This window comes from Neolamprologus brichardi, chromosome 7, assembly GCF_056152115.1.
Source record: "Neolamprologus brichardi isolate AB-2024 chromosome 7, ASM5615211v1, whole genome shotgun sequence".
NCBI classification, from domain to species: Eukaryota; Metazoa; Chordata; class Actinopteri; order Cichliformes; family Cichlidae; genus Neolamprologus; species Neolamprologus brichardi.
The window spans coordinates 54,511,587-54,655,765 of record NC_142110.1 but is presented as its reverse complement, the minus strand read 5'-3'; the positions used below and the strand labels follow the sequence as shown (position 1 = coordinate 54,655,765).

Sequence of the window (144,179 nt, the reverse complement as noted above, 5' to 3'; positions counted from 1 at the left end):
TTGCCCCACTGTACTTCAGGAAGTTCCTAGTTCACTCAGGTTTAACAGGGTAGTTTTTATAGAGAAAAATGTCCACTTTAAAAAGTTTTTAGTCAGAAAAGCCATCAGTCCACCAACTGCTGCACAACAGTCTCAAATCAGCCAGCAACCTCGTTTTGTAGAAAATATTTTAATTGGGGTCAACTTGGATAAATGAAAATCTTAAGTTTATGTCAGCAATACCTCTGTTCTCTGCAAAAAATAAATAACAAAAATCCAGGCATATAGCAGAGGGGATTATTTTATGCTTCAACAGCACACTTTCTTTTTAAATAGTCACCTCTTCTTGCACTGGGACCCATAAATCAAGACTATGCAGTTTTATCAAAATCCTGCTCCTCACATACAAGGTCTTAAATAATCAGGCCCCATCTTATCTTAATGACCTTGTAGTACCATATCACCCTATTAGAGCACTTCGCTCTCACACTGCAGGCCTACTTGTTGTTCCTAGAGTATTTAAAAGTAGAATGGGAGGGAGAGCCTTCAGTTTTCAGGCCCCTCTTCTGTGGAACCAGCTTCCAGTTTGGATTCGGGAGACAGACACTATCTCTACTTTTAAGATTAGGCTTAAAACTTTCGTCTTTGCTAAAGCATATAGTTAGGGCTGGACCAGGTGACCCTGAATCTTCCCTTAGTTATGCTGCAATAGACGTAGGCTGCCGGGGATTCCCATGATGCATTGAGTTTTCCCTTTTCCCTTTCCAGTCACCTTTCTCACTCACTATGTGTTAACAGACCTCTCTGCATTGAATCATACCTGTTATTAACCTCTGTCTCTCTTCCACAGCATGTCTTTATCCTGTCTTCCTTCTCTCACCCCAACCGGTCGCAGCAGATGGCCCCGCCCCTCCCTGAGCCTGGCTCTGCCGGAGGTTTCTTCCTGTTAAAGGGGAGTTTTTCCTTCCCACTGTCACCAAAGTGCTTGCTCATAGGGGGTCATATGATTGTTGGGTTTTTCTCTGTATCTATTATTGTACAATCTACTGTACAATATAAAGCGCCTTGAGGCAACTGTTGTTGTGATTTGGCGCTATATAAATAAAATTGAATTGAATTGAATTTTATCAACACACTGCAGTGTGCAGCACTTCAGCTTTAAGCATTTTCTATCATTCTGTGCTCCCTACTCAGTTTTGCTTTTACTTTTGTGAGCAAGCTGAGAATTTTCACATGGATAATCCCACAATGCTCACTAACATAAGATGAGCTTGTGAAATGCATCACCCTTCTAGAAAAAAAGGGAGGGGGGATACTTCCTCTTTATGATTTGGATCTGATTTTTATGATTTTTTTCTCAGGATATAAGAGAAAACATGAATGTAACATTCCCATCTAAACCCAGTGGCATGAAATATGCATGATGATTAAAACATTTTTCATCAACATGTAATTAATATATTGATTAGACACTTTATCTAGATTTTAATCATGAATGGTTGCATGCTTAATCCAGATGGGATTTCATATCAGTTGCTTATCAAACAGATCATCAAAGTTGTCATTTTCTCATTGTTTTTATTACAGTTTAAAATGATTCCAGATCCTACACATTCCCCTCTGCTACTCGGAAGTTTTCCCCAGCACTCCTGACATAGTGTAATTCACACTATAAGGATTTGGTCACTCACAAGTTGATGGTTTTCTGCTGCTAATTCCATATCCAGCAGTTCTAGGAATCCTCTGCAGATTCTTCAACAAAAGCACAGTCCTGCCTTTTTAGTTGTCAGGAACAGCATTCCTTTGGCATGAAAGAACACTTCTCTCTACTCAACCATCAACTCATAAGATATGGCAGGCAGTGACCTTCTCACGACTACACTGTAAATCATTCATTTTCAATATTAGCCACACTTGAAGTGCTTTATGGCCTGAGAAGTTCTTATGTGCCTTGCAGAAGCATGCACTAGCTCTCTTCGTGGATCAGAGATAGGCAACTGAGGTTAGCATAAATGAGGAAAGCAATTTATTTATTTATTGTTACCGCTTTAAAAAACAAGAATCTACTGTATATCCAAAAAGTAGAACTTAAACTAATACGAGTGTTGGTTGAAGTAGAAGTACCAAATAGCATTCTGACGTCAGTACTCAAAGGATACTAAGTACATAACTTTATAGGAGAAATAGGCTAAGTGTGTATACAGCCCAATTTTGGTACTTGTAGTAATATCCTCTTCAAATTGTGCATGGATGAATTATTATATAACCAACTAATTTAAACTATATTAAAACTTGCATAGTTAGAAGCATGGTGACTTTGAGTTACACTACCATTTCATGTTGTCCAGCATTTGGCTGCCTGCAAAGACACTGTACATATAACAGATTGCTGTGTAGGAACTCCAGTTTATGCATTTAGTTTTAACCCCATTTTTCACGTACACTTTAATATCACACTGAATTTATTACAAAGGCACCTCGTGAGCAAGCTAGTGCTAGCATTAGCTGTGAACACCACACCTTTATTCTCCCGGCCAAATATGGTCATGTTCCTTCTAAAAATAAATAAATAAAAAGTAGTCTTGTATAAAGCCTGGATTATATTCAGTTGCAGACACGGACATGGAGAGCTGGAGACCTGACAACCGAGTAGTGATTCCTGTTATACTTCTTTGCAGTCTGGTTGAAGTCAACTGCCTTCATGCATATTTGCTTCACTGTAATGAAGTCTTTGCTGATAAGTCAACTCGGTCACAAAAAAAAGCCAGGCACGGACCCTCATACCTACTGTCAGATGATGAAATCTACGTCACTGGGACCAAAGTGGACCCTACTCACAGACACAGGAAGTATAAAATCCATTTGAGACTGGAAGCCTTTTTGCACTTTGATGGCCTCTAAAAGATTGCAGGTTTAGGACGCTTCTGTTTTAACTTCACTTTTTAGACCCCAAAGCTACATCCATCTTTTATACTGTCCATATCTACAGACTGTACTACAAAACAGCTGTAGCTCTAGTATTGTTCATTATACTATTTAAGTATCTTGAATTAGCAATACAATAGCTAGCGCTATTAGCTAATGCTAATCTGTTACTGAATTAACCCAGACTTACTTTTGTAACGAGGAGTCCATTTTATTCTATTTTTTGTAGATCTTAAGTTAAATGCACTAATCGTGTGGTACTGTCTTACAACAAAAAACTTCATTATTGCTTTTGTTTACATGCAGACATTAAGATACATGCGCTACAAGTATACTGCACTAGTATACTGAATGCTAAACAGTGTAGAGTTTGTGCATTTAAGGTGATGGTGTGTTTGCACGCAGCACATGTTTGTGTCAGCTACATTTCTGTGCTGTTAAAGGTTAAACTAATTGTGCACTCAGGACGGAGCATATGAGCTCATGTAACGCACGATGTGACAGTGACAAAGTTAAATACTGACTAAGAAGCTCCTAAATGCATTTAAAAGATTCTAAAGGTCAAAATACTCCAGCTGTGTATGTGTGTGTGTGCTTGTGTGTGTGTTTTAAATTGTGCAAATTTTAAAGGAGTAGTTCCTATAATTTGGAAACTGCTTTTTTTTTTTTTTATTTTTTTTAAAAAGAAGTTGCATGATTTCAAATGGAGGTTTTTATGCTGCCAGCAGATCAAATGTCAGCGGACTCTGTTCCAAAAATGCTCGAACTTCTTCCTTGCATTAACAAGACGTCTAGGAACAAAGTATGGCAAGGTGATTAATGAATGATGTTGGCAAGCTTTTGTGGAGACTTCTGGGAAATCGGTGACACAGATAGAAACCTGGACCATCATATACTCTGAGTGTTTATGATTTTTCTTTGTCGTTCTCTCTTAAGTTCTTATGTTCAACCATGGCAACTTTTTATGTGGATCTCTTAGTCCTCCTTAAGCTTGATTTAGACTTGTGTGGAAATCTATGTCTTAACTAACAATGTAACTTGAAGCCACTCTTAACCCTACACTGCAGCCTTCCACACCATTCAAGTCGTTGTGGGCTGTGTTGAACTGATGTGTACTTACATTTCCCAGGAGGTGCACATCAGGTTACGTTGAAGGTTAAGGCGATGGGTTAAAAGGAGTTTTTGGTTATGGTTCAGAACACATTAGCTAGGCTGCTAATAACAATTAGCACACCAGCACTATTCTTGATTCCTTTCACTAGTTTCCAGTGAAATTCAGAATCCACATTAAAATAGCAATCAAATTTTCCGAACGGCTGATCAGAGATCCTAACATTTCCACGCTCTTATTTTGTTTGTCTTATTGTAGCTTTTCATAGTCTTTCTTCTATTAATTTTGGGCATAGTCTACATCTACAGTTTGCATGTACATCTGAATGTTGGAATAAATGTAAGACTGCATGTTGAAGCACTTCATAACTGTGTGAAAGTGCTATAAAAATATACAATTATTATTATTGTTACTAATTTAATGTGCAGATATTTTGGTAGTTAAGAAGATTAGCGGACTTGGCCATTATGAAGAAAAAGTTAATGATCTTTTTCCACAGTAGGCAATTTCCATGTGTTATGTAAGCAAGTCTTCCTGTTTCAGTTCCTCTAAGTTTCTCTTTATTCTCGCCATTTTGTCATACACACACACACACACACACACACACATAAATAAATATGTATAACATAGAGATCCTTTCTTCCTCATTTACTGTAGCTGTCAAACTCTGCCTGTCTGGAGAACTTGTTAGTGTCCCCTCCCTTCTCTGTGCATGCCGTGAGAGCGTGAGGTGACATGTCACATAAGCCAAAGAGGAAAAATAGGCCACATCGTGTGGAGGTACAGCACAGAAAGTCGCAGAGCCTGCCATTGCTGCACTAGAGGACTCCGTTTGATGTGCATACACAGAGAACAGTGACCTAGTTGGGCAGTGACATGTTTATGGCTGATGAGCACAGGCCAGTGATTTTGCCAACAGAGATTGCACCCTTGCTTCAGGGCCCTTTCATTTAGAGCAGTTGGGCTTGAAAGTATTCCAAAAGACGAGACACGATTCTTGTCGAGTGAAACCTGAGCTCTCCACCTTCAAGCCAGCCCCCTTGACTTTTTCTTCTAGCTCTGTTCTTAAGTCACTCACATTTTTTGCCATGCTTGCAGCATGACTCTAGAGATGGTATATGATGGTCAGTTTGGTAGTCAAACTACTGTAGGCTCAAATATCTGTGATGCAGAGGGAAAGTCCTTTGAAGTCATGAAGTTTAGTGTGAATGTTCATGTACCCCAAACTTTGCCTTTGATTGTACCGCCTTCAGATCAAAAGTGAAAAGTTCTCTGTTTCTAGCTGAAAACAACAAAAAAGAACTCAGCCATGAGCTGTAAGTAAGTCTTGTATGTTACACTGTAACAAACTGCTCTAGAAATACAGAAAATATAGTGCAGTAATCTCTGTGAATTCATCGGAATATTGTAAATGCTCGTGGTGTTAAGGGTAAAATATTAACAGCAAGCTACTGTATAATCTTACAGCTAAGATACTTTTCCTAGGATGTGGTTCCTCAGATTATGGACAGTTTGTAGACAGCGGGCGAGTGGAGAGACTCATGGGAATGTAAATGTTTAAAATGGATGTGGTTTCTAGTGTTTGTGTGGCCGAGAATATTGTTAGGTTTTAGCTAGCAATGGGTCCCCCACGCCTGAGACTCCTGAAGGGATTAATCACATCCAACCGACATTCATCTTCAGGGTGATTGGGTTCAGGGTAAAAAATACAAATGGATACAAGAGGCTGAATACAACAGCGTTCCTGCATCCATGCAGTGCACGGGGCAGGACATTTTGGGACAAAAGCTGATATGTGATGAAAGACATGAGACTGAGCACCCTCAGAGAGTAGCGAATGGTGGTTTTATACATACAGAACCTTAATATGTTTTACAGCAATGGTATGGACATTATAATAGGAACACTGAAATAATAACATAATAGCAACCCTTAAACACATAATTCCTTTCGCACAGTTCTGGCGTATTTTGCTACATTAAGAAACTGTAAAATAACAGTTTCAAGCTTGGAAGCTAGCTGCAGGGACTTTTTTCCATAACGCATTGCACTGAATTGATGCCATTTTTACACAGTAAGACACAACAATTCAATGGAAACGATTGGGCAAGTACTGTACTGTGCTATTATTTATAACTGCATACTTGCAAACGGCTTTGCGTTTGCTGTTAGTTAATAAATCCCGCCATATCAGAGAATGACTTTTATCACGTTTCAGTTTCTCAATTTTCTTTTTTTTCTCCTGGTAAAAGTTCTTCTTCATCCTTCCTCCTCACTACAGCTCCTGCATGGTAGTTTTCTTAAGTGCCTGTGCAGAGAACTCCTCTACTAGCGTGAATTATTCATTTTTTTCCCCTGAACATGAGACAAACACATCAGGCTGCCTTTCTAAGTTTACATGCAGTTGAACAATAAACTTACTGACCCTTTTAGTTGCTCAGTTCTCTTATTTGTCAAAATGAATCTCTTCTTTTCATATGAAACTGTAGAAATAAGTGATATCCATTGGCCTGTTTCGCTCTTTTTTCTTTTTCTTTTTTCTTTTTTTAGAAAAAAGATACTTAAAGCTCATTTCAAAAGATCACAAGTTCAAGAGCAACAATAAGTCTTAATTTCTCTGGTTGCTCCCAAATGGTGTCCAAGGCCATGTGTGAGTTGCCACAGGGCCTTTATGACAGCCTGCACATATTCATTTTTCTGATTAGAGCCTCAGATCAAGAGGCCTGCTCTATAATTACAGCCAACTCCACAGCGACTCTTTGTGAGACTCAAGTTGCCAAGGAAACAGCCAAATTAAGTATGTCTCCGGGGTGGGGGTGGGGGGGTAAATATACCCTAGCTCTATATATGTAATCTTGTTTGATGTGTTTGCCACAGCTCTCTGCCTGTGAAGGAGGAAATAATTCACAGACATTGGATGGGTAGAGGGCTGAGGTGGGTGAGACCATTGTGTTACCCTGTCATATAATCAGCCAGAGAACAGGAAAGACATTTTGCCCTCAGAATCAGTTTTCTTTTGACATTAATAATACAGTTACAAAACCACAGAGAAAGGCCACTCCGTGCGATTGAATCAGCCTCAAGATCAATTTCCACTTGGTATTCAGTGGCAAGATTGTTAACCCTCTGAATGAACATCATGCGGGGAATTCTGAGGAATATGAATTAATCAGCAAAAGTACTCCTTGGAAATATTCGTGAGACATCTGCTGCATGTGAAGCATTTTGGTAATAACTTCATCCCTAATAATTGCTATGTATCCATCCAGGATGCCCTTCAGTACTCAGGGAAGAACACACGCTGCTCTGTTCTACTCTCTGCATTGACACAGAGGATCTGTCCAGCTATTTCTCACCTGCGCTTCAAATTCGTCATCAACACATAGCAAGGGTTTCAAACTGTCTATTTGAATTATATGAGGGAGCTATAAGATCTGGCTGCAAATTGAATTTCCTGGTAGATGCCCATCCATCCCCCTGTCACTAACACTGCAGGTCTACTGTTACAGTTTCAATCAGATTACAAGATGCATACATTCCTGGAGAGACGCTGCAATCCAGCTTTATTAATGTTAACTTCTCCTTTCCTGAGTGAGGACACACAGCATTCTAGAACTTCAAGTAAAAATGCATTGCTATAGTTGATTTTCTATTGCTTACTTAGTATAGACATGTCTAATTATCCTGAACAATAGCAGAGGTCGCAATCAAACTGCTTAGATGTACAGAGAGTTCTAATTGAAGACTTCTAGCATAATTCTTGCTGAATATTTGATCGCTCTTCTTGGCAGAATTGGATTCATTTCCTAGCACAGACATGGCTTGTAATCATTCCACAAGTTTTCGTCAGGGTTAAAGTCAGGACTTTGGGAAGGCCAGAAGCTTAATGTTAGTCTGCTTTATTCTGTCCAAAACCCAGTTCTTCTATAAGCTTGCCATCTTTGTCCCATTGGAACACCCATTTGTGTCCAAGTTTCAACCATCTAGCTGTTGATTTGAGATGAAGCTGAAGAATCTGGAAGTAGTTCTCTGTCTTTATTACTCTATCCACTTTGTGCACGGTACCCTAAACCCCCGAGCATGATGCAACCACCACTATGCTTGACAGCTGGTACAGACTTCTTAGATTTGAACTCCTCACCTTTACTCATCCAAATGGCTCAGTCTTGCAAATTTGCAAAACGTGCAATTATCAGTGGATATTAAAGGTCTCAGTTTTGTTCAGGGGCTTCCTTGTTGGTTATCACCCTCTCAGTCAATGGTGAAAACTGGCCTAACTGTGGAAAGTGGCACTGGTGTTCCAGTTCCACTGCCAGTTCATAGCAGACTTGAGCCTTGGTCATGAATGTGTGTTCATAAACATCCTAACCAATTTTCTCTCATCTGAGGTTGACAGTTTGGCTCTTCTTTCAAAGTGGTGACACTTCAGGCTTATATTTATGTACAGTTACTTGAAGTGATGATCTTGGACTTACACTTGTTTAGAAATAGCTTCAAGAGACCTTCCCAACTTGTCTAAATCTACAATTCTCCTTCTTAGATCTTTGCTGAGTTCCTTGGACTCTCCCACTGTTTTAAAAATTGATAAATCCAATAAGTGCTGTCAAACAAATCCCTTTAATGCCAGCAAAGCAAAACTACCAGCTGTAGTCAATGAGAAGTTAATAGGCCTTGACCATGTCAAGTTGAAGGATGTTGTAGAACCTTCAGCATCACCTATTAGAAGATTGTGAAGTGAACACATGTACACATGTATATGTGTGTGTGCAAATTCTCGTTTTTTTAAATCATGAAAGATGTATGCTGTGCAATCTTTTCATCCATCCATTCTCTTCTGTGGGGAAAGGGGGTACACCCTATACAGGTCGCCAATCTGTCACTTTCCTAACACAGTGCTGTGACTAACACAGAGACCAACAACCATTTGCACCTATTGACAATTTAGAATTACAGATTAACTCCACTAACTACAGGTCTTTGGACTGTGGGAGGAAGCCAGAGTACCTGGAGAGAACCCACTCAAATATGGAGACCGTGCAAACTTCAGAAAACACAGAAAGGTCCCAGCCAGAAGCCGGATTCAAACCCAGGACCTTCTTGTAACAGTTCTAACCATCATGCCACCTCGCTGCACTGCAATCATCACACCCTGAAAAAAACAACAGCCCAAAAAATAATTAAAAGCCTAAAATTACCATGACATTCATGCCCATTTATGAGTATACGTGAACTTCTGACCTCAGCTGAATGTGTGGAAAAGATTTCATGATCTGAGATGACTGCAGTAGCTCATAACTGTAATATCCACAGTTTTCTTTGCTTTTAATTTAATGGAAGGAACATAGACTTCATAATACCAAAGAACAAAACCCACTCTCACTGAACACTGACATCCGGACAAAAACAAAATCAAAATATCTCAAGAATATCACAGAAATGGTAAATGGCCTGTATTTGTATAGCGCTTTACTAGTCCCCTAAGGACCCCAAAGCGATTTACACATCTAGCCATCCACACACACACATTGGTGATGGCAAGCCACATTGTAACCACAGCCGCCCTGGGGCGCACTGACAGAGGCGAGGCTGCCGGACACTGGCGCCACCGGGCCCTCTGACCACCACCAGTAGGCAACGGGTGAAGTATCTTGCCCAAGGACACAACGACAGAGACTGTCCAAGCCGGGGCTCAAACTGGCAACCTTCTGATTACAAGGCAAACTCCCAACTCTTGAGCCACAATCGCCCTCAGAAGGAAGTGAAAAAAGAAACAAAGCTTAGTACGCATCACTGAACCAAAGATCTGATTGACAAGCTGGCACTCTACCACACACGCAGTTACCAGCATAAGGTATCAGTGTACAGGAAATGATGGAATGGGCACTGCATTGTGCTTAAGGTCAACTATCTGGCATCATTCAAATAAAACTGGGAGCAATGAGACCCAACAGAGTGTCAATCACAGAAGGCAAGCACAAGCTAGACTGAACAGCATCTGTCAAGATTGACTTGTGGGTCTGCTTTAGCAACAATCTCTCATATATTATTCCATTAACTAAGACGGTAGTCAATTAATGTTTCTTAGGACAATGTGTTAAAACAGATAGCTAGCTGGCTCTGACCAGAGACAAGAAAATCATCCAAAAAACAAAAAGAGGAAGAGGTTGTGGTTTTGTTAGGCCTGCGCCAGTTTCATGACTTAAAGCAACAGCTTCCTCAAAGGATACTGTCAATGGGAGGTTACCAGGCAACCAGCTGTCCACTTCACTTACATACCTACCAATTAAGGATGTTAAGAAACGCTGAAGAAGATGGCTATTAATGATTTAGCAGAACTGAAGAAACCTATAACTAGCAGTTACAATAATCAGTCCATCATTTCTCACTCGAGTTTCTCAAATGTGAAAACAAGTTGTCTTTTTCTTCATATTTTTTGATTGAAAATGGCTTTGTCAGGCAAAATGACCAGACATTGTGCAAATGTAAATGCAACATTTGCACGATGTAGATGCAACTCAGTGACAAGTAGTGACCAAGTAGGTGATTTGAAACAGTAATCCATGATTTTATTTCATCTCGTTTGGATTACTGTAATGCTCTGTATTTTGGAGTTAGTCAGTGTCTTCTCTCTCATCTGCAGCTGGTCCAAAATGCTGCTGCACGACTTTTAACCAGAACTCATAAAAGAGAGCACACAACTCCCATCCTCGCTTCACTCCATTGGCTGTCTGTATATTTTACAGGGTGGGCCATTTATATGGATACACCGTAATAAAATGGGAATGGTTGGTGATATTAAAGTCATGTTTGTAGGACATTAATATATGTGAGGGGGCAAACTCCTCAAGATGGGTGGTGACCATGGCGGCTATTTAGAAGTCGGCCATCTTGGATACAACTTTTGTTTTTTCAATAGGAAGAGGGCCATGTGACACCTCAAACTTATTGGTAATGTCACAAGAAAAACAATGGTGTGCTTGGTTTCAACGTAACTTTATTCTTTCATGAGTTATTTACAAGTTTCTCTTTGTTCACAGCCATTGACATGTCGAAAAGGTTAACATGTGAGGAGCGGATCGATTTTGTGTTGATATCTGGTTAACGCAGTAACCGGGTCATTGCAGCAGATTTCAATGCAAGACACCCTACGAGACCACCCATCTCCCATGCTACAGTTAGCAAACTGCTTGCTAAGTTTCGTGAAACTGGTTCAGTGTTGGATTTGCCAAAATGTGGACGCAAGAAAACTGACACTAATGAAGAAACATCAGAGGCTGTCCTAGCTTCATTCAGCCACAGCCCACAGCGTAGCACTCGCCGCATGTCACTGGAGAGTGGCATTAGTCAAACATCCCTTCGGCGAATATTAGCTACTCACAAATGGCACCCTTACAAACTCCAGCTACTGCAGCCTCTCAACGAGGATGACCCAGATCGGCGCACAGAATTTGCAGAATGGGCAAAACAAAAATTGGAACAGGACCCTCAGTTCACGCAGAAGTCTTTGTTCAGTGATGAGGCAAACTTTTATGTGAATGGTGAAGTTAACAAACAAAACCACCGCTATTGGTCTGACACTAACCCACATTGGATGGATCCCTCCAAGACTGTTGGAACAACAAAAGTGATGGTTTGGTGTGGTATATGGGGTACAACAATAGTGGGTCCATTCTTCATCAATGGAAACCTCAATGCCACTGGATATTTAATTGCTACATGATGATGTGTTTCCCTCTTTATGCACTGAAGCTGGCACGTTCCCTGAGTTTTTCCAGCAAGATGGTGCACCACCACAATATGGGTGCCAGGTCCGAGCATTCCTAGATGAACAGTTTCCTGGAAAGTGGATTGGTCGTCGAGGGCCAGTTGAATGGCCCCCAAGGTCTCCCGATCTGACCCCCTTAGACTTTTATCTTTGGGGTCATCTGAAGGCAATTGTCTATGGTGTGAAGATACGAGATGTGCAGCACCTGAAACTATGGATACTGGATGCCTGTGCTGGCATTTCTCCTGTGGTGTTACTATCAGTGTGTGAAGAGTGGGAGAAGAGGGTTGCATTGACAATCCAACACAATGGGCAGCACATTGAACACATTTTATAAGTGGTCAGATACTTGTAAATAACTCATGAAAGAATAAAGTTATGTTGAAACCAAGCACACCATTGTTTTTCTTGTGAAATTACCAATAAGTTTGATGTGTCACATGGCCCTCTTCCTATTGAAAAAACAAAAGTTGTATCCAGGATGGCCGACTTCTAAATGGCCATCATGGTCACCACCCATCTTGAGGAGTTTGCCCCCTCACATATACTAATGTGCCACAAACAGGACTTTAATATCACCAACCATTCCCATGTCATTACAGGGTATCCATATAAATGGCCCACCCTTACCTCTCTGGGCTTCTTCATCTTTACTCCTCCCCCAGGTTTCTCAGGTCAGCTGACAAGCCGCTCCTGGAGTACCCAGGTCCAAGAAAAAGCTCAGGGGGGACAGGGCCCTCTCTACTGCTGCTCCTCTCTATAATCTGCCCCAGCACATTAGAGAGGCCCCTTCACTGTCCACTTTTAAAATGCGTCTTAAAACCCATTTTTACTCCTTGGCATATGACACTGTATGACCCTGAGTTTATTGTTTTTAATCTATTGTGCTCATTTTATTGTTTTTAATTCTAATGATCATTTTATACTTTTTATTTTGCACTATTTGTGCTCATTTTATTATTTGCTGTCACTCTTATTTATTTATTTTGGGTAAATCTTTTTATTCATGTATAATTTTTGGCAAGTGTACAGCACTTTGTGTTCAGCTGTGTTGTTCTGAAAGTGCTATATAAATAAATTGCTTGCTTGCTTGCTATAGTGACACATGCTGGGCAGTTTTGTGGTTAAGCCTTTCTCAACCCCGAGGCAAGTTATTGAATTGGCAACGGGAGGAAACAACCTGGCAAAATAACACATGACAGCGAGATACATTTATATTGGCATGTGTATTCAGAGTGTTACCGCTATTCTAGGATTTCTATTGTCATAATAATATTTGTGACTTTAGACCTTTATTTAAACTGTAGACTTGCTTGAACTTAAGAAAGTAGAAGGTTGGTTTGTTATGCTTCAAGGTTGGGTTTTATTAATGAAAACATTAAAGGGAAAAATGTTAACAAGCAAACAAACCTTACTAAAAATGTTCATGTTATTCATTGCATTATACAACATATTGAAGAAAGCTGCAAGCTTGACTAAAATTCAAGTATTAGGGAGATCCATTAGCATCTAGTCTGGCTTCACTCTACAAGCCAGGACAGGTTTGCGTGACTGGAGGCTCAGACTGTGTATGCGACCGGAATAGACCCATAAAACTGGATGGAGCATTGTTTGACATATAATATTAATTCAGCAGTGGAGTTCTCTGCCAGGGCATGACTGACATTTATGAACATCGCTGTGAGGCATTTTATCACTCTTGGAGCCATATAGAAAATATTGCAGCTCCTCTTCCTGTCGGATAATGGCACTAATTTCACCAGCGTGGTTTAAACCTCTGTGACTGCTGAAGGGCAAGAATTACTGGTTCTTTGTGCGTCTTAATCCTTACCAAATAATGAGAAAAAGTCTGTCATTTTTCACAGCTTATAATTCAAAAGGTGGGCTTTTTCAAACCCCACATTAAAACAAATGTTTCTTTTTTTGGCATGTATTCATTTATTTATTTATTTTTGATGACTCATTCCAAAGTAGTTATACAATATAGAAAAAAATCTGCAATGAGGTAACCAAGCAGGTCACCAAGGGACAGTCGCCATGGCATTTTGTCCTGATTGTGTCAAGAGCGTGACTGTAAGCATAAAGGGAGAAAAATGATTTTTCTTATTGCAGTTCTCAGAGTTACGAGATAATCTGAGAGAGCTACAGGAAGTCAATAAACCACTTTTTTTTTTTGATATATAATTACCTGAAAGAGTTGCTGAGACATGAACTCGCTTCCTGTTTAGTGGTTTCGCACACTGTTTCAGCTTAAGCCTGATAAGTTTTATGAGGCTTTAAAACTCAAAATGAAAATCTGTGTGACATGTGAACATTTTTTCAGTTTTTCCAAAACTCCAAAATGTGGGAAAGCTGAATATGAGAGAAGCTAATGTCCTACAGTTATGTGGAAAAGAAAGCTGTCACAGGACTGTGAAAAACTAAATACACTTCATTATTCAGTAGCCTGTAGAGCTACTTCTGCAGCAATAACTTGAACTAATCACCTTCTGCATTGCTTCATCACTGTCACATTGTTGTGGAGGGATTTTGGCTCATTCGTCTTTACAGCATTGTCTTGGTTCATTAACATTTGTGGACATTTGTGCATAGCTCTCAAGGTCACGCCACAGCATTTCAATTAGTTTGAGGTCTGGACTTTGATTGAGCCATTGTTGTACATTTTTGGGGCTTATTTTGCTGTTGCACGACCCAGTTTCACTCAAGCTGTGGGACAGATTGGCCTTACATTTTATTCTAGAGTACTTTGGTGTACAGGTTAATGGTTGAGCTAATAACGGCAAGGTACCCATGTCATGTGGTTGGAAAATAAACCCAAATCATTGCCCCTCCTCCAACTGCATGTTGGTATGAGGTTTTTGTTGTGATATACTGTGCTTTTTTCCAAATGTGGTGCTGTGCATTATAGCCAAACATCTCTTTGGTAATCTTTGGTCTCGTCTCTGCAAAGCATATTGTTCCAGAGGTCTTGTGGTTTGTTTAGATGCAGCTGTGAAAGCCTGAGCCATGCTGCAGACTTTGTTTTAGAGAGAAGAACTTTAACATGCTAATTGAGGCCTGTAGAGTCTGGGATGTAGCTTTTAGGGGTTTTTTGCAGTTTTTTGAGCGTTGCACAATGTGACCTTGAGGTGAATTAGCTTGGACTGCCACTCTTGGCAAGACGGTTGAATGGTCTTAACAGATCCCTGAATGCTCCAGACCAACAAACTGCTAAAATGTCAACTTTTAAAGAGGCGATCACACTTGCTGACAACTGCACAGGGTCCTGTCAAAACTCTTTTCTCATTTTTGCTTAATCTGAGGAATTCCCTGCTGCTTTATTTGGCATGAAACGTTGTGTGGTTAAACGTTTTCAACTCCGAACAACTGGTGGTGCTGAAGTGCTTAAGACACTGCTATGATTGCTATGAGTGCCCCTTATCAGTGCACCAGATTTTACTGTGGGCTTACCACTGAACTCCAAAAGCAGAAAAAAATAATAACACATTAAGGCTGTGTACAGCTTTGGATGTTCCCCCTGCCAAATATCTTTTAGAAAAATATCACAAAATTCAAGCCAGTCATTTCATTTCATATTTAGGATTAAGTCTGCCTTCACTTTGCTAAATTCCAAAGCTTCCAAAAATGCCAAAGTAAATAATGCTGTAATTTCCTGTGCCCCATCTAAAGGCCTACTCTGTGTTTACAAAAACATGTGGTTTTTATACTCTAAAAGACCCATGGCAATGGCAGCGCCTTTGACTGAATCCTCTCTTGGGACATTACCATATCTGATTCAGTGTGTGGAAAGGGTATATTAGAAGATCCAGACCCTGTTAAGAATCAAACATCCTGTTCCTCTAGCATTCCACCAAAGTCATTAAGAACCCCCTTTCTAATATTAGAAGCTCCTTGACTCGAAATGATGATAACCCTGTCCTATGGAACGGCAGAGTCTTAAAATTATGTTTTGCAGGGTATAGAAAAACCTATACCCTGCAAAACTTTTCTTTGGAAGTGCATGTCATTGTTAAGTTCATACCCAAATTATTCTAACAGGGTGCATATTGGATGGTCAAGCATTTGTGTCACTGCACACTTATCTCTTTGGAACCAACAAGCTGATAATTTGTGCATTTTATCCAGCTATTGTTCAAATGCACAAGAAGATGGCAAGGAGTTTCAAATTCCTCTACTTTTTCAGTTATTACAATTTCTGACAAGTTTGGCAGAACAAAAGTCGCCTTTATTTAATCAGATATACAGCTGTGACAGAGAGAGTGCATTGAGTGAGGCTTGCAGTAAGAAAGAGCTTTGAGTGCTCTAATTGAGTAGAAAAGTAGTATATGAGTACCAGTCCATGGTGTCGTGCATTTCTGCCAGTCTTGCGGTCTGCTCATATGCAACTTTACAAGCCTAAGCCATGCTGTCATGTTCTATATAAAGAAGAGGCTTTTTCCTGCCAACCCTTGGAAACAACACACACTTGTGCTCCTATGAATTTTAACATTTAGCATTCTAACTGAGGTCTGTAGAATCTGAGAGCTCTTGGGTTTTTTGGTATTTTCTCTAAACGTAGCATGGTCTTACCTTTGGTTGACATTGCTGGGAAATCCTCTCCTGGGAAGACAGCTGGCAGCTGTCCTGAATGTTTTCCACCTGTTAATAATCCTTTTCACCGTGGAATGGTGGACTTGTTGGGAAATAACTTTTATTATAACATTTCCCAGACTGATTGTCAATTTCTGCTTTAACAACATTGATGAAAGCTTTCCTCTTTGGCATTGTGTTAACATACTCATGAATGCTCCAGTCCAGCAAACTGATAACACTTCCATTTTTATAATAGACTTGATTAACTGTATTTGTGTATTTGTAACTGTGTATTTGACTAGCAGCCTACACTCTACACTCTTACATCCAGTGTAAGTAGCAAACGTGTACTTAGTTTTTCCTGGGACTGCATAGATTCCTTCATCCTTTTGGTAGCCCAGTCATGAAAACCCAGGTAAAATATAAGAATTTTGGGGTAGTTTCTCAGGTTTCCACACTTGCTAGTTAGTCTTTCTAGACTAAAATCAGTAGCATCAAATCCAGGTAAATGCTATTTGTTATTAAAATACTTCAGCAGATTGGTAATTTTTTCTGACTAATTGGAAGTAACAAGTTAATTGTTAGTGACTTTATGGATTCGTTTGCATGCCTTTTTTATACTTTGCATTTTCCACAGTCTTGTGTTTTCTTCCTCGTGTGCTGCATGGAAACTGTATTAGAGATAAAAATCAGTGCAACACTGAATGATGCCTCAGTGTAAAATCTGATTATCATAGCCCTGCATGACTTTGGTCAAAAGCCCAAATCAATTTTTAGATATTTCCCTTTTCACTCAGCTGCTCCTTAGACAAACAAGACAGCCTTTGTTTCAGTTTTTTACCAAATTACATGTTCACCAGAAGGTAGGTTAGGCATTTACCTCATCTGATAACCTCATTCTTGATTGAACACTTAAGTGGATAATGTGAGTGGGAGGCTTTTCAGCACAAGTCCCCTGGAAACATTGGACCATGTTCTTGTCAACAACCAGTGTGAGTCATTCATTAAAGAAAAGTGCTTCCTGCGATCGAAGCCCAAAATAGATTGTGGCATTACAGATGTTAGCTTTAGCAGTTACTCTGAGCCTTTAATGCATTCATTTCACATAAATGCCTCAGTGCAAGTTCAAATGGTAAAGCTTATATTTTCTTCCCATCATGTATGCCTCACATTCTGTTTTTCTTTTCAAAAGAGAAACCCTGCATCTACTCTGTATGCTGAGTATTTTTAGTCTTTCACTGTACACCCAAGGGATTCTAACTGCTTTAGCAATCTATTTGTCCCATCGTAGACCACAAATTTTCTGCTTTGCACTGCACTCTGTGTTTAGATACGCTCTAGGCAAATTTGGGTGAAGCAATGCTCTTGTGTGACCCTTCAAATGAATGACTATATTCATGGGTTTGGGTGTCATATGCTACCTTTACAATGCTTAGAAATACATTTTTTAACTCTTGGTGGCGTGTTTGTGCCTTAAGGAGCAATGAACGTAGCCATCAGCAGGGGACTGACAGTTCTTCAGTTTCTTACAGTCCACTCGCAAAACCGTCACAGAAGCACACGAACACGTTATGGTAGTTCTCAGTTGCATCGCATTACTTTAAGTTTGACTTCTCTCTTGACTTCTTATGTATCCTTTTGTCTTGCAAGTCTGGAACGTGCAACTAAGGAAGAATCCTTGATTTTTCATGTCGTGAGCTATTGAGCTATCGACCCCAACTAAGCAGCAGACACGTCCTCAGAACACGACTCCAATATGTCGCATCAGAGGTGGCCTTTGGTATCCTTTTTTCTAGGAAAGGTTTTCTCTTTTAATTGACTGCAGGTATAATACTATTTGTCTGACTCCGACTCGTGATTGTATGCCCAGTGTCTGTGCTTGTATTTGTATCTTTGCTAGACTTTGTTGCTGTGTACATAAGAACACGTGTTCCACTTGTTTGCTCATCTTTTCACATTAGTCAATAAAATAAACTTGCACTTGTGCAGTTTCCAAAGACTAAGGCCATCTGTGTATCTTTATCTGTCACACTGAGCCACTTGTAATGAGAGAGAGCGAACATGTCTCCACCAAGCTGATTATTGCACAAGCCTATAATCTGCGAACATCTGCAGCTTGACTAGTCTGTCGCCACTGGTCTCCACGGTGCGAGAAATCTGCCAACAGCAGATTTGTCGACTTTCTGCTTAAAAGAATTATCTCAGTTTGGAGCCAAACATGGTCTTGCTCAATTTCAGCGGGCAGACAGGGTTGAATAAAGAGCCATATTGATCAGGTTCAATTCAGAGTAATCTTTAATACACAGAACTATGACATACGTGAGCTAGAATTCTATTGCACCAAACTACCAGATGAACTGGAAGGATGTAAGTGTTGGTCGGAGAAAGTATTAAAAAGTGTAAATAAAACACCCCAACCGGTCGCGCCACATGGCCGCCCCTCCCTGAGCCTGGTTCTGCTGGAGGTTTCTTCCATTTAAAAGGGAGTTTTTCCTTCCCACTGTCGCCAAAGCGCTTGCTCATAGGGGGTCATATGATTGTTGGGTTTTTCTGTGTATGCGACTGTTGTTGTGATTTGGCGCTATAAAATAAAATTGAATTGAAGTGAAGTGAAAAGCTAATAACACAGTTTGTTTGTTTTTATGAGGCCATTTTTCCACATGTTGAGTTCTGTGGTGATCATTTCCTTTTGTTTTGGTTGCAATTTTTCAATTTTGAATATGTTTTGGAGAACCTTCCACATAACTACTTTTATTTAAGTTAATGACTTAAATGCATCTTATAATAGATTACAGCAATATTTTTAAAAGCGCCGGAATGTTAGAAATAGTCTTGTTGGTGGTTTCAGTGACAAATAAACTGGACAAACTGAAAGAGTTTTAAATCTCTGTTTTCAATAATCGGGTGAAAATTACTTACTCGCTGAATGCTAATAACTGCATGTTGAGATCAGATGACGGACTTGGCCATTGAGGATATATCCCATTTCTTTGACTTGAGAAATTTTGGGGTTGCTTTTGCAGTATGGTTTGACTCATTATCCATGTGCTCTGTGGAGCACTGTCCAATCGCTTTTGCAGCAACTGGATGAATCTCAGCAGAGAGTAATCACCCTGCTACTTCTGTCTGTAGTCACATCATCAGTAAACACTAGTGATTTAGTTCTACTGGCAGCCATACATGCCCGTTCTCTGCCTCAGTCATGTTTGATGTTCACAAGCTGTTTCTCTCCTTCTCCAGTCTTTTCTCTTCCCAACAAGCTCATTTTGGTTTTATGTGTCCAGAGACAGACGAACTGCCAGGTCTTTTTGATTTTTTTTCTGGCAAAGTCTGATCTGGCCTTCCTGCTCTTTAGTGTAACCAGGGGCTTGCACCTTGTCGTAAACTGACTGTATCTCTTGATGCATCTATTGGTTTTTCGGGTCTTTTGGCACTGCTGAGCTGGCCAGTACATTCCTTCTTTTTAATAATGTACCAGATTGTTGACTTGGCAACTTCTGAAGATTTTCCTACCTGATAGTTTTATTTGAGTTATTTAACCTAACAATCCCCCTCCGTTGTATTGACGTCTTTTTGGACATCATCCTAATTCCAGTAAAAAGCTACCAAATACAAGTTCAACACTTGGGACACTAAATCTTCTATCTTATCTTAATATGTAATTAAAAACATAAAATAATGTATGTATGTATGAAATAATGAGGGAATGGGCCTGATCTGGCCATGACACTGCTTGTCGGTGAACTATCCAATTAATTTTGAACTTTTTACTGTAGTTTTCCGCAGCTTTTTATTGAACAGTAGTTCATTGTTGTGCAGGTTCTACATTCTGAGCTGATGAAATCAGCAGCTGTAAGCTACTGTGTTCCTGCGACCGTTAAGGCTGTGCCATGCTGGCAGACCAAGTGAGGCAAATCCAGTCTATTCCAATTAAACTGCGGAGCACTTTACTCCATTTAAGTGCATTACCCCCTAATCAGTGCCTGGCTGTGCTCAGTTAGTACTTAGTGCATGACCTTCCCTTCATATTCATGAAAAAGTAAGAGCTGCTGGAAAATTAGCTTCAGTCACAGTGAATTCTCTTATTCATATGTGAAGTTGCATTTATATGTGAAATGAAGTAATGTTTCTTTTAAGTTTTGATCAACAACAGTAACTGGCACAGAACACACAGTAGTTATAAATGCATTAAATCAAACGAGTGTAAATGCATTCAAGGTTCACTATGGATTTTTCAGCCGCTTTTTGTCGCTGTATTTTCAGTAACTGCCAATGTGAAGGAGCAGAAACAAGTTGAGAAAGCAACACTGACATGTCATCATCTTCCTCGCTGATATGGTAAACTTGTAAGAAAGCGCTTCCTTATTTAGGTGTCACGTCCTTATTGCATTTAAAAAACAGAGAGCAGCTTTATTGTACATCTGGATTTTTATTAGTAGACATGTGCTATTTGTTCATAAATCAGAATTTGTTACCGTTCTGTTAGCTCTGTTTTTGGTCCCTGTGTAGGTTTTAACTGCCTCTCTGCTGTCTTGTGTTGAACAGGCAGTGCACGGTGAGAGCTGCTGAAAACAGATGCAAAAGAGGGAAAGAACAAAATCTGCAACAAAGTGAGCTCTTGGGTTGTAATTTTATTAAACTGTTATGGTCTGCTATGGTCAAAGTTTTGCTTTTTTTTTTGTTGGTCAGAGTTTTCTTATTTATTATTTTCTATATTCTTGTAATTGTTGTGCTTTAAGTTCTGTAGTTTCAGCACAGGTTATATTTAAGTCCTTGAGTTTCCAGTTTATTTTGCCTCCCCTGTGTTTCCTGTATCCTGTTATCAAGTCTTAGTCTCTCTGGTAGGTGTTTTTCTGTCTTGTTACTTTCTGCTTTCATCTGATAGTCATTTATCTATGGTGCCATGTTTTAGTTTTACTTCCCCATGTTTTGTCTGATTTAGTTCAGCTGTGTCTCCCAGGTGTCTGCACTCTTCCCCAATTACCCTTCTGTTAGGTTGTTTTTGCTCCTATCCTGTTCACTTTTCTCTGTCAGTTATGCTTTATGTATTTTTGCTTAAAACCTATGGATTCTGCAGTTGAGTCTCTGTTGCATATTTTCATTGCAGCAGGCAGTGGTGCACAGGTGGCAGCTGGAAGAGCTGCAGGCCCCCGGCATGGAGGCCACCGGCATGCCTCCACCGTAGCCTCAAACACCTCCAGGATGGGGCAATGAGCCACCAGTGTCAAGGGGCATATTCACGGATTTCCACAGGCTATCCTAAAGTGGCTGGGGCTCTCCCCAGAAGACCATTGTTGCTAGTTCCAGGGTGACTGCATGGGAGCGAAGGAATAGCCTTTCGCTTTTCTCTCCTCTCGCTTTTCGTCCTTGCCTCTCTGCTCTCTTTCCCCATGTTCCGGCGGCTTCAGGTGCTGTCCCGAGCTCACCGGGGGCCGCACAAACGTCGGGGCAGAAGTGTTGGTGGTGCGGCCGGAACACTTCCGCCAGGAGTGCCCGCTCATGTAAGTCAGACAGGCTATGCTGGATTTGGGCTGCATGCAGACTCTGGTCGACTAAATCCAGGTTCAGCTTGGGGCATTGTTGGAGGCAGATTGGGTAAAGGTTGGGCGTGTGCATGGGGACATTCACGAATATCTTATTTTTTTGCTTCAAATTAAATGCAAGGCAAAACACAGTAAAGGCTGCAGTTAGCTCATGCCTGACACATCCCTTAATTGTGATAACCATCTCACACTTGCACAGAGAGCAGATGTTGGTGCATTTGCAGATGTAATCTCCCCTCTGCCTGGCCGTACAAATCTCATAGAACACCATTTTCAAACACACTCAGTCATGACATGTGTTAATGGCCCTATTGGTTACCTGAGCGTAAGAGGCAAAATGTTCAGAAATGCTGAAAGTGGGAGTAATAGAAGAGTCACACAGCGTGTGGTGTAGCCCCATAGTTCTTGTGGTGAAGAAGGGCAGGTTACGCTTCTGTGTCGACTACTGCAAGGTGAATGAAGTATCACAGTTTGATGCTAACCCATGCCCTGGCTCGATGAGCTTCTGGACCAGTTGGGAACTGCTTGTTTTTTTACAACACTGGATTTATCCAAGATTCCTTCATCTGCAGAGTCCAAGGAGAAAACATTCGCTCCGTACAAGGTTTGTACCACCGGTTCTCTGGGCTGCCCGGTCACTACTGCTGGTTTGTGTCAGGGTTTGTGGGGCGTGAGTAGGCTAGGCCGGACTAAGTCAGGCGATGGCGGTATGTGGTCGGGTGTGGTTTGTCGCTCAGCTGCAGGGGAGGGGTGGAGCAATGGGTCCGGAGGTCTGTGCTAGGGAAGGCTAGCTGACAGCTGATTCCCATTGCACTAATCACCCATTCCCCTATCTCAGTAGCTGCTGGGGCCTGGAGCGGAGAGTTGTGCCTGAGAGCTGACCATGGAGCAGATCGGAGACTGTGTGCGAATAAAAAAATCACTAAAACGCAACTCCGAACTCTTCCCTTGTGTTTGAATGTGTGGGGGGCGGGGACAAGTAACAGAGTGTTACACCATGTTATAAGGCAATTGGATTGCATGCTTTTTCTTAGTAAGCCTAAGTAATTATAATTTACAGTGGAGTCTCTTTCCAGTTTAACACAGATCTCTTCCTCTTATGACTTTCAGTAACTACCACACTGCAGCCTCAGCATATCTACACATTTTATGGCCTAAAATGACATGCACTTTTCTGTGGTTGTAGCAACTCTGACACTGGAAGAGGCTAGCTTCTCACAAAATAGGTTGGTGTCGTTGGCTTTTAGTGAAACAACGACAATGGTTGAAATGTGGAAGACTTAATTCTTATTATTTTTACTGTTTTGTGTTTTTTGTTGTTTTTTTAAATGCAGTAAATGTAAATGTAGTTTTGCATCTGTGGACACAGCCGTGCTAACTGTTTCACTCTGCTTTAAGAATGCTAAGCTACGCACCCAGTGTCTTGTGGGTGGGAGTATAAAAGTATTATTAGGCATGTAACGACAACCACAGGAGCTACAAAAACTTTCTGTTTACTAAGCAGTAAGAACAAAAATGAGATCAAATGAGATTCTTGCAGAACTCAAGCTGCGTGCCATCAGCTATGTGCTTATTTTTCCACTCACAGTCCAAAGACATTCAAGGGAACTGAACAAAGTTTTAATAGCAAAAAACTTTCTCAGTGAGGATCGTGTTACAGTCCAGTTCATAACCTTTAGACAGCCCTTAAGAAAAGCGTCATGGTCACCCAGGGCAGAAAGGCTCTTTTGATTCTCGTTATCTGGGACAGCCTCAATCCTGCACTTATGTTAATCCATGGGTTGCAGCACCATGCAGCTGGTGTCTGTGACACAGGACTGAGCTAAAGCAGATTTCCAGTGATCTACAAACCCGGATGGCATACACAGAGTCTGAGCCAGGGCCTCTTACGCAAGTTCAGCCAGCTGTGGCTGTTTGGGCTGTGCGTGCAGGGAATGTGTTTACATAACGCTCATTTAGGCTTTTCACTTCACATAGCAGGACCTAAAGAAAGTCAGAGGCATGCAGCTAGTACTAGACAAGAAGTTCCAAAAAGTTCTGTACAAGAGATTTTTTTTATTCGGACACTGATGTTTATGAAGATTATGTAACAGTGGAAATAAAATATTGTGACCGTTTACTGAATGAAAAAAACTATTATTTCTGAAAGTTAAATACAGCATAGCTTCAGCCCCACACCAGGTAACCTATTTTTCTGTCCTGTGGCTAAGTTTGGATTAAATAATGGAGTGTGAACTGCAGTGGTCCCGTTGTAAGACATTCATATAGGAAAACAACTCTTATATTACTATTATTATCTACTATTACTATCTTGTATTAATATTGTACTTACTCCAGAACGTTGATTCTGTTCATCTGAATGTAGCATTTTCAGTGGGAGGCTGAAGAAGTCACTTGGATAAGCGACAAAGTCTTTCTCCCAGTGAAAACGCTACATCAAGATGAGCAGAATCAACTATTACCTGGATGACTGAGCATGCATCAAAAAGTATTCTACTTAGTTACAGTCCACCCCTGGCTATCGGTGCTCATAACACTCAAATATCATGTTTGGGAGCATCATTTTCTGTCCCAGATGGGATCAGGCAGCTCAGGTTAAGTCTCAGAGTATTTCAGGTACTGCTTTCATGTGAGATGACCTTAATGTGTCTCTGCCTCCATGTGCCACTGCAATCATAACGGCAGCCCAGACTCCTGTCCTGCTTTTTCCTCAGGCGCAGAATCAGCTCCTGATCTGCACTAAGCCCTGGGCCTTAAATCCCTCTCAGACACTCAATAATGCGCTTCGTGTGGGACCACACCGGGGTCGTGTCACTCTTCTGAGCCCTGACAGAGGGAGAACCTTCTCCTCCCCCCCATCATCCTCTTTTATTTGTTCTCAACCACTTGGTCTCAGCTTTTTCTACTTTTTGACCTTCCATTCTCATCCCCTCCACTGGCAGCTCTAAATATGACCGCAAATCCAAAAGGAAGCAAAAGGAAAATCAAGAGGACCTCTGCATTGACTCTACCTTTTCTAACTGACATCACATCTAATTAGGCCAGTGAAATTGCTACAGTCATACGTGGCTCGACGGAAGTGCATTAAAAAAAAAAGTCCTGCGGTCTGCTGAACTAAAAATAAAACAATGCAGTTGAATGTGAAACTTTCATGTGGCACATGTTCTGCTGCACTTTCAGATCAATGATTGACGAGTGTTCTGAGGAGCTGTGAAACTACAAAACAGACCTCACACGCACGAAGTGTGAATCACCGTCTGGCCGTTTCAAACAGCGATGCACTGACTGTGCTATAAAAGACACAAAGTTCACATCGAGTGATGAATGACTTCCAAAAATATAGCAGCCAGTAATGATTGGCAAAATTCAAGCACCATGTGAACTGCGGATCATGAGAGCCATTAGTGCAACATGTACCAAGCCTTTTTCTGTTTTACTGATTGCTTATGAGGTGCACTCTAGAAATCTATTTGCACTGCATTTAAAGCTCTTTCTTGAAAAGATGCACTAAAGAGTATTTTTAATATAACAATTGATTCAGTTGCAGTGTATCGCTTTATCATTGCTAATGACTTCCTTCAGGAAGTTTAGACTTAGAGCTTTTTATTGTCAATGTGCAGCTTCTTGCACAGTGAAATTGGGTAGCTGGACCACAAAGGTGCAAAAGTAAGAAGAAGAGAAACCAATACACAACGAGGGGGGAAATAAATAAATAAATAAAATAAAAAGCAATGTATATGTATACATATATGTGAGTGAAACTATATACATGGTGTATGTGTAAGTAACATTAAAACAGAAACATTGTGGGTCTGTATACAATATAACTGCCCTTAGTTATATAATATAATAAATAAATAAGGCTATGGTCATTTAGGGTGGAGATGGTAGTTCTACTGGGACCCAAAAATTACACAGAACATGGAAAGACTGAGATGTTGCACATAGATGATCAACAGCAGTGTCAGAGTGGGTGTGATGGGGAAGTCTTTACACACTCTTAGTTTGCATTAAGAGTTCTGACAGCCCACGGGAAGAAGCTGTTCTTTAGTCTGTTGGTTTTGCACCTGATGAATCTGAACCTTTTTCCAGAGGGCAGGATGTTGAAGAGGTGGTGGTTAGGATGGAGGTGGTCCTTTATAATTGCTCTGGCTCTGGAGAGACATCTTGAGCTGGGAATTAAGTCCAGGGAGGGGAGTGGACAGCCGATCCCCTAAGTTTGCAAGTTTGACCACATGTCTTTTAAACATGCTATACAAATAAAGCTACCTTGACTTTGATCAACTAAAGACTCTTCATGGAGCTTTTACAACAACCTGAGAGAACAGCAGAAGAATCACAGGGCTCAAAACCCCCTCCACCATCACTGCTGTGCCCATTTACAGAGGGAGAACGCAGCCAATGAGGTAGATCAGACATCTGAATGCCTCCTGGGTGAGGTGTTTCAGACCAACCACATCCAACAAAGACCCTGGAGCACACCCAGGACACACTGGAGAGATTAAATCTTTCAGCTGGCTTGGGAATGCCTTCAGGTGCTCCCAGAAGAGCTAGATGAAGAAGCTAGATAGAGGGAGGTCAGGGCATCTGTGGGATCTGCTACCTCCATGACCTGGATCCAGATAAGAGGTAACAAATGGATGATTTTGGTTGATTTGGTCCTGAAGACCACAAGCAGGAAAAAGAAAGAAATCTGATAGATCACTTCTACCAACTCAAAACTACTAAACTAATGACATTTTTTTAAATCAGTGTTCATCTGATCAAGTTGAATTATGGGTAAAAGGGAATTTAAAAAAAAAACATTGCTCTCTTTTCGTACTATTCAAATCATTTTCAAAGTCTATGTAGAGAGAGGCTGACTTTATTACCACAATGAAACGATGCATAGATGGATAACAGCGCAATCCGAAAATAAATACATGAAAAAATGTGTTATACCACAACTTCCTGCAGAACATCGAGCCAACACCTAAAATGCTAACGCTAACTCTTGGTCACACACGAAGCTGAACTCGAGTTATTGTAACAAAGGTAGACGAGCCTAAAGACAGCTGAGCTCAGAGTGTACACAGTTTGTCAGTACACCCGACATTTAGCAGCATTACACAGAGACCACAATATCGCCGAGTCATACACCATCCTCTCATTTCACTGTAATCCAGGCCGCGAGGGTTTTAATCACCGCGCTCGTTGTATTTTGCCACACATGGAGACGACTCCCGTGCGCTCTGAAGGAGCAGTTCAAGTCCCAAAAATCTATTTCAAACTCAAACTCAGCTGTATTCACTTATAACTGTGTTTGTTTATTTAATTGTTGCAACACAAGCGTTCCCACAAGTCCTGAAAATAATATTCTTTTATTGGTATTCCACCCTGTTCATAACCTCTGCATTGTGTACTTTGTGCATTCACTTTCCCGAACTCAACCAGACGCCACCCACACATACAAACACTTTTGCTTGTGTCCACATTGCATCATTCATGTGACTTTACACGAAGAGCTGTATCAACAAAAGTCAGGTATGCTGCGGCGACTTGAGCAGGGCACACATGACAGTTTGAGCTCTTGCATAATCGTCAGGGATCTTTTTGCTTTAAGGAAGAAGAAATACTTAAATTATATGTCACACAATCTGGGCTGGGCATCTATAATCAGCAGATTCAGGATAGTGGAATTCATGCTGCGATCACAGACTGACTTCATAGAATTTATTCCAGTGTACCGTGACACAGACGAGTCTTTTCTTTCCCACTCGTTCCTCAGCGTGTTTGTGATGGCCCGCGCAAGCTCGGCCTGAAGCCATCAGTTGCAACATGAGATCTGAGAGCTGGGGCTGGAGTTTTGGCTTCTCCCCAAGTCACAGAATGTACTTGAGCAAATTCCAGCAGCAAAATTAATACGGGCCAGAGTGGATTTATCTATCTGCGTCTCAGATTGCATGCATCTAGAGGAACAAGCCGTCTTCCCGCTGCTGTTTTCATTGTCTTTATCTATAAAATTCTTTTTATTCTTTTGCTGTGTGATCAAGAATAAATAATGTTTTTTTTTAAAACCCACTAAACTCCAGCAACTTGTTACAAAGCTAGAGCGTGTACTACCTGCATGTTTAAGTTACTTTTATTTATACAGCTACAACGGCAGCCCACTGGATGGCAATGATGTTTGGTTGGTCAGTCGACACACACTGATTTATCTCAACAACAGTTTGATGTACTGCCATAAAACTGCATCGTGGCATTCAGGCTCCCCACAAGTTGAAACCTGCTTACTTTTGCGATCCTCCAGCAGGCTCTGTAATGCCACCATGAAAGTTTCACTTTAGTTTGTATATGAAGAACAATGACTGGATGGAAGGCCCTGCCAGAGATACTTTAAATTTTCCTCACGCAACTCACTGTCCCCTCTTATAACTTTCAGTCTAAAACAAAGACAAGTGTGAACTCTTGCACAGAAATTCATTGAAATGAATCCTCATTTATTTTATACCAGTAAATTTGGCTCATTTGTTTACGATTAAACCCCCTGGAGGAACTTTAGTACAGCTTTGTTAGCAGTATGTAAACTAGCACTGTGAACAGGCTTTGCTAACACAAGTTAGCATTATTGGTACTAGCTATGCGTGGACAATACTGGTTGTAATAATTTGACAAACTTGTTAGATGTCATATTTTGAACAATATAAATGTCTAAAATTAAAAATATATCACATTAAAATAAATATGGATTGTAACATTCACAATGAAATATATAGAAGACCATAGTTGACTAAATGATAGTCATTATAGTCGCTTACTTTGATCGCTTGATCAACAACCAGCAGCCGCTCAGCTGCACAGGGAAGATTAAAAATTTGTTCAGACCATTAAAATACATAACAAACCTAAATGTCTACAATATAAACAAAAGTAAAAATGCACACACTAAACATCAACAAACTAAACATACTGTGTCCAACTGAACTGCCACATGTGCAAATATATATCCTGTTGGATTTGTATAAAATATTTGTATACACCACACAGACGCTACTGTCAGTGCCCCAAGCAGTGTTCATGCAAAGTTTTATCAAGATTCCTCCACTTGTCCCGGAGGAGAAAGGGAACATACAAACCTACATGATCATTAGCGTATGGTGAACATGCGAAAGCTTTTCGATATGATTTCAGTGTCTACAATCTACATGTGCCTGTGAGCTTATATGCCCCCTCCTTAAACTCAACACTCTGGTAATTAAAATGCACATGACTGTAAAAGCAGGGATGGTTTTGCAGGTGGTGGCCACAGACCACTGCTGTCACCTTCACTGATTTTTCTCTAGCTCAGACTCGGCCTACCAGGACGAGGACTTGCAGCTGACTCAGGATCCGCAGGAGAGGTTTTCACTCTTGGCTGAGTTGGAAACACAGGTAGCGCCACAAAACGGCTGGAGGTTGTTTATTGTTTGTTTGTTTTTTAAGATTTATCCTCTGAGAAATATGACTGTAGAATACAATGTTCTGATCAATGCTGTTGATCATATCCATTTAAATGAATAGAAAGTGGAGCTTGGGGGAGGTTAAATGCATATTGTTGAGTACTCTCTGCAATGTACGCATGTCTCTGAGCTCTCTCCCCCTTTAACCCCACAGCCTGTTGATAACAATGCACATGGCTGGTTACATCATTAGTATTGATAAATCTTTCCAAAATGGATTATGATCCAGCCAGCCTTCACTCTACAATCTCTCTGTTGCAGACTACAGCAATAATATATTTAAACAACCTGGTAATCTATTAGATTATATTTTCAAAAGAAGCAATAGCAGATGGATGAATGCTTAAGGTGAAATCTCAATAGCTACTAGAGAAACTGATTTTGGTTTTCTTTTATATCGACTTCTTTCAGAGGTTACACAAAAACATCTGATTTTTTTTCTCCTTTGTTAAACAAGCTAGTGAAAATAATAATATGTGTCCCTGTAAAGCGGTGAGATGCTAAGAATGCTGAGGCTAAGCAGGATTTAGAGGTTCAAGGTCAACTAATTATTTCTGATACTGCAGCCATGAAGACGTTTTCAGAAATCTTTAAAGTTGAAGCAAATCAAGGCTTTTGACCTGTAGCTGCAGCAGCACATTTTCCCAGCACTATTCCCAAACACCATTTTTTCCCACCAATTCATTCCTCTAATTAATGTTTTTGCTTATTAATCAGGCTGTGGTTGCTGATCCATCTGCACCATTAATCATGAATGAAAAGACCAATGGGGACTTATTTCTCTGAGGCTCGCTCATTTGATTATTCCAGAAGCTCATAATATGTAAATCGTAACATGCAGAGTTTTACTTTGAAATACACGATGAATGCAGATCAGTGTTCTTTGCATATTTATATTTGTTTAGATTTCTTCAGTGCGCCACACTTCATTAATCCTCTGACTCTGCATGTTGCGTAACAGAGGACCTATTTGAAAAGCCCTGGCACACACACAGAAAGATGCTGCCCCCTTTTGGAATTGCATTACATATCGTGATCAAGTGTAAACTTCCTGTATGTACATTTGATTTCAGTTAAACCAGCAAATAACCACAACTAATTGAAATGTGCACATTTCATCACTCAGAATATAAAATGGCATTCAGAAAAAATATATTGCTGTATTATATTTTGTCATGAATTTAGGCTGCACAACTACAAATTATTAAAGGGCTGCACATCTCATTCATAAACACAGTAGCATTGTGTTGTGGCTTTAAGCATATTTATGGTAAATTCTTGTACATTTTCTGATATATCTTTAACTAAATTTTCAATTCAGGCTAACAAAAAACAAAACTGCAAAACAGTAACTCATAATTCCATTTTATTTTCAGTATTACGCAACATTAGAAGTATAAATATCTGTTTTAATATACAACATGTATGACATCCATAGAGCTTTCCTTGGGCAAAATACAAAACTCAAAACACTTTTATTGCACATATTCTAAAAGACAAACCAACATAAGCAAGTTCATCTAATACTAGTTTTGCACAGAGGAGAAAAAAAAAAGGAAATCTGAAAAGACGAGCAGACAGAGTAGAACGTGACGTGAAGAGACATCGATTACTGCACAAACAAATCATGGTGGCAAGGAGGCAAACCTCGCACGACTAGAAACATTATCTGTAACACAGGACGCAGATTTGGCAAATCAACAATATACAAAATATACATCCATGACGCTTTGTAAACAAACACTGAATGTGCTTTAAAGATTTAAACGTGTGTCGTCACAGGAAAGGAAAACGTGAGTGTTGGGGGAATGAAAGAAAAAAAAAAACTAAAGTGAGGGATTCATAAACCGCTCTGCTGTACTCACCCTTTGAACTTAACATTGGTAAAGATTAAGGTGCATTTATTACTATCTCACGATACATTAGCAATACTTTTACAATATCCAATGCAGCTGAACATTAGATTCTTTTAACATTAAAATCTCTGCTGTCAATCTTGGTTTTCACTTTCACTCTTAGACACATACTGTGTGGAACATTTAGATTTATACCGTGACCTCCGGTCAACACGGTGGATCTCGTTTTACACAGCCAGCACAACAGAGCTAATGATGCTAATACTAGTGTCCTAGGCTACTTTGTGGTTTTCATTTAGGGTTTGCAATTTAAAGGCGTCTACCATATAGAAAAGTGTGTAAATGGTAGCAAGTGTATGCGGATATACAACAGCCTATATGTGTAGTACCACGGTATTAGCACGCTAACATGAAATTCACATTCATAGCTGAAAAGTTTGTGGTCACTTAGAGTTGATGGGAGCAGTTAAACATGACATTGTGATCAACTGAATCATCTAAGGGAATATTTGCATATGCATACAGAAACACATTTTAGGAAGCTATGGCACATTGCGTAATTAGAGCAGATCACTATCACTTTGAAAGAGCGACCGAATTTAAACAGCTGGTTAAAGGAGCAATACTTTCAGCGAGCTGATTGTCTGGAGCGTCGGCATGGGGAGGTTTGATTAACAAATTTTCCTCTGAAATCGATGTTGATCCATTTTATGAGGCAACACAAGATTTCATGCTAACTGTGTGTACGACTCATCACAGAACAGCGCAAAGTGGCTCTAATGGCAATCGAAAAAGAAGAAGTGTGTTTACAGCTGAATGAAAGGACTTGAGAAACAGATGACAGCTTCATTAAATGATACCTGTAACAGCAAACTGTGCAGCACTTTCTTAGAACGACAGTAATGTGACATGTTTCGCAGGAAAGTTCTTTTAATCTTTAGACTCAAATCAAACCCACAGCATTTATACTCCAAACATCATTCTCAAGTATTGCTTCTTAGATTGGTGAAACAATTTTTCAGGTTTGCCAACACGATCAGGTAGTGTTTGAACAAGACAAAATTATACAAGGTCAGACAGTAACGAGCAGATATGCCATCAACGTTTGTTTAAAAACAGAAAAGAAAAAAATCCACCTCAAAGTGACCTCAAACTTTCAAGCAGACATGAACTATGTTATGCAAAGCCATCATAAAATCTTCGCCCGGGTGGAGCTTCTTTATGAAGCATCCAAAACACCAAAACCCTGACAGCGAAGCACTTTAACATGAACCGCTTCAGATCACGTTTTACTCGCACAAGTGACCTTAACGATAGCGTGGACGTAACCCAGAGATGAGGCCCACGGCTTCTAGAAATCTACTGCTGTGATTACTATGCAGAACTGCTGGTTCATCTTCCTCAAACACAATGTCCCGTATTTTACAATCTTCAGAGCTTAATCAGCCAGTGAACACATCATCAACAAAGACATTCTTGGAGAAACGCTGACAGCCCTCACAGTTTTGTTATATAATGCTACATTTCTTTTTTCTGTTTTTAGAAATAGCCCCTCATGCCCTCTCCTCTCTTCAAGTTCATTTTGGAACATGTGAAAACATGTTGAAAGTCACACAGAAGAGGAAACGTTTGATGAGACACACTGCTGTAGCTTACTTTAGACCACACAAGCAGAACATGATACTCTTAATACTTAGCATACAAACATGACACTGCAAAATCTATACATATAATACAAACGACAATCATGTAAGCCCATGTATCCCTGTTTTACAATGGTATCTTATTTACACTATATTGCATAAAAATCAAAAATATATGTACAAGATGCCAGAGGAATGTGAATAAACACCACATCTTGCTTAAAAAAAAAAAAAAAAAAAAAAAAAAGCAAGTCTGATTTCCCATATATCTAAGGCCCCTTCACTAATTTATGATTTTTAGAATCCTATCGTGATCCTATAGTTACTTTGTTTCAGGTTTTAGGTGAAAAGCACGAGATATAGTGCGTTTCTTTTGTGTACCACTGCACGAAACCCAACATTAAAACAATCTGATCATACTGAACGTTAACAACACAGCTGCTCGACAACATTGTGTGGTCTACTGCATTAAAAGACTTCAGATCCTCCGAGTCTAGAAGTAAGAGTGCAATTCAAAACTGCTTATGGCACAGACTCTCTAGTACATCACGGCCTTTACAGGTGTCCTCCCCGTTGCCCCTTAAACCCACTGATTGCACGAAGTGTTCTGCAACGAACAGAAAGAAATCCTCCAAACATTCGATTGACATGAAAGTAAAACTTCAGAAAGGATCGGCAAATGATCGCCTACATTCAAACCTAGAAACATCAACATGTTGTTATGAATAATCTTATTGAACACACACACATACGCACACACACAGACTTTCCCTCTCTATCAGCTTGTAACAGCTTGCCTGGTCCTCAAATAAACAAAAAAAGAAGGCATGATGATGATTGCACAAATCAATCCCAACTTTTTACTTTATCTGGATTCTTTGAAGCAGTCACGTTTTTCTTTTGATTTTTGAAATCATCACTTTCCTCTTTACTTTTTGTTACTGGAGCTACGCGGTGACTCCTTCAGCTGCTTGCACCTGCTCGTGTCTCTGTCTAAACTGTCTTTAGCTGCAGATGGAGAAGCCCTGGAAGTGTCTCTCTTAGTGTTTTTCTGTGCAGGCGTGACTTCTTGAGCGGTTTCCTTTTTCTTTCTTTCACCCTGCTCCTTCCGGAGAGATGACGCCGGTTTGTCTGGGGTGGTGGTTCTGGTGTCCGGGGGCTTGTGACTGTCCGGTTTGACCACTTCAGACTTTGGAGCATCCTTGGGTATCTTGTATGCAGGCTCACAACTGAAGCCTTTGCCTGAGGTGTCTGCGCTGCTCGGTGGTTCTGTTTTCGCTGGAAGTTTAGGCAGCACAGCTGGTGGGTCGGGCTGAGAGGACACGTCTGATGGCGGCAGAGGCTCCTTCCTCAGCTGCTGAGATGTAGTGAGAGGCAGGGCGCATTCTTTTGTTTTGGGGTCACGGGGGTCTTTAATAACTGTGGGGTGGTTTTTAGGTGAAGTGTCTTTAGGTTTGGAATCAAGAGTTTGTTTAATTGCTGGAGCTGCAGCAGGCTTCAGAGCTGATGATGTTTTAGGAGGGAGAGATTTCAGCTTCGAGTTTGGGACGTCTTTGACAGCAGCAGAACATTTGGGCTGTATTTCTCGTTGCCTCGTGTCAGCATGAGTGGGCAAGGGCTTTGTTTGCACAGAGTCTTCACTCTTTGCGCCATCAGCGGCGGATACCGACGAGGCTTCTTTCCGTTTAGCGTCGTGGGTTGTTTGAACGTGTGAAGTCGAGGGGGCAGACTCCTTAGACAAATTCTTCTCTTTTGAACTTGGACTTCCTTTGACAGCTGGGATGGGAGGAGCTGTGCTCTCTTGTGTTTTTGCTTCCTTCTCTCTCTTCACAGACGTGGGCAGCGTGGGCTGTGGGTCAAGCCTCGACTTGCTTTTGGGACTCGAAACAGTTTGACTTGTAGCTGTCGAACCTGAACTTTTGAGCTTTGCTGAAGGGACCACAGTGTTTTCTTTAACACTGACAACAGACGTGCAAAGTTGTGCATCGGACGATCTGTGTTGTGCTTTTTCAGTCGGACACATCTGTGATGGCTGCTCTGAATCTTTCACAGCCGCTGTATTCTTCGTCTTTGGTGATATGTTAACGTCTTTCTTCTGCAGCGATATGCCACTGTCCTGTACTGCAGCAGCAGACACAGTGTTATGCTTTTTGTTCAGTGTGGCATCTGTAATAATATTCAGTGAAGTGGCCTTGTTTATTGTACAAACTTCTTTCTTCTGCTCCACTTTTGCAGCTGAGGAACTTGCACTGTTTTCCGTCTTGGAGCCCGAGCTGCCTGCATCTCCAACCAGCTTCACAGATGAGCTGACAGATGTTTCACTGTGCTCTGATTTACTGTCAGGTAATGCTCCAAACGCTGATGCTGAGACAGAAACTCCTGGTTCTGTATTTGAGGAACAAATGTTTGGCACATTCGCTGGAACATGTACCGATGCAGAGTTGGTCTGCACATTCGCCTCAGAAGCGGGTTGTGAGGTTGTGTCTGAGCTCTGTGCTGCAGTTTTTCTCTTCTCACAGCTCTGAAGTTGACCTGTATCCAAAACTGAGTCGGCACTCTGCTTCAGTGGCCCAGTCAGAGGTTTACTAGCAGCTCGAGCCTCCAGTGTTGTAAATGGAGGGGAAGTTTTTAAGTCTACCAAAGAGACTGCTGTCTTGGAGCTGTCAGCATTTTGTGATGTAGTGTCTGGTATCTCTTCCTGCTGCTCCACCTCATCCTCCTGATCTTCGTTGCTCACTTCCCGTATGGAGGGTGTTTTTCCACAGGAGGAGAAGTGGGAGCTGTGTCGAGGGCCTCTGTGCTCATGGCTGGCTTTCATACCGGTCCTTCCTTCTTGTTTAACACTAAAAGTTGAGGGATCTGCTTTGCTGTTTGAGGCCTTCAATGACTCGCCTTGTCTATCCTGTGTTTTCTCACCACTTGCATTGACTTTCATTTCTGTTGCTGGATTATTTGATTGCTCCTTGGAGACAACAATGCTGTTTAGAGAACAAACGGCTTCAGGGCTTAGAGAACAAGTTAGGGGGCTCTTCATCTTGTCTGTGGTTTTTGTTTGGGGGATGGTTATTTGCCTTTCAGTAGGGCTCTGAAGTCGTATTGGTGGGTTTACAGAAACTGTGTCACTTGTGTTCTCTGCCATCTTGGACAAACAAGTTTCTGTTTTAGAAACTCTGGGTCCAGAGAGCAGACCAATGTCCAGGGTGCCCTCAAGAGGCTTTAGAGAAGAGACGTGGCGTCCTTCAAGTTTATATTCAGATGATGTTTTTCTAAGCGGAGACTCTGCAGAAGAGATAAGATGGAGTTTCTCCACAGCGCTCTCTCCTCTGCCAGAGAAAAGCTTAGGGGCCAGACCTTCAGGGCTCGAGTGGACACTTCCCAGTCCGGCCTTCATGTGGTCGTGAGGCATGGCCGTGTCCAGCTGAAGGCTCTTCGATCTCGTAGAACCAAAGTGGAGGTTCTCATGGAGGGTCGAAGTCAACCGACACATGCAGTCTTCTCGTTCTTCGAATGACAACCTCTTCCTGGTGAACTCGATACTGGGAGCTTTGAAGTCCAGTCTGTCTGGCTTCATGCCGTCTTTACCCTGTCGAGAGTGCTGCCATTCTGGGTGACCAGAACACAGAGCCGATCGCAGCGCTCCATCACTTTCACTGCCACCAGAAGGCTCAGTGATGCCTTCACTGACACGTGTGCTCAGCTTTTTATACAGAACGTCTTTAAGAGTTGAACTAGCAGCTTTAGCCTCCAGCGTTCCAGACTCCGGGCTGCTCTGCACTTTGTTTTGGCTTCGGACCAGAAAGCCTTCGTCCCCATCATAAGCACACGGTGCCGATGAATCGGACTCATGCAGAGCATCTTGCTTCTGTAGAGACTCCCTCCTCTCTGACCACTCCTGTCGTTTCACAACCATCTTGGACTTCAGTTTTTCCTTGTCGAGCTCTTCTATAGACTCCTGCCGGCCCATCTTACGGCTGATTGGCCTTTTTAGGCAGCCCTGCTCGACAGGCCGTAAGCGAGTGATTGTCAGTGGCTCACAGGCTGCTTCATCCACACTCTGCAGGCCGGTGAAATCGCGCTCTACTGTCCTCACGTCCTCGTCCTGCACCTCTTCTTGGGTCACTTCTAAGCTGCGTTTTCTTGGGCACAGGTGTTTCTTTTCCCCTGTGTAAGAAGGAGACAGCTTTTCTTCAGACTGAACACGCTTTAGGAGAGGTGAGCGAGGCGGTTCAGCACTCTTGGGGCGGACAATGTGTCTCACAATTGTGGGTGGGGAATGAATCTTGGCTGGAAAAGCCTGGGTTGTTTTGGAAATGGCGACAGAGTGTCCACTGAGAAGGGGAGGGGGTGAGCGCTGGGGAGATGTTGGCTGGGGGGTAGGTGAAGGCGTGCGAGCCAGTGGAGAGAGGGGAATGCTACCGGCAGACTTGCGTCGACCCTGACGAAGCCTCTGACCTGGCAGTTTGGGGCCGAGGCCATGCAGGGTGCTGGGCCGAATGTGGCCTGAGCCAGCAGGGGAGTTGGGAGCACTGGAGCTGGGAGAGCTGCTCTGGGATGAGTTGCCACCTGAAATATATAAGCACAAAACACCCAAAGGATATTAGAGAATAAACATATTAAGTAACATTCAAGCTGTTATCAAAAATGAGTTAAAATCTCCACCTGACTGGGTGAAATCTGGTGCAGGGCGGAAGGCGGCAGTAGGGGAACGAGGGGAGAGACTGTGGGTAGGGGAGCCGGGGAGACTCTCACCAGATGACAGCGAGTGGTTCAGGGAGGAAAAGCTGCGGCTCGTATGCAGAAGAGGAGAAGGCTGCATGGCAAAGCGTCTGAAAAGGGAGCGGCGCCTGTGAAAAGAAAAGTGAGATGACGATTCACAGTCCATTGTAAAATTCACAGTTTACAATGGACACCACAGGCTGCTGCTTTCTTACTATTTACACGTGTAACTGCTCTGCACAGTGCCAGGTACTCTTAACTATTAAAGATGGAAAACAACCCACTGAATCTGTAGGATCGTCAGATTTTCAATGACTCCCTCAGTGCCATCTGTCTGCCCTCTAGAGGCCTACAGGGAATAGAGTAATGACTGCACACAGGAAATTGGATCACTCACCTCTTTTCTGAAGAACGATTAGGCTGCAGAAACAAAACTGCAGTTCCCACGCTTACAGAAACAAGTATCAGGGCAGGAATACGACCTTGTGGTCTTCAATAACTTATCAGGATATGCAGAACCTAGTGAAGCTGAACTATAACTGAGCTAGTGCTTGTAACTTACTTACGAAATTCCACATTGTGTGTGGATGGTTAAAAATGTACCAAATTGTCTTATAGGAGGAAATGCAGTAGTGTAAATAAAACTCAGCAACTCAGATTTATTAAAACCTCCCTAACATTAACAAAAAATCATTTAATGATGGGCCATAATGTGCCATCGGAGCACACGCAGCAGAAGCCCCCCCCCCCCCAAATGCAGAGCCGACCGCCACAGGAAATCCTTCCTACCTATGGCTATGAGAATGTACAACTCTTCCTCGCTCTATAGGTGATTTTCTTACGATTTACATTAATGTTATTTTGTTCTCATTCAGGTCGTGCAATATTACTTAACAGTATGTTACTGAATGTTTGTTTCATCCCCCCATCATATGCTGCTAGCCTCATTTTATTCATTGCACAATATTATGTCACTTTTTATAATCACCTGCGCTGATAGGTATGTTATTTATTTTACCTGATATAGTCATACTTTGTTAGAGTTATTTTGATATTATATTTGCACTATCCTACTGTACACTACTGTATCCTACAATTCTTATTGTCCATCCATCCATCCATCTTCATCCGCTTTATCCGAGGCCGGGTCGCGGGGGCAGCAGCCTAAGCAGAGAGGCCCAGACCTCCCTCTTCCCAGCCACCTCCTCCAGCTTATCTGGGGGAACACCAAGGCGTTCCCAGGCCAGCCGAGAGATATAATCTCTCCAGCGTGTCCTGGGTCTGCCCCGGGGCCTCTCATCCCCGATGAGTTCCTGCCAAGACTGGCAATAGGGATAATTCTTATTGTATTTTATTGTATATCTTTATTCCTCTGTTTCTCTGTTTCTCTTGCTACACTGAGCATGTTTATGACAAAATAATTTCTTTAGGACTAAATAAAGTTCTTCTTATCTTATCTTAAACTGTAAAGCTGTCAAATTCTGAAACGGTATTTTTTTTCTTCAGTATATACACTGATTTGAACCGCAAGTTTAAACTCTAGTAGGAAAAGAAAAAAAAACATGGACACTTCTGTCTCTTCAGAGCTTGGTCACTGAACACTTTCCTGTGGTCTGACAAATCTAAACAGTTTCATAATCATTAATCATTATCAATAAGACAATAACAGAGACTAAAACTGTGCGTGGAGAGAGACATAGTGACATAGTGCACAGCAGCTGGTTGTCTCAGTCTCCCTTAAATAGAGGGGGTTAAGAAACAAATGATCCAAAGGTAATTTAAAGACTTATTTGTACCTTTCTGGGGTCTTCTCCTTCTTGGGCTTTTTACCACATCGGACCATCTTGCTCCTGTAGCTGTTCCTTCTGGCAGGACCAGTTTTTATTGAAGTATTTTCAAAGGGGGTTGTAGAGATGGCCACTTTGCTGCCACTCTGAAAAAGAAAAAAAAAAACACTTGATGTTGGGAAGAGGATAGATTATTTTTAAAAAATCAGAAAAAAAACATTTATATCTATATTACTGGAGTTTACCGAAACCCTTTTATGATTTAAATATCTTCCAATTAAAACGACTGTAGTCGCGCTCCAGTAAATCATTAGAGCTGAATTTTCTGCACTCACTTTTAAAAAATGGAAACAACATCAATTTCAGTAGCACTTACTCCTCGACCTAAATAGATTATTCAGTTTATTCTAATTGAAATTACATCAAAAGCAATGAATATCAGAACTATTAAATATTTTAACAGTAGCTGTTTAGAGATGAACACACATTGTGTGTTACCTTGAGCAGGAGCTCCACCACTTCGGTATGGACAAGACCGTGAACCGGTTCTCCGTTCACATGAGTAATGAGGTCTCCAGCTTTGAGTCCTGCTTTATGTGCAGGCCCACCATCTTCTACGTTCTGATCAACATGAAAAGGTATTGATTCATGATCATCCTTTTGTGTTCAAAGCATCTGAATAATTTAAAACTGCTTTTAAAGCTGTGTTTTAGAACATTTGGTTCAGACAAAAGAGAAAAATGCTGTTGCATGCATCGTTTTCAGTGGCCAGCAGAGGGCGACACCTGTAGTTATCAAGAGACTTCCAATTGCATCAAGTTAAAACATAAGCACACGAACTTCACAGTTCCCTGACTTCTGGTTGCATCTGTAAATTATTTTCACTGCTGTTTATTAAAATTAAAATTTGGAATAAAAGCAAGTCTATGTAATGCCTTCAGTTTAAACTGCTGGGGGAAAAAAATCCCATTAATGGACTAATATTATGTTAGGATGATGCAGTTTTTAATTCTCATAATAAATAATTTATTTCAAACAAACAATTAAAACAAAATCATACATCGGCTATCATAGTCCTGTGGTCATTCAACAGGGTTTGTTTAAAGGAAAAATGCTTAAAGGCCTTACCCAGACCATGTGATAGACTGTGTAGATGTCACTGTCACAAGCGTACACCCGGATTGCCCTCAGCGTGAAACCAAACTTCTTCCCAGAACTGTGGATCACGACGGGCTGCCGTGGGTTGGAGGGACAGAGGGAGGAGTCTCGGCTCGGAGAGGAGTCTCTTGAGGAAGGGTCTGAGGAGAGGGAGTAAGGAGAAAGGGGACTGGCCAGCGGAGATGCTCCAAAGACATCTGGAAAAATAAGAGTTGACAACGTCTGAGTTTTTAAATTTTTTCCAAAATCAATCAGAGTATAACGTGCCCTGAAGTCAGCACCGAGGTATTGCCATAAAAGCTTTTGAGCCAGGATTAATTCTGCTGCAGCTGTGGGTGAAACTAATACGATTTTCTCTCCTTGCAGTGAAGACCTCTCGCTCTGACCATGCCTGATTATTTTCCTTGTTAGCAGCTTGTGCTCAGGTTTTTGCTCACAGCCTCTTTTTAACATGGAACTTGAGGCATGACGGGCCAATTATGACAGCTTCACAGTGAACTTTCATCTTTTTCAGATTATTTTTAAAGTCCATTGCTTTTACTGTTATACTTAACATGTTATTGCTCCCACATGCATCAACAATGTAGCTTACAAAACTTTGAGGCAACATCAGCATGGTAATATGTGTGTGTTTTTGTTTTTTTTACTTACCTCCAGGGATCATAAGGGAAAGGGCACCAGTTGACACAGACTTTGGGACTTTTGGCACAGCTCCGCTCTTCTCTACAGCACTCTCAGGTCGCAGAGAGGTCGACGGAGGTACGTGGTCAGCAGAGGTGTGACTGGTGCTGTCAGGGCTCTCCACACCCTCTCCCCTGGGTGTCAGCTGGTCCAAATGTTCTGAGAAACTCCCTTTTTTATGGATGGAATGAAGCAAACAGTTATTCTTCCCATAGAAATAACAGTCATTCTTAATGGTTGAGTACATGAATTAATAATAAATAATGAATAAACGTGCAAATTATACATTTAGGCCAACTGCACATCAATTGCATTTTTTTGGTCAAACGTCTGCCCTTAGAGCCTGAATTCTTTCTAATGGCCAGCAGGGGGCAACTGACGTGGTTGAAAAACAATCAGTGGCACTGAGCTCACTTTAACACAGCACAATGTTCCTAATAAAACAAGCAAGAACATTCAATCATATGTTTTTGTTGTTTCCAGAGAACTGCACCTTAATGATGTTACAAAGTACAAACCAAGCACATGTACGGAAAGGTGTGTAATTCTAAAGACTGCGGCTCGTACCAGAGAGCGTGGCCCCGCTGTGCGTGCTGCCCGGAGTGGCAGCTTCAGGCTCGTCCTGGGGAAACTCCCCGATGGAGAACGAGGCTTTGCTGGGATCGCCGATGCCTGATGTTTCATCCCCTTCGCTTTCAGCTGAGATGGCAAACTTTGGTAGCAAACTGGGGCAAGGACCCTGATTCATCCTGTCTGTGTCTGTCGAGTGGGACAGCGAGGGTCTGGATAAAACAACAGATTTGCGTTAGATGAGTTTTGTAACTGTCAAATGACTAAAAATTATTTTAAGTCTTCATGAGAGAGCAAAGGCTTGTAAAGGCGATGAACACCCTAGACTTCTCAGAATGAGGGACAACAGGAACAGTATGATTCAATTTATAAAGTGTTATTTTTACACCACTGCCATTACTGAGTTGAGCTTAACAAGGTTGATCCTCTTTAACTTGGAATAAATTTTTACATAAATATGAGATGCAATCAAGAAGCTCCTGGAATGCACCTAAAATGTGTGTCAAACACTTCACCTGATCACTGAAATTTCAGCAACCTAATCCCTTGCACTGTGCAAGTTTGCCACTGCCCTCAAATTTGCACAGTGTGCAAGACCAAAGCTGCTGATCATAGCTGCATCTTCAGCTACAGATTTTTAACATGTTTCAACCCCGAATATGCAGAAAGTGCTGAATTTATCCCCAAGGCTGAGACAGTCAAGTTTTACTTAAACTCTGCGAAGAAAATGAAGCAGAAATGGACACTCCTAGACTGTGGAGTGTGCCAGCACCCCATCATGTGCACATTCAAAAAACACCATCGTCGCTCACCATCTGGATGAGCCAATAGACTTGCCTGCTTGATACTTTATCAGCTTCCTAAAACTCAAACACTGTTTTGACATGCTGAAGATTCTGCATAGGGAGCAGTGCAAGCTTACATTAAAGGAATTCTACATATATCTAAAAAGAGTCCAGACGTGCAAGAGAAGATGATCTGGAATGGGAGACAAGTTAAACAAGGTAAGTTTTTTTAGTCTCCGTCTTTATCACATCTTGTAGTTTGGTACTTAAATACTTCAACCACTTCCACTGCAGTTTTTCTTTACAAACTGTAGCCACCTCACCTCAAACCAAAAAACCATGACAACTGTGTTACAATCCTTCCAGTATGTGTTTAGTATGCCAGCACAATCATCATCCAATGAACTGCTCACTTAATGTGTGCTCAGTCTACATAATGGTCAAATGCAGCAATTAATGAACTCTGGTAATCGTTTTTGATTTAGAGATGGAGGTGTTCATACGCTTCAGCGAAGTCTGGCGTCCAGCTGAGAGAGTCCACAGTCAGCGGGCTCTCGGTCTTCTTCTCCTCAGTCTCTCCCTTCTCCTCCAGATGCCCACGGGACAAATCCAGACTGCTGTAAACCTGATAGCCGCACAGCGACAATGACTCACTTTGTTACATGTAAGCTACAAATGCAAAATGTGAAGAGAGGTTTAAAAATAAAAGAGCCAAAAAGGTTTAGAAAGAAAATCTATCACATTCTGTACAGATACTGGGTAACCTCGTGACCTTTATTTTATATTTGTCTGTGCTATGCAGACTTCATTGTGTCCAACAAGCATCGAGAAGGTTCAGTATAGCTGAACGCTTCCTCTGAGACACCCTGCTGCTTTCTGAGACACACTGTAATGCTTTGTTTTGATGTGAGGAGAGCACACTGCAATGCAGCACAGCAATGACTCCCAGCTTGTCTGTATTGTGTACTGTGTCACACATTACTACCAAGAAAAATAAATCTCATTTGCAAGTGGAAAATGTATGCAAAGCTGAAATCTACGTTTGACACTATGGAGATAAAGGAAGAGCAGGAGGGAGGCTGTGTTTTCAAGACACACATTTCCATATGAAATGGCAGCCGCTCGTGTTTTTCTCCCTCCCATGAGAATGGGATCGGGACAGATGAGGGCTCGAGCTCATTTATATTGCTAACGTCTTTGGCAGTAATGATGATGACACTGGAACAATGTGAAGAGGGAGATTAAGGACATACCTTAGAGAATCTGTGAGAACAAGAGGAAAACTGCCGCAGGTCCACATTGAAGTCTTCATCATTTGTGTCCTCTTCCTCTGTCTCCAGATGATGGTATCTCTCAGAGCGAGCTGTAAAAGAGGGGAGCATTATATTTTATAAATTGCATTATTATAGGTTATTCTTATTACAGTGCAAAAAGATGACCCAAGTAGAAAAAGAGTATAATGACTAAGAAATGCAAGTGTTTTCACTCTTTTTAATTAGAGGCAGAGTCGCTGCTCTGCTGCCGACATACTTCATATGTAACAATGTATTAAATTAGGCTGTTCAAAATGCCAGTGTCAATTTTAATGAAAGATGTACTGTAATAGGACAGTTTTGACTAATACAAGTGTAAAAAAAACCTAAACTGGAATTAAAACTAACTGTGTTGTCTGCGTGTCCTTAGAGAGTTTTAGTGAAAACAGCCTTTTAATAATGCAAAGTTTACTTTAACAGCATCTAGAGGAAAGTCATGATCCCAGATGGGATGTAAGGATGAAGCAGAATTTTGTCAGATTTGCTAAGCTGGCATTTCTGGTTGTAATTGGATTGTTCACTTCTTCAGTAACACAAAGAAATTGAAAACTCAGCATCAGACAGCTGTTGAAACATTTTGACACCAGGCTACTTGATCGCAATGCTGCCACGTAATTCTGAGCAGGCTGTTTATCATTATTATGAGTATTTGCACTTCAGTGTTGCATTCTTAGACAGTTACACCTCACATGTGATACATGGCTCCACAAAATACAAAGAAAGAATTAACACAAATATGTAAACTTTGTTTACAGCACATTTTCGCTCTGTTGTATTCAGGCACACAAGATTCTGCAGCTGAAATTGTACTACTGTATATTTATTGTATTTTATCTTTCCATTACATATTAGTCAAATAGATTAAAATAACTATTTATTTTTAAAGCTGCTGATGCTCCATAGTTATGACAGCATACATGCAAATTTCATATGTGAGCAACAAAATATTGCTAACATATTTACAGCTCAGACTGCAGTCTCAAATACAGTTCTGGTTGTTTCTTTGACAGCAGTGGTTGAACTCTTGCTGCACAGCTGAGATGTGCAGCAGCAGCGTGCTCACCAGGAATAATGCTCTACAGTTTCAAAAAACACATCTGAGAGTTTTTTTTTTCCTGACAACAAATATTTATGTAGTCTCCCGCTATGTTTGGAGGAGAGATACAGAGAAATACAGAGTATGACCCAAAAAACACCATCCCCACAGTGAAGCATGGAGGTGGAAACACTATGCTTTGGGGATTTTTTTTTTCTGCTAAGGGTACTGGACAACTTCACCGCACTGAGGGGCCAGTGGGCGAGGCCACGTACCCAAAACAAAGCACCAAAGCAAAAAAGGAGTTGCTAAGAAGAAGTAGCACGTTAAGGTGATGGAGTGGCCTCGCCAGTCTCCAGACCTCAGTTGTTTGAGTTGCTAAGCAGCAGCCAAGGAGTTTCTGTAAAGAGGAGTGGGCCAAAATCCTAAAGTGTGCATAAACCTGGTGACCAACTACAAGAAACATCTCACCGCTGTGCTTGCTAACAGGAGTTTCTCCACCATGTTCTGAGTTGATTTTTGCTCAGGGATCAAATACTTATTTCACTCATTGGACATAAGATCACTTCATAATGTTTATATAATGTGTTTTTCATGGATTTTGGTTCATATTCTCTCTCTCCCCATTAAAATTAAATTACCATAAAAATAGAGATTGTTCATTTCATTGGAAGTAAGCAAATTTACAAATCCAGCATGCGATCAAATAATCATTTCCCCCACTGTATGTTGTTGAAATCGCATGAAAAAGAATTAAAATTAGCTGCTACTAGATCCTGTTTACACTCCAAACATGAATGAACAATCAGCTATCAGTTCACACAAAGAATAAGTGTTTTTATGAGGCAGTTTGATAACTTACTGTCAAAGTAACTCGTGTCGTCCTCGGACTCCAGCTGAGGGATGAACTCAGCCTTCTGTCTCAACAGGCCGTTCCAGTCTAGGTTGTGAAAAAACTGATGCTGCTTCACTTCGGCCGCTCCACCTGCAGGTCAGATAAATATGGAACAATGTGAAAATTGCTTGTGGAGAAAGCACACGCACAAATCACTGGACACTGAATAGTTCAAACACAGGAACAGAAAAAATGCTTATGGTGTGTTTCTCTTTTCCCCTAGTGGCTACAGGACAAATCGCTATCATGACCATAAATTATGCAGAACAATTTCCTGCCTGTGACCTTTAGTGAAATAGCAGGAGACTTTGTGAATGGCAGCCTGCTGAGGGGAGATCTAGATGCCTAAGTAGATCCGGATGTCTCCAGGCCAAGCTGGTTGTGTGCATTGCACTGATTAAAGGCCTTTGTTCAGGGTCATGGTCACTTTTACAGTCTGCAGATCTACACACTCAAAGTCCCTGATTGTGCATGAAGCTAGATTCATGGACTGGTGGGAAATAATTGCAATTGATCAGGAGGAAGAGGTGAGTAGGCCACAGGATAAACTGCTCCGCTGGTGGATGACCTCAATTTCTTCCCCAGTGACTTGGAATAATGAGCCGTGCTGAGGTAGCACATGAGGATTTATAGCGGCCTGTTGTGCATGCCTAGTTCTCACCCAGTCCCTGACTGCTCCACATATGAGAAGGTCTTCACTCTTTGCGTTTGTACCTGTGCCCAGCCTTTCCAGGGGATTCTGTCTCAGCAGCAAGGTGATGAGCTCCTGAGCGTCAGGAGGTGGAGCCTCATCCCCATCTGGCCAGTTGATCTCATCTAGAACCAGAAACAGTGTTATAGAATGACTTTACATACCAACACCTTATAGATTTTATTTCACTGACAGACACTAAAACTGGATGTCATCTAGTCAGATAATGCCTCTAACGGCTTTCTGACAATACACTAGAGCAGGGATGTCAAACTCATGTTACATACAGGCCACTTTGAAGTTAAGTGGGTCGGTCCAGTAAAACTACAAATGTGTAAAATTACAGAAGAATTCCTGGTTGTTCGTTGTTTTCACAAATTCACAGAAAATATATTTTTTCTTCTGTGAACCAACTGTGAAAAAAAAAATGCTGTAGTAGTAGGAAAAATACATTTAAACGAAAAAAAGGAACTATTCCTTAATTAGTTTGTTGTAACATAACAGGTAAGTCTAATTTTATGGCTCATACAGATTTGATACATTTATTATTCATAAATGAAAAATTATCCAAACCTATTTGGACCGATTTGAACAAAGTAACTGAATGGTAATTTATGAAAAATATACAAAAAACAAACAGACAAACCAAAAAAACTTTTTTTTCATAGCACTATGCACATGAAAAACTGGGAATGTTGAAGGCAGCTGCCCTTCAATGAAGCTGATTCATTAATCAGATATTATCTCAATAAATGTGTGTCTATAGGATTTTATAGTTTGAAAAATTCCAAAAATGACTTTAACCTAATACTAAACCACTTTGTTCTCAAAGGTATTTTTAAATGAGCTCTTACAAATCAAAGCTCTATTGTGTGTAATGTTAAATAATAATAACTAAAAAAACAAGCATTCGAACAGAGCAGACCTGTGTGCTTCATGCTGATTGTCTGCTATGTTCTCTCTGTACCCCATTCTAATGAAATTTGGGTGTAAGCTATGAATATGTATGTGCAGCCGCAGGCCATCGTGGCATGGTTTCAGTGTATTCGGGGCTCTCTAATTAACAGTCACACACAGGACATTGGTACAGTTTGTTTACGAGTATACCAAATCAGTCATTGCACGCCACTCATTTCCATGGCACAGACAGAAGCTGTTATCCAACATGCCACACGCTGCTGACAAGCTGAAAGCTCGTATTTTTCAAGAAGATTTTCTCTGTCACAATGACACTATGAGGGAATAAAGTGACAAAGTATAAATCACAATAATAAACTTCATTTGGGAACTAAAGCGAACTAAAGGCCCTTACTGCCATCTGTTTGCTGCTAGCCTTCAGGGAAATCTCGGTCTTCAAAAAATTGGAAATTATACACAACTCATTCAATGTGGTCACTATATGAATGTTTAATTCATATTTGATCTAGCCTGGGAATTCCCCTGATGTGCAGGATAGCATCTAAATGCCAGATGTGGTCAAATTTCACCTTTAATCACCTTCATTAGCAGAAAATATGTCTTGTAACATTTTAGGTATTTAATAAACTTACATAAACAAATAAGAAAATAAATAAACTTTGTATTTTTTAGGATGCTGGAACACAGTACTGTGTAATAAAAAACTTAAGCCACCCCTTATTTTTCTGTATTTTGCTTCCAAAGAAACAGACTTTATTGTAACTGTTTTTAAGTGTAGTTAAGTGTTTCTTTGGATATTGGCTGCTTTTTCACTCATTTTCAGCTCCGGCGCCTGACGATTTTCAGGAGAGTGTTTTTAACACTTAAACAGATAACAGATAATATTTTTTCACCAGCAAGATAATTTCCAGAGAGCCAAAAACTGGTAAATCTCAGGCACGGTGTGAAAGTCAAGTCCTTAAAAAATAAGAAAGACATCCAGCAAAGACCTGACCTTCATCTAATAGATGGCTGTCAAGAAGTTATTCATAAGGAAAGGAAACATGTAGAAAGGGTTCCAATCATCATCAGTATGTACAGAGGAGGTCAGCAGAGTGCACGGTGGAGGCGCTATCATGGTTTGGGGCTGTGGTGTTGGGGATCTTGTCAAAATTGATGGAATCAAGAACGCAGAAAAGTACCATCAGATTGTGATCCATCACGTAATACCACCGGCAGAGTGTCTGATAGCCAGTGGCTAATTATTACACAGGTATCTCATTTTGACAGTTGCTGTTTTCAGGTATGTAAATTGAAATATTTTGAGCACGACTGAGATATCTCATTAACTATTTAATGCAAGTCTAAGATTTGCTTTAATTATCAAATTGAAAAAGGGGGTGTTGTTAACACTGACCACTGATGACCTGTCCAAAAAGCTCTTCCGGTGTGTCTCCAAAAAAAGGCACACAGCCCACAAGAAACTCATACAGGATGATGCCCATAGCCCACCAGTCCACTGGCTTCCCATAGCCTTGTCTCAGGATCACCTCTGGAGCGATATACTCTGGGGTGCCGCATACCTGTACAGCAGAAAACAAAAAGGATTCTAAATATGGTGAGCTTTGAGAAAGTGTACATCTGTAAAGCTCAACAACATTTACCTGCTTATCAGAGAACTCCCTGGCATCCTTCTCTATGTGTCCCTCGTACAGGTTGGTGGTCATGTTCATCAGCCCGACTTTGGAAAGACCAAAATCTGTCAGCTTAATGTGCCCCATTGAGGTCACCAGCAGACTAAAAGAAAAACCAAGTTGGACAAAGTTTAATTATAGTAAAAATGATAAATGCAGTCAGTTGTTCTGTGATTTTTGTTACAATGTTGTTTTTATGAAGGGGGAAAAAAAACAAAACTTAAAGCATGACACTGACAGAGGCGGCCATTTTTCTTCCTTTTCACAAAAGAAATTGCTGTTTCCATGCCAATATGTGTAAATAAAAAAATAAAAATTACTCAGTTCAATCTTTAATGTTATTGAACAAACACAAAGGTGGAAGAAGACATTTCTATAATTTTTAGACATATTATGAAGTACAGTTAGGGCTGTGCAATATGACGAAATATATTGCATGATGATATGAAAACATCTGTCGTTTCAAATTATACATTATCGTTTGTTTCGTGGTGTCGCAAAATACACCGTTTACGGCAATATTTTTTCCATCTGGGCACAGAGAATACCAGCATAGCCAGTGAAAATGAGGCAGAACCAGGTAGCTCCAAACAGAACCAGGACCAGTCAAAACAAATTGAGGACCTTATACCTAAACGAGGGGCTACCTCTGTAGCATGGACATGGTTTGGTTATGAAAAGTCTGACAAGGACCATAAAACTGTACTATGCAAATTATGGAGGGAGCCGGTCCCCACCTCAGACTCAAACACGGCAAACCTCTTCTACCACCAACACAAGAATCACATGAAAGAGTATGGAGAGAGTTTACGGATGCAAAAGAGCTGCTAGGTGCTAAAAAAATAAACCTTAGACTCAAATGTTAGAAATGGCTTTTTCCCGCAGCAGTTCCAGGTACACGGACGGAACCTTTGGTCATATCGCACAGCCCTTAAGTAGAGTTATTTAATTGCACTTAAATATAGCAAATATGGCTTCCCTTTTAAGCATCCAACAAATCCAGAGCAAAATCAGAACACATTTGGTGTTCTGTCTTGGTCAAATGATTCATTAATCCAATATTTACTGACTTTCTGCTCTCTTCAGCACCGAGCTGTACCCCTGGGGTTGAAGAAGACTCTCACAGCGAGCCAATGTCCACACCTCCACGTTAACCCCCCCCAACTTTATAGTAGAAATAAACATGTTTACATATAAAAATGTTTTCCTTCCTATAGCAGATTTCCTCATTGACAAAAAAAACTGTTCAAATTTTGATCAGTTTGCATTATCAGGAGCACTGGCAATTTGACTGACAGGTTGTTGCATTAGACCGTATGCAGGGTTTGTGCAGCCATTGCGATGTCCTTCACTGAAGTCCCATTATGGGATGTCGAACTGAGTTTCTCCTTGCCAGTCTCAAAGTCATTAGCCACTGAGTAAGTCCAACATAATCCTCCTTTCTGACTCCTAGCATTCCCATAACTTACAAAATGGACTTCGTGTCCTATTCAATGTGATCTTAAACCTGGAAATGAGCCAATAAACCCAACAGAAACATGTTTACTGTGGTTACATACATAGCCAAAGAACCCAACGCCGCGTGCCTCTTGACTTGTACAAAATTGGATAACCCCACAGGTGTTGCCCCCTGGTGGATATTAAAAATAATGCAGGTGTAAGACTAGAAACAATGTCTCCTTTTTTTATACTGCCTATGTTGCTGACACAGGTGACTTTAGCAGCAAGCTGTCTTCTCTTGTCTGCTAACCTGAATCGTGAACTTCCCTGGTCAGGTCTCACACATATTTCTGCTATTGATACCTATTGGAGCATTTTAATGCAGGTATCTGACAAATAATACAGCTACGTGTACAAATGCACTATCCAAATTATGCCATAACAGCCATTACTCAAAACAGTAGGTCACAATGTATTTTAAATACAGTACAGATGCATCACCAACTTCAGTTTAATTGTTAGCTATATTCAATAGCTCATGACTAACATGTCAAGTCTGCTGTTTGGTGTTGATCGAGTACTGTACAGTTTTTTTGTTCTGTTTGTTTTTAAATGGCAAAGATGCCTGACAGAAAAGCAAGAAAAACAAAAGCCTGAAAATAAAATATAATTCTCTGAGTGCCAGCATTTATGTACAAATATTGTTTACAGCTCACTTGTCAGGTTTGAGGTCCCTGTGAACAATGCCATAGTTGTGTAGATACTCCAAAGCCAGTACTGTCTCTGCAAAGTACATCCTAGCCATGTCCACAGGTAGGGGACCCATGTTCTTCAGCAGGGTGGCACAGTCTCCTCCTGTAAAGAACAACACCAAGAAGACATTGTTCAAAGTAGACTGCTTTCAGCGGTCGCACTATGCACTTAAAATAAAATAGAGTGCTGACCTTCAACATATTCCATAACCATGCACAGGTGCCTCCGTGTTTCAAAGGAGCAATACATGGACACAACAAAAGGGTTTTCAGCAAAGGTGAGGATATCCCTCTCCACAAAGGCCTGCTGTATCTGATTCCTTAACATCAGATTCTGTTTGTTGATCTTTTTCATGGCAAACCTCTGCTTAGTTTCCTTGTGCCGCACCAGATAAACAGCTCTGTGGAACAAAAAGTTTACCGATGAGCTGCGCAAAGAATAGAAGAAAAACTGCAACAATAAGTGTGGTTTGATCACAGTATGGTTTTGTAAACTGCGAAACAAAGAAGAAACAAACAGCCTCTAACCAACAATCTATCAGCAGAGATTAGATCGTCCGATAGAGAAATGAGACGTCCTTACCCATAGGCACCATTGCTGATGAGTTTTATCATTTCAAAGTCCAGCTCACAGGGTTTCCGCCGGGACCGCAAGGCCGTGCTGAAACTCTGAGACTGAGGACGAGAGCGAGATAAACGCTAAAACAAATCAAAAAGATAAAATCTGGATTTCACTGCTTCGCCTGCAGTAAAGATGAACTAGATCAATAATGTAATCAATGTCTAAGCACTTACAGAGTCATCTGTTTCTGGAGTTTCTGCAATTCCGCTGTCACTGCTGGTCAGCTGAGCGATTTCTAGAAAAGAAACAGAGAAATAATCAGGAGCAAAGCTGCAGCAGGTTTGATGTGACAAAACTATGAATCTAACTTCATGAGAAACTGACACACAGGTTCTCAACTGCAGTTACTGAAACAAAGCCGGCCTAAATTAAATCAGGCCCTTTAAACAAAACAAAAACAGCTGACTTCAGCTTTTATTCACCTATTAGGTTTGAGGTGCTGACTTCAATATAAGCTGAATTGAGGACAAATGAGGCGGAAATCAAAACTGGCAACACAAATGCACATCTTACGCTCATTTTGAAAATCACCACCCCAGAACAACTGCTCATTAAAAACCACCTTGCATCTTTTTCAGTGCATGTTCGTCTGTGCAGCCATGGCAAAGTCCATGTGTGCTGTTTGTCTCGTCCCTGGAGAGCTTGTAAACACATTTTCAGTACTATTTAACATCTGTCCTTCCTCCAAGGTTTGCTTCCGGCACACGAGGTGCTGGGCAAACGAAACACGGGAGACACTCGGGGGAAATAAATGGAGAGACTGGCTGATGAGCCCGCCTGTGTAGATCTGTATAAGGTCTGTGGGGAGGCCATTCTTTTCTAATTAGTCATAATGAATGTTGCTGGTTACAGAGTCTGGAGAGACAGAGGGTCATTAGAAAGACGATCTGTTTGGTACAGGACATTAGTCAAGAGTATCTTTGTCTTTAACTTCCCTCCACAATTCAGTTCCAGCGTTCCTTTAGAGCAGGAGTGGGACATTCATTTTCAAAAGGGAACCATGAAAAAGGGACTGTTGTGGAGGGCTGCACCAAGAAGCTTATTTAATTCAACTCTGCTTTATTTATACAGAGCCAAATCACAACAGCAGTCACCTCAAAGCGCTCTAACGAAATAAATATTGAGCAGAACAGTGTTCAGCATATTGTTGTGCCCCTCCACAACAGTCCCAGTTTCTCATTTGGCCTTGTGGGAAAACAAACTGCCAAATCCTGCTTTACAGCCTTACCCTGACAAATTATCCTGTGCTCTCTTTGCTCCTTTGCTCTCCTGATGTAATAATAGTATGATAATAATAATAATAATAATAATAATAATAATAAAAGGATATATTCTAATAATACAACTTTACTGCGGTTATACAGGATACTACATATTATAGTATGATCGATGATTAAATATATAACATTTAACATTACACTTAAACTTTTTCTGTTTTTTGTTTCTGACATTAAATGCAAAATAATCTGTTTTAATTAGGTGTTGTACTTACATTCTTTATGTAAATATATATTTACTCTATATTACATGCAGCATTTAAATGTATTAATGGTATTAGGAATAACAACAATGATGATGATGAAGTCCTTCGTGTACCTTCAAGAGGATCTCGTGTGAGTCCCAGCTGGCTGATGATGTAACGAGGGATGTCTGTTTTGATGCCCTGGCCTTCTTTAGCGTGTCCTTCAGCAGCTTCCAGAAGGTGGTAAAATTCCTCTGGGTCAAACTCCTGAAGAGACAGCAAAACACTTTCCTATATATTGCTATGAACAACTTTAAATAAACAAGTAAACAGTAAACAAATTCCTGATCTTGTAGTTTGAGATCAAGTAGGAGCTCTATTGAGCGAAGGAAAACATACTTATTTACGCTTTATTTTCAGCTTAGAGGAAGTAGAAGTTGAACTTTCACTTTTTAGATTGCCATGGCAAACTTATAAGCAAACAAGTTTCTCAAGCAGCCTGAGCAACATAATGTGAGGGAAAGGTTTCTCTAGGTATAGGTTAGTCCAGAATTTACTTTCTTTAGGCTTGTTGTAGTCTCTACTTTCTCCTTTGAGATATTTCTTTGGCTGCTAAATTACTCCGTGTTTATCAGCTTGCCATCAGGTATGAGGTAGGTACTGTTCGGCTGAAGTAAGTCATAACAGCTTTAAATTTAATTCTGATTTTAGCCACTTTAACCTCTCTTTGATTCTGTAATACGACAGACACTTAGATGAATTGCAGAAAGTGTTACCTGAATAATGGAAATGTATAGAACTTTTATAGAATATTTTTTAGACTGATAGATTTGAGCTGCTGACTCCAGAGTCATTTGAAATAACCTTAAATAGCAAAGAAACCAGATGTAGCAACACACACAATTACAAAACATTCAGACAAATTACCCATCCAGATGAAGCGCTCATTATGAACCATCTCCATCTTTTCTTGTTTTTTTTGTTAAATTATTTTGTGCATTTAAACAGTGGCAGTCACTTCATATAAAATATTCAAGACAAGCACCCATCAGCACATTTTAGACTTAGGCAGAAAAACAATAAGGCTATAAACATACCAGACATTCCAGCAGCCGAGCAGGTCGAGCTATCACTATAAGGATCTTCTTTACCAGCTCTCTGATGAAGTTTACCTCCTCGCTTTCTGACCTCTCTGTGGACTACACAACATCAACAGAAGAAGAAAACAAAATGTTTGCAGTGCAACTCTAATGTTACGGTAAAATTCAGAGTCCTAAACATGTCTTATTGCTGAACTGTCATGAGGAAACATCTACATGATTTCTGCAGATGTTCTCACCTCTTGTACAAGCCTCTCCAGCTTGTCGGTGAGTTCGCAGAAGTAGCTGGAGGTGATGAGTCCCAGCCGACTCTTTTCCAGGCAGTCGCGGGCCAGTTCAATTATCTGGTGATGGGCGAAGCCAAGCACGCCATCTGCCAAGGGGAGGACGGTCTCAGGAGAGTTGCTGCGGATGATCTCCTGAATCCTTTCCTCCATCTGAGCTGTGGCCTGCAGAAAGAAGCGACGGAGCAAGTTTGATAATGCAGATAATTTGTGGTCAAACAGAACTGTAAGGTCTTGTGGGTCCTCACTTTAGGAAACCGCTCCTTGTAGACGTGATTCATCATTATAATTTCGTGATCGTAACAGGACGGAGATCTTCCAGGGCTGAAAAAAGAAAAGGAAAAAACCTCTGAATAAAATCGCTGGTTTAGTCCCACCAATGCCACGTACATCTGAGAGAAAATATTCGCAGAAGTACATTAATACCTGAGACTGCGTGACCGGGGTCGCATTGCCGTCGCTCTGCGGCATTCATCCCCCGAGATACTCTCAGTGCAGAAGTGTTTGGAGAGGAAGTGCAGTTCATCAGGCGTAGGTTGGAAGGGCAGCTGATGCAGCTTCTCCTGTGATGAACAGGATGACTGGAAATGAAACAAATATACATTCAACATGAAAAGAAAAAGAAAAATAAATTTTCCTTAGTGGGGAAAAAAATTGTTGTAGTGGCCTGTCTTTGTGGTTTCTTTTAAATGTTTTCCCCTGTAGATCTTCTGTCTGTGTGTTATATATGCGACTGCTGTTGGGAGACTGTTAGCTTAACCACTATAAGAAGTGAAAAAATGTTAAAATGGGTTAAGACTGTGCATAACCAACAAATATGAGTGTATGAGACCGAAGTAACTGTTGCCAAGAAAGTAAGTAAGCATGTAACTATCCTCAACAATCATGTGCACCATGGTCAACAACGCTGCTCTAAGAAATCCCATAATGAAAAAGTAAACCTTTAAAACACTGAGCCATATAATGCGCAAATTATTCAGCACTAATGGCAATAATAAAATAACACGTGGATTATAATATATTAAGGAAATCTGAGCCCAACCCTTGGCGCATACCAAAAGCCTGTTTCTAATACAGGCTGACACACGCTGTATCTGCTGAAACTATGTGTTTGCCTTCCAAAGAGCATCTGAATAGCAGGAAAAGCACTAGGTGACCAAACGCCACACAAAACAAAAACATAGCATTAGTGCGGGTCATTTTCAGTCCCCCGGCACATTGTAATTCCTGTAAATGAGTGTTATTGTATACACAGTATTGTACAGTAGTCAAAGCTCGGCTTCCTGTACAGGATAAAGCTGACATATGGGAACAGTTTAACATTTATACTCTTATAAATGTAAGAAAAACTAGACATAAAGGCTCTCCAAATGCAGTTCAGACATGTTGTCACTGAGTCATATGTAAAAACTTGAGTAAAGACTAAGAGAAAAAAATTCTGAAACTGTTTTACTTTGTTCTTTCTTGTGATTTACCTTCATCACCATAATGTTTTATCATTAGGAATTGCAGGGGATTGCCTCGTGCCTGTTTTACACAGGCAGCAATGATGACATGGCTTTATCACCGTTTTAAACATTTGAATCTTTTCAAATCTATTTAAACCGGGTCTGGCTCTAGGTTCAATTCTATGTCACACATATCTGTGATTCTGTTTATGAAATATTTACACTGACATCATGAGTGGGCGATGCTTACAGAGACAGTGGAGCTCGGTGTGTTGGTTCCATATCCAGAGGAGGGAAGGGAGGCCAGTGACCAGCGACGACCATCAGTCCTGCAACACAACACCAATGACAAACAGATGCACGCCATCAATGACAAATAAATACATCAGCAAGTATGACGAATTTCTCTTGGGACAAAGACAAGTTCTTTTTCCAAACATGCTCATCTCCCCGAAGACACAAATTCTGGGTTTAAACATTTAAGATAACGTCTACATCTCCAATGAGATGTTTGGAGATAAATGTTGAGCTTTCTCTTGTTAAAAAATAATCCTGTTAGTTACTTGACACTGTACAAAAAAGCAGAAAATACAGAAACAGAGTTTGTGAATGTAGAACTAAAACTATTGGTTAAAATGAAGTACAACAAAGGCTCAGAGTTAAAGGGGACATATTATACTCATTTCAGCTCTGCTTTGTTAGTGTGGCACTCCAATAGAGTGGAGCGCCACCTCTGCATGATTTACAGTTTTAAGTAAATTATACTGCTCATAAACATCTTGGCCTGCAGCCCCTTTGTTGACCAATTTGAAAGTCCACTTTCTTGTCACTGGCCAACACTTGGTGCTTGTGAGCAGCACTTCATCCTCTTGACAGCAAACATTAATTAAAAAACTGATCCACATGAATTAGAACCATGTGTCATCTTCTCTCTCTTCTCCCAACAACCATTTAAGACCAAGTAGATCGGCCTGATACCCGAGCCAGCTGAGATGGAAAACGCCTACTAAAAAATACCAAAGGTTACACAGCAAGTAAAAAGTTACTCCACTGTTGCCAAATGACTGTAGCGTCATCCTTGCAACACTGGCTATTTGTAAAAATATGGAAAAATAAAGACAACTCAAAAGAATGTTTTGGGAGAGAAAACACAGCTGGTTGCAAAGTAGGAAAAAACAACTAGCATTCGATCTGACTTTTTGGCTCTCTGGGATTCTGTTTGCATTTATTTACTTGGCCAAATTTTAGCCTTATTTAATATGTATATCTGGCACTTAGACTTAAAGTAAAAACGTAATGTGTCCCCTTTACTGTGAGGCACACTAATGAAGGACATGTGAATGATAAAGTGTACTTCAGACAGATGTGGGGTAATAAATATTTCACAGAAAATCGAAGCCTAACACGAGTTTACCTGTCTGCTCTGTGGCAATGACTGTGGATAGAGAAATACAGAATTATATGATATCGTGTTGACAAATGGTATAAAATAAATGTTCCTGATGCTGAATTTGTAAGTATAAACAGACCTGAGCAGCTGAATATTTACACATGTGCTGGCTTAGAAAAGACTTCTTTAATGACTCAATGACTTCACATCTGTTTTTAAAGAATTTGCATCTGGTTACCTTCGTGCAAACGAGAAATGAGCAGAGGCACTAGGAGAGAAGTTTCTAGGACTGTCTTGTGGGCTTGTTCCTACGAGGAGGAAAAAGAGAAAAGAGGACACAGTGCTTTTAAAAAGGGAAATGAAATGCGAGCCAAAAAACATGAACAAGACAATACGGATGTCTGAAACAGAATTCCTTAAAAGATAAAAATGAATCGCAATACACAAAACTGTACGGAAAATTAAGTCATCAGCATCGTTGCATCAGGTCTTGTTTGGAGTTTGGATGTTCTCCCTGTGTGTCTCTGGATTCCTTTTGGATACTCAAGCTTCCTCCCAGAGTCCAAAGACATACATATTGGGTTAACTGGTAATTCTAAATTTGTCATGTGTGTCGATGTGAAACCATCTGTCTCTCGGTGTAAGCCCCATTATGAACCAGTAACCTGGCTAGGATATACGTTGCCACTTACCCTATGACAGCTGGGAGTTTAATAAGAGTTCAATAAGTGGTTCAAAAATTAGGTGGATGACAGAAAGTTCAGTGAAAATAGATTAAGGCGCAAACAACCATTGCTTTCCTGATATCTATCAATGTTTAGATAATTTTATTGATTTTTCCAACACTCAAAATTCTGAGGACAGATGTTATAGCCACAAAAAAGTACATTTTCATATTGAAGAAGCTGGACTGCTGATTCTTGAAGTTGATATTTTCTCCTGTTGATATGCTGAACCAGTTTCCAAACTAAATATTTCATCTCTAAATCAACATAAACAAATCTGTCAAATGTTGGAGAGTTCTCAAAAGAAACCAAGACCGAGATGACTCCACACCACGTTGGTAGAAAAGCGATTATATGACTTAATCTCTTTTCTACCATTTAAAACATGCCTGCTCTGTCAAGCTCGAGGCTGTAAAAGCAGTATTTGTGGCAATACTGGATAAAATAGGGCTACAGAGTTCATCACATTTGTCACATATTTTATTTTATTTTTTTTAACAAAAGATATAATATCTATAATATCTATACATGTTTACACTGAGCTGAAAACATTGCATCATCTATTAATAATGCATTGTTCTCTGAGCTTAATGAATTAAAACGAATTCAGTGAGTGAGTCGCACAAAATGCTTTCGACAAAGTGAAATGAGTGAATTTAGAATTCCAACACTGTTATTTACTTTTAGAAAACATCTGAAAAAACAATATTATTCAATGTATGCAACTGTATATATGGGCTAAATGTGTTCTCTTTTGTTTCCCCTCTCAGATTCTATAGCAGTCATTCACTCCCTTATTAAATGTAACTTAGTTAATATTGCCTTTAGAAGAGAGCTTTGTATAAGACTCCTCATATGCACAAGTTCTTTTTCCTTTTTAAACTGGGTCTATAAATGTCTGCCTGCTTTAGAAAAAAAGACAAACTAATTTATAAATTATACGCATGACTTACTTGTTTTTATCATCTATATAATGTTAAAGAAAGGAGTTGTGTTTCTACACACATAATGTAGAAACAAAGCCATGGTGTCGTATTAATCAGACATAATAACATTCTTCACATAGACAGGGACTAACTAGCTAATTAAACGCAATGCGACCACCTCATGTGCTGACACACATGGGCCTTTTCCCTATCGAGGAACAACGATGGAGCCACTGAATAATAGAAAGCCATGAATGTTACATATTTAAGTGCTTTAATCACAGCTCCTTAAAGTACAGTTTAAAGTGGCTTTTATTTATCAATATTCTGCAAAAGGAACAAAATATGTTCCAAAATATGAGTTTTTCTTTTATGAACAAATTCATGATCATGAACAGAAACTTGTTCTCCTACACTTCACTAAATAGAAAAATATTACATTTCTGTAGAAACCCAACTTATTATTTAACATAACCAGGATATATGTCAATGCACTTAGCTATCTGACAGCACTGAAAAAGTGTTTTTCTTACCTTTTGAACTAATGCTACGTCTGAGCCACAGTGTTAAGTAATCCCAAAGCTGGATACTTTCATTAGCAGGAACACAGGTGCTTTCTGGGTCTGAATCCATCTTTAGAGCCTGGGCTTTCTCGTAAGCTTGAAATACAGACCAAACACCGAGACTCTGTTTTTCCTGACCAATGGCAGGAAATAAAACGCCCTATGGTAAATGAGGGCTGCCCCCCCTGCCCAATCCTGTGCATTTCCTCTCTGCAGGCCACCACTTCCTCACACAAAATAATCACTGCATTTAATTTGCCGCTGCGCTGTTAAACTGTTACCTCAACATGACAGGACAGACCTGACACAGACAATAAAGTGCACAACATAAAAATCTGTATTTTTCAGTGTTTTATTTTATTTTTTAAAGTAAAGTTTTTCATCTCGGTTTAGAGTCAGTTAGCAGTACCCAGTGCTGATTAACCAGATTTTTCTGTATGAGGGTACCAGAAAGTGCATCCTGTGGATACAGATTATCTGTTGGTGCACAGACTGTACTGTGAACTTTCCTGTGTTGTTCTTCAACCTTTTTTTGTGCGTTACACAATAGACTGCATTCCTGTTGGAGAACATATTGTATTAATGGCTCCTCTTCTATGCACCCAGTGCATATGTTTCCAACAATGGGGCCGTTCCACAGCATTCATACATTAGGAGATGTGCCGGACATGCATTTACCTGTGAGAGATGAGAGAGGGGAATGGGGTCGTGGTAAACCTGAAGACTGGCCACTTCCTATCAGGCTTTTTCTGTTGCTCGTTCTGCAGCTGTGAAACCACAGAGCCATATTAGTCAGGAAAAATCATGGCTGTAAAACTGACAAGACACATGAAGCAGAAAATAGAGGTATAACATAAAAAAGGGTTATGGGTTATTTAAAAGATAACAGTGCATGCTTCAGAGCCTTAGGCAGGTAGTTTTGAAATGTAATCAACAAAATCCTGACCTCACCAGTGACACGAGCATCTCGCTTTTGTTTGTTAGCTCAACTGATACATGGACTTCAGCATGAATATTGTGCTAAGATTGTTCAATCAATATGAGATGCACTATTTACCTGATACTACGCAAAGAGCCTTTCATCACATCATCTTGGACACTGACATGAGAAGCAAGCTTTGTGAAACAGAACATGAACTCTTTATTTAATAAGAGGTCAGTGTGTTGACTCAGATTTTGAACTTCCAGTTTGATTTGCCAACAAGGGGCTGAAAGTGAGTAAATACCTAAGATAACTACTTATAATTAACTCTAATCGTTTGGAATTTAGCCAAGGAGAGCTGAGAGACACAGAGATGATGTAGGCTGCATGTTAGCGGTATTATACTGATTCTGAAACAAACTTACTGCAGACATACACACTTGCAGAATCCAGCAAGTGAATAATTAAACACTGAATTGTAAAATTTACCTGTTACTAAATATTTTGAAATGCTTGAATATAAGCAAGAATCCAATAGCAATTAGAATCAATTCTTTGCCAGCTACGAAGGCAAACCCCACAGCATGAAGCTTTGAAATTTTGATTTGTTAAGTATAAATATGAAGAGCAACCAAGAATAGTTAGCTAAGACAGGTCAGCAACAAAGAACAAAAATTCTTTCTTGCAACGTTGAACATATGTGATACTATCAGTTTTGTTCTGGAAAACATTCCTCTTCTTGAGGAAATTGTTCCAGGTCTGAAAGGGATATGTAGATGGTATACAAACCCTAAATGTCACCAATATTTTTGAAAAAAATATTCTTAAAACTGGCTTGAAAGTGTACCTGCAGACACCAAAGGTCTGACTTTACTATCAATCTACACATCCATTCCACTTATTAAAAAATAAATGTATTTGCAATGTATTTCTGCCATAAAGATCAATTACAAAGCCAAAGCTTGCCCTCAACATAATATACTCCACAGGGAGGCTACAGTCCTCCAGCCAACAGCCATTAAAATAAGAGACACCATTAACAACAAAATCATCTTTCAGTCAACAAAAAGCAGGTTCTTTGCACAGCCTTCATAATATTTCCATATTTGTTGGTCAATTTAATACAGGACTATGACTCATGAGGAGCCACTGTGACCAATACCATGTGACTCATAAAGGAAGGGCAGCTTTTAACCTTGAGGGAAAACATGAAATATTTCAGTATAAAAGTACCTTCACTGTTCAATGAAGTTCGTGCTGGGTTTATAATTTCAAATTAGAGGCTGTCAGTGGAAACACATAATGCCTGAAGAACATGAATTCACTTCAAGGTCAGACACTCAATGACACCCTGTTACATAACCTCCTCAGAGATGTGAACCATTTCCAACTGAATTTTCAAATGTTATTTCATATTTTCCTACAAACACATTTCTCCTCCATTTTTTTCTTTACTGAAGGAGAGAAAATGTTTTGAGGGAGAAATAAGACAACTGGCATGGAAATGTTGTGAAGTACTTTACTGCAGTAATAGAGGAAACAGCCATACATGTTGGAGCTACAGAGAAAAGTCAGTGTCATCCTGTGTGTTGCAGTGAATGCACAGATTGATCAAATTGCAATGGCGTGGTGCAGCGTGAGCAGGCGTCCCTCATGATTACGTTAACACCGCTGCAGACCCACTCAAAGAGGTGCCACTGCAGAGCTCTCAATGTCACACCGGCAACAGCAAAGAGAAACAAGAAACTTTTATCACAGCTGATGTGCTGCAATAAGCTCTCAATGCTCTGTCCTCTCAAAAGACACGATTTCAGAAACACTGCTAAAGATGATAGAAACGGCCATATTTATACCTTGTAACAAAATGTAATGTGGCTTAGAAATGCTGTCCAGCAGCAACATAGTCCTGTACTGGAAGGTGTTTTTTTTTTTAAGTGTGAGTGATTTTTGCAGCCCAAAAAGTGACAATTACAAAACCCCACTACGACTTGAGAGCAAAGCTGTAAATGTTAAATTATAGTACTGGGAGCTAGATTTACCAACACTAAACTGTCATTTAGTCTTCACTATCAGGCTCTCACAGCTGCTTGGTTACAACTACACCAATACAGTTACCATGACTGTAAAGTTCCTACAAAAATCTGCATAAATGACTAATGTATCAAAGCACTGTAGATTTATAAAAACCAATCCACATGGTTATGGGAATGCTTCTGTATTCAACATTTAACAGCCACTGAAGATGCACACAGAATACAGGTGATTAACTGCAGTCCAAATGTTGGTTACTGCTATCTAAACAATGCTGTCACTCAAACAAACACTGGAAACTACGCCACACATCCACAGAAAGTGTAATCTAACTGTACAACTACAATAAACAACAAATCACCACTAAATTCATTCCAGCATTTATAGTCCCATTAATCTTTTTGTGCTCACTTTGCAGATGCCTCCTGGGGTTGCTACAATATCTTCCACTAATTTTACTTTTCTTTAAAGAGGCTCAGTGCTAAATGAAGTAGTGGGACTTGATGGGACATGATTTTCCAAGATGAACTTTGGGCAGACTTAAGCAACTGAAAGAAAAAGTACTGAAAGAACGCACAGGAGCCTTCCTTTAAAGAAATAAACATTTAAAGCACTCAAACTGATATACTTAAAAATAACTAATTTATGTGTCTTCTGCAATGCTCAGGTCCTGCTCGGTGGTTACCAAACAACATCTGAATATATCAGGCACAAGTTTATGGGCACAAATTATATGCCATGTTAAAATAATATGTTGCTTTTATCAAGGTGAATAAAAGGTACAAAGGTCATTGTGGGTAGGTGGCTGGTAAGAAACACGGTGACATCATAGTATCAGTTGTAGATAAGAACCTTCAGTTGTACCTGTGGGTGTATCACAGTAAGATTGGTGCACAAAAGGTCACTCTTTTTAAAGCCATCTGTTATAGTCACAATCTAAGTTAATAATATTCATTTATTTCAATTTAAAAGCGTACCAGTTTTGGCTACAATATTTCTATTTTAATAATGCTGTTGTAGCCACATCAACCAACATTTTGCTACATTGTAGCACTGACTTCATTGCCAATTGAATTAACCAGACCTGGCAAGATATTGTTATTACAATGTTAACATATTTTCTCTCTTTTCAAGTGGGAAAAAAAAAACAGTCAGCTACATAGTTACATTAATATGCTTGCTCACTCACATGCTTGGATACAATTTTACATTTTATTGACACCACAAGTACACCACAGAAACACCACAGGTAGCTGTTTTTACCCGAATATAACAGCCATCATAGTTTCAATGTCTATTCATATGTTGTGCTGGTAGGGAATGATCTGTCATAAAAGTGGTTTCTGTTTTGGTTTGTTTTTTTCCTGTTTTTTTCCTTCCTCCAGCTAACTGGCTCCCATCCTGTTGTTTACAATACTTTCAGCACTGTTAGCACATTTAGCAGAGTAGCATCAAAGCTGAGATCACAGATGCAGGGGCATGCAGCAACCTCACAGGAAGTTGTTTAAAATAGCGCTGAAAATGTTCTTTTTTTCCCCCCTTTTGGATATCCAATGAAGCACCAATGTATACACAATTTATTTCAACTTCAATATTATGTGCCTCGTAAAAAAACACAGATGTTCCAAATGTAATAATTTTCTATCACAGCGGAAAACACGTTCAATTAAAGCAACCCCTCTATGAAACCGGGGAAATTCTTTTAAACCCATATGGAGGAGAACATGAACCAAAGTCAGAGCCGATGTATTGACAATTTTGAATGCCCTTTGGCCAACTTTCTTCTTCACCTTTTAAAGCCCAGGAAACACCTGCTCTGACAAAAAAGGAAACAAAGCAGTGTAGCATCATAAGCTGCTTGTAGCTTCTTGTAGTTATGCTGCTATCCCACTGGCACTCAAAAATCCAAGTTTATCTCCCTACATCAGAAGGGAAATCCGATTTTGACTGAAAACCCAGTCATCCTTGTTTACTCTGGTTTCTAGAGTGAATCATGACTGTGGACATGTTCCATTAATCATTTATCATGATGGGGACTGAGTGAATAATATCTGGTACACAGGTTCTCGTAGAGGATCAAATTTACTGACATCTATTTATACTCTCTACGAGCATTCAGCCAAGTGAATGCCACACTGTCGCCCAATCAAGCTTCTTGTTGTTTCACCTTCACATTGCCCACCCCAGTGTTTGTACCTTCATGACTCCTATTACAGAGCTGACTGCCACTCATTGAGAGATTTAAACAACTGCTCCTGGATTACTTCACAAAAAGACTTCCACAATTTGTGACAGTATGCAGTTCATCTTCATCACATTTGATGTTAAGCTGAGCTTTGGTAGAGGCCCCTCGTGGCCACAGCGAGGGGGGGAAATCATGTTGGTATAGTGAAGCTTTAAAGGGGGGGATAAAGAAGGCCTGGGCAAAGATGATAGTGAGAAAGTAGGCCAGTATTTATGCTGTACTGCAGATGTGTGAGATTCCTGGAATGGATCCATAACTATTTGAAAAGTCTCAGTATTATGCAAACTTGTCCGGATCAGCAAACCATTGTTGGATTACGCACAAGCACTACTACAAATTTCTATTTTAAACCACTAAAATACTTTCTAAGGGTGCTCATAAAATGAATTCACAGCAGAGCTCATTTTATTTTTATCTTACTTTTAAGACTCATTTTACAGTAACCTACATTACTCAAACACACAGTAGTTTCAATCTGTCAGAAGCAATTTCTTAGAATTCAGCTTGGTTACTTATTTGGGACACAGGAAGAGGCAAAAATAGATAAAGCCCTTTGATTTCCTTCGATTCCAGATAAATCTGAAATGTCTGATCCTGACCCATGTCAACAAAAATCCATGTTTAATCTTTTAACTTCCGCAAGTTTTGCTTCCCTGTCACAGCTGTCAGGTGAGCTGACAAAGCGCAATGACACACAAATTGCAACTCTGTGCTGACAAACCCAAATTCAAAGTCAGACATACGACACACACCATTCTATTAATAGTATTTAAATACTTGCTGCTTGGGTAAAAAGCCTAGCTGCTCATTTTTGAAGGCAGCTGTTTCCTTTAAACTACTCCCAGTTGTATCTGCACCTTTTTTAAAATATATATTTTCACATTTGGTTTATGATATAATTTACTTTGTACCTAATGTCAATTTGGCATAAATTAAATATTACAGAAAACAGCTTACTTTATCCTCCTTCCCTTTTTTCCTCATTACCGATTCTATAAGTAATGAAAAAAATATATAAATGGAAATCCATTCCAGCTCATCTCAGGTCAAAGATTTACTGTAAAGATCTTAATATCTACATTACATTAATTATTTAATAATATTTGTGAATAAATGGGTAACTTGTCACGAACAGTGGGGGGAAAAAAGACAAACACAGTTATGAATAATGCAAGATGTCCAGAAAAACTGCCAGTCTCTCATGTTAAGCTATTCTGCACTGCAAAATAGGTCAGGACATGGATTAAAAATAAATTTCAGTATATGAGCTTCACCAGTACTGTAGCCATGTCATACTGTATATGAGGGAAAAAGGGATCAAGTGGCTTAGCAATAAACCAGTGTCTACACACACCAAATCCCATAAACCAGCAACACATTTTTAATTCAGTCAGTCTTTAACATGTCAACTAATAAATGACATCAAAGCATGTCTTCTGGAGCTGGACTTTATAAAATTTGTCAGAATAAAATACATTTTATTGGCAATGGACACATACTGAAACAAGATCAACAGCAAACAATTAAACAACCATCCCCATTGTCACATTCTCACTGTAAATTAATATGAATGATCCATGTGGGAAACCTGAGACTACCTCAACAACACATTCAACTGCACAAAGCAAATAACGCACAACAGGCAAGACGGGAACACCCAGCTTCTTATTCACGTTGGCCTCATACACCTACTACTGTAAACACGGTCCCTGCTGCCACTCAAAGCTCCAGAAACTGTGCATGTAAATCCATTTGGTAGAAAATAAAACTTTTTGCTCCGTAAAGACACATATCTGAGCCTGACTACATTATTTGAAGGACCCTAACTAAAAAGCAACACAGTACAAAAAAAGTAGCAAGTTTCTTCAATCTGTTTTAGATGTTACCTTTGGGACCGACGCAGGCGAGCTCCACTGAAGAAATGTGGCATGTTAAAGTTGGACAGAACTGTCCACAAACTAGAATCCGACATTGTGTCCAAATCATGCCAAAGAGGGAGATGTAAAGGAGGCTTCTGAAGACTTGATGAGCAGAACCGATGGCTATCAAAGTTCAAGAGGTGGTGACCTCTGGAGCAGTCTTGACAAATACTCTCCTTAGGTCCAAACTTCCTCTGCACAGGCACATCTGCAGGCAGCTGCGGCATAAACACACTAGCAGGGAGGACACGTTGTCCTCCTCTGTCCTCAAACAAAAAGTAATCCAGGGAGGATCCTGAACGGCACACAGTGTGTGATCCAGGTCAGGTGCTGACAGCCTCGACTGTTGCAGGTATATGACATCTAATACCAGCTGACTTTGTGTTTTCCCTTCTCACTGCGATTGCGTTCCGTATCCCAAACACTCACCGTGCTCCCTGCGCTCAACATGCTTCATATCATGTAACAGGCATCTACCACTTCACATCCTGTGAAGGGGGGTTGTGAGACAGAGGGGTAATGCATCATCAGCAGATGCTGCTGGGCATTTGCTACGTTCACAAACTGGCACCCCTCCAAAAGTCTGGTGGGTCAGTATTAAGCAGGACCTATTTGAAATTGAAACGCTGTGCTTCTCAATGGATTCTTCTCCTATTGCATGAATTCTTCACTCCATAGACAGTCTTACCTCATTCATTTATTGGAGCTTCACCTTAACTACATCACCTTTGATCTATGACTCATTTTTTTTACTCTGTAAAAAGATAAGTAGCTAAACACAATGCATACTGGGAAATCATCAAACTTTACAACGTTCAAAAAAATATGAATAAAAAACAATGGCAAGCTTTATAAGTCTGATGTTTCAGGCGAGCAAAAAAAATAAAATCTCAGAGCTAAACTTGGGAATTCACATGCAAACAATTCGCTCCGTCAGTTCAGTGATGAATGTAACTTCTGAGTGCTGCACGTATGTGTGAGAGTTCAGGTCAGCTGATCACCGCAGCCTGTAACGTGCAAAGCATGCAGGCAAATTCTCTGAAGTAGCTGTCAGGTCTCCAAACAAAACAATATCTCAAACAGGAGGAACCATTAAAAGCTTCTCCCAAAGTAGTTTTATTCAGTGATAATTCTACACAGGGAAGAGCAGAGTTCAGCCCTGAAAACACACTTTACAGCTCCAGAGCAACGATAAGAGTCCCACAATCACATGCACAGTTTACAGTCAGTATACTGAAGATGGCACTTTCACAATCCAACATAAAAACATCCGTCCTTTCTCATCTAAGCTTCAAGTTGTAAAAAAGATAGAAACAGCTGTGAACCTCATGTGAGCACATGCACACAAAGACTAATGTACCTTAGAAGATTGATTAAGAGTAACTTGCCTTTTAATAAAGAGGACATGTCTGTTTTTGCTGATACAACAGAGATGACACTTGAATAAATGTCTCAAAAATATTGCACGTTTAATAAGAGCGCAAGTTATTTGGTTAACTATTTATATATTTATTTATATATTTGTTTAGTTATTTATTTATTTCAGTTATGTAAAGCATTATTACACATAGATTTCTAACTATAAAAATCTTGCTACAGCCAGTGAGATTAAGATAGTATATCATTCTTCAACCAGGACAACAAAGCAGTTCAAAGACAGGCTGCAATCCTCACTGAGGAAGTTTCAGGTCAGACCTGAAGACCATCAGGAAGCAATGAGCAATGAGTCTAATAACTTGCCAAGTATGCTTTCTGGAAGGGATTCAAAAGCTAAGGAAGAGAGATGGAATGCAAAACCAACAAAGACTGGCACCTAACCACTGCTACTTTACATGCACAATCTTTGCCGACTGTGTCGTCACTAGAAGTTATTTTTATCCATGTAAAACCTGAGTTTGTGTGTGTATTCTGTCAGAGTGGCTCAGTCCTTCTCCCTACAGGCCAGCGTGACAGCCTTCACTCTAATTATGGCCCTGCTCCGTTTCTGTGTTCCACATTAGAAATGGCAGTTCAGATGGTTCAAAGTCAAACTTGCATAGAGCAGCATGAATAGGGAGGTCACTGCTTGTGCTGACATCACAAGTAGAAAAATCAGGGTTGCTGTGCCTCTTTTTCTAGTGGCTCTTAAAAGAAAGAATCAAAACTATTAAAGGGAACCTATTGTATTCATTTCTAGGTCCATATATTTATAATTACTATTTCACTCTTTCTAGAATAGCACTGAATTACTCAGTTTAAAACTGATATGGAAACTATCTTTGTTTATGTTAAAGCGGGTCCTTGGGTAAGCCCGTCAGTTCATCCAATGGCTAAAATTAGTCATTTTAAAATTCTTTTGATTGGCTGCCCCTTGTAAAAGCAACATCTGAACAGCAGGTAAGAGAAGCGCTCACTGTAAGATCACTGTATTTGGCATGTCACCATCTCTGAGAACATGAAAAGCCAAGACTAAGAATAAGTCAGCCTGAAACCGAGGATTTAGAGGAGTCAGAAAACTTTGACTCATGTGAATTGCCTGTATGTTGAATTCTATTAATCTAATGGTGACCCTATTAGCACTGATGGCGGTAAATTACTCCATAGGGTAACTTTAAACCAAAAAAAAAAAACTTTTTCAGAAAATGTTATTAAGTGCAGGTTCCAGTGGGTTAACAGTTCAACCAGCAATATCTCTGATTTTACTTTATTAGACCATATAGTCTAAATCTTCATATCTCTTAAAGAGCAAATACTCTGCAGTTTTCAGACCATGGAGTCAATATCTTTTAAGGCCGGATTCACCATCTTTAGCACTGTGTGAAAAGCCCCAGTGCCCTCAAGGATTTGAGGCCAGTGTTGACGCAGCAGTGTTGCTGACTCAGAGATCTGGCAAACAACTCTATGTTGTCAGGCAAAGAAGTTGAACATGGCTCAACTAATACTGGGACTAATATTCAAAGACAGATTTTGCAACTCTTGCCAGATAATATCGCATTTAGACACGGCTGTGCAGCCTTTAAATTTATACATCTCTTATTAAATGTCAGCAAATGAAAGGTTTAATTTCTCAAAAGCACCTAAAATCACATTTTAATCATCACTAAGGCAGGTCACCACTGTCCATCTAAATATGAAATTGCAAAAAACATTAAACAAAACATTTTCTTTCTTTCCCCCTTCTCACCATCTCTTCTCCCCTCTATTTTTCTTTCTCTCCCTCTCTTTCTTTCATTCTTTCTTTCTCCCTGTCCTATCCCTCAGTCCCGTCTGTAACAACCAAAAATAAAATAAATGTCAATCAAATGGACCAATATGGCAAGGCCATGATGATCCACTTGGTAAAGTAAATCCACTAGGCATCTTCCTTCAATTCTGATGGCTAAAGATCCAAATGGGACAAGCCAAAAAAAAAAAAAAAAAAAGATTAAACAAACAAACCAACCAACAAAAGAAGAGGTTGATATATATATTGAAATACATCATGATCATGATAGGATCACCACAAGTTTTCCGATTTGGCTTCTTAACTGTGACCATGTCCACTGGCACATGGATAAAATCTGAAAATGTCAATAAATATATATAAAAATAAAACCTTTCTACATTCTTGTATGGAGCTGACTCACTTAAATGCCTGCTCCACTTGACTCTCTATGAAAGCTGAGCAGGAACAAGAGGAGACCAGAGGTGAAATGGGTGGGTGTTTTCATGCTATTCATTGATACAGAAAATTCTCAGAATTGAGCGTTTTGAATGAGCTGCAGAAAAATCCATTCCAAGTTTCATTCCACCCATTTTTCTTGGCACATGTGCTTTAGATTCAGGCTGAATAAACCGTGACCCTCTTCATATCAGTAAAACATATATGTTTAATGAACTGACTCTGTACTCTAACTGTACACTCAAAGTCAGCCTGTGGTGAAAGAATATGCTGCAGAATGTTTGTCTAAACTTAATATAGGAGGCAAAAAACCTGCTTTCGCTAAAACCAATGGCACTAAATTTCACAGACCGTAGAGAGGGCACAAAGATCTCATCTAGTGCTTTCATGCCATGTGTGCAGACTGCCTGATCAGCTCACCAGTAATTATACAAACATTACCTCACCAGCAAGATGGCTTCAACCTGAGTCTGTCATTTCAAAGTGAAGCACACATAGTTGGCCCATGAACAATCGCAGTTTTAAAGCATCTGGCTAGGTATAATGTGAAGAACGGAGAGAGGACAGAGTGACACGCATCATTTAAAATCTAATTATAAACTATTTGAGATCTAACCAATAAGCCCTGATGTTGAACCATTACCAGCTTTTACTGTTTTGAATACTCTTCAATCCTAAATGAAACAAGCCTGGGATTCACACAGATTGAGACCATAATTAACTTTGATGTATTGCAAATGCCACAAATCCTACTTAGCACATGAAAGAGAAGCCTAAACCTCAGAACAGAGAGGGACAAGATGGGGGAAGGGGTGACATTATCAACATTATATAAGTATCACGTCCTCCCCTTTCAATGTCATTTCAATGGCAGATGATTTTGTTGTCGCGCTTGAGCCATATGACAGGTGAAGACAAGGTAACATGCACCAACAGGCCCTTCAAAACAAAACATCCATGGTTGAAGAACTCTTGCTTACCTCCAGAAATGAAAAGCGTGCAGTGGGCTGCACGGACTGCAAGGGCTAGTGGGAGTAGGGCTCAAGCTTCTGGGAGTGAGGCTGCAAGTTAAATGGACTCTAGTGAATAGTTGTCTTTTATCACTCTCTCTCACACTCACACACACAAAGACAAAACTCCCACAACTCAGACACATGCCCAGATGAAAACAGCAGCATCATGAAGAGTAAATGATCCCTGTCAAATGAACTTAAGTTGTGTTTGAACAGCAGGTCTCCGAGGCATTTGTCTAGTTCGCCAGTTTTTGTTTAACATTGGGGATGTCTGACCTTGTAGACTATTCAGACTAAAACAAAACATGTCAATCATGTGCGTTCGGTAAAATCCTCATAAAAGCAGTTATAGATTAACCAGTCTTAACTGATTTTAGAGACGGTGAATCTCCTGTTGGTCAGCCCATACAGAATGACTTTCGCTTTCTCTACTGTAGTCTATGTGGCCTCATGTATCGAGTCATTTTTCAACATAACTGTCTGCTCTGCAGAATATTTGGTCCTGTAAAGGTGAGAATGTTTTACGACAGACTCTTGTGATGACTGGTACAACCAGAACTATCCATGTGGTTTTTACAGTGACATTTCCCTATTAAGCTTAAAACCACCAATCATTTCATCACAACCATTAAGACTTCATTCATATTGGCCAAGAACCACGACATGTGAACTGTAGATACTTTGAATCAGTAACACATGTATTAATTATCCAAGTTAGTTAGCTCCCAGATATGTGCCTTTTGCACAATATAGTCTGAATTTATTATTTATTTGTATATTTTTCAAAACAATAGAATTGTCCAAAACAATAATAACCATTTACAACTGGACAATCCCCTTGCTCTTATTTTGGCAGTTCATCGCTGTTGCATCTGATATCTTCATGTTCCTGTTGTTCCTGCATTATCATAATAATCTTGGTATCGGGATCAAAACTGCAACTGACCAATCATGTTGGAATAGGAAAAAAGTCTACATTACTTAATTTGGCTTGCTAGTGATTGTTTTTTTGTGTGTGTTTTTTTATAAATAGCACTAGCAAAAAATCTTGGCTTATGCTAACGGAATACTGAGACAATGTCATTGGTCAGCTGTAATATTGATCATAGACCACCATTATTACGATGTTACAGAACACCACCAGCACAGGGATATCATCGTGCACTAACCACCCAGCTGCAGCAAAATTAAGGACCTGAGTCTGTCATCCCACAGTCTCGATGTACTCAAACTGTACTGGATTGCAGCTTGCAACAGCAGACCTTGTTTTGGTCTGAAGACCTGCTGCAGGGTCTAACAAGCACCTGCACCAAGCAGAGAATTGGACCTGCTACACCAAAAGAGCAGAACAGCGACTATTTTTATCAGCTGCAGTCCAAAGCAGTGGAGTTGTAATCCATCCATTGAATGAGGAACTTACTTAATACTCAGTATCTGCCTCTCTAGTGTTTGTGACAAATTATATCAGGTATTATTTATTTTTTTAAAGCACTTCCTTTCATGCACTCCTGTCTACCTTCCATCCCTACAGTTTAAATCTTTGGGAAACACTGGAGAGGAAATTCCGTTTAACACTTTTGTTGGGATTCGCTGCCAATGTGAAAAATTATATCATTGGTATATCACCAACCTTATTCAGAACCACAATTTGGTGTGCCCCGACATCACAAGAGTATCACAGCAAATATAATCAGTGGGCGATGTTTGCTTGGAGATTTTTAAAATATGACATAATATATTATACAATCATTATCTGCTAAATTCCATTCCAAACATTTTAGAAAAGTCTAGTTTGATGGATGACTAACACTGTAAAAATGTATGCTGAAATGCAGATTTTAAATCCTCAAATGGAGGGAACCATAACAAATGCCTTGTTGACCTAAATAAAAAGTGTATGAAATCAAACCAATGACAAGAGCTGTGATAAAAGCGGAAACTGACATTTAAACCACACAGCCTTCAACACTTCACTGCTTTTCACCTTAGGAAGCACATCTAACAAACATCGTCTCAACACTCTTGATAGGTGTTGCTCTGTGTATGCTTTCTACGTGTGCACTGTTTGCTTGTGTCACACCAGCAAATAAAACATATTGTGCAGTTGCGGCACTCCTTTTTCGTGGCACGTTACAGTATCTGTCTGTCCATCACATGCCCGTGCATGATAACATAAATCTGTGAACACGAACATAAACACAGACACGCGAGCACATGTAAGCTGCTGTTACCTAGCTGTTAAAGATCGGGCTTTAGACTTCCTGCTGCAGATGCTGCTGCTGCTAATGCTAACACAGCAAACAGCATAAAGCAACAGTAAAAGACAGCAACAAATAAGACACAGAGATGGATCAAGCTACATACTTCAGAGGAGCCATCTCCTGGGTAGGATAACGGAGGAAAATACTCACTCTAGCGTCAGCCCTGGAATTCTCAGCCTCTCCCGCTGGGCTTTCATGGCTGAACTGTGCTCGTTTGCTCTATTGTGGTCATGATATGCATTCACACTGCCTGTCTGCTACCCCCCCCTGCACTGACAAAGAGCCAAACCCAGCCACCACAGGACGATGAGACGGATTGGTTTTCTCTCCCCCGTATAAAAAAGGGAGGGGGGTTAAAAAAAAAAAAAAAAAGGGAAAAAGGGGGTGGGGGTGGGGGGGGGGCTACGGCTCTTGTTTTGGTCTTTCCACGTTCCACCTTGAAGCTGTCAAATGAGATCCTCAGTTGCCTGCGGAGGGCATGGAGGCAGGACAATACCCCTTCTCCCCTCCCCTAATACACGCCCCCTGCTCCTTCAAACACATGCACATTTGTGCCCCCCCGCCACCACCACAACCCCTTCACAAGCTGGTGACTGGCTACGGAGCAGAAATTAAACGCAAGTCTTGGACGTGCAGTCACCTTGACAGACGCTAATGTGAGGCTGCTCCGTGCGATGTCAACACAAGCACAGGGATGATGTCATCTTCAGAAGAAAAACAAAATGCATCGCTAACTGCCAGTCTGCCTCCGTCAATGTACAGGAAGCAGGACTGTAAATCAAACTCGCAGAAATAACTGCAAAGATGTTTTTTGGTTTTGTTTTTAAAGGGTGACATGCAGCGAAACTGAGAAATGATTTAAGTGCTTGTGCTTAAGCTAGGGAGCCATAAACTGAAACTCAAAGAAATACAGTAGGATGACGCACCCAGAGTGTCCTGCAGCAATTTAAAGCACCCTGAAAATTATTATTCATCATCAGCAAAATTATTCGTACTGCCAGACCATCAAGATCCCAAGAAGTTGAAATCAGTCAATGACTCACTGCCAGGAAATTATCTGTGAATGAGTTGCTGAGTTACAAAAGATTGAGGTTATTAGGAATAATTTCACATCATTCTGTAAAAAAAAAAAAAACACATTTCCAGAAAATGTGTTTGCAATGAGTCAGCTACAGGAACTGCAAAAGATAGCTGCTGTATGATGATGCTTCTGTGCAACCTGGATTTGGCTGGAGAAATATAGAGGGCAAAGGAGACCTCACTCATTCAGACAGTACACTGATGAATTCTTTATTACTACGAACATGTCTGAGGAGCAAAGAGGCACTGCAGATGACACCAAACATTGCATTAACTGCAGACATAGCAAGCAGGAAGTGCCACATAAGGAGGTGTAGAGCTGTATCTAGAGTATAAAAGGTCAAATGTACGGCTATTTAAAATGTCAAATATTTATTTATTTATTTTTTTGCAGATGTGCAGACATTGTACGCAAGGGTAACATTTTAATCCACTGCTATTGTAAAGGACAGTGTACTGTTACATGAGTTATCACATTGGCTTGGCCGGCTTTTAAACTGTAATTTCTTACAACAGCTACAAAACACTTTCAGATGTGGTTGGCAATATGTTCTACATGCTAAATCCAATAGATTTATACTACCTTAATTCAAACTAGAGGTTACAGTCCATGGTCCTCTGCTAGAAAAGGGTGGAGTGCCCACTCCAGCTCAGGGACAATTTCCTGCCCCAAGTAGAGGAGTTCAAGTATCTCGGGGTCTTGTTCATGAGTGACGGGAGAAGGGAGATCGACAGACGGATTGGTGCTGCGGCTGCAGTGATGCGGATGCTGTACCGGTCCGTTGTGGTAAAGTGTAAAAGCGAAGCTCTCGATTTACCAGTCAATCTACGCCCTACCCTCACCTATGGTCACTAGCTCTGGGCAGTGACCAAAAGAACGAGATCACGGACGGGGTGAGGAGTTCAACCATCTGGGAGGGGCTCAGAGCTGCTGCTCCTCCGCATCGAAAGGAGCCAGTTGAACTGGTTTGAGCATCTGACAAGGATGCCTCTTGGGAGAGGAACACCTCGCCCAAGAGGCATCAATGGTTCAGACCCAGCACACGCTGGAGAGATTATATCTCTCAGCTAGCCTGGGAATGCCTTGGTGTTCCCCCAGATAAGCTGGATGAGGTGGCTGGGGAGAGCAACCCAGCCCTGGATAAGCACAAGAAGAAGGATGGATGGATGGATAGAAGTTACAGTATGTTTAAACAAGCACACCAGGTACATCGGGAATGCAATTATAGAGATTAAGTAGAACCATATAGAAAGTCCAGTCTAAGCTAAGGCTAAGCTGAGATTTTACTGCATTCCTCTAGTTTCTTTTCCAGTGATAGCTGAAATATCTGGCTATTGGTAAAGGAAGGTGACTCAGTAAGTTGTTGTTTTTTTAATTAATGTAATGCATGACTGTTACTGTACCAAGGACAAGTAAAACAAACTCCCTCACAGTGTAGAGAGAAGCTTCAACTGTTCAGCTGGAAATCATTTGAAAGTTAGTTCTACCTTTATGCAAATGTAGACCTTAAAGTAGAAAATCTAACCATCTATGCATACTTTCCTCTTACCTTTCTCTCAGTATATGAATAGAAATATGTAAACCTTATTTTAAAAGACCTGAATTCAACAGCTTGCTTAAAGTTGCTCAGTGCTGGAACTTGATTCCTGGGACTGTCATCTAAATGAGGTCACATTCAAAAAAAGGTTAGGTAATGATATAAACAATAACAAAGAATTTCCTTGAGAAATTCAGTGAACAGTTTCTGTACATTTTGGAGGACAAATTATATTAAATGGTTTGGGACTACACTGATTAAACCAGTCTTTGATTTACCTTTAAAAGCTGACATGTGGAGATATTTTTCTTCTTACGTTTTTTTGAGATTAACATCTTTTTGCAATAACCTTTGGGCTAAAACCTGGTTTTTCAAATGATTTCCTATTTGCTTGTTCAGCTTCCCTTGGGCACTTATTATCCAATTATGTTCTGCCTTTACTGCAACAATGCTGAGTAAGAACTGAAGCACAGCGTCTGGGTGCTCTCATCAATTCTGCAGTGTAACCAGCAGTAAACAGTATTGTTGTGTTTCCACACTGTAAAACTGACCTTTATGGTCATTGTGTGTTAAAGAAAGTTAATAGCGTGTATAAGTAAAAGAATAACATTACTCTTGATTAAATTTGCTACCAAAATAACATTATATATTTTGTTGATACAATACAGACTGAATGATAGTAGGTTAATATAAGGCTAATGTTAGCTAACATAACTTAACCCTATTAGTAACATTAGCTTAACATTAGTTACATTAACTTAAGCGTTTATAATGTTAGCCACCGCAAAGGCTTTAGCATATGGCCTTCACAGCTGCCTCAAACAAAATGTACCATGTATGTCAGGATAACATAAGAAGAATAATGCTTGGACGCTGAACTAGAACTCAGTAACCTAGAATTTCTTAAACAGATCTTTTAGGTACTTTGTTAAACTGGAGGCATTTCCATCGTTGATCTGAAAAGCACAGTGGCACTGTTTGAATATTGACTTTTGCAAATCAGTTTTCTCTACTGAAACACAAAGTAATTCCACACCCAACGTATCCAAGTTATCACAGCAGCAAAACCTATTTGTCACAAATAGTTTTTAATGTGCTTGTATGCATCTTTCTTCTGTACGCATAGACTAGAACACACACTAATCATTATACAGTATGCCATTCATTTTCAATAGAACTGCAGCCTTGACATACAATACCTATAGTAGTAAAAAAGAAATACTTTTACATTTTCAGAATTTTGCAAGTACTGGTTCTGGTGACTAACATAATTGATTACTACTGTTACAGCAGCCACTGTGAAATATTTCAGCTTACTTTAAGAGTACTTGAATACAAAATAACTAGCTGTTTTCCGTATCTTGTATGTTGAACTGTTCGGTGTGTAGACAGATACCACTAGATGCCACTAGTGTTTGGTTAAATCATTAAAAAACCTGCTTACTGTGCAAATAAAAATGAATCTAAGAATCATAAAAACTTTGAAAATTTTCAAGTTTTTTTCAAGTTAAGGGATTTAACTACACCCAATTTTGCTTTGCTTTCTGGAAGTAAATATATTTCTGTTTTGGACTGTTGGCCTATACAAACAAGCAATGTCAAAGGAACTCATTTATGGTTTTAAGAAATAACTACTGATCTTTTTTTAATGGTCTATAACATTTTGTAGACTACCTAATTAAAATTTAGCAATAGCTGTGAGCTAGGACTCAAACATCTCCGTAAACACTAGCGACTGACTTAATGAAGCATGGTTGAGCATCTGTTAAACTAAATGTAATAGAATCTACAGTCAACAGAGCCACTTAATATCCTGTTGCATGGCAAAGCAGCTCATGATGCTAGACAGAATGACACGTTTAGTACACTAAAACTGCAAAAGGCTATGATTTAGGCAGGGGATGAGAAACAGGATCTAAAACCATGGTCAAGAAATCCTGTGATCCATGTTGATCTGCATACAAATAATTGATTTTCAATTAGTCTCAAAACCCAGCAAAAGACTTCCAACTATTAAGGTCAGTCTATAAATAGGTTAAACTGATATCTCTACTAGAATGACTCATACTGGAAACAAGTGTAGATATGGCTGTCTGAAGAGGTGTGATCCATCACATCTCCTGCCATGGAAAAAAATAAACACAAATGCCCTCAGTAATGAAAAGAAAATGTGGATAATGCTAATTAAAAGGCATCAGCCAGCATGTTAATGACATCAAATGTTCAGTAGATGGCCCTCTGTCACAAGAAAACTTCAGAGACTACAGAGATTTAATCAACACTGAGCCAGCACTAAGGAAGCACTTTGAATTCAGTGCACTTTTCCTTACACTGATTAGAAGATGTAGCTAGAGCATCTGGCTTTTTTTTAAACCTTTTTCCCCCCAGCATATTCTTTAATCGGCTCGTACATGTCATATCAACATGTGACCCAACCACACATAATAAGCACCAACAGTGAGGATATAGCTCTAATACTAATGAGAATTGATATTCTCTTCTTGTTTTAAAAGATGACAAATTAGTACAACCATGTTTTGGCTTAATAAATAAAAGTAAGCTTTGATACATCTGAAGCCACCATATCAAGTTTGTCATATCCAAACAGCATTACTATGGTTACCAAGGTCAGTAGAGGTTCTAGCTCGCTAAATATACACCAGTGCAGTTGGTGATCTCACAGCAGAATGTTAGTAATGGGTCACCTCCATTATAGTACCTGCCCTCTCTGGTAAGGTGGCAGCGAGAGCAGCAAGGTGTCATGATAACTCTCTCACCACCAGGAAATAAATCAAACTAAAGCGGATCAATGTCGAGGAAGTCTTTTATGGCTTCACATGGCTTAAAGCTGCATCTCATCTGCCCATGGAGCACCTTCAATAAGCTTGTGAACACAAATGTGAACAGCCAGCCTGAGGAGGATAGTCTGACTAAGTGCAAATGTCTGTTCTTTTCTGATGACAACACAGACCATTATAAAAATAGAGGTCAATTATTTCACCATGCGAATTGATATTCCCTCTATTTTCCAAAATGACAGTGTGGGGGGGGAAAGGCAAGTACTCCATTCCAACAAAACAAATCAAGAGCTGTCATATATACACATATATACGCTGACATGTCAAGATGATTACATGTATAATATGGTTAATTAGATCCATTCTTCTCCAGCTATAAAAGGATTTTTTTAAGGAAAATTGACTTGTTTTTCCACTTACTTACATCATCTTAAGAGAGAGAGACTCTAGAGAGTATATGACCAAGCACCTTCAATATGTAAAACCTCTTTAAGGTAAGAACTCATATAGGTATTAGGTAAATAGGTTACAGAACAGCTATTTTAGGCAAACAACACAAAATACAATGAGCCCAAATGAGGCTAATACTTTATCAACTAGCACACAACAGCTGGGAAAGAAAACAAATCTGCATAGTAAAACTGTACTGAACTCACACCTTTGTCCAACAGTTTTCTACATGTTGAGAATCAGACATTCCCAGGTATTTCAGAGTTTTATCCTCAAGTTACAAAGCACCCAAAACACCACTTTTCATGTACTGTAGTATTATTATAGTATGGGTAGAGAGTTGGGGAAAATCCATAATAATATTAAAGTACAATTTTAGATGAAAGACAACATGTCTAAAATGTAAGACAGTCTGAAAACCTTCCAAATACCATGAATACTGTTCAGCTTTATGCTCAGTGTGCACGTATACCGTGGCATCTTTACAACTTTATTTAAACTTTCATGTAAATATTTCCTTTCATTTGAACAAATCTAATGAATGGGCAGCTTCTAAGAGTTTCATGTTGCTCATAAGAATGGACAAGCACGCCTTACTATTTCAATGAATACAGTGGGCATCAATAAAAGAGGTAGTTACTTTATATCTCTTTAACATTTAAGATGGTACTTACAAACTGCCTCTTCTGGGAAGACTCAGCTCCTTCTGCAAATGAAAACAGGAGAGTTATAAGCATCAAAATTAGCACCACAATGTACTTTAACTCATCTTTTACCAACAAAGAACAAAGAAGAAAGTCAGCATTATTAAAAGGTTACTTTGGCCCATTTATGCAGAAATAACAATTACTTGTAGAAGATATAATGTCATATATGTGCATATTTATATCCTGAAAATGACAAATGCAAAGCAAAACTTGAAAAACCGCATTAATTTACAAGGACCCTATTCAGCATAATATTTATGTTTAAAAATAAATGAAAGGAGGTGATGATTAAGGTAGCAACTGAAGTTCTATCATAAACTTTAATCTGTTCTGCTTTTCAGCTGCTCCAGCAGGTTAACACCTTCAAAAAGAGCCAACATATGGACGGAGAACACAGAGCAGGTGTGAAGCTGTTATATCCATTCCCAGAGAACTGGAATAATCTGCATCTGGATTTCAAACTGTTCACTTTAATCAGGTAACAGCTGTAATAAAATTAATGACTCAAATGATTTAAATTGAATTTGCCTTACTTGCAGATTGTTTACTTTTAGTGTAGATTAAGGAAACATGATAACTCAGTCAAACACAAGCATAAAAATACATTTCACAGCCTCCTTATACTGTAAATGCAACTTGATGTCTGCCTAACTTCTTCTACACGTGTTGGTTTTAATACTTTATATGTATAAAAAACAAAAGGAGAAAAAAAGGGACTGAAGATCAGTTGTATAGGGCAAAAATACACAGAGGTCACTGTGTGTACTGAAACAGCCCAGCAAACAACAATGCCCTCATTGATTTCTGGAGCAATTATGTTTTCTCACAAGATTGTTGCATGAAAAAAAAACAAAAGAAACTGCATGCAAACATTTGCAGAGATGCAAATTTCTTGCAGGCAAACAACTTGCTTATGGTGGTGGGGTTTTTTTTGTTTGTCTATTTGTATATTTATTTATTTTTTAATCTGTAGCTGTCCAGTCTCCCAAACACAGAAATCAAATTGTATTGTGACATCACCAAAGAGATGGCACAAACTTATTGAAGAGACATTAGATATATTGAAGATTTCCCAGATTTCAAGATTGAAAGCCCTGTTGGTTTTCTTCCTAAAAGTAAATACAATGGTTTAGCTGAAGGACTGGAAACAAATCTACATCGCATTCAGAGCAAAGTGAACTCTGTACTGTTGGCATAAATTGCGTATTGCCCAACCAGTTTGTGAGTAGTTGCTGAATGCTGCTGGGAGTCGCAAGGTGACAAATTTCAAGGCACAATTTTCCTGAGCATGTGTGTTATGGTGCTGCAGTGAAGTGATTTTTTTATTTTTCCCCACAGAAACATACCTGGCGAAGTGAACACCACTGTCAAAGTTTGTTTGGTTATTTGTCTTGGATTGACTGAGGTCCATTTCAAATTTTTTTAGAAGTATTATGACTGTGCCTCTGGGAATAATGTGTTGAAGTTGTCCACAACTGAAGTTATATATACATATTTGTCCGTATCTAAGAGTACAATTAGTCCCAAGGATTTTAACAATTCCAGAGAGTGCTGCCACTTTCCTTATTTTTCTGACAAGATGATGTGCATTTCTTCTGGAGCATAACTGATGGACAAAGCCAAGCTGTCAGTCTTGAGCTTTGAAGGAAGCATTTTTAATAAGATGTAGTGTTGCACTTGGAAATTTCTATGTTCCATATTTGGAGTACTAAGGCAGCTTCACTAGAGTGAATGGTCCCTAAAATTGGGTGCTTTTTTTCCCCCCCTTAAATCAGAAAGTAAGACCTATAATGTTACAATATTTTAGTTCTAGAGCAGTCAAGGAAAATGAAACCTTACTAAACTACATTTTTACAGCGACAAAATGTTTGCATTTTTTATGTGGAGCTGCAAATCCCCCGAATCAACGGCAACTGCTGACACCATGGGTAGAGAAAAAAAAACTGCAATTGAAACTTCAAAAAAAGAATATCAGGCTTGCTGCCCTCTTGCTTTGTTGACAAGTCACACCTAAACACCACCTTCAGTGCATTAACCTGTAATACAATCAGCTCCTACAAATATTCAGCTCCTTTAGAGAAATTAAATTGCATGTTTCAGGTAAATGCTCCAAAGAATTTATTTCTCTAAAAGCTGTCAGGAACAAATAAGTAAAATACAGCAAGCTACAAATGAAGCCACTGCTGCTGCTATAACATCTGTTGTACGAGTACCACATGAACAGCCATGCAAGTCAAGGACCAACATGAGACAATGACAGACAATCCCAGTGTACAGATCATTATATCCCCCATAGAATTAATGGGACAGTTTGTTTACACACTCCTGCAAAGAACTCAGGTGTTTTATTGCCCTCAGAATAATTCTGTATGCAGTTTCAATGTTTAAAATAAGATAAATAACCAGGTTTGGCTACATTTTGTTTTGGGGCTACAAATCCCAAAGATAGGATAATAAAATGTTTTATTGTCTAATAACAACAGCCTGATAAGAGCAGGTCCTTTGTCTCACACAGCGTAGGACATTGAGTTGATATGTATCGGCTGCTACAGTCAGCAGAAAAGATGCTAAGCCCCACTCTCCCTTTGCTATCAATTAGGGCTTAATGTCTGGTTTCCCCCGGTGCCTACTGAAGACCAAGGGCAGAGTGTTTCCTTGAGAGACATGACCGACGCGAACACAACACTAATTACCAGGCAGTGAATGACTTCCAGTGATGGAAAAGCCACCAATCATAGAACACCAAATCAATGTGTGAAGTCTGTAACATAAATGTATTCATATTCATGCCTCAGGAACATATTTACATAGGTAAAATAAATGTCTCATTTCTTCATGCTTTTGACACCTTTCTGGGTAAGCAAAGCTTGTGCAGTAAAGGGCTCCATTACTATCAACAAACGCTTTCAGATAGCACTGAATGTGGTTTTAATGAAACCATAGTGAGACGAGTTCTACCTCAAACCAATGTTGGGCTTTTGTCAAAATCACATTTTCTTGTATAAAAAAAAGCAGCGCTGATCTAACACGAACTGAGAATTGACATTAACACTCTTGTTCCACAAAACAGCATCTTTAAAAAGCTTATGAAACTCTGAGCTTGCAGAAATATAGAAAGTTACAACTCTTAACATTTAATGAAATCACATCTGACTTTTTAGAATGTTTTTGTTTTACATTTTTCAGCAATACGATTGTCTCAGTGCGTTAGAGAGACTGTATCAGTTAAGAGTCATATTTAATGAAATAGCTCTTTAAAGGCCTGCAATGGCTTGAGATCTGAAAGCACTGAATATGTGTAAAACACACTGGAAGGAGGATGATGTATACACATGCATGGCTTATAATGGTGCTAACTGATATACTGACATAACACTGAAGAAATAGCTGAATAATGAAGTGAACAGAGCTCTACTTAATGCCAGATTCAAGCAAATGCAGAAAACACATCTTCATGGAACATATAAGCAATCAATCCAGGAATTTCTGAATATAAACTCAGAAAACTCGACAACAGCTAAATGGAGAACTCAAGCCTTGTATTATGAAGTGAGTTCAAAATATTCAAGATTTCTTTCCATTATATCTGGATTCACTTACCCCAACATCGGCAAGCTTGATAAGCGGTCACACAAAGCTGGAATAAAGTTGCAGCAAAGAATTTCTTACTGAGAGATGAGGAGACAGTTGCTTTTGAAAAATATCTTTGACCCTGCTCCTGTCCAGACACAGAGGTCTGAGGGATCTCCCAGGAGTGGGGACACAATTTTGCTAACCAAGGAGGAGCATATGTAGATCTCAAAGTGACAGATGGACAAAACCAAAGACAATCTTAGTTATTTGTCATAAATTCCACTAGTATTGATAATTCATAACATGGCAAAGCTCAGTACCTCTACTCATACTCAGTTTCCTTGAATAGACTTAAATAACAAACAAGAATGTATGAGAAATGCTTTTGTCCTTTTTGTTATTTAGTGCCACTGGTGAGCGGGTTTTTATAGATTGTTACCATGGAAACTGGCTTTTAGTTAGCCTGTAGCCTGGCTAACTTTTAGGCCTAAGATAAATCGGTCTTTGTGTAAACCTGCAACACTTCAAACTCATTTTAAGGACAAAACCAACTAGTCTAAAAAAATTGGTTTTGTCAAAAAAAACAACAAGAACAAAAAAATTGGCAAATAGATTTTCTGTTCCGCCAGTTTCAATTGTGTTAGCTGACATCGTGGAAATTCTTCACTTTTTTTCCCCACTTCATCATTGCACCAGTAGACCTCACCTCTTAGATTTCCCTTACAGATATTTCTCTGGGTGTCAGAATCACACTGGAGCCTGTCTTTGTTAAAGTCATAACATGGAAGTCACAGTTTTAGACTTCCATGTCAAAAAAATAAATAAAAAATAGAAATTTCAACTAAATTTATTTTTTAAAATTGTAAAAGTTACATTTAAAATTTATTTTTAAATTTCCTTTCATAGCAAATAAGATTAGAGTGTAACACCATGATGAAGTGGCAATCTAACAAATGAGCAATGAAAGTGGATCCTGTACATGTACTCAGCTGTTTATACAGTAATATATTTGGTACTGAAAGATAACATTGGTGACACGATGAACCTAAAAGTTGGTTTTGTTCCACAGAGTGAATATCAATGAATGCCTTCTAGCAACAACATTTCATATCTAAGACACCACATCAAAGTGGTGGTGATACTCTTGTAAAAAGGCCTATGTGTAATGCTTCATTAATAATTCCCCTTGATTTATTTTGGATTTTCCTACATCTCAAGATCAAAAGTGTACTTATTTTTAACTGTAGTTTTCTGCTGACTAGCAAGGAAATTCCCATTCTTGTATCAAGTCATAATGTCATCAAATCAAACCCTGAATGGAATCGGGGGAAGTGAAACCTAGTCTCCTGAATACTTATCACATCTGGAGGCTGCTATAGCATGCCAGAATGATCACTCAGGATTGCTGCTCAGATCTAGACTACTTTAGAAAAAATACCAATACTGTTTCAGCTGCAGAAACTCACATCACATAGCTGCAGAAACTCACATCACCTTGCTGGCTGCAACTACAGACAGCCAGCTGGCTAAGAAAATGGATGGATGAACGGGTGTTGTTTGCCAAGCCTAACACATGAGTCAAACAACAACAGGAAGGCATACAGAAGACAAAGTTCAGCAGCCCATTCAGTAATATAATCAGTTAGAAAAAGCAAACTTTTAGTGTGTTTTTTTTTTCTTCTTAAAAGATAACTATTTACCAGTGGTACCATAGGAGTGACTCCTATGTGATAATTTTAAACCTCAGGTTGTCTTCCAAATACTAAAAGACATCAGTTTCAGACAACAAAAGCAAGCTCCTGCTCCTGTTTTCCCCTCTTTTCTACATTTTTCAGACTGATAAAATGAGAGCTAGGTTAAAAGTAATTATTAGATACAACCACCTGTACATGTGTGCACACTCTTAAGCACTGCACAAAACTGAGGAAAGTTCACAGAAACAGAAAAAAAAATGCTTTGATCACCATGCGTTCAGTGGAACTGTTAATGGGCATGCTGCACAGGCTTTATAAGTCATGTTAAGTGGGGGAGAAATGTGATTTGAGGTTCATAACTAGTCCGCTTTTTAATCAAACACAAAGCACAATTTTGTTTGACGTTTGTTAGTCAAATTCTCTATAAAAAAAATAAAAATAAACGGAGGATAGATTAATTGTTCCCAGTTCAGTTGTTTTATTCATAACATACATGAAACAAAGCGTTGGTCTTTAGAGTGGCAAAAAGATCCTAATCAAAGGTTTTACTCAAAACTAAATTTTACCTTCATCATTGCAAAACGCTGCTTCAAAGTCAGAGACCGCAAGTGAATCTGGAGATCAGGAAAGATCAAAGTGCTCCAAACGTGGTGTAGGAAGGACTACATACAAGACCTTAAAGTGCATTCACCGCCCCTGACGAGCAAACAAAAGACGCTACGTTAAACAACGACATTAAATAATAAACTTGATGTTTGACCACAAAGAAATGAAATCTGAGCAGCTGGCTTTACATCAGTAAAACCAGGTCTACAATCTCAGTAATAATTTCTACCATGACGCTTAGCTCACTCTGAAAGACATCGATTTCTGCACCAGTAGGAGGAGATTCGACACTGAAGTGCATATACTGTTAGAAAGCTTTGCTGATTAAATCTGTCGGCATCCTCGTAGTTTTGCTTGTAGCAGGATGTTAGGTGTCATAAATGCTTAACCCACTGCCTCATCCAATGCTGTAAGAATGAAACGCTTCATTACAAGACAGGTTAATTTGAGGACCACAATTGTTTTTGAGCAAGGAGTTCTTTTCAATCTGATAACAGTGAAACCTTAACACCAATTCATTAGGGACACCTGCTCAACTCCTCTTTAACATAGTATCTAATCAACCTATTACACTCAGCGCATTTAATAAGTTCAAAGCAAGCATATTGCAGAAAGTGAGATAATCTACACAAAACCATCTGAACCATCAAAAGTAATTTGTCGAACAAATAATTGAACAACGTACTGCATTACTTTTAAGAAACATAACAAGTAATGTGTAATGTACTATTTTTTGTGTAACATTCCTGTGTCTATGAAATTGGTCCAAATATCCAAATCAGGGTTGGTGGAGGGACAACTTAAAGCTGTTTTACTCAGTGTACTGTACAATTAACATGTTCAGGCACTTCTCATTTTAAAAAAAAAAAAAAAAAAAAAGCTAAAAGAAACCCCTACAAATACGTGTTTAGTAAAAGTGACTTGCATATCAATTGAAAGTTTAGGTTTTGTAGAAGTAAGTTTTATTTACCATATTTAAATATGTAAAATAACAAGTTGGCCAATTTAGGAACAGAAAACGATCATTTAAAGCTGTCGCTGCCAACTGTTTCAGTGAAAAACTGTGACAGAAAAACAGGGTGGGCCATTTAGATGGATACACCGTAATAAAATGGGAATGGTTGGTGATATTAAAGTCCTGTTTGTGGCACATTAGTATATGCGAGGGGGCAAACTCCTCAAGATGGGTGGTGACCATGGTGGCCATTTAGAAGTTGGCCATCTTGGATACGACTTTTGTTTTTTCAATAGGAAGAGGGCCATGTGACACATCAAACTTATTGGTAATGTCGCAAGAAAAACAATGGTGTGCTTGGTTTCAACGTAACTTTATTCTTTCATGAGATATTTACAAGTATTTTATTACGGTGTATCCATATAAATGGCTCACCCTGTATATTCAAAACAACACAGAGATCTGTGCGTGCTAATATGCTAACAGTGCTTAATTTAAAACATAAAAGCTAAAGTTACTGAAAAAAAATTGCAATAAACCACAAACCTTTAGAGAAATTGTGCCTTTCAGAACAAAAGTTTAAAAGATAAAATTTTCAGGTCACCATGACAAAATTTCTCCTGATAAATTACTGTATGTCTCCTAACTGCTCATTTGGAGTTATACTTCCTCAAATGCCATTTCTCAGTAATGATTTTATTTGTGGTTGTTCTTGTTTAAAGGGGGAAAAAATCTCTTAATGTGACTTCATTCATAGCGAAACGCAAGTACTCTAGCACAAGGACACTTTAGCAGAGAAGCTGTTTGCGTCTTCTAGCAAAACAACATTGCCCCAGCAAATTTTATATAAGGCAAGAAACATGAAAACTGTTTGATGACACACCCCTCACTTCTAAAACCTTTTTGATGACACACCCCTCACTTCTAAAACCTGTGTGATGACACACCCCTCACTTCTAAAACCGTTGTGATGACACAAGCCTCACTTCTAAAACCTGTGTGATGACACACCACTCACTTCTAAAACCGTTGTGATGACACAAGCCTCACTTCTAAAACCTGTGTGATGACACAAGCCTCACTTCTAAAACCTGTGTGATGACACAAGCCTCACTTCTAAAACCTGTGTGATGACACAAGCCTCACTTCTAAAACCGTTGTGATGACACACCCCTCACTTCTAAAACCGTTGTGATAACACACCCCTCTCTTCTAAAACCTGTGTGATGACACACCCCTCTCTTCTAAAACCTGTGTGATGACACACCCCTCACTTCTAAAACCGTTGTGATAACACACCCCTCTCTTCTAAAACCTGTGTGATGACACACCCCTCACTTCTAAAACCGTTGTGATAACACACCCCTCTCTTCTAAAACCTGTGTGATGACACAAGCCTCACTTCAAAAACCTGTGTGATGACACACCCCTCACTTCTAAAACCGTTGTGATAACACACCCCTCACTTCTAAAACCTGTGTGATGACACACCACTCACTTCTAAGACCGTTGTGATGACACACCCCTCACTTCTAAAACCGTTGTGATAACACACCCCTCTCTTCTAAAACCTGTGTGATGACACAAGCCTCACTTCTAAAACCTGTGTGATGACACACCCCTCACTTCTAAAACCGTTGTGATGACACACCCCTCACTTCTAAAACCGTTGTGATAACACACCCCTCACTTCTAAAACCTGTGTGATGACACAAGCCTCACTTCTAAAACCGTTGTGATGACACACCCCTCACTTCTAAAACCTGTGTGATGACACAAGCCTCACTTCTAAAACCTGTGTGATGACACACCCCTCACTTCTAAAACCTGTGTGATGACACACCCTTCACTTCTAAAACCTGTGTGATGACACACCCCTCACTTCTAAAACCGTTGTGATGACACAAGCCTCACTTCTAAAACCTGTGTGATGACACACCCCTCACTTCTAAAACCTGTGTGATGACACACCCCTCACTTCTAAAACCTGTGTGATGACACACCCCTCACTTCTAAAACCTGTGTGATGACACACCCCTCACTTCTAAAACCTGTGTGATGACACACCCTTCACTTCTAAAACCTGTGTGATGACACACCCTTCACTTCTAAAACCTGTGTGATGACACACCCCTCACTTCTAAAACCTGTGTGATGACACAACCATCATTCTAAAACCTGTGTGATGACATACGCCTCACTTCTAAAACCTGTGTGATGACACACCCCTCACTTCTAAAACCGTTGTGATGACACACCCCTCACTTCTAAAACCGTTGTGATGACACACCCCTCACTTCTAAAACCTGTGTGATGACACAACCATCATTCTAAAACCTGTGTGATGACACACCCCTCACTTCTAAAACCTGTGTGATGACACACCCCTCACTTCTAAAACCTGTGTGATGACACAAGCCTCACTTCTAAAACCTGTGTGATGACACAAGCCTCACTTCTAAAACCTGTGTGATGACACACCCTTCACTTCTAAAACCTGTGTGATGACACACCCCTCACTTCTAAAACCTGTGTGATGACACACCCCTCACTTCTAAAACCTGTGTGATGACACACCCCTCACTTCTAAAACCTGTGTGATGACACACCCCTCACTTCTAAAACCTGTGTGATGACACACCCCTCACTTCTAAAACCTGTGTGATGACACACCCCTCACTTCTAAAACCTGTGTGATGACACACCCCTCACTTCTAAAACCGTTGTGATGACACACCCCTCACTTCTAAAACCGTTGTGATGACACACCCCTCACTTCTAAAACCTGTGTGATGACACACCCTTCACTTCTAAAACCTGTGTGATGACACACCCCTCACTTCTAAAACCGTTGTGATGACACAAGCCTCACTTCTAAAACCTGTGTGATGACACACCCCTCACTTCTAAAACCTGTGTGATGACACACCCCTCACTTCTAAAACCTGTGTGATGACACAAGCCTCACTTCTAAAACCTGTGTGATGACACAAGCCTCACTTCTAAAACCGTTGTGATGACACACCCCTCACTTCTAAAACCGTTGTGATAACACACCCCTCACTTCTAAAACCTGTGTGATGACACACCACTCACTTCTAAAACCGTTGTGATGACACACCCCTCACTTCTAAAACCTGTGTGATGACACACCCCTCACTTCTAAAACCTGTGTGATGACACACCCCTCACTTCTAAAACCTGTGTGATGACACACCCCTCACTTCTAAAACCTGTGTGATGACACACCCTTCACTTCTAAAACCTGTGTGATGACACAAGCCTCACTTCTAAAACCTGTGTGATGACACACCCTTCACTTCTAAAACCTGTGTGATGACACAAGCCTCACTTCTAAAACCTGTGTGATGACATACGCCTCACTTCTAAAACCTGTGTGATGACATACGCCTCACTTCTAAAACCTGTGTGATGACACACCCTTCACTTCTAAAACCTGTGTGATGACACAAGCCTCACTTCTAAAACCTGTGTGATGACATACGCCTCACTTCTAAAACCTGTGTGATGACACACCCTTCACTTCTAAAACCTGTGTGATGACACACCCCTCACTTCTAAAACCTGTGTGATGACACACCCCTCACTTCTAAAACCGTTGTGATGACACACCCTTCACTTCTAAAACCTGTGTGATGACACACCCCTCACTTCTAAAACCTGTGTGATGACACACCCCTCACTTCTAAAACCGTTGTGATGACACACCCCTCACTTCTAAAACCGTTGTGATGACACACCCCTCACTTCTAAAACCTGTGTGATGACACACCCTTCACTTCTAAAACCTGTGTGATGACACACCCCTCACTTCTAAAACCGTTGTGATGACACACCCCTCACTTCTAAAACCTGTGTGATGACACACCCTTCACTTCTAAAACCTGTGTGATGACACACCCCTCACTTCTAAAACCGTTGTGATGACACAAGCCTCACTTCTAAAACCTGTGTGATGACACACCCCTCACTTCTAAAACCGTTGTGATAACACACCCCTCACTTCTAAAACCTGTGTGATGACACACCCCTCTCTTCTAAAACCTGTGTGATGACACACCCCTCTCTTCTAAAACCTGTGTGATGACACACCCCTCACTTCTAAAACCTGTGTGATGACACACCCCTCACTTCTAAAACCTGTGTGATGACACACCCCTCACTTCTAAAACCTGTGTGATGACACACCCCTCACTTCTAAAACCTGTGTGATGACACACCCTTCACTTCTAAAACCTGTGTGATGACACAACCATCATTCTAAAACCTGTGTGATGACATACGCCTCACTTCTAAAACCTGTGTGATGACACACCCCTCACTTCTAAAACCGTTGTGATGACACACCCCTCACTTCTAAAACCTGTGTGATGACACACCCCTCACTTCTAAAACCTGTGTGATGACACACCCTTCACTTCTAAAACCTGTGTGATGACACAACCATCATTCTAAAACCTGTGTGATGACATACGCCTCACTTCTAAAACCTGTGTGATGACACACCCTTCACTTCTAAAACCTGTGTGATGACACACCCCTCACTTCTAAAACCTGTGTGATGACACACCCTTCACTTCTAAAACCTGTGTGATGACACAACCATCATTCTAAAACCTGTGTGATGACATACGCCTCACTTCTAAAACCTGTGTGATGACACACCCCTCACTTCTAAAACCGTTGTGATGACACACCCCTCACTTCTAAAACCTGTGTGATGACACACCCCTCACTTCTAAAACCTGTGTGATGACACACCCCTCACTTCTAAAACCTGTGTGATGACATACGCCTCACTTCTAAAACCTGTGTGATGACACAAGCCTCACTTCTAAAACCTGTGTGATGACACAAGCCTCACTTCTAAAACCTGTGTGATGACACAAGCCTCACTTCTAAAACCTGTGTGATGACACACCCCTCACTTCTAAAACCGTTGTGATGACACACCCCTCACTTCTAAAACCTGTGTGATGACACACCCCTCACTTCTAAAACCTGTGTGATGACACAAGCCTCACTTCTAAAACCTGTGTGATGACACACCCTTCACTTCTAAAACCTGTGTGATGACACACCCTTCACTTCTAAAACCTGTGTGATGACACAAGCCTCACTTCTAAAACCTGTGTGATGACACACCCCTCACTTCTAAAACCTGTGTGATGACACACCCTTCACTTCTAAAACCTGTGTGATGACACAAGCCTCACTTCTAAAACCTGTGTGATGACACAAGCCTCACTTCTAAAACCTGTGTGATGACACACCCCTCACTTCTAAAACCGTTGTGATGACACACCCTTCACTTCTAAAACCTGTGTGATGACACACCCCTCACTTCTAAAACCTGTGTGATGACACAAGCCTCACTTCTAAAACCTGTGTGATGACACACCCCTCACTTCTAAAACCGTTGTGATGACACACCCCTCACTTCTAAAACCTGTGTGATGACACAAGCCTCACTTCTAAAACCTGTGTGATGACACACCCCTCACTTCTAAAACCGTTGTGATGACACACCCCTCACTTCTAAAACCTGTGTGATGACACAAGCCTCACTTCTAAAACCTGTGTGATGACACAAGCCTCACTTCTAAAACCGTTGTGATGACACAAGCCTCACTTCTAAAACCGTTGTGATGACCAGTGTTGGGTAAGTTACTTTAAATTAGTAACTTATTTACATTACTAGTTACTTCTATCAAAAGTAACTCAGTTACTTCAAGTTACTCGTTACTTTCAGAGTAAATAGTTACTAGGGAAAGTAACTTAAATTCTCTTGTTAATGTGTTGCTTCCGTAACTGGATACCCAGCAAGTTTGCCAGTCTTCTAGCTTGCTTACTTGCCACAAGTGCATTGTGCCACCTACCAATAGAAAGGAAAAAAATAATGTGCACATTTCCACGAGAGAAATCCCACGCCTGGACCGTCGTTGACCGCCGCATTATTCTAGCCTGCTTTTTACATCCAACACAAAAACTGCAGTCGTGGTGCTTTCGATTGTACTCAGAACTCGGAAATTCTGCCTTCTGAATAGGAAGATGTAGGTAACACCAGACTGCAGATGAGCTGCATACAGGGCTGGACTGGGACAAAAAAAAAATCCTCCCGGGGAATTTGACTAGAGACCGGCCCACCATTATAGGAAAAATCATAAAGCTTTTGAATGAAAACAAATGCTGTTGTGACAGTGATGTACACTCTTCTGATGGTATATATGTATCAATCTATCAATTGTTTGTTGGAAGACTCAGATAATTTTTTTTTTTTTTTTTTTTTTTTTTTTTTTTTTTTAAAAAAAGCTAGACATTTTAAATGAGAATAAGAAAGAAAAGTATTTCCTTGTGCCCCCCCTCTCCCTTAATGCCCTACATGGACCCCTGGCAACACTTTGCTAGACCCGCCCCTGCACAGTTACCAGCTGTCAGCTGCTTAGAAAAGGATCCTGGTGTTATTTGTCTCTCAGAAACAGTTCATAACTTCCCTTCAACTCATTCATGTCACCTAGAAGGTAAACCTGTTTCTCCATCACCTGTTCAGCTCTGATGATTCAGTAAGGACATCTCCTGGTTTCATCTTCATGTTTCCCTCTCACCAGATAACCAAACCGACATCATGACCAGCAGCTTTACAGCTGTGGCTCCAGCAAACATCAGCTGTACTAGAAATTAATATTAAATAAATTCTAACATCAGCTGATCAAGCTTAAACGTGCTGATGCTGTTTAGTGCGACATCCGCTGGTTTCCTCTTTCTGGCGCAAAGTCGGCGATGAACAAACAAGAGAGAAAAGCCGATCAGCTGATCACTGATCAGTTTTAGGAGTGAAGTAGAAACAGGAGAGGAGAGAATGAGAGAAGAAGAGGCAGCTGTGCAGCGTAAACACAGAATAAATCCAGCTTTGTGTCTTTTTCATTGTAGCTGAAGTCCGGGACAAAATGTTCCTTTTCACCTCAATGCGAAACGCGTGATATTTTCTCTGAATACGAGACGATTCTGGTTTTTACGGGACGGTTGGCAACTCTAACAATTAACCTTAAGAACAAAATAAAGTTCAACATCAGTAACATCAAAGCATCCACCCAGCTGTATAGAAACTCCGTCATGCTAGCTAGCACGCAGTACGAAAAAGTCAGCATAACGAAAATAAACTACACCTAAACTTGGTTCATATCTGACCCAAATACACTGAAGGTCATAACTTCTTACCTGAAGTTCAGTTCACCTGACACTCGGACCGGAGGCCTCTTCGGGTCTCTCCTCTTGCCTCCCTTTTCCTTCATCCACCTGCTTGCCTCCACCACTTGCTAATGTTATTGAATCTGTGGAAGCTCCGCGATAGCAACCACACGAAGTAACAAATAACAAGCCTATTTAAATCCCAGTAACGAGTAACGCGTTCCTGGTTTTGGCATAATAACTAGTTACCGTGCTTGTTACTACAATAAAAACGTAGTTACTGTAACACGTTACTTAATAACACGTTAGTCCCAACACTGTTGATGACACACCCCTCACTTCTAAAACCTGTGTGATGACACACCCTTCACTTCTAAAACCTGTGTGATGACACACCCCTCACTTCTAAAACCGTTGTGATGACACACCCTTCACTTCTAAAACCTGTGTGATGACACACCCCTCACTTCTAAAACCTGTGTGATGACACAAGCCTCACTTCTAAAACCTGTGTGATGACACAAGCCTCACTTCTAAAACCGTTGTGATGACACACCCCTCACTTCTAAAACCTGTGTGATGACACAAGCCTCACTTCTAAAACCTGTGTGATGACACAAGCCTCACTTCTAAAACCTGTGTGATGACACACCCCTCACTTCTAAAACCTGTGTGATGACACACCCCTCACTTCTAAAACCTGTGTGATGACACACCCCTCACTTCTAAAACCTGTGTGATGACACACCCCTCACTTCTAAAACCTGTGTGATGACACAAGCCTCACTTCTAAAACCTGTGTGATGACACAAGCCTCACTTCTAAAACCGTTGTGATGACACAAGCCTCACTTCTAAAACCTGTGTGATGACACAAGCCTCACTTCTAAAACCGTTGTGATGACACACCCTTCACTTCTAAAACCGTTGTGATGACACACCCCTCACTTCTAAAACCTGTGTGATGACACACCCCTCACTTCTAAAACCGTTGTGATGACACACCCTTCACTTCTAAAACCGTTGTGATGACACACCCTTCACTTCTAAAACCGTTGTGATGACACACCCCTCACTTCTAAAACCTGTGTGATGACACACCCCTCACTTCTAAAACCTGTGTGATGACACACCCCTCACTTCTAAAACCTGTGTGATGACACACCCCTCACTTCTAAAACCTGTGTGATGACACAAGCCTCACTTCTAAAACCGTTGTGATGACACACCCCTCAATTCTAAAACCTGTGTGATGACACAAGCCTCACTTCTAAAACCTGTGTGATGACACACCCCTCAATTCTAAAACCTGTGTGATGACACACCCCTCAATTCTAAAACCTGTGTGATGACACACCCCTCACTTCTAAAACCTGTGTGATGACACACCCCTCACTTCTAAAACCTGTGTGATGACACACCCCTCACTTCTAAAACCGTTGTGATGACACACCCCTCACTTCTAAAACCTGTGTGATGACACACCCCTCACTTCTAAAACCGTTGTGATGACACACCCCTCACTTCTAAAACCGTTGTGATGACACACCCCTCACTTCTAAAACCTGTGATGACACACCCCTCACTTCTAAAACCTGTGATGACACACCCCTCACTTCTAAAACCGTTGTGATGACACACCCTTCACTTCTAAAACCGTTGTGATGACACACCCTTCACTTCTAAAACCGTTGTGATGACACACCCCTCACTTCTAAAACCTGTGTGATGACACACCCCTCACTTCTAAAACCTGTGTGATGACACACCCCTCACTTCTAAAACCTGTGTGATGACACACCCCTCACTTCTAAAACCTGTGTGATGACACAAGCCTCACTTCTAAAACCTGTGTGATGACACAAGCCTCACTTCTAAAACCGTTGTGATGACACACCCCTCACTTCTAAAACCTGTGTGATGACACAAGCCTCACTTCTAAAACCTGTGTGATGACACACCCCTCAATTCTAAAACCTGTGTGATGACACAAGCCTCACTTCTAAAACCTGTGTGATGACACAAGCCTCACTTCTAAAACCTGTGTGATGACACACCCCTCACTTCTAAAACCTGTGTGATGACACACCCCTCACTTCTAAAACCGTTGTGATGACACACCCCTCACTTCTAAAACCTGTGTGATGACACAAGCCTCACTTATAAAACCTGTGTGATGACACACCCCTCACTTCTAAAACCGTTGTGATGACACACCCCTCACTTCTAAAACCTGTGTGATGACACACCCCTCACTTCTAAAACCGTTGTGATGACACACCCCTCACTTCTAAAACCGTTGTGATGACACACCCCTCACTTCTAAAACCTGTGATGACACACCCCTCACTTCTAAAACCTGTGTGATGACACAAGCCTCACTTCTAAAACCTGTGTGATGACACAAGCCTCACTTCTAAAACCTGTGTGATGACACACCCCTCACTTCTAAAACCTGTGTGATGACACACCCCTCACTTCTAAAACCGTTGTGATGACACACCCCTCACTTCTAAAACCGTTGTGATGACACACCCCTCACTTCTAAAACCGTTGTGATGACACACCCCTCACTTATAAAACCTGTGTGATGACACACCCCTCACTTCTAAAACCGTTGTGATGACACACCCCTCACTTCTAAAACCTGTGTGATGACACAAGCCTCACTTCTAAAACCGTTGTGATGACCAGTGTTGGGTAAGTTACTTTAAATTAGTAACTTAGTTACATTACTAGTTACTTCTATCAAAAGTAACTCAGTTACTTCAAGTTACTCGTTACTTTCAGAGTAACTAGTTACTAGGGAAAGTAACTTAAATTCTCTTGTTAATGTGTTGCTTCCGTAACTGGATACCCAGCAAGTTTGCCAGTCTTCTAGCCTGCTTACTTGCCACAAGTGCATTGTGCCACCTACCAATAGAAAGGAAAAAAATAATGTGCACATTTCCACGAGAGAAATCCCACGCCTGGACCGTCGTTGACCGCCGCATTATTCTAGCCTGCTTTTTACATCCAACACAAAAACTGCAGTCGTGGTGCTTTCGATTGTACTCAAAACTCGGAAATTCTGCCTTCTGAATAGGAAGATGTAGGTAACACCAGACTGCAGATGAGCTGCATACAGGGCTGGACTGGGACAAAAAAAAAATCCTCCCGGGGAATTTGACTAGAGACCGGCCCACCATTATAGGAAAAATCATAAAGCTTTTGAATGAAAACAAATGCTGTTGTGACAGTGATGTACACTCTTCTGATGGTATATATGTATCAATCTATCAATTGTTTGTTGGAAGACTCAGATAATTTTTTTTTTTTTTTTTAAAAAGCTAGACATTTTAAATGAGAATAAGAAAGAAAAGTATTTCCTTGTGCCCCCCCTCTCCCTTAATGCCCTACATGGACCCCTGGCAACACTTTGCTAGACCCGCCCCTGCACAGTTACCAGCTGTCAGCTGCTTAGAAAAGGATCCTGGTGTTATTTGTCTCTCAGAAACAGTTCATAACTTCCCTTCAACTCATTCATGTCACCTAGAAGGTAAACCTGTTTCTCCATCACCTGTTCAGCTCTGATGATTCAGTAAGGACATCTCCTGGTTTCATCTGCATGTTTCCCTCTCACCAGATAACCAAACCGACATCATGACCAGCAGCTTTACAGCTGTGGCTCCAGCAAACATCAGCTGTACTAGAAATTAATATTAAATAAATTCTAACATCAGCTGATCAAGCTTAAACGTGCTCCTGTTGTTTAGCGCGACATCCGCTGGTTTCCTCTTTCTGGCGCAAAGTGGGCGCTAAACAAACAAGAGAGAAAAGCTGATCAGCTGATTACTGAGGAGGAGAGATCAGGAGAGAATGAGAGAAGAACAGGCAGCTGTGCAGCGTAAACACAGAATAAATCCAGCTTTGTGTCTTTTTCATTGTAGCTGAAGTCCGTGACAAAATGTTCCTTTTCAGCTCAATGCGAAACGCGTGATATTTTCTCTGAATACGAGACGATTCTGGTTCTTTTTCTAACTTCGCTCGGTGTTTCACTATGGGAATCGCCTCGGCGTGACCAACTACGGAAGCTCCAATGACACCACGTCTGTCTATGACAGACCTGTCGAGCCGTGCTCAGGGCTCCGCCCCCTCATACTAACACGGCCGACCAGCTCCTCCTAGCTCATTCTCGCTTTCTTCCCGTGAGAAACTACTTTGAGCTCCCTCAGCGCATCCAGGCTAACTTGATTAGCTGCTTAACAGTTCTCAGGCGTCCCGTGTAGGAGTACGTCGCCGAACGCAGTTTTTCCGGTTCCAGTTTGGATCGTGCTGAGTAAGTCCTTCGAAAGAAGTGTACTTAGAGTTGCACTGTGGAACAGCAACCGCGTCAGGCGAGCTGTCCCAGCGGTTCCTGGTTTTAGTTAGCGAGGTAGCCGACGTTGTGTGACTCAGGCTAACGCGTTACGGCGAGCTGTTCGTTCAGTGTCCGGCTAGCATTAACTTGTTAGCAGGCCACGAACCACATTAGCGTCTCACTAGCATTAGCTTGTTGGTCGACCTAGGGTTCGGTTAGCATTAAGTTGCTAACGATATTGGCTAGCGGAGTGCAGCTAACGTGTCACGACGAGCTGACTCCCGCCGCGACTAGATCGGATTTAACACCCGCTGCTAGTCCTAGCTACTTGTGGGCTAACGTGTCGAGACGAGCCTGGTGTAGCCTAGTCTCACCCCTTTCCGCTAACCATGTCTACGGCTCCTACTCCCGCCAAAAGGTCGGAGCCGAAGGCTAAAGAGGCTGCATCCCGCCCGTGCCCCGCATCATGCGGTGCCACCATCTCGGGCAGGGACCCTCATCCAATGTGCATCGTCTGTATGGGTGCCAAGCATGCTCAGGCTTCACTGGCGGACCCTCGGGTCCTGGAAAGGAGGCTGAGAGTAGCAGTAACAAACAGTCAGGACCCCTGCCTGTCGGCGGCTACTGCTACGAGCGATATCCGTCATCCGCGAGCCTCCACAAGCTGGTCGGACATGATGGAAGAAGAGTCCCCGCTCATGCCCCCATCGTTCGAGGACCTCCTCGATCAAAACGTGGGCGAGCCGGGTGGCGAGGACGCGGAGGGCGATGCCGACTCCGACCTCCTCGACCTGGAGGACATGGATGAGGAACAGGAGGATGACTCTACCTTTCCTCCCCAGCAGTCCAGGCCACCGAGTGGGGCTGAAGTTGCACCCCTGGTGGACAGCAATTTGTACGAGGTCTGCAAACGGGCTGCTGCCAAGCTAGGCATCCCATGGCCAGGCATCCCATGGCCAGCCGCCCAGGATGCCGAAGGGGCAGAACGCGACCTGTATGACGGCAAGAGGCTCCCACCAGCCTTGCCGCCATCGAAGCAGCTTCTGCCAGCAGTCCCGGCCTGCATGAAGGAAATGAGTCGGTATTGGTCAAGCCCTTTTAAAAGCAAGCTTCCGACCAAGGGCTGCTCTAAGCTTGAGATCCAGGGGATGGGTGAACTGGGGCTGACCGAACCCCCAGCAGTGGAGCCTTCAGTGGCGTATCACCTTCACCCTAACCGCAGGGCAATCTCAGCTTCTTCTAGCATTTCTTTGCCCAACAAGATAGATCGCCTCACGGCATCTATTTATCAAAGGACGTACAAATATGCTGCACAGTCAGTATGCTCGCTTAATGCAGTCACACTGCTATCAGCATATCAGGCAGAAATTCTGGAAGACATGGGCCGTCAGCTTGACTCGGGTTCCCCGAACCCAGCGCTCAGGGATGAAATCTGCGTGGTTAATGATCTCATTCTTCGCTCCTCCAGGGGAGCAGTCCAAGGGTGTGGCCGTGTTATGGGCCTTGTAGTCTCGGGTGAGAGAGCCTTGTGGCTAAACCTGTCAGGCCTAGGTGACGCTCAGAAGGCTGAGGTCATGGATGCAGCCTATGACCCAACCAAGGGTCTCTTTGGCCCAGCCCTGGAGAGAATGAGAGAAACAAGCACCCGCAGAAAGCAGGAGGGAGAAGCATCCAACCTCTGCTTACCCAGAAAACATAACTCTCAGCCCCAGCAGGTGCCAAGAGCTGGCTTTGCAGCAACAGCGGCAGCTGTGAGAGGGAGACAGAGTGGGGTCAGAATGCAGAGAGGAGCAGGAGGCCAGCAGGGTGCCCACCAGGCCAAGGTAGAGAACCGAAGACCTTGGGGCAAGCATTCCTTTGCAGCAGTTGCTGCAAAGAACAAGCCATCACACCCCGGAGAAGGGAAAAAGAAGTGGTCAGCCTAGCACACCTGCAGCATTCTGTGTCACCCCTCTTTTCTTCCCCAAAGAGAAGGAAGGTGTTAGAAGGGGTAACCAAATCACTCCAAAGTTCAGGGTCTCTGGAAGTTTCCAGTTCACCAGGAGCACCCTCTCAGTCTCCTCCTCCAGTTCAGGGAGGACAGACTTGTGGACAAATGGCGCAGTGTCACCAAACACTTCTAAGCACTCTGTCTGTGTCACCAAGCACTGCCCAGAGTCATCAGACACTTCACTGTGGTTTGGGGGTAACAAAAGAAATAAAACGTGCATTTCTGCAGCCAGGCAGTTTGCCAAGGGCAGAATGTCCGCCCAGTTTCAAAATAAAAACAAAAGAAAATCACTGCAGTTTGTCTTTGTTCCCAGCGGGGGGAGCTCACGCTCTTCCCGAGGGGGAGAGCCCCAACTCCTTCCGGGAGACAGGGGTGACGTCACGCTACCGCGTCTTCAAAGGCCCGCTCGCAGCGCGGCTGGAGCAGTGGCGCGCATGCGCAGTTCATCCCTGGGTCTTGTCAACCATTTCCCATGGTTACAGACTACAGTTTGCGGCAAAACCACCGAGATTCGGCGGAGTGTTAGCTTCTGTGGCCAGTCGCAATTCAGTGAATGTGCTGGAGGAGGAAATATCCTCCCTGTTACACAAACAGGCGATCGGAGCGGTTCCGAGCGAAGAAGCTCAGCAGGGTCTTTACTCCCGCTATTTCCTCATCCCAAAAAAGGACGGAACGTCGCTCTGTCCTATTCTGGATCTACGTGTGTTGAACAAGCATTTGAGAAAGTACACGTTCAGAATGCTCACACACAAGACGCTTTGTCGCTCAATTCACACAGGCGATTGGTTTGTTACAATCGACCTATCAGACGCATATTTCCACATCGCCATTTATCCTCCACACAGGAAATATCTCAGGTTCGCTTATCAGAGCGTAGCGTACGAGTTTCAAACTATCCCATTCGGGCTATCCTTAGCTCCAAGGGTGTTCAGCAAATGTGTGGAGGCAGCGCTGTCTCCGTTAAGGAACAGCGGCATCAGAATATTCTCTTACATAGACGATTATCTAATATGCTCACGATCGCGCGAGCAGGCGATCAAAGACTCCGAGGTGGTAGTGAATCACCTCACGGAGCTTGGGTTCACAATAAACCTGGAAAAGAGCCACTTGGAACCCGCACAGTTTACAGAGTATCTGGGGCTCAGAATAGACTCAATCTCTTATCGTATCGCACTTTCAGAGCGGAGGATCGCATCCTTCACTCACTGTCTTTCCCGTTTTCAGCTGGGGAAAGTCGTGCGGTTCCGACTCTGTCTCCGCCTCCTCGGCCTCATGGCCTCGGTGATATCGGTGGTACATTTGGGGCTGCTTATGATGAGAGATTTTCAGCAGTGGGTCGCTTCTCTGCAGCTGTGCCCTCGCCGACATCTCAATCGTGGTGTAAAAATAACGCAGCCGCTCTCCGGCCTTGGAGGAGCCCGACAGCTCTCGCGGCGGGGGTACCTCTCGGGGCAGTATCATCCAGGGTGACCCTGACCACAGATGCATTCCTGTCAGGTTGGGGTGCAACTATGATGGGCAGAGCAGTGAATGGCGTTTGGTCACAGAGACTCGCTCTGAATCACATAAATGTGCTGGAGCTCCGCGCGGTGCTCCTAGCCTTGCGGCATTTTCTGCCGTATCTCCGGGGTCAACATGTTTTAGTGAAAACAGACAACTCCACTGTAGTTGCTTATATCAACCGCCAGGGCGGCACCCGTTCCCGGCAGCTACACAGGTTAGCCAGGGAAATAATTATGTGGAGCAGCACTCGGCTCCTCTCCCTTCGGGCAACTCACGTGCCAGGGATTCTGAACAGGGGGGCGGACCTCCTGTCCAGAGGAAATCCACTGTTCGGAGAATGGAGGCTTCACCCACAGGTGGTGGAGCAGATTTGGCAGAGATACGGCCGGGCTGCCGTAGATCTCTTCGCCTCGCGAGAAAACACACAGTGCCCTCTGTTTTTCTCCCTGTCAGACGCACATGCGCCACTGATATACCATTCCCATCCAGACCAGGTTGCTCTCTGGGCCTGGCCCGTGAAATGTGAAATTTGAAGGCAGCAGGCATGCCTCCGAAGGTTATTGAAACCATTCAGAATGCCAGAGCCTCCTCCACTCGTTCCGTTTACAGCAGTAAATGGCGTGTTTTTTAAGAGTGGTGCCATGAAAAGCAGATTATCCCTTTTCAGTGTTCAGTGGTGGAGCTGTTGTGCTTTCTTCAAGACTTGCTGGACAAAAGGAAGGCTTTTTCCACTATAAAGGTCTATTTAGCAGCTATTTCAGCCTGCCACGTGGGGTTTGGTGATAAACCTGCCGGGCAGCACCCCTTGTATGTCGCTTCATGAGAGGGGCGCGTCGAACGCTCCCAGTTTCTAGACCACTGGTCCCTTTATGGGATCTGTCAGTCGTTTTAGACGCCCTCTCCCACCACCCCTTTGAGCCTATTGGGGCAGTGGGGTTGAAGTTTCTCTCTCTTAAAACCACTCTGCTGTTGGCTCTAACCACAGCCAAGCGAGTTAGTGAATTACAGGCTCTGTCTATTCACCCCTCTTGTCTACAGCTGGCCCCGGGACTCACTAAAGCACTCCTGAGGCCTAACCCAGCCTTTGTCCCTAAAGTATTGGAAACGTCATACAGGTGCTCTACAGTAGAGCTCCTAGCTTTTCACCCCCCTCCATTCTCTTCAGAGAGGGAGCAGAGGCTGAACACTTTGTGCCCTGTCCGGGCCTTGGGGACTTATGTTGACAGAACAGCTGGATTCAGGAAGTCGGATCAGCTGTTTGTTTCCTGGGCCTCCCCTCACAAGGGCAGGCCCGTGTCACGCCAGAGGCAAGCTCATTGGATTGTAGAGGCCTTAGCTCTGGCTTATAGCTGTAAGGGCTTGCAGGCCCCTCCGGGGCTCCGAGCACACTCCACTAGGGGTGTGGCCACATCCTGGGCGTTGTTCAGAGGTGTATCAGTCCAGGATATTTGTGCGGCAGCAAGCTGGGCTACGCCGCACACGTTTGTCCGGTTTTATCGGCTGGATGTTGCACAGTCATCCCTGGCTCAGACAGTGCTGGATTCTGGTGCCTCAGGTTCGACCTGAGATCCTGGAGTAGCACTGGAGAGTAGCTTCGGGAGCTGGCGCAATCCGGGAGTGGGCCATATCTCCCATAGTGAAACACAGCGCGAAGTTAGAAAAAGAACGTTGGGTTACTTAACGTAATCCCTGGTTCTTTGATAACAGAGTGAGGTGTTTCACCAACACTTCCCTCCTTGCTTAGGCACGGAAAGAAATCTGCTTGGAATGAGCTAGTAGGAGCTGGTCGGCCGTGTTAGTATGAGGGGGCGGAGCCCTGAGCACGGCTCGACAGGTCTGTCATAGACAGACGTGGTGTCATTGGAGCTTCCGTAGTTGGTCACGCCGAGGCGATTCCCATAGTGAAACACCTCACTCTGTTATCAAAGAACCAGGGATTACGTTAAGTAACCCAACGTTTTTACGGGACAGTTGGCAACTCTAACAATTAACCTTATGAACAAAATAAAGTTCAACATCAGTAACATCAAAGCATCCACCCAGCTGTATAGAAACTCCGTCATGCTAGCTAGCACGCAGTACGAAAAAGTCAGCATAACGAAAATAAACTACACCTAAACTTGGTTCATATCTGACCCAAATACACTGAAGGTCATAACTTCTTACCTGAAGTTCAGTTCACCTGACACTCGGACCGGAGGCCGCTTCGGGTCTCTCCTCTTGCCTCCCTTTTCCTTCATCCACCTGCTTGCCTCCACCACTTGCTAATGTTATTGAATCTGTGGAAGCTCCGCGATAGCAACCACACGAAGTAACAAATAACAAGCCTATTTAAATCCCAGTAACGAGTAACGCGTTCCTGGTTTTGGCATAATAACTAGTTACCGTGCTTGTTACTACAATAAAAACGTAGTTACTGTAACACGTTACTTAATAACACGTTAGTCCCAACACTGTTGATGACACACCCCTGACTTCTAAAACCTTTGTGATGACACACCCCTGACTTCTAAAACCTGTGTGATGACACAAGCCTCACTTCTAAAACCTGTGTGATGACACAAGCCTCACTTCTAAAACCTGTGTGATGACACAAGCCTCACTTCTAAAACCGTTGTGATGACACACCCCTCACTTCTAAAACCTGTGTGATGACACACCACTCACTTCTAAAACCTATGTGATGACACACCCCTCACTTCTAAAACCTTTGTGATGACCAGTGTTGGGTGAGTTACTTTAAATCAGTAACTTAGTTACATTACTAGTTAAATCTATCAAAAGTAACAGACACACCCCTCACTTCTAAAACCTGTGTGATGACACACCCCTCACTTCTAAAACCTGTGTGATGACACACCCCTCACTTCTAAAACCTGCGCACAGACACACCCCCACACCAATCACAACAGCGAAGGTGGGACCAAACTATGACCCCCGAGTTGATCTGATGTGGTGGCAGAGGCTGTATCAAGACTAATGTAATCTAAGATAATTTCTATATTGGTTAGAATTAAGATTATTTTTATTTTTCCAGTTCATGAGGACTGTTTTCTTGGCTATGCATAGGGCAGTGAAAACCATATGGGCTATATTCTTATCTGTAGTGACATTATCTAAGCTGCCCAACAAACACACTAACGGGGAAGTTGGAACATTTCAGACACTTCGATAAGTCTTCACATATCTTGCGCCAAAACTTCTGAACTGGTGGACAGAACCAAAGAGCGTGGATATAATTGTCCGGTGTATTGGTTTGACAGTGTGAGCAGTTGTTGGTAGATGTAAAGCCCATCTTGAACATCCGATGACCTGTATAGTGTACTCTATGTAGTATTTTATATTGAAATGACCCCAGATAGATTGGTTTGTGAGTTTTGGAGAAAAAGTAACACATCATCCGCATAAAGGCTGATTTTATGTTCCACGTTCTTGCATTTTATGCCCTTAATTACTGAATTCTGTCTAATTGCTGCTGCTAGTGGTTCAATAAAAATTGCAAACAGTGAAGGGGAGAGTGGGCATCCCTGCCTGGTGCCCCTCAGGAGACAGAAGCTGGAGGATGTTTGGTCATTTGTTTTGACACAAGATGTTGGGGAATTGTATAATATTTTTAACCAGTTAATGAAAGAGGATCCAAAACCAAATTTGTGTAAAGTTGCAAATAGAAATTTCCAGTTAACTCTGTCAAATGCTTTTTCTGCATCTAAAGAAAATATTGTAGTTTTAAGGTTTTTACTGTATGAGTAGTCTATCAAATTAAGTAATCTACGTGTATTTGTTGATGAGTGCTTACCTTTTATGAAACCAGTTTGGTCAGGATGAATTAAGAGGGGGATTATTTTCTCTAATCTCTTTGAGAGAGCTTTGCAGATTATTTTAAGGTCTACATTTATAAGGGATACTGGACAAATAGTACCATTTCTCAAAGAGCAGGGTTACCTCTGCTCTTTGAGACTAGGTCTGAGAAATAGGCAGCCCTCACATCTCGAACTGAAAAAGAAACTAAAGAGAAACTGAAAGTCCTTTAAATGAAGGAGATGCACATTTAAACAAGTTTTCCTCCACAAAAGCTCAACTTTACAGCTGGAACGCTTTAAACAGCGAATGCTGTCATTTATCCTGGGGGACAACTTTGAGACACAAGCTAGTCTGGTTTTCACAGGACAAAAATTGTCTAAGATAGATAGATAATGGTTATTAAAAAGATTTGTTAATAAATCAATAAATAGGAAGGTAAAACTAAATTAAAAACATCAGAAAATTTAGCAGCAGTAGAGGAATTTAAGGTGTGAGAGCTAACCACATGTCAAACAGAAGAGAGAGACAGATGGAAAGACAAGTTAAAAAGAATACAACAATGGTCCGAAATAAAAATGTCCTCGGAACAATCAATGGTTAATCCGAAGGTAAAAACAAGGTCCAGTGTGTGTCCTTTGGTGTGTGTGGGGCCAGAAACATGCTGTGTAAAATAAAAAGAATCATTAAATTCAGAATTAATGAATTTACTGAAAACAGAATGAGCATCTGGCCAACTCTGAACCTATGTATTGTAAAGAGTCCTGTTTTTACACTCAACAATCAAGGAATGATGTCATCCCTTCCTTGTCTGGGAATGAATGGGGAAACTGCAGCGCGGACAAACTTCCGTGTTTCCTTTTGAATGTGAAAGTTAGAGTGCCACCGCAGCCTAACCCACAGTCCACTGTGTTTGGTGTAGCTGGTGCATGTGAGGGAACATAAAGAAGGCTTGTGTGGAAGAAGGGGGGAGGTGGTAGGGGTTTGCCACAAAGGAACAGAGAGATTAGGGCAACTGTGCACAAAATTACTGTTGGGAAGCTTTTTGAAAAATTTAACAAAGTATTATTGGTTTCTCCACAGAAACTCATTAAGACCATGAAAATTTTTTCGTTTAAATTAAACATCAGTATTTCTGCTGTATAACTTTCAAAAAGATCCATAATCACTGAGCAACACATTGACACCAATTTTGTGAGTATAAAAGTAAAATCTTAGAGATTCTTTCTTAAGGCTTCCTCAAAAGCTAAATTAATTAAATTTTTTAAGGGGAAAAAGTTCCAAAATATTCTCATTATGTTTTTTTTTATGTCACATTATGAAAGCAGTTTTACTGGTTAAATTCATCAGCCATGGAACAGCATAATTACCATGGATTACACAGAGTTTGTAAATCAAAACACATGTACAAGTTTAAAAAAGCAGTTTTCTTTTTAATGTTTCCCAATTACTCTGTACCTGACTCTAGCTACAGTAAGCAAAATTATAAATGAAGCCTAATTAAAGATAAAAAAAATATATATAGCAGCTGCTGCAGTGTTTGTGGGGTTGGTGGAAGAAAATGAACAAAGCTTAAAAGGTCTTTGATTAAAAATGATATGACATATGCTATAAAACACACGTGCATCCCCTATGGCTTTACTTTTTCATTTTTATCTTATGGTATTGCAGTGTTGGCAAACATAATTTACTAAAATACATCATTTGTTTTGACTATTGTCCTGATCTCTGCTCACACCTCAATCATGATTTCTGACAAATTTACAAGGAAAAAGCCTCAATATGAGCTCAATTATGATAAAAAGTCAATAATCCACAAGAAACCCCCTCTCAAAACATACAGTAATCAATCTTTCTCCAAGTACACGTAGCTCTTGTTTCCCCTTTCAAACAGCTAACAGAAATAAAATTTGAAAATGAATTGATTTGTTGTTTAAGAAGTAACATAGTTTGGATGAAAACAGCCACGTGAACCATTATTTACAAATCTTTACAGAGAAAGAAAGACAAGGATTACCAACTGCTATGGTGAATTATGTGCAGACAGTCCTGCCAAGAGATTCTCTCACACACAAGCATGCATCAATATGCCAAGTGTTAATGCAGAAAGGTCTCAAAGTCCTGAATGTGTTCTCTTAAAAGAGCAACCAATGCAGAAGCCTCACAAACAACATGCAGATCCAGGGAAAAAGTCCCAACAGACACAGCACAACATGTAGGCGTAGCTTGATTTGCTTTCCTACCTGTAGCCCCCGTCTCCTCAGAATGCTGGGCTCGTCCATGGTACAGAGCCCCGACTTATCATACCTCCTTACCGGTGCACAGCCATGCTGCACTGACTCGCCTCCCTGCACCCTCCCTCCCTCAGGCTAAATCTGATCTTAGCAGCTGCTAAACACTTCCATCAGAACTTATCTGATTGGAGGGGGGCAGTCAGCTGACACCTCCCCTTGTTCCTCAGCTCTCCAACTTCAGGAGTGAAGGAGAGAGACAGAGCAAGAAAATGGGAGAGAAAGAAAGAGAGGGAGAGAGAGCGTGAGGGGAGAGTCAGAGAGAAGATGGGCAGTTCTAATTTAGCGTAGCGACTGGTGGGAGTGAATGGGAGGTATGGTGGGTGCTGGGGGCATATGGGAGCCCCAAGACTCATTTCTCTGAGCAGCCATGCTTTCTGGGCACCCTAGATGACCATGAAAATGAGAGGATATCCTTTCCAGCATTGTTCTGCTCCAAACTCCACAATGAATCTGGCATCCTGGCTGCAGTATGCAGGACTAACTGTCCTCACTGTTCTTATTGCAGTCAGTGACTACTCACCTGAAGGTTAGGCCATTGACCAAAAAACAAACATGATAGCTGACACTGCAGCTGGTGTGAAAGAAAAGGAGAGGGCTACAGAAAAGCAATGCATCAAGGGAGGGGAAAGAAAAAAAAAAGGAAAATTACAACCAGCCTCACTGTAAAGTATACTGTTGCTGCGCTACATCCTTTTAAACTAGCTGTGAAAATGTTACAAAATGCAAAAATGCAAGCCAATTCGCACGCATGCAATGCATTCTTCATTCTAAAGAACCCAATACAGAAATCAGCCGGCACAACCTGCTACATATATCCAGTGTCAATTTCCAGCAATTTCATGCACTGGTACAGCTCCAAAGAAATGAGTTTTGAGGCAGTCGGTAAGCGATCACAGATCTTCACACTCACTAACTCCATGTCCTCACGCCATCCTGAATTATTAGCATTTGTAAAATAAGTTGTTTCCATGTACCACGCTGCCAATTTGATCTTGCAATTTTGCATTCTGTTTCAGTCTGTGTTTTTCGTGGCCCCCCTCCTCTTTTTCACCCTCTCTCACTCATTTCCATTCACTGTGGTACTGCTCTGTGAATATTAAGTGGGCCCCTTCCATTCTCCTCATCTCCAGCCAAGCTCAAAAGATTCATCTTAGAGACTAACGCCTGGAATGATGGCTACCACAGCTGGTGGAGAAGGTGCAAGGGATTGTCGCACAGGTGACCACTACAGCAACTTTTTCTCATCTTGAAACCTGTACAACAGAAAGCTGATGAACTGGTGCAGGGGCTGGGGGGCAGCAGTCATTTGTATTACTGTGCTGATAAGGAGGAGAGCAAAAAGTCCAGGTCTGTGCTCGGGTAATCAGGTTGTTTTTGAATAAACCCCATAATACCTCAGAGGACAAGGATTACAGTAGTCAACTTTTTCAGCTTGAACAATGGCCTTCAGATTACCTGCGGGAATTAAAGAATCCTGTTATGTCTCAAGCCGCTGCTCAGTCTGTGACTGCTTGAAGGAACAATTAAGAAAATTCCACATTGGGCTCACAATGAAGATGAAGAGCAGCAGAAACACAAGGGAGGGGTCATTTGTCTTATTCAGTGCACAAAGCCCAGATTTTTCTTTCATACACAGCCACTGAAACAACCTCAGCAGCTACAAATGTCAAAACAATTAAGCAACACCCGATGACAACACCTGACAGACAATTAGCAAATATTTTGATTAGAGCAGGGCGATATGACCAAAAATATTTATCACGATATACATTTGAAAATTTGCGATAACGATATAACTGACAATATAATTGACACTAGACAAAATACTTTACAACTCCTCAACTTTATTAGTGCAAAAAGCCCCAAAAAAAATCAATATATTTTCACTTACACAAGCAGCTTTTTTAAGTGCATTAAAGTTATATAAAAAATTAACAGTGCAAATGCAAATTCCTTGCTGACAGTTTAACCAAAAGGCATTTCCAGTGGAAACTGGCCGACATATCCTCAGCATAACCATGTAGAATATCCACAAAACTTTAAAAAAAAAAGGTTATACACACACAATACGGTAATATTGCGTTGAAGCACAGTACGTATCACTCCGCGAGGCGCCTGCCTACGATAGCCGTAAAGCTCCGGACAATCCATCAAGCGGTGTGACAGATTTTTGAGCGCCGTGTACATAAGATCGTTTCGAGGTCAGTAAACACAACCAGAATTCATACATAAGGCACACGGGATTATAAGGGACACTGTAGATTTTCAGAAAAATCAAAGCATTCATTTTAAGTGTGCCATATTTTCCAAAAAACATGGTAATAACGACGGCCCGCTAGCATGCTCTACCAAAAATAGTGCTTTGTTGTGTATCTGACGGACCAAAGATAAACCAGTTCCACACCACTGAAGTTGCAGCATTTTTACAAACCAATTCTGGTTCATCCATTTCATTCAACGATCCGCTTTTGCTCTTCTTATTCTGCGTCACCGCCATGTGCGTATGTAAACAAAGGCACTGCGCACGTGCGTTTTACCCATATTCTATCGCGATATTTCATTTTCTTATGGTTGCCCAACATTACACCGGTATTACCGTGAACGGTATGATATAGCCCAGCCCTAATTTTGATAAATACAAGGAGCAACTCTCCTCTTTAATTCATCTTCACAAGAACATTTACACTGCTTTCCATCATACTGGATGTTAAACTTGTTCCTTAGCATATTTTTCTGTCCAAGCAACAAGTATTACATAGCACACCAGAATTAAGTGGCCAATAATGTTCCATTAAAAGACAACCACAATGTCTCTAAACACTGCTCTCAAAAGCAACTCTTAGTTTTAAAGATAATCTCATGTAAAAGTTGACGTAATGGGTCACCTGTCTGAAATTCCCTTGCACCTTCTCCAGCTGTGGCAGCAGTCTTGTGCACCTCTGCACCACTTTCTGTGCTTCTGCTTTTTTCAGTTCCCTCTGTGAGCCCTTTTTTCTCTTCTTTAGAGTTTTCAAGGGAAGAGTCCATAGCTTGAGCCAAAATTCAGCACATCATCACAACTTCATCCAGGAGCATGCTCATTCTACCTAGAATTCTACTGTAACGCCCTAAAACGTCTGAGGACATTCTATGAAAACAAACCAAAGATTTGTTGCATGCCATTGTTTATTCTCTTGCACACAATGACACTGAAATAAAAGAGTTGATTTGACCAAGTTGAGAAATTCAGTCTCTCTTTCTCTCTCTCAAGAAGAAGAGTGCAAGAAATGCACTCTAAGTGTTCTTAGAAGCAATTTCAAAAGATGAGAACAAAAGTGGAAGTGGCCCAGAGGTGCACAAGAAGAAGAAAGTGAAGAGATCAGACAAATAACATCAGGTCCTGTCCAAGAACTTCAATTGCAAATTCAAATTATGGAAAGGAAAATGCCAAATATTGGTTTAAAGTACACATGTACAGTTATAGTTTATAGTTATATAAAAATTCTGAAGACACCAATCAAAACATTATTATGTGAAACTGTTTCTCAAAAAGAACATTTCTACTATCTACTTATTACACTGTGTCATTGACACAGTATAGATGCTAATATAAATGCCTAAATTGCCACTTATAAAATTCTAAAATAAATAGAAATCAAAAAGCCCATTGTGGACAGCTTTCAGAAAATGAAATCAGACGAAGTAAAGCTGCTTTGACATGGGTTTAGGGGTTTTGAGGTTTTGAGGCAGACAGTTTGAGCAAATGGCCTCAAAGCAGGGCTACAGAAAAGCCTCTGGGAAAAGTCCAGGGGTTGTCTGTGACTCATTTCCTCCTGGCGGGTGGACAGCTGAGGTTGTTTTCACTACCTTTGGAGAAAAAAGGGAGAGCTGGCACTGAGTGTGCTGATTGAGTGACCCACAGCCTCTGCTCTGCCCGGGCTTATCAGACCAATAGGTAACCTGCAGATATAAGGCAGGCAGAGGAGGGACATGACATGTGAAGAAAGCAGTAAGACTAGAAAGAGTGTATTCCCTCCATACAAATCAGTGTCAGCCATACTAAGGCCCAAAACTGACAACCTGTGAATGAATTAAGTAAACCTTAAACCTTTAAAACAAGCAGAAAAAAGTGATCAACAAGAAACAAAAGCCACTCTCAATTCCTCTCTATTTTCTTTAATTTGGACAATACTGAGTGACCATGTAAATACAAATACAAATCCCTTCATAAGATGAAATTTAACGGTTTAAAGGTCAATCTACGTTCCTACCCTCACCTATGGTCATGAATTCTGGGTAGTGACCAAAAGAATGAGGTCGCAGATATAAGCTGTGGAAATCAGTTTCCTTCGAAGGGTAGCTGGGTTCTCCCTTAGAGATGCGCTGAGGGATTAACTTGGCCATTGAAGAGGGACTGAGTAGAGCTGCTGCTCTTCCACATCGAAAGGAGCCAGTTTGGGTAGTTCAAACCCAAGACTCGCTGGAGAGATTATGTTTTGCTGCTGTCTTGCAAACAATTTGGTTTCCCTTTGGATGATAAGAGGTAGCCCAGGGAGAAGAAGGTCTGATCTTCTTTGTTTAGACTTCTCCCACATGTCCTTAACCCAGATAAGCAGCAGAAGACTGATGTCTGGATTGCTTAATTTGGGTGGTTGGTTGGTTGGTTATTTATATTCAGGTTTAGTGTAGATTGTGGTCAGTAAGAGAGTTGTGGTAACCCAAACCATCACCGCACATACCAGCTGTGATGGTTTGGGTAGAGAAAGCAATATGTCGCTCAATGTCCTCAAAAAACTGAAGTACAAACATCTCAGCATCTGGTTTACAATAGACAATAACATCTGTAATTGTCTATTTATGGCACAACTCTTCCTTGTGTGCCTTGACATAAACTGCATTTCCTTCCTTTGCAAACACAAACTACTCCAACTACAATGATATCAGTAAAGGACATCAGTGACTGACAATTACGAGCGAAAACGAGAGTCCACAAAGGCACAACATCAGGATTATGACAGTCTTATCTCCATATCACACCAGTATTGATTTTCTGCCAAAGAGCATCACAGTCAAGAGAGATGGGCCACGCTACTCAAAAAACCATGCACACTCAGGGGCATGATGGAAAACCATGATGGACAGAAAAGGCAAAGAACAATAACAGCAATCCAGTGAGGTAAAGGGGTAAAACATTGCTGTGAGATCTTGAGGTCATCTGTGCAAAGAAGGTGCTTTTTTTGCACAGATAGAAAACAAACAGATGGAGACGAAGTAAAAACAAATAACCTAAGTATAGGATATAGGGTAGGAGTATTAACATGGAGCCTGCCTTTAGCTAACTTCTAATGTGAGCAAGAAATAACATGCTGATTCTTGGCAAGTTAAATAATATCTTAGTTTAGTGTGTTTGTCTGTCTATTTGCATTTGCTTGGGTATTCTTTCACGTTTGTACTGTATTCTTTTTAAACAATTTCAGATGAGGTGCTAGCTCCTGTTTGTATGTGGTTTGATTACACTAAACACAAGTCAAACTTACCAAAATGGAAATCCATCAAGCAGACATTTGACTCAAACCACTAAACAATATCAACCCATTGGTGCTGGCAGAGCAAAAGTCAGAAGATGAACAAAGTCCCTAGACTGTCATTGGATGAATCCTCTGCACATTGGAAACGTCTGCAAAAAGAAAATTATCCAATGAAGATCCAGAAAAGAAACCACTGAGCTGTCTAACCACAGGAATGTAGAATTATGTCTTTAGTAATATATTAACTGTATCTTGTACAGTTTTAATGCCATTTCCTGATAAACATATTTATACAAAACCCCTGCCAGAGTACAAAGTAATGAAAACTACCTTTGTGGTAGTCATGGAAAACCACCTACAGTTGGCAGAGGCCCATTTTAAACTAACAAGAAAGCATCCAATTCTGGCAGCAAGTCTTTTCAGACAAGAATGCATCTGCCAAATCTAACCAGGGTTACAACTGACGACAATGACAGACTATAACAGAGTTTGTATTCTGGCAGGCCTCCATTCATTCATTGTGATTATAGCCGAGGACTGGAGGGCTTCCCAATCATAACCATGACTATGACAAATGTCATTCTGCCTGCAAGGTCTAAGTGACAGGAATAATCTTTTCATGTTGAAGTAGACTGTTTAAGAGTTTTTACCCTAAAACGGTATTCAGGCAAAGTTATCCCTCCAAAGCAGGGAAATATTCATTTACAAAAAAAGTGTGAAATTACCAAAATTAAATCAAATGAAAACTGTAAGAAGAAAACCAAGAAAGAGCATGTTTAGATCGACAAGAAGCTATGATATTCATCCATTTTGCTCCTCTCTCAAGGTCAGCCAATTCAACATGTTTTCTAAGCTCATTTTGAAGGCAGGCTAATACAGTGGCTGTAGATGAACCCCTGAGGTGTCAGTGCAGCCGACTTCAAAAGATACTGTTAAGATATAGCCATTCAGCACACATCAGCCATTCAGCTTGTGTCCACACAACACCGTATCCGGGCAGCGGTCACCAGTATTTCATTTTCTCCTGCCGTTAAGCACTGAGTCACCAGAGTCATGCAAACAGTGTTAAGAATAAGAATCAGCAGAAGAGAATGGCACAATCTTTGTTCCTAAAGGAACAACGATAACACCTGGCCATACGTTGTATACATACAAAAAGAAGATGGAGCTGTAAAGACGTACACGTTTAAGATTAATCAAGTCTTCGTTAGACAGATTTTAAGACATTTGTCTGAACTTAAAATTCTATGTTTTAACCAGTAAATATAAAGGGATAGAGGAAAAAAATCAATATAGCATAATATCATAATATTTTGCATGGTGATAATCATTATCAATATTTTATTAGATAAATTAAAATACTACAAACAAGAGGGCTCATCTCATGCGTCACTATCCTGAGATAATGTTAATAAAACCATAAAGCACTGGAACATTAAATTATTTTATCTGTAAAATGAGAGCTAAGCTAAGAAAAGTTAAATAGTTTATCTTTTTTGATAAAAGCAGTATTGACAATTTAACTTTGAAAACATAATTTGCAGTTGAAAAAGGGTTGTACAGTAATACGTGTAATACGTTTTTTGTAAAGTCCTTAACAACAAATGATGCACATTAATTTTCATGAGTGCTAAATAATTTACAATACTTGTCCAGTGTCATTTTCAAGTTACAAATATAAAAATTACAGCACTATACAGCAGCAGCTTTTTGAAACACATTAGTGCCATTATGAAAGTCTGTCACAGCTCAATCATGGGACTCAACACTCAACCACTTAACATTGTTCTTCCCACATTACATTTGTATGGGAGGCACCACGTTTCATCAAGCTAAAGGAACAAAAGACGTTTGGTTACACTCGAATAATTTTCAGAGGTTGAACCAAGGCCACAACCTTTCACTGACCTTAAACATGTCCTGGGAGATACTACAAATAACATTTTCTTAAAAAACCCACAAAACTATTGCTTGAAAATATTGTACGTTAGCCTCTTAGGACCCCATGGCCTTACAGACTGTGCTATGAGTGCACAAAATTGACGTTTGACTGAATCTGGGCTCCCAATGACACAAATGCACTTTTATGTTAACACATTGGATAAACAGAACCTGATAAATGTGGCAGTGTGTCTTAGTAGCCTAATACAAATCTGCTGAGACAGAAAGATTTTTGTCAATGATAGTTTAACCAAGTATTTGATCTAATGCTCAATGTGTACAAGGGCTGTGTTACAATAACACATAACATAAAAGTCACAGATGTCAAACTGATTGAACACATTAGCTGAAGGACATCTTCACACGAGAATTAGGTTACAGTAAATCATGTATTCATTTCCAGTACCGGGCACAATAACCAAAGGGAAAATGTGAAGCTTTTACAAGCACAAGGGCACATGTATTTAAGTTTCACATAGTGAAAATACACTAGCGCCCCCAAGTGTAAGGAAGCAGGCCAGATATTTTAATACCTGACTTGTACCAAGACAAAATTTGTTAAGATTAAAAACAGCAGAATATTAAATTTTTTTGTTTATCAAACTACATAACGTGTCTATTTGACAAAATAGTCTATCAGTTTGACTGCAGCACTGTTATTAATGTAAACACTGTCACCATGAAATAATGAGTCATTTGAAAAACAGACACCCTTAAGCTGGGGTTACAGTGCCTGTTTTAGGGTGAACACACTGTGATCACTGAGCATCAGTTAGCAAAAATGTGCTTTCACAGTAAGTAAGCAGAGACACACCTGTGCATACAAACATACACCTCACTTTTCTTTTTTTTTTTTTTTATTACATTAACCTTTTCTGTAACCGATTGCAAGCACACACAGAAATGACTCATAGGTTAACAGCATTAGATTACCCTCTTCCTTTGATTGCATCTTGGTCCTGAGATAATAAGATCACAATACGGCATCAGAGTATCTATCAGTGTCATCTGAAAGAACCGAGCGGGAGCACAGTGAAGGTCAGGTCTGTCTTCATGACACAATTTATGTCAAAGCACAGATGCACCTGGACCTCAATCAACATCATCCCCCTTTTTTTAATGTTTAGACTTTAAACTACACAGATAGGCACCAGTTTAAAATTGCCTTTGTGCATCTGGTACGATATCTCTGATCAATATGAATACTGATGTTGCTGATGTGCAGTCATATACTGTATCAACAGAAAATGCAGAAATGTAAACTGGTTTATAAACAGAAATAGAAACATTTACGGAACAAACAACGCAATTAGGTGTTTCATTATCTGTCAGTAGTGACAGGATACAGTCATTAAGAAAAACATACAGGTCATTCGCTGGACCACAGGTGAGTGGAAATACATGAAACTAAAAATAAAACCCATGAAAAAACTGTTAGTCTAACTAACAGCAGGAGGTACACTTACCTAAAAAACCTTGATATTGGCTCAAGATTTTCAGGCAACTAATTATACCTTTTTTGGTTTTTGCTGTTGTGTTATTTTTTGAAGTATTATACACTTGCAAAAACAAATAGCAAGCTAGCTTTATGTATTAAGAAGAAAAATGTTAAATTATTTTTGATTAATTTGATTTTGGATTGATTGGATTTATAACTTTGTCATTTCAAAGTTTTTGTTAAAACATACTTTAAATTTTAGTAGGATTTAGGGAAGGTTTGGCTGACGGGAACATTTAATGGCATATGTGCTACCATGTTTATTTCTGACTGCCTGCAGGAGGAAAATATAAGAAAAACCCTCTTACTGTATCTAACATATTTAACTGTTATTCAGACACTACTTATATGAAGAGTGTCTTCTATGCAGTGCTTATATGCGAGGGCGGGGGATCCAATATTATGAAACAACTGGTTTAGTGAAATTTACAAACAGCGGCTTTTGTGTCTGCCTGAATCAGGGTAACAGATTTCACAGTGGCTGACATAATGAATTACTCACCATGCTGGAGGTGAGAGAGGGGTCTGACTTTCCAAGGTTCAGGGAACGCATTCGAACCAGGTTGGACGTCTCAGATGATGCCTGGCCAGCTGTCTGCTGAAGGTTAGTGGGTAGCAGAAGATACTTGCCTGCAAAACAAAAAAGGAGAGAAAACACTGAACATAAGCACAGTGAAAATTTGAATTAATTATATTTGAGAACTACAGAAAATAAATGAATAGTTTTATAAGTTTGGACAACAATGTAAAAGCACCCATCTTGCTAAGATTCAATGTTGTTTGATATAATTTAAAAAAAAAATTAGAAGAAAAAACTTGAAGCATCTTTTTATCTTTCATCTCAGATTTTTACCTCAGTTTTAAGAAAAACAACCCAACACAGGTGAAACGGTTAAACAAGATCCAACTACACCAGCTCATTCACAAGCATTTCCTAATCACTCATACTATCAGCATTCTGAGTTACAGGCCCTCAAAGCAACTTTTTGACCCGTTATTATGCACTCATTTGTTTTTAAATAATAATTTACTCTCATAACTTTTTGTAAGAATAACATTTGGCATTTAATGCACAGAATAGACTGGAAAGCAGGGTGAGAGTCGGACAGGAGTGACACACGGAGCCTAAAGAGGCTTCTGCTCAACCAGGTAAGCACAAAACTTCTTAACAGGGACTGGTTTAAAAGAAATAAAAATAAATTTATACAATTGTGTCTAAATCTCAAGCCAGAATCCTTTACACAGCCTGATAATCCATGACCACAGGAAGAAAACAGGGAGACTACAGGTCAAATGTCAAACCAGTAACAGGAAAGACAAGAAAATCTTTCTGCTCTTGTTGAACATGCTGAGCTGAATTTCCAACAGCCAGGCGGGATGTCGAGGGTTTAGATTAAGAAGGGGGAAAAAAAACTAACTAACAGTGCCACCACAGTTTACTAAAAGTAAACAAATGGGTTGCCCTATAAGTTTTAAAACTAACAGCACTCCTCTGCCATATTCAGCTTTGCAAAGCTGAATATGGCAGCTAGATGGCACCAATTCTACTTTTACCTCTCACCCACTTTTATCTGCCATCTTCTATCATAAATCCTCAGCACACAAAGGCAGGGCACAGATGAAGGCTAATTCAGAAGCTCACCATTTAAATTAGCAGACTTCACTGTGAAACTGGATTTTCATGAATTTGAAAAAAATGTCTCGTTTGTATCCACAAGTGTGTATTTTAGTGTCATGTTCAGTTTACAGAATAAACAGAAGAAGAGTGAGAAGGAAGGAAAGATAAGAAGGCTGAGCACAAAACAGAAAGGGAGGAGGTATGTCAAAAACATTTAGCCTAAGGCAGGCCTCCATTTATCAGGTGTGTTTTGCTCAAGATAAGCTAAAACGGGAAGTTTGTCAACTCATTGCATTGCTAACAGCAAAATCTGAATTCAAACAATAATGCTATTTAAGATGCATCTATGTCCAGAAGACGTTTTAATTTCATTTTCAGTTTGAAAACCTACACTCCTGCTAAAAAGCTCTGAGTCACTTAAAACTGTTCCTGTTTTCTGGAAAGAAAAACACATGTTGACATTAGATAAAACAATGAATGTAAGAGGAGCTGAAAAGGCCTCTAAAGATTTTCCATTTAAAAATTAATGAGCTACAGTGCCATTAATAACTCAGTCTTATTCAACATTCCCAATTAATTTCATGTTAATTACATAAATTCAACAAATTTGCTTTTCTGTTGAGATCAAACACTTTTCTAAATGAGCTTTATGAGCGCTACTGATGATGATTATCAAAATGATTAAAGCAATCTTATTTTAAGCAAAAAGAACTACAGCTATAGCTGTTGCTGAGCACAGCACCAGATGTATACATGCGAGTAGCAATTACCTGCCCTATAACCAGGTACGTGTAACATTGTGTCTGTGACATTTCTCTCAAATGTTTTATCTTAATTGCATGCTGGTGAGTAATGCAATACAATTATGATTATGCAATCTGATGTATCACAAGTGGACCACTGTATAATCTAGGATAGGCAGTAATTGCATTATGGCATTACTCTCCCATTACAAGCGTGCAATGCAATGTTCAGAAATTTGGAACATTTACAGAATTAATTAGATCAGTTACATACAGTAAACATTTCTGTTATGTTCATGACAACATATTATTTTACTTTTCAATATTTTTCTAACCACTGTGGTTCATTATATATCTCTAAATGTTGTTCTCTGAAACCCAGTTGTTGATTTCACTCCCATGTGGGAGTAAATCAGCAGACCTGACCCTTAAATAACCTTTAAAGTAGACACAGTGAAATGTCGACTTTTATTGTTGTTGGGCAATAAAGATAGTACTGGTGTAGTAGTCTCATCTTTCTTCTCAAGGTTAACAGAAAATTAAAGGGAAAATTAAATGTTTGGGGAAAATAAGCTGTTTTTTGTTTTGTTTTGTCACATTTCTTTTCCATAGCAGACTAATTATGAATATCAGTATGGGCTTTAGTCAGACAACCGCTTTGTAACAAATAAGGCTATCTGCTCATATCTGCCTATTGTGCTGCAGTAATCCTGACAGTTGCACTGTGATCACTGCTTCAAAACCAAGAGAACTGAGGGGAGACCAAACAGGATGAGGAGGGAAAATTAAAGTCCTTCCTTCCTTACCAGCAAATGTTTTAGAGAGCTAGAGCCCATCACATCCCAGCACAAAGGAAATCTGTCACACACTTGTCAACACTTTCAGAAACAGGGGTGTCAGGGGGGCAGTTTTATTTAGATTTTGAACAGGTATTTGAAAGGTCATTTCCTAGATCTTTCAACCACACCTCTTTGAACCATCATGTGAAATATACTGAAACAAATTAGAGTCTCTACACACACACTGCTTCAGTTTAACACACTGTTTAAATCTAACCTATTACTATGTTCATGCATGCTTCCAGAACCTTGAAGGGTAAAAGAGGCAACCTGTTTAACCTTCAAATTCAATTTAGTCCAACTTGTCTAAATTTAAGCGATTAAGCTACACTGTTTTGTCACAATGTTCACATTACCAGGACAGAAACACTCCTCATCCTGTTTATATCTCAAGCACTTCTGTATTAAGTATATTAAAAGCTGACCGTAGCTTTTATATGAACACAAAAATTTGACTATACTAGTCTTAAAACCTAGTGTATGATGTGGATTTCTGTAAAGATTGCAAGTACTGCCCTGACCCAGGCATGTTGGGTCTGCAGTTGTGCTGTTAACCTAAAGACTCACTAATTTCAAAAACTTTTCCATTTTGATACTAAATTTCTGGTGTATACATCACTGAAGCACACTGTATTCAACAACTTTTCAAAAGCAGTCAGTACCCTGCAGGCTGCAAGCACAAATAATCTATAGCAAAACCCAAGAAAAATACATTTTGAGTAAGAAACAAAAACATCACACTCATCTTGTTCTAGTCAGGAAAAGGGAACTTGCTGTGTGCAGTTTGTTTAGTCTTATGTTTTATGCAGCCCTATTAGTAAAGGCTAATCCTTTTATTCAAAGATGCACCTGATGAAAACAATTTTTTACTGAATGTTAAAAGGTTAGCATTTCAATTAGCAAGCTGGGTCTCCATAAATACGTGACAAGGGAAAAAAATAAGCTGTTCAAAGTCAAGGGGCTTCCAATTACTGAATGGAAGCAAACAAGGCCAGTGAGCACAAAAAACAACCCCTAAACAAAACAAAACATATTAGTACAAAGTGGTGCTGGCCACCACTTAAATTGGCCTAGTGTAAGGATGAAACACCATTCTTTTAGAAGACATTCATTGTGCGTCTTGATGAGCGAGCGACACCTGGTCCCATTTGGATAAAGCTACTGTAATCCCAGATGATACATTATAGAATAAAGGTACTCACTGAGAATGACTTTGTACTTGTTAGCAGCAACTCTTAATTCCAAGTAGATCCAAAATATGAGCAAAGTGCCCCTCACAGCATAACAGAACATACAGTGGTTTTCCATTTATCTGACACCTGTCTCCATCTCTAACAGTTCACCCACTGATATATCCAGACAGATACTGAAACTTGAAGCCGTTTGTTGCATTTCATTTTCAATAGCGCTCTCTCTGACAGTGACAGTGTGGTGTTTCTATGATTTTACTTCCACAGGGGTATGCACTGATTAAATATTTGAGCCTGACTAAAAGATTTGCTATGGGTGAAAATGGGCCAAGGCAGTGTTATAGTCAAGCGTGATGTTGTCTTTCACATAAAATAATGAATGTCGGTCTCAGAGTGAGGAATTAAGGTTATTTATTTCACACTTGTATTGCATTTATATTGTATGTATTTATATAGCGCCAAATCACAACAACAATCACCTTAAGGTGCTTTATATTTTAAGGTAAAGACCCTTCAATAATAAAGAAAAAACAATGAAATGACCAAACACTTGGCGACAGAGAGAAGGAAAAACTCCCTTCCAACAGGATGTCTGGAGAAAGAAACCGCTGAACCAGGCTCTGGGAGGTGCAGCTATCTGCTGCCACCGGTCCGCAGTGATGGAGACTTTGCTTCTAATGCCAAATATTTTTCAAATAGCTTTCTCGTGTTTAAATGTACAACAGCTATTCCAGTACAGCTATTTCTGCATGTATTCAAATGGTTAAAAGGCCCAAGTGCTGCTCTAAAGTTTATGACTTCACCCTTTTCCAACCACATGATACCAAATATTTTTGAACTCACTGTTCATTGTGAGAAAAACATGTTCTGTAAAACCACACATAATGCCAGCAAATAGCCTGCACGTAATTCCACAACGATGCGGTTATGTTTTACAGTTTCACAAGGTGTCCAGTTTGGTGGTATTTAAGACGGATCTGTGGTGTCTGCAGATGATGATGTAATCATTTTGGCTTTAGCAACTGATGCATCACTGATGCATTCTCAAATTTTTTCCTGTAAAAAGGTGAAACTTTTGTTGAATTCCTCGGGCAATGCTCTCTCAGAGTAACACACAGGCACACACTAACACTGAAAATTGTTCACAGTAGGATCTGTGGATTATCCTGATTATTCTGAGTAACCAAGGCAGCTTCTGGAAATACATTTTAAAGTCACTTTTCAATGCTCTTAACACCATAAATTAAATTCCACTGTACTATAAAGCCACTAATAATTGAAAGCAAAAACATCTCCATAGCTGCTAATCACTAATGATAAGAGGGAAAACATGTTCTGGATTAAAAACCTATTCATGATGGATCAGCCAACTATGTTTGAATGATTAAGTGTTGCCTCTGTCTCTGGGGTCAACCACTCTGAATACATTTTCAAGCAGTGGGAAGTGGTGAAAATTACACATGAAGGTACATTTCACTGAGTGGGGAATTATTAAGTGATTTGATGAGGGACTTTTATGTTTGCTTACTGGATCCTTCATGTGGAGTTTTTATTAATGTTTTGGTTACACAGAGAAAGCTTAATTACAGTAAAGGAAATCAGGCTGAACAGAAATACACAAACTCTCCTCTTAAGTGGTTTTAAAGAGTGTATGTCATATGTTTATTATTTGTGTACCCAGACTATGAGTCATAATATTATGGGAATACTTGCTCGTGGATGATGTCAATCTTTCAGTCTAAATCAAACTAGTGAGAACTTTAAAAAAAACATTACCTGTGAGTCCACCTCCGAGGCTCCTCCTTCTAATGTTTCTTCCATCCTCACTGAGATGTCGTTTAAATTTGAGTGCAGGACTTAACCCATGTGTCAGCTCTGGGTTACTGGACTTCCTGAGGTATGTGGAGGGTGGGTAGAGGATGTTATCAAACTAGGAAAAGAACAAAAGGCACAAAGAATTGAAGAATAAAGTTTAGCAAACTTTTTTGGAGGCAAAGCAATACAAGTGCGAAGTTCCAAAATAAACTTTTATATAATGAAAAAAAGAATTTAGCTTGTATAATATTTTTCAGCATTTAATCAGTAATGCAGTACTAGTATGTTGCATTTTAAGAATAATTTTCTATCTTAGGGTGGCTGTAGCTCACGTGGTAGAGTAGGTCACCTACTAATCAAAAGGTTGGCAGTTTGATCCCATCTGCCCCATTCTGGATGCTTGAATAGTATCTCGGGCAAATATCCATCTCACACACATCCTGTATGAATGTGTGTGTGTCAATTTACTTCTGGTCATTAAAGACTCTTTGCTGAAGGAGTCTAAATACATCAGGCAAACCCAAGGACAGGCTTGGACTTCTCAGACAATGTTGAAAGGGAATTGCCAGAGTGTTTTCCAGAAAAGAAACGTTGAGCAAAAAGCTTGTAGCAACATCTGATTAATTCCAAATGTCATTCTTAGTTCAAGAATACTGAATGTGAAAGGGCGTGGTTACATGACAGTCTAAGTACTCAGTGTGCTTTCATTATTCATAATTCATGAGAAATGTTTAAAAGAAAAATGCCCAACTGTTTATGTCAAGAAATATGACAAATCCATTGCTAACACTCCTCATGATACAAGCACAACACATTACAGAAGTCCATTGTATTCTCAGGAGATAATACCTTGTATGAAGCTCAGAACAAATAAAACCTAGGAAGAGGCCCTCCCTGAGAATACAAAGACATACAAGGCTCAGAGCACTCTGCGGAAGGAAATGCCCTTTGCTTCTCTGTGGGATGATTCATGATCCTAAGTCTATGAAGGACAATGAAAACGAACCCTCTGTAGGGTGACATGAGCTCACAGTAAATACAGAAGTCTAAGGCAACAGCTATATAGTAAAAAGAAAGAAAAAGCATAAGCAAATAATAGCTGTACTTTTGAAATGCTAAATACATAAACTTAACAATAAAGTTACCCACTGGTACTAAAACACATTAACAATAAGCACACAGTAACAGGACAGTTTACAGGACCGTACAGAACTGTACCATCAAGATCTTGCGATTTTGAAACGCCCAGGCTCTACAACAGTAATGGTCGTTGTTAAAACATAATATGGTATTTGTGCTGAGGGCAAATATCACTGTGCATATCAGTCTGAGTTGTAGAACTGCTAGACATGATGAACAGCAAACCACGTGCCGCATAGTGGAGAATGCATAGACTTTTAGCTGTGTATAAGCACACACATCAACTGCATTTATACCAAGGTGGCACATAGAGTTCAGTACATGGAAAAGGATGGCTTAAATCAGATATCACCCTGCGTCCACACTCCTGAATCAAATGATTAGTTCATTACCAGGCCTCTCGAGAACCTTAAGACATGTTGAGGAGGAAATTGAGCCATTTAAATCAGCTGTGTTGGATCAAGGACACATCTAAAACCTGCAGGCCACCAGCCATTGAGGCCTGGAGCTGGACACCCCTGGGTTAAATGTACTGTGTGTATTCACAGAATGAATTTGCTATACAATTTAAGCACATGTAATGCTGACTGTATTAAACAAACACAGTGACAAAGACTTTTCATCTGTACTTCAATATTTGAGTTACACTTACACATTTTTTTGGTCCTGATTAAGTCGATCCTGGTTAGGCTACCAGTCTATCACAGAGCCAACACAGAGAGACAGACAACCACACAACTACAGACAGTTTAGAATCACCAGCTAACCTAACAAGCATGTATCTGAATTGTGGGAGGATGTCAGAGTAGCCGAAGAGTCCAGCAGGCACAGGAAGACCATGGACTCAAACCAGGACATCCTTGCTATTGGTATAGCTCCACTGTACTGCCTACAAGTTATCTAGATATGCCTCAATTCCATTATTACTTTGATTTTGTATAACAACAACTCATTCTTTAATGAAAACTGTACGGTAGCACTACATACTAATAAGCTTTACATAAGCTAAGTGAGCGATAAATACAACTTGAATCTCAATACACAGTACTCAGTCTCAAGCATCTTCATCACACTATAATTGCAGGAATACTGTAGTTCACTGCAACCTCCAGTTTCCTATCTGAATGTCCTTTGAAGACTAAAAGGTTCAGTCATCTGTTAAGCTCAGGATTTGGCTGCACCAGCTTTACGTGGATTGGATGCACAGTCTCTGCTAAATCCTTATTTACAACATCAGGTTGCACCATTAAAAACAGACTCACTCACTTGAATAATGTGCAAGATAGTTGCTAGGAAACTATCTGTTTCTCAATCTGAAGCACAGGCCCATCAAAAGCAAACAACTGTGCAAACAGGAAGTATCTGTGGCATCATTAAAATGGTTTTAGGGGCAAGAGATGCAAATCATTAACATGCGTACATGAAGAAATATGTTTTAGAGGTAGTGTCGTGCAAGCTGTTTACAATGAAGTCACTGATCATATTAAACAAAAACTAATCCTTAAGTTAGATATGCTTGGGTTTTTCTGTCTGATACTGATTACCGTTTAATATTGGTTCACTCATGTTTAGTTTCTAATACTGAATGGTAATGTTTTTCCCAAAAGATACTAATAATCGGGTGTTCCAGGGAGAAATCAGAAGCGACTGTAGAGCTGACTCTCTGTATAAATGAAATCGTGCAATAACTGCAATTTCCGTCATAAATATCTACAACAAGCTATAATTCTCTGTTCACGGGTCTGCTACAAAAAATAAAACTGTAGGTAAGAATCCTGATATTTAAGTGGCTTTATTGTAATTTCAACCATGTGCAGTGGTACAGTACACAGTGAAGCGAGACAGCTTTCCTCCAATGGTGCTACATGTAACAGACAATCAACACAGGACTAAATAAATTGCAAATTCTTGCAAATCTAATTTAGTGAGCTGTCCCGATTACAGCTAGCATTTGTGTGTATAAAATTCAGAGTAATTAATATATGTAAACAAAAGTAGCAGCTAATTCAGTATGACTAACACTAATTTAGTGATGTGGAAATAGTTGGTAAAGACTAAAACTAATGTGATGATTTAGCAAAGTGTGACCTTCTGAACAGCTGGTGTAACAGTGCCCAGGTGTTTAAAGGCAAATACATTTAAAATAATCACACATGAACAGATGATTATGTAACTTTCAAGCAAACAGATAATAACCAGACACTGCATAAATAAGCAGCTTACGGTTATGCCGTGAAACAATTTGTGAAAACTCCTGCATCATTCAGTCCTAACTTCTGAATGCCAGCGATGAAAGGTGGCACACGTACAATGACCTGATGGGCGTCCTTTAATCTATTAAAATAACCACGTGACTGCTTTGTGCTTCTACAGCAAAAGGAAGTTGTACAATTTTGCAGAACTTCTCTGTTTCTCAATAACTTCTTTTGCTAGGCGTCATCTTTTACCCAAGGCTGTTTTTCTGAGTTATTCTAGCCTCTTCTATTGTACATATGTATCAATTATTTTAAACAAGAGAAGCAATGTAGCAGTTCTCTTCTGTTAGTTGGACCCTATTAACTATAACTAGCAGATTACTTTGATTTATATGTTTTGCTTTATTTTGCTATTGACTCACTGTACACCACTGATCTTCAGACTTTGACCCTACTACTGTAGTCTAAACATTTGCTTTTCACGAGACTAATCAAACATGAAGTATTGTGTAGTGAATCTTTTGGGAAAGAAATTTTAAAAAAAAGAAGAAGAAGAAGAAGAAGAAACAAGGCTAAGTGTGAACCAGTACAAGATAGAATATGCTACTTAACCCACAGAATATGCTTTTTAACCCACTACCAGATACCATTAGTGATATCCTTATTGTCGGTCTAGAGCTACTAATAACATAGCAGATTGTACATCTGACAATTTTCGACCCAACGCTCTACAAAAGGCTTAAATGTGTAAGACTTGTTATCCTTCTAACCGTTTTCCTTCATGTCACATATGATGCACCATCTGAGGCAGTGCAAACTTGTGGAGGAATGCCAAAGCTGGCACAAGTTTTATATTTTCTGTTTTTCTTGTTGAGCATATCAGTTATCAGTGAATATTTCCCAGACAATGTATCTTTAATTTACGTAAATTATATCCCATCCACTCTGCGCAATAGCTTATTAAAAAGGTACAAGTAAATAAAAATCCAAAAGACTAAAGCATCTGCATACATTTTATGAGACATAGCAGCCAGCCATTTGCAGCTCCCTTTCTGTGTGGACACATTGCAGTTTTGGCAGCAAGCAGTGCCCTTTCACCCATCATTCCTTTCTACCTGCAGCAGAGCCTCGCTGAACTCTGGAGAGCAGGATCAAACCTGACCTGTAGCCTCCTTCCTCCATCATCCTGTTTGCCCTCGGCCTTGCACAGAGTGTACAGTACCAATAGGCTTTTGTTGCCAAAGCAAAAACAAAGAAGGTGGGCTACACAACACAATGCTGGTTGTGTTTACCAACTAAAGAATGAGGCAATCTCAGCCTGCATGTATAAAGACCTTTTTTTTTTTTTTACTGACATGTTTTCATTATCATTGGCTGTTGTGCTACTTTTACTTCAACTGAGACTACTGTCCAATACTCACCAAACAACGCTGTAACCTTGATCGTATTATGAGATTACACGATCTGGCACCATGATACCCCTGTGGTCTACAAAGTCATGTTAACCACTGCTTGAAACTAAGCTTTCAATATTTCCTGTCATTCAACAAACTTAAAAACGTGTAACACTAATAATCAATCCTTGCAACACCTGCACTTTTAACACTTTTAACAGTATTGGAGGCAAATATATTAAGAACCTGACAGCAGATTTTCAGATAAATTAATGCTAAAATATTGATATTTATACAGTATTTACAGCATTACTTGTATTCATTTGGAGTTCTGTTTCCTCTGTTTTTTTTAGCTCATTTAACATATCGCCAGCTAAAATTAACCATTTTCTTTCACATTCAGTAATATGACTTTGGACTTGAGATAACTCAGTAAACACTGAGCCAATGTGCTTTGCTCTACACAACACCCAGGAACAAGGGGTAACACAACACCCAGGAAGTGCTCAGTGGAAGCTGTAATAGAGCAGGCACTTTCAAAAAAATAACTGGCAGGAGATTTCATGAACCATCCATCTACAAACATTCACAGACTGTGAACACGGAAGCACAACAGGTCACAGGCTGAGGAGCTTTGCACACTGTCAATATACTTGGCTTATGAAGAAATACTACCCATCATTTACTTTGCAACTAGCTACCAGAACAAACAATTCAGCTTCATCACTTCACCACAGACATTTATCACATATAAAAACACACCCTTAGTTACAACTGGTTCCTCATAGGATTCCGACTGGTAAGGACCATTGTGGTTCTCCCACACTGGTCTACATCTAATCTTGCATGTATTTGAGAGCACTGTGAGAAGTGAGGTTAGAACAAATTAACATGAAGTTGTTATTACAGACTCAGGGTCAATAAGGAAAAGCAATGAGCCAAGAACACAAAATCAGATCAGATGTCAAAGAATGTAAAAGAAAACAATCAGAGTTCAGTCCTCTACCAGGGCCAATGCACCATACTGTAATTCTAAATTGCAGTATAATAAATGATTACAAGCATAATGGTTCCTTCCTTTGCCCTGACTTCACCTCTCAAATTTCATGAAATCTGGCCAGGTGGTTTCTGTGTAACCATACTGACTTACAAACAGTGCTAAAAACACATGGCTGTCTTGGCAGAGAAATTAAAATATGAGCATTTGCATTAACTGTGCACAGCTGAGAGGGAACAGTTTCACTGAACAGTGAATCAGGCTGACAGTGCAGAAAGCAGAGTTAAAATTCAGGACAGCCTCTGGGTCTGATATGAACCTTTCCCGGACAACACGACAAAGACTAAAGGCACTGCAAGTGGGAAGGACACCCTTTCTGTACAGGTGCACGAGCATTAAAAAAAAGAAATGACAAAGAATGTAGGAAGACTTTCATATATTACACTGACAAACACAAAGACTAAGGTGCAAGAGTGCTAACAAAAACTCCCACCCAGAGGTGGAGTAATGAATCTTCCAGTAGTCCAGGCCAAGAAAACTGTGTTGTTCACATACTTGTATACTACTAGACCTCAAAGCGTAGCTATGAAAACACAAGTACAAGCATGTAAACAGCAGTGTTAATGTTTTTCCACTAATTTTATCAACTTCTTCACTAATTTGCATAGTTCCCTCTTATCAAAGTGATGGTTTCCACACTGAAGTTAGGCATCAGTTGTACAAAGGGAGAACTGGCAAACATTTACAAAGGAAGACATTAATTCTCTTTGAAGATTTTGTGGTGAAGTCGTGTTTATCATTTCACTTAGATAGATGAAAGGAACCCTTTAAAAGTAGGAACAAATTGTTATTACTGTCTTCATTGGTTACTAAGACACCCTGAATACACATTTACAGTAAAACAGGAAGAGAAACCTGGTAGATCAAGAGGCAACACACTTTACCCCTTTCAGTTTGTGCTATCCTGTGTTCTACCAGGCGCTCTTCTCTGCCATTGTTTTCTATCCAGCAGCCACTGAGAACAACAGTGAGAACACCTTTCACTTGCTGTAGTCACACACAGAACATGGTTACAGCTCAAAAAATGATTTCCCCTTCAATTCTGTAAGTTTTCATCAACAACAACAAAAAAACAACTTTTGCTGAAAATGGCTGGAGCCTCTATGACGCAAGGCAGCTTTAGAAGTCGCAATCTACATCTTCTAATACAGTTTTATTATAAACATGATAACACAGGTGGTATTTTGCTATTTTACACAATGAAGTGACATCAGCTCCGATAGGGCTACAACCAGTCAAGTCATTTGAACTCTATTATAATGTTGCGCTTACCATGCGAGCATTTCACCCACATTTGAGCCTAAAAATAGATATGCAGCACAAACTTATGTAGGAGCCCATGTGTAAATAAAAAAATATTACAACATTAAGTCCATGAAGCCCCCAGGTTTTTAAGGAACAAAAATACTGATAACACAACAGAAGCAGAACAGAAACAATGATGTCACAGTTTAATGTGGAAATCTACCCAAACAAGACGAAGAGCAAAGGCAGATCCGTCACCAAGACGGTGAGCTCAGGTGGACTGTACTGTACTTGATACTGTAAACACCACTAAAACTGTTATTAGGCAAAAGCATAAATTAATTTTACTATTATTAACATTAATTATTAACATCTATACCAGCAATATCAAACTCAAATTGTGGGCTAAATACAACACACTTTGATTTTTGGTCAGTGTAGTTTAAATGCAAGTCTAATCCCCGATACTTCCTAATATAAAAAGAAGCAGTGCATTTTCAACAGTTTTTAAACATGGTAGAGAAATGCTTTGTATTTGTATTATTACTTATGTCTATGAGGAAGATCTTTTATCAGTAGGAACAAGAAAGGAAAGCCTTTTAAAATACATTTTAAAGTCCAAAATTTATGCTTTCCGTAAAGAAAATTAGTAGACCAGGTTTGCATCTCTGTCAGGCCAATTCTGGCCCCTGGGCCTTATGTTTGACTCCCATGATCTACACCATCCCCTTTCTGCAGCAGGAAATGTTGTAACAAAACACAAGCAAACCTCAGTTCTGAGAATTTGCATGCTCAGCAAATGTAACATTACCTCAGTTTATTTCCAGAGGTGTTCGGATGGGGAATTCAGGGTGTCAATTTTGCTAGAGTTTAGCAAATACATAGTCTCATTATAGTGTGTAGCTAATACAAAACATTTCTGTGAAGTGAACTTAGTGGACTTCTGAACATGTTCGTTCATTTTTTTTTCCTCAGGGTCAACTGCAGTACAGCAAGCTCTGTTCTGGCCGACCTCATCACTCAGCATCTGCCTTCAACTCTTCCCAAATTCCAATCAGGCCTGAAACTCTCTTCCCTCACAGTCTCTGTTCTTAGGATGTTGATGTTTACACAAAAGAATAACGGTCCCTAAAATTCTCACAGCTCAAATGCTAAACACTTTTCCAAATGTATATTTCAGTTACCTGAAATGGACACTTTACACTGAACAATATATAACTTTGGTTTAGATTGTTTGACCTTTGTATGCTTACACATGGGAATTCAGTTTCCTGTGTTGACAAAATCTAAACTTAGAAAAACACAGTATAGTACTTTCCTTCTCCAGTTTCATACAAGCATCTGTGTTAAGATACGAAGAGCTTCAGCACTGTAAAGAATCACACCATGCATTATTACTTCCACCAAGGAAGTCATATTTTCTTGGAGAGTGTCTTAGAAAAACATTAGTGGACTTTGAGCACTCAAAGCACTTTCATATAACATGTCTCATTCATTCATTCACGCATGTTCACACTCCAATGAATGCATCGGGAGGAACTCTGGATTCACTATCTCTTTATCTTGCTCAAGGATACTTTGGTGTACATAGTGGGGCACCCAGGCCTTGAACAACGAACTTTCTGATTAGAAGATGACCTGCTGTACTTCCTGACCACCTACCACCACAGCATCCAAAACCTGTGGCTCAGGAACATCTGTAAGTCACTTATGCCCATGTGAGATTTTGTGGCAAGAAAAATACTATAAGACGACAAGTGAACAAGTGCTGTCTTCAGAGTTGTGTTTGATGATAACTAGAGTCAGCAGCAGCTTAATTTTGTCAAACATATCATGTTACAGATAAGAATTTATTTTTCTACTTAGGCAGAAAGGAATATTTTTAGGAAAGAGGAACAGACCTAGCTTGTGTTTATTTGACCTTAACACTTCACCTTGACAATCAGTCCTGCTCTTATCTAGGGCTGTCTTTAATATATGCTTGCAGTTCAAAGTTGGTTTGGTTACATAAGGTTTAACTCTTACTTGGATTTTATTTACAGCCTACTGTAAACTCCTATAAAACACTCTTCATTAATTTTATATAAACACTATACAACATCAAATATGAAGTTATAACACAAAATGATGTGTTTACAACTAAATCTACTATACTGTAGAGTTTAAAAAAAACAAATTCCACAATGATAAGGTTCAAACAAGCTTGTTTGTTTAAAAAATGAATAGGATCAAATTCATATCATTTAACAAACCAAGAATAAAAACACAGAAGAATACATTTGACTACTTCCCAATCCAATCAGTGTCTTACCTTGCTTCCCTCAGACGATGTACACAAACTTACAGGTAAATTCCGACCAAGAGACATTTTGTTTGGGTAGCAACAGACTTAAAGACATGGAATACGGATTAAACTGCAAAAGACATGAAAGGGCACGAAAGAAAAGTCAAAAATCACCAATGGATCCCAGAGAGAGAGAGACAGCCTGTTGTAGGAGGAAAAGAGTCTTAACCAGATTCTGTTAATCCTCTTAGACTCAAAGTATACACTGACACTGGATGTCCGTCTAATCACCCTGACTGGCTGCCTGCTTAAATGAATGACTGCTTATTTAGGGAAACACTAGAGGGTTAGACTCGCTGGTGAGAGAAAGAGAGGGAGTTAAACATGAATCTGAAGCAAATATTGATACGCAAGCAAACACTGATGCAATCTGCAGCAGATGACCTCACTTCAAGGAACAGGCCCTCACAGAATAAATAAACAAGGATTGTGTCAGCAAGTTGAGGTGGAAGTGGACGTAGCTGCTGAAAGTAAAGATTTCAATTTGAAACATATACAGAAACGCGACAATTTAAATTTTATTAAGGAATCCAAATTTTTCACATATGATCATCTACTTCTTTCCTAAAGTGTCTACTACACAATCCAAAGCAGAACTTGAAAATTACTACACCCAAGCCATCAGTGTGTGTCAGCTGAGTCATTACTTAAGCAAGCACAGCACAGCCCAACCCAGCTCCAGCTACACTGCATACTAATTTTTACCTGTCTGTTCTTGTCTGCAGAATACTTTAAAAGTTCACTCACTACACGCATCATGAAAAAACTGTTAAGCCAAGGAAATAACGCAATTTGCAGTTAGCAGCTGGTTTCCATTAGTTTCATAAGGTAAAAAGGGCAACCTTGAAACTCACTGGCTGTCTAAAAAAATACTTGCTGCAGGGTAACAAGTATGAGGACAGACACTAAATTGTGGGATTTTTTTTAAATCAATATATAAATAAAACAATGAATTGCTTTGAGAGTCAGCTATAGCCCTAAGCAGCGATTGACTGTATAAGATCTACAAAGAGGCAACAATTAACTGTTGCCGCTTCACATTCAGATTATAGACATTAGACACAGACTTTACTTAATCCCTCTCTTGTACTTATAATTGACAAAAGAAATATCCCAGCTACCACAGGGTAAGAGGCAGGGTGCACCCTGGACAGGTCACCAGTCTGTCGCAGGGCTAACAAAGAGAGACAGACAACCATTCTCACTCACATTCACACCTGTGAGCAAATTAGAATGACCAATTAACCTGACCCCACTAACTACATATCTTTGGACTGTGGGAGGAAGCCAGAGTACCCGGAGAGACCCCACGCAAACAGAACACAAACTCCACACAGGTGTTGGAATCGAACTCATGACCTTCTTGTTGTGAGGCAACAGTGCTCATCATTGAACCACCATGCTGTCCAAAAAAATAAAAATAGTGTATAAAAACAAAAAAAAAGCCAAAAAACTATACTATGTACAGATGATTACTATGTACAGTGCTTTTAAATTTGATAAACAAATCAGCTCCGTAGTCAAGGGATCTTTTTATCATCTACGGATTTTAGCTAAAGTCAAGTCCTACCTGTGCAGGAACGATCTAGAAAGGGTGGTCCATGCTTTTATTACATCACGGCTGGACTACTGTAACTCCCTTTATGCTGGTTTAGATCGTTCCTGTCTGCATCGCCTCCAACTGGTGCAGAACGCTGCTGCTCGCATGCTGACCTGTTCCAAAAAGAGAGACCACATCACTCCGGTCCTCTGCTCTCTCCACTGGCTCCCAGTTGCTTTTAGGATTGATTTTAAAATTTTACTGCTGGTTTTTAAGGTTCTTAACGGTACTGCACCTCCTTACCTGGCAGAGCTTCTTAGCATTTACCGCCCCAGGAGATCTTTGAGGTCAGCAGACCTGATACTTTTAGATGTTCCCAGGTACAGATTAAAGACTAAGGGAGAGAGGGCTTTTGCTGTGGCTGCACCCAGACTGTGGAACAGTTTACCTCCTCACATCAGATTCTCCACAAGCCTAGGAACTTTTAAAACTGCTCTTAAAACTCACCTCTTCTCATTGGCTTTTAGCAAGGTTTAACTTACTGTATTAACTTATTGTTTTATCAGTGAGGTGTTTTATGTACTTGTGTTTTATTGTATTTTATATTTGTATTTTATTGTACAGCACTTTGGTCAGCCTTGGTTGTTTTTAAATGTGCTTTATAAATAAACTTGACTTGACTTGACAGTAAAATACACCAAGAGTTTTATATGTACATGAAGTGTAGTGGGAGTGATAATAGCCTGTATTTCTTTAAAGTATTTTAAGAAGTATTTATTCTGTGTGGGTATTGTATAGTCTAACTGCTGTCAGGAAGAAGGACTTGTGATAGCACTCCGTCCTACACTGTGGCTTTAACAGTCTACCACTGAAGGAGCTGCCCAAGGGGGTGAGAGGTGTTGTCCATAATGGATACAAGCTTGGCTGAAATCCTCCTTTCACCCACCTCCTCTATGGGACTAGCCACGACAGAGCTCGCCCTCTTTACCACTCTTTCAATCGGTTTCCTATCCCTCTCTGTGCTGCCACGTCCCCAGTAGAAAACGGCGTAATAATTCAAGTAAGAATAAAGAATCCTTATAGAACCCTTTTGATTAATTAAGTGGCTGATAAAAGTCAGAAAACTATGAAAAACACTTCCTAAAATGTCAACTCATATCAGAGAAAAGCAGCTTATTCCTGTGGTGTTGAAACTCATAATTAGTCATTTATCAGAATAGCTGACTTTTGATGAATTCATTTGAGTGCTGAAACAGTCAAACTATGAAACTAAAGGCTAAGCCAGTGGAGGAAACTGCATTTGTAGACAGAGGTGTAGTAGAAAGCATATCACATGAAGCACTAGTGTATGCAGAAAAATTATTTGGCTATGAAGTGTGCTTAAACAGACAGTAAGGTTATCTAATATTTATAAAGTGTATCTAAGATGCGAGAATAAACCAATTTCCATACTTGTCTCAGTGGCTGCAGTTTTTATTATTTGCATAAAGAATTGTTTTTTCTTTAAAAGCAAATAGCCAAATAGACACATGTTTTCATGTCACACATGATACATGTTGACATAAAAACACCACCCTTACAGCTGTTTAATCGTCTCGGTGATGAAATTTGCTTAGTCTAACACATGGTTAGTCCTCATCTGAACAAAGTTCGTTCAGACTTTACTGCTCCATAGGGAAGTGCTGAGAACGAGCTGTTTGTTTTCACAGCTGACTAACAAGCTAGTTGTAAATGATTTGACTGCCCCATACAATACACCATTCATGGTAATACATATACTCATGGACACGGCTCCGTGTCAAGAGTCACCACCATCACTAAGCAGCATATAAAGACATTATATTTGTCATATTAAATGCATGCTGTATAGTCAAATGTTTGTGTATGTGGGAGGTATTCCCCTCTTTGTTTTCTACTGCAGAAACAGGTAGAAACGGAGGCTACAGCCTTATCAATTTGTTACCTGTTGAATTTCAGTGTCTGGCTGCTAGGTTGGGGTTGGCAGTCACTCAGCTTTAACATCACTCTGGGTTCTTGGCTAGCTTAGTGTTAGGATGCTGTCTGTGCAGGTCCTTGCAAAGAGCCAAAGTTGTGTTAGCAGTATAAGCAGCCGTTGAGCAACTGTTTCTTTCCTGGTGCAGTTTCTACTTTATCACTGCACTCTTGTCCTTGGTGTAATAAAAAAAAAGGAAATCCATATCCATGCTGCAGACTCCGCCACTATTTTCCTACTCCGGCACATAAACTGAAATCAGCTGATTGTATTGCAAGTACAACTGGAACCAGTAAGCAGGATTGATAGACAGACTAATCATTCCAAGAAATTGGACTACTGGGAACCGGTTCTCTACAATACCAGTTCTCAATTCCTATCCCTAGTGAACAATGAGCTGAAGCTTGCTATAAATGTCCAGATTGCCAAAGTGAGCTGCAGACACAAACAATTCTCTGTGCACCCTCTTTCCTAATGAAACATTATCAAATGTTCTTTTACAAAAAACATTTCAGTCACTTAGGGATTGTTTAATGACTAAAAATGAAATATTTTCTTTATTGAAGTCAGAAAGTGCCAACGTCAGTATGTGGGGAGAATAGCAAAAGTTGTTATTTTTCTTCTTAATTGACTCAAGTCCCTGCAGTTAGGGATGAATTCTAAAGATAAGAAATATTTAGTATCCTTCTGCAGAAAGGATATTTGTTATGGCAACAACAGCCAGGGAAGAACACTATTAAAAAAATGAACAATTGGAAATATCCATATTCTGCTGACCCAACAGGATAGTTAGAAATGAGAAAGTAGGAAACAGGATTTATGATTATGAGAGGGCATAAAAGCAGCAGGATATATAAAGACAAAGAAAACACAATGATTAACAAGCTGACAGATTTCATACTTCAGGAAGCAGTGAGTCAAGATTGTGTGGACAGTAGCTTTGGATAGCTGTCATCTGTAACACCTCTAAAAGCAAGTGAAGCACAGAATATTGGGCCATGGTCTAAAATTTAGGGTTTGTTTTTTCCAAAGCTTTAACACTTGTTAAATAAAATTCATATTTAAGTATTTTGATTGCTTCCTCAGTAGAAATGAACCTACTACTATTTATACTATTGTGTAATTGCAAGAGTAATTAACCATAATGGAGTCTTCTCAGGAACTTGGCTCCAGGGATGAGCACAGAAGCCCAACCCACATGCTGTTTAAATCTTTAGTTAGTGAGGGGCAACCACTGCAACCACAACAACTGGCTCAAAGCGAGGGTGGCCTTAAAAGGAAAACATACTAAAAAAGAGACTTCACAAAAAGACTCGTTTCAGAAAGAAGACGATGTAAGGGACTAGACCAAGGCTCAATATCAGATAAATATGAATCATGTAGAGCTACTCTGGGAACACCCAAGAACAAAAATATTAAATAATAAATAAAATCAAGGAAAGAAGTGATTAATTAATAGCAGCTACTTGCAGCCCTAAATCAGACTGATGGAAAACTGAAAAAAGTCATGTTAACAGCTGCATACTCCAGATACACTGATAAACATGCTGGCCTCTCAAGTGAATGCTGCAGAACTATGAAACACATACAAGTGCTTTATAAACATCCATACAGAGTGTTTGGACAGTGAATTATGGGTGCAACCAGTAGCAATACTTCCAATCTTAACCTTTTCCCAGTAACTGTTTACATACAGCAAGCTTGAGCCCAACTCTGTTAATAAATCTGAAATGTATGTTGCTCATTTTCATCCATTTCTGTTGTCTTGTGCATAAAAGAGAAGGATTATGCGTGGGATAATCTTGTCCTGACTGTAGATAACGTTCTCTGTCACTGCCCACAACCCTGGACAGATTTAGACGTCTGGAACGAAGCACTATGCAATTGTACAGAGATCTTAGGAAGACAGGCATCATACTATCAATGTGGAAACTTACTCTATGAAACATGGCCATACTATCCTTGGAACTTGAAACAGTAGTAAGTCTGGAGACCGAACAGTAACTGAGCTGCTCAGCCTGCTGAAGTCATGTCACACGAGTTCTCAGAAGACTTTCCTTCTTTAAACCCCCGGGGGCAAAAAGAAGGTCATTAGTCAGGGTTCCTGATTAACCCTACAGTAATACCACTGGAAAGCTTCTCTGCACTGACAGGTTATGTGACCTGCTTTAAGGAGTTCCAGGCAGCAACAAGTTGGCTTAGTTCAGTATACCAGGTCAAATTACATTGTTTCTTCTGTGGCCAGCACAGTAGAGGTCAACGGTTTAAAATGAACCTCAAAATGGCATTTGAAAGCAGTCTGGAGAAATCTGCACAGGCTTTATGTGACTCTTTTGCAAAATTAAGGCAAATTCTTTTTTTCTTTTTAAAAATGGATTACATTTGGTTGAAGTTCAGTAAAGCTAAAGTGAAATAAGAGACCAATCTCAGCCCTGCCTCCTCATCTATAACACTTCAGCTCTATTGAGGTAATGAACTGTCAAACTGCTTTTCACCCCAACTAAATTAGCTGAGTATCACTTTTACTAAACATGACACCAACCCAGGGGCATCGTCTTTGGGTTCGTGTGTGTTGGAAAGTCTGTTATGCTTTCAATTACTGATTTATCCATTTTAAAAACCAGCAATTTATAATTAATGAAAATAATTACACACAGAAATCAGGAATCTGATTGGTGTGCAGGAATCAGTTTGTATTCCGATTCCAACAAAGATATGAGAGTTAAAACGTGTGAAGTAAGACATGCAAAACATTACACAAATTTTCTGTATTTCCCTAATGCCTCAAAAATGAGACGACATATGGCATTTTTGTCAACCACACCTACAGCCCTAAGTAATGTTGCATGATATCATGACTTGGAAAATGTTTATGGGTCAGTCGGGAGCTTGCAATAGTCAAACACACCCAGGCTACATTGTGCGTACTGGAGCAAGTTAAACCAGTCTGCAGAAGAATCCACGTAAAGCCTTGTATAAATTAAAAGGCTGATACATGTATTTTGTCTTCCTCATTTTTTCATCTGTTTCCTGAATGAGCACCACTTGGGGTCACAACAGCAAGTCCCAGATTGTGCCATTTGTGTGTTAGCGTTACAGCATAGTTACAGAGCTAACAATGAAACAATTGAAACACATTTGCTCTAAAATCACATTGCATTTTGTGATGAACCTGCCCCCTTTCATTTAATACATAACTTTTTCAAGTTTTGGATATAAGCCATACCCAACATTGTTTTGGTTTATAAAATAGGGGCAGATTTGGACTGGATGCAGTCCAAATCTCCATCCGGACAGTCTTTGTCTTTGAGGTTTAAGAAAACACCTCCAAAGCAGTGGGGAAGACTGACAGGCATTTATTTACAGATGATCTATTTATGCCTCTGAAAAAGGCAGGAGCCTCAGTAAAAACAGAGCAGTGCGCATGTGCTGAGGAATGCATCTCGACTTGAAAACTTGTAAATTGGGTGGATGAAGACAAGAATACATGAAGACATGAATAATAATTTAACTTTGCACTGACTTCATGACAGGGTGTAATCCAGCAAGCATGAGCTCAAGCACAGCTGATCAACTGGTTCACAAATATTTTGACTGTAGGACCAAATGTAAAGAGTTTACCTTCCTCAGGAGTGGTTGCTTTCTTGCTGGATGAGGGGGCAATTAATTGGATGTGTATATCAACGGAAATAACTTTTATTACGGACATTTGAATGTCTAACAAAAACGAGAATGAAAGTATCACATTTGAGAAGCTGGAATCAGTTACTATTTTGGTATTAGCTTTCGCTTTGAAAATTAAATGAATAACCGGTAACCAAAACAGTTGCCATCTAGTCTCTATGTGCTCATAATTAATTAATCGGCCAATCGTTTGGTTTTCTGCGTGTCTGAGTCGACCCTTGTTTTGTTTAGCAGATCACTGTGTTTACCTTTTCGTCTTCCTCTCCTTCCTCTTCGTCTTCTTCCCCATCTCCTGGGGTCTCCTTGTCAGATTCCACATTTCTGCCGTCCTCCACCTCGTTCACATTTTCAAAGTGCAAGCTGAGCCTGTCTTCGCCATCACCATAAACTTTAATGTCCAGAACAGCCGTCATTTCTTCCCCCTCAGACAAGGTTTGGGAGCCCGACGACGACTGGCTCTCGCCGCTTTCAGACACCACAAACTCTTTCTTCTCCATTGCGTCGCCTTCTGGTGCTACTTCAAAACAAAAGGTAGCAATTAATTAACCTGCAAGCACACCTGTCCGGTTCATTATGGTCAGGAGCTGCGAGCCCATTAGAGGACACGGCTTTCTTTTTTCCTCTCTCTCTTCTGCTTCTCCTTCTTCGAGTAAAACCAAAGTCACGACGTTGTCGAAAGTTGGTGATGTCGACTAAAACGTTATTGGACCCTGTTTAATATCAGCGTTACCAAGCAGAGGTGTCCGCTTCGGTTAGAAGGAGCCTCTGTGGATTTTTACGCTCATGACTTCCAAATCAGCGCGTGCCCATGGTGTCTGCGCCTTCCTATCGCGCCAGTACAGCTTGTTGCCCAAAAACTAACCCCGCCCACAACGTGCGAGGGTTTACCAATCAGATCGCAGCAGCCGCCAAACTCTCTACAGATAGCTTTAACCAGCTTTAGATGCATTGGCGGTTCAAGAAGAAATTTGCGAGGGGGACCAGGGTGGGGCCACGGTTTTTTAATGGGACCACAGAACAAAAAAAAAAAAAAAAAAAGGGGGGGGGGGGGCAATAATTACTTTTTTTATATATTTAGTGAATTTATTTCGTTCGAGTACAAATGAAAATAACATGTAACAATTAAACATAAAAATGAGTTTCAAACAAGGGATTTCTAAATCTTTTACTAGATTACTAAACATAAATAAACCTTTGAAAAAATTCTACTTTTTATGCAAGATATTTTTCTTTTGCGTAGTTATGTATTTATTTTGTTATATAGTTATTTTTTACAGCATGAAACTTAAATGTACACTCATATTTTCTGTTCAGTAGTGTCTCATCTTTTAGCATTGGCAGCGCAGTAGTATGTAACATTATAATAAAAGTATTCTTCATTACCGATTTGTTGCAAAACAGTCCACAAATGCATTAATTTTGAAACCCTTGGCCTTTCTGGATTCAGTGCCTAGCACCCCTATTGCTAAGACGCTCATCAGTAATGGTGGACGGGAGGCAGGTTTTTACTCATTTTAATGTGGCAAAACTCTGCTCACAAGTCACAGAAGTCACTGAGAGCGCAACAGCTATTTTGCACAGTCTAAAGAGCTCATCAAACAGCTTTTTTATGCATCAGTGAAACAGATCAATTCCACTATAACAGATAGCTTTTGAATCACACCACTCTTTATTTTTCTTTCCAAAATCTCTGAATTAACTTATTATTTTATCATTCAGAAACAGCAAGTGTATTTAGGGGGTGGATGGGCTCCTGTTCCAGAGTGGGCAGACAATAATGTGGAATGTAAAAAATGTGTGAATGAGGTAGATGTGTACAGCAAAAAAAAAAAGCATTGTCATGCTTTATATAAAATGTTGTGATGTAACAGCAAAAGGCAGACGTCAATAATGCTAAGCATCATGGTCAAATGATCTTGTATACTAGTCACCAGTAGTTAGAAATGGTGTATTTTTCAAAGTGATAGTCAATAAATATCTATCACTATCACAATGTCTCAGACTTAATAAACTTTAAAAATCTGTTTATAAAAGAGCACATCAGAAGAACAGAAGATTAAGGGTTTTTTTTTTTTTTCAAGAAACACATTGAAGTGCATGTGTACTTGAGTGCATACACAATTTCCCCCTCATGAATAGCTCCATTGCCTCCTGCTCTTTCTGTTTGTTTTTTTTAACTCTCTTTTGGGGTCTTGTTTTGTTGTCCCTGTATGTGTGACTCATAGGTGTGGCACTTCCTTACCTGTCATTCCCGCTCTTATTCATTCCTCAGATGTTTTGATATTCAGAGGTTTTTCCTCCTCTAGACATGCAAATTATAAAATAAGCATATTCCAGAATAGCATTTGTTGGCATTCAGATATCTGTGCTCAGTGGCATGTTATACTGTTTTGAACTTTTGTAAAAATAAATAAATAAACAAACAAACACCACATCCACACAAGTTACATGACAATCCACATCCAACATGTGGTGGCAGCAGATCAGGAGCAGGGCTTAACCAAACACAGGCCACTAGGGGGCCTACTTGAACAAATATATATACTGTGTTTTAGGATTTTATACAGTGTACTATGTATTCATACTAAGAATTAGTCTTTCATTTCAAACATGCATTCAACATAGCAGAGGGAAAAGGCAACAAAATGACATGTTTCTTTCTCAAAGCTCCAAATTAAAATACAAACACACAGGATTGCATGAGAAGAAACAAATATATTTGTAGCATTAATTCTTTAACCCTGTTTTTACTTTGCACTTTATGACACACTCTACAACACTTAGGTTGCCCCACCCAAAGCAGCATTCTATTATCATGTAGTCAGAATCCAGCATAATTGTTATTCTATCCTAAAACCCTAAAACCTTTGATGGTTTTTTGAGGAAGTCAGGTCCAGACTAAAAGTCCTCACCCCATTGGTCAAAATCTCAACCGGACAAGCGCACACACACACACACACACACACACACACACACACACACACACACAAGCCCGTTTAGCTATCTTAGTGAGGACCTTCTTTGACATAATGGCTTCCCTAGCCCCTTACCCTAACCGTAACCATTAAAAATGAATGCCTAACCATAACCCTTACCCTAAACCTTACCATAACCTAATTGTAACCCTGACACTAAAACCACATTTCAAGCCTCAAAAAAGGCCTTTAAATTTGAGAGGACCGGTGTGTGTGTCCTCACAAGTGACTGTTGGTTCTCACAAGTATAGTAGAATGCAGATTTTGGTCCTCACAATGATAGCTAGACAGGAACACACACACACACAATTTTTTGATTATAGGTGTCTTTATTTTCTGTTGTTTAGTTTCACAAATTACCTAAACACACTCAGCAGGGTGAAGAAGTGACAGAGCATAAACTTACACAGCATTTTGCCTTTATATTTTTATGTTTTGTTTTGGTTTTCCTCCTGGATATTATGGGTGTTTCTTTTATCACAATCCACATAACAAAGACTGCCCTCCTCTTTTTAATGCTTATCTTCAATATTCCGACACAGCAGACTGAGTTTCATAAAGTAAACACACACGAGTTTTGAGTCATGACTGTGCGCCCAGTTAGACTTTTGTTTGGTGTTGATAGTCTGATATGTCAACAGAGACAGTGTTGACATTCAGGTCGAGCTGGTATAAATCAGCCCCAACAACATAATAAGCACTTTTACTGCCTCTGATCACATCTTATTGAGTTTTTCTGTCTTAGCACAGCCTTTGGTTGTGCAATAGCTTAACTATATATGCTTTGTATTAACCTGCAACTTGATTTTAATTTTAAACCTGCTTTAGGGCAGCATGGTGGTTTCCACTGCTGCTGACAACAAGAGGGTTTGAAGCCAATAGTCAACTGAGGCCTTTTTGTATGAAGATTGTATGTTCTTCCTGTGGTTATGTGAGTTCTCTCCAGGTACTTTAGCTAAAGTGGCAATTCTAGATTGACTTTAAGGGTGAATGTTTTCTTCGTTCCCATGTAATAGACCAGCAGCCTCTCCAGGATATACCCTGTTTTTCACCGTATCACAGCTGGGATAGCCTCTACACCCTTCCATTT

At 40.3% G+C, this 144,179-nt stretch overlaps 1 protein-coding gene and 1 pseudogene across 6 annotated transcripts; one reads left to right on the top strand and one right to left on the bottom strand.

The window, feature by feature from the left end:
• Positions 1-30,722: 30,722 nt before the first annotated feature.
• Positions 30,723-140,928, bottom strand: mast4 (microtubule associated serine/threonine kinase family member 4). Of its 6 annotated transcripts, XM_035910311.2 has the most exons (31): positions 140,363-140,928; positions 123,484-123,637; positions 117,820-117,947; positions 80,379-80,410; positions 71,545-71,625; positions 60,486-60,574; positions 57,832-57,901; positions 57,618-57,638; positions 56,454-56,532; positions 55,182-55,336; positions 55,004-55,079; positions 54,711-54,920; positions 54,469-54,570; positions 53,506-53,638; positions 52,083-52,144; positions 51,871-51,962; positions 51,480-51,688; positions 51,252-51,390; positions 49,066-49,198; positions 48,819-48,984; positions 46,528-46,629; positions 45,781-45,903; positions 43,823-43,932; positions 43,073-43,194; positions 41,782-41,996; positions 41,185-41,385; positions 40,504-40,730; positions 39,874-39,996; positions 39,385-39,521; positions 37,532-37,716; positions 30,723-37,435 (listed from the first exon to the last, which is right to left on the bottom strand). In XM_035910311.2, exons 1-31 carry the CDS (start codon positions 140,609-140,611, stop codon positions 33,801-33,803), a joined length of 7,560 nt encoding a protein of 2,519 aa, XP_035766204.2. In that variant the 5' UTR covers positions 140,612-140,928; the 3' UTR covers positions 30,723-33,800. The 6 variants fall into 6 exon arrangements, with proteins under 6 accessions (XP_035766204.2, XP_006796941.2, XP_087700009.1 ...); XM_006796878.2 differs by lacking the exon at positions 71,545-71,625; XM_087843883.1 differs by lacking the exons at positions 57,618-57,638; positions 71,545-71,625.
• LOC148102227 (uncharacterized) lies at positions 101,787-103,845 on the top strand (annotated as a pseudogene).
• Positions 140,929-144,179: the final 3,251 nt, after the last annotated feature.

Coding starts and splice junctions, on each gene's coding strand:
- mast4 (XM_035910311.2), bottom strand. CDS start 140,611: ATGGAGAAGAAAGAGTTTGTGGTGTCTGAAAGCGGCGAGAGCCAGTCG. Junction 49,199..51,251: donor AGGGACCTCAAACCTGACAA/GTGAGCTGTAAA, acceptor TTTTTCTTTTAG/TCTGCTGGTGACCTCAATGG. Junction 40,731..41,184: donor TTCCCTTATGATCCCTGGAG/GTAAGTAAAAAA, acceptor TTATTTTTCCAG/ATGTCTTTGGAGCATCTCCG.